Source organism: Notechis scutatus, chromosome 1 (genome assembly GCF_049901735.1).
Source record: "Notechis scutatus isolate UNSWTSFEM ecotype Mainland chromosome 1, rNotScu1.2, whole genome shotgun sequence".
Taxonomy (NCBI): Eukaryota; Metazoa; Chordata; class Lepidosauria; order Squamata; family Elapidae; genus Notechis; species Notechis scutatus.
The window spans coordinates 219,040,410-219,168,848 of NC_142009.1; the positions used below are offsets into that span (position 1 = coordinate 219,040,410).

General features: G+C 38.9%; 4 protein-coding genes across 11 annotated transcripts; 1 reads left to right on the forward strand and 3 right to left on the reverse strand.

The window, feature by feature from the left end:
- Positions 1-383: 383 nt before the first annotated feature.
- Positions 384-8,163, reverse strand: INHBB (inhibin subunit beta B). Its single transcript, XM_026665473.2, has 2 exons — positions 6,605-8,163; positions 384-2,748 (listed from the first exon to the last, which is right to left on the reverse strand). Exons 1-2 carry the CDS (start codon positions 7,014-7,016, stop codon positions 1,973-1,975), a joined length of 1,188 nt encoding a protein of 395 aa, XP_026521258.1. The 5' UTR covers positions 7,017-8,163; the 3' UTR covers positions 384-1,972.
- A 29,494-nt stretch (positions 8,164-37,657) lies between these two features.
- On the reverse strand, positions 37,658-58,093 carry RALB (RAS like proto-oncogene B). Of its 6 annotated transcripts, XM_087950283.1 has the most exons (7): positions 57,574-57,792; positions 57,319-57,449; positions 51,141-51,260; positions 48,541-48,696; positions 45,561-45,769; positions 44,040-44,217; positions 37,658-41,872 (listed from the first exon to the last, which is right to left on the reverse strand). In XM_087950283.1, exons 4-7 carry the CDS (start codon positions 48,652-48,654, stop codon positions 41,753-41,755), a joined length of 621 nt encoding a protein of 206 aa, XP_087806409.1. In that variant the 5' UTR covers positions 48,655-48,696; positions 51,141-51,260; positions 57,319-57,449; positions 57,574-57,792; the 3' UTR covers positions 37,658-41,752. The 6 variants fall into 6 exon arrangements, with proteins under 6 accessions (XP_087806409.1, XP_087806410.1, XP_087806411.1 ...); XM_087950284.1 differs by lacking the exon at positions 57,319-57,449; XM_087950285.1 differs by lacking the exon at positions 51,141-51,260 and having other exon boundaries at positions 57,323-57,449.
- Positions 58,094-58,141: 48 nt separating this feature from the next.
- LOC113410770 (leucine-zipper-like transcriptional regulator 1) lies at positions 58,142-109,642 on the forward strand. Of its 3 annotated transcripts, none has more exons than XM_087950277.1 (8): positions 58,142-58,301; positions 98,825-99,046; positions 100,517-100,596; positions 101,907-101,985; positions 102,734-102,780; positions 104,329-104,449; positions 104,573-104,759; positions 105,419-109,642. In XM_087950277.1, the coding sequence occupies exons 2-8, from the start codon at positions 98,887-98,889 to the stop codon at positions 106,101-106,103; spliced, it is 1,359 nt and encodes a 452-aa protein (XP_087806403.1). In that variant the 5' UTR covers positions 58,142-58,301; positions 98,825-98,886; the 3' UTR covers positions 106,104-109,642. The 3 variants fall into 3 exon arrangements, with proteins under 3 accessions (XP_087806403.1, XP_026521260.1, XP_087806402.1); XM_026665475.2 differs by lacking the exon at positions 58,142-58,301 and adding an exon at positions 92,977-93,319; XM_087950276.1 differs by lacking the exon at positions 58,142-58,301 and adding an exon at positions 93,316-93,728.
- On the reverse strand, positions 108,476-117,709 carry LOC148133190 (band 4.1-like protein 5). Its single transcript, XM_087950288.1, has 7 exons — positions 117,591-117,709; positions 116,377-116,490; positions 115,532-115,625; positions 114,448-114,525; positions 114,187-114,225; positions 113,125-113,255; positions 108,476-112,098 (listed from the first exon to the last, which is right to left on the reverse strand). The coding sequence occupies exons 1-7, from the start codon at positions 117,629-117,631 to the stop codon at positions 112,044-112,046; spliced, it is 552 nt and encodes a 183-aa protein (XP_087806414.1). The 5' UTR covers positions 117,632-117,709; the 3' UTR covers positions 108,476-112,043.
- Positions 117,710-128,439: the final 10,730 nt, after the last annotated feature.

The window sequence follows — 128,439 nt, forward strand, 5'->3', positions numbered from 1 at the left end:
ATAAACAATTCAGGGGGTTTCTTCTTCTTCTTCAAAGGATGCACATCTTGGAATGTCTCCAACATAATGAGGGCATAGAGAAGATATCTATCCAAAGACAATGGAATCTATTTGGTACCCTGAAAAGAAATTGGCAGGCCTTAGTGCCAAGTGTTCAGTATAGTTGTGTGACTGTAGATACTGTGGCCTTGCCATCTGATAAAAATTATAATTAAAATGTTGGCCTCTTTGGTTCCAAACTTTTCAGTATAATATATTTTCGTTGTATTCAGTATGTTTTGTTGGTATAAAAATAACCTTTCCCCCCACTCCCCAAAGGATAGTTTCTTCTGACTAAGTCATGCAACTACATCAGTGCAAACATGAAAACCAATCACTCGCTTTTAAAAAAAGAAGCAAAAGATTTAATTTCAAGTATAAAAAAAATATAAAAAGTACCGTCTCATTTCAGTCCAGTTTCATCCAGTTTGGGTTGACACTTTTAAATTGCATAGCTCATGCGGCACTTGTTTTTAAATCTAGAGAACAGTGAGCAAAAGGAAGTGCACCATCAAGTACCAACCAGTCAAGGCATTGAAATCTGCAAGTGCTATAGGAACGTGCATTCAAGCAGGTTGTGAGTGCTATAGTGTAGCATGGATTTCTGAGCTCTGCAGCCACCCTTGATATGGAAGTGTTTGGAAACCAAACTAAATGTAATACCCTCTACTTGTGCATTCTCTCTCTCTTTCCCCTCCTCAGGATGTAGTAAACATTCTCAGTTTCAAACACTGTGTGCTACTCCTTTCCCCAAATATATCCATTATGTCATTGAGATTTCATTTATGGCTCATACATTTACTTGTGCTAACACTGGCTTCTCTTTCCTTTTGTCCTCTCCAGCTGTTCCCATTGTCATCTTACTGTTACTCCGAGCATGGAGCTTCAACTCCAGGTTTTGATGTTGCAAATCTTTTTGTGAATGTAGTACGGACCATGAGCAAAACTAGAACAGGAAGGGCCAACTCCTTTTTTTTTTTTTTTTTTTACAACATAACAGGGATAATTGTTCACATGGATGGCATGAGAGAACCTAGCTGTCCAATAAAGCATAAACTCATGCCGATCTACCATTCAGAAGAATACAGCTACCATTTCTGATATTAATCACATGGTACTGTTTCTCTCTCTCTTGCACACACAAACATGCATACATACATACATATAGTAAGAGAGAGACTGGTTTCATCAGTGTGTTCTCTCCTGGAAGTGCTATATGCATATCTTACACTTCCCATCAGGAAGAAGGACTTATCTTGCACAGAGCAGATAATCTGCTGCTTTAATTTAGACCTTAGAAATGATGGTAGTTGGTTGCTTGTTTGGTTACTGAAATGCTTGTCTATGAGCATATAGGATTGTTTTCTTGTTTTGTTTTGTTTTTTTAAAAAAAACATTTCATTGTAAATATAGGGCTGGCTGAGAGAGAGAGAAAAAAATCTTACTGGTCTGTATGCATATATCACCAGCAGACCTTTAACTCCTTTACATAATGCCTTCTTCCAAACTGGATCACGCAGTGTGTGCGTTCATGTTGCTGTGTGTATGTGTATATATGAGTATGTGTATGTACATGTATGTACGTGTATACACACACACACACACACACCCATACACTTGTGTCTTTGGGTATATAGGTAGGATTAAGTAATTTGAAAGCATTAGTTTATATGTGGTAGCATACTTTTAGTGTCCAGGATGCATTGACTGCCACTGTCCTGACAACAGAGTGCAATTGATATATATTTATATGTATTTTCAGTGCTATTGCTGCCTTTGCCACTGTTGCCTCTGCAGTAAGGTTTAAACATCCATGCCCAGAAGGAAGAAAAAGAGCAGTAGCGTGTCCAGATCCATTCAGTAGGGGAATCTCCTCACTCCCCCCTCCCTCACCTTCCCTGCCCCCCACTCCTTTCTAGCATCCTCCTCCAGATCAGGCACAGCCACATTCTTCCACAATCATATTGGGAACGTCCCTCTTCACGATGTTGTATTCATCATCAAAGTACAGCATAGATATTGTGCTAAGTTTGGTTGGAATGCAGCAGGAGTTCACGGTGCCTGGGTTCAGCCCTCGCATGCGGTACTGATTCACGACTGCTGTGTGAAAAGAGGAAGCTGAGCCCGGGACTCCAGCCAAATAGGCTGGGCAGCTCCCTTCACAGTAATTCCCATAGTAACCCGCTGGTGCTATGATCCAGTCAGTCCATCCGATGATCTTAAAGTCAATGTAAAACTCTTGCCTGCAGCATAAATTGGTCCGGCCATCGCATTCCAGACCTCTTTTCCGAATCCTGTGCTTGTTGTCAGCCAATCGGGCTTGCACCACTAAAAAAGGCCGGTGGGATTCATCCCCAGAATCCACGTAAATTGGCAGCACTGAATACTCTTCGCAGCCTTCACACTGAATGTCCAAACTCAATCTTCTCTCTCCTTTCTCAAACAGAGCTTGGATTGCTTCTGTCATAGGAAATGTGTGCCAACCACTTCTTTTGAGATCAACTTTCTTTTCAACCACATTCCACTTGTTGCTGGTGTCCGAGTCTTGGAAATACACTTTGACTCTTACTCTTCGCCGGCTGCCTTTCTCCAAAACGTAGGGAAGCAGCTTCAAGTAAAGCCACAAACTGGCTTGAACCACAAACAGATTCTGATTCCCTTCATTAGAAATGAAGAAATAGAGGCGCATTCTAGAGGATGACAGGTCATCTGGAATATAACGGAGGGAGAGAGAGAGAGAGAAAAAAACCATTAAGTTGACACAAAGATGTTTGTGTTAGGTTTTTCTCAAGGGAAAAAGAAAGAAAACGAATCATGGATTGAAACAAATGCATAACATTATTAAGTGCCACAAATAATATATATAAATGGCTAAACTGAAAAGAGAGGGGTGGAATACACACCATCAGCTATAGATTGCACAGTTGTTCAGTGGCTGAATCAGTACTAGAAAGCCATTATAAAGTATGTTCCCAGAGAGAAACTAATAAGGGTATATAAGGAGAGGGGGAGCCAGATCCTTAGAAATCAGTGTATAAGCAATTAAGTTCAGATAGATGGAAAGTCATGAAAGGAACTCAGAGCACCTGGATAAGTGCTAATTAGTTTTTTTTTTAAGTGTTGGCCTAGCATAGGCACCCCTCCTGTATAATCTTCCCAGAAAGCACAAATTGTTAACAGTCAGGGAAGTTTTTTTTTTCCAGAGAAAGGATTTGGTTACAATATAGATCCACTGTAAACTCACCCAGTAGCTCTATAATTCTTGGGAAATGCAAGGACTTTCTTGATTTGTCCACTTGACCAAAGCAAATTCTTACTGGGATTGTAAAAGTGTCTGATTTTGATTGTTTCACATTGCAAATAGAAGCATGTTCCTCTGTATAACAGTATTCAGAATATAAAAGTGTCAGAGAAACCCTTCTAGCACAACTATCTCCCTGACATTTCAAAGGGCTGGGGTGAGGCAAGTTATTATTCAGTAATATGAGCCTTACCCACCAGTAGCTCAAAGGGGTACTATCCAGGCAAAGGTTTACTACCGGAGTAATAACTGAAATGACAGGACAGTTGCATTTGTCATAATTGTGCCCAAAGATATAGCTTGTCCTGCCATAAATTCTCTTTTGTGCCATTCTTAAAGGTACAGGATGCCTGTTTTATTTATTTACTTGGCATCTGGACACCTAAAAAGAACTAGTCATCTTCTACTCCTTACAGCTATTTTGTTTAACTAAAGGACAAACTTTAGACATTAACTACACACAATTTTTCTGGATATTAAGCAAGTTTTCATTGCAGCCAACGGATGACAGATCTACACTTAGTCATACTTAGAGTTGCTCTTGAAATCAACTTAGTCAAACTAAATCAAGTCCCACCGATGTCAGTGGAATTAACTGTGTATCCAACATAACGCCACTGCTGTTTTCTTTTCATTGAGATAAAAGCAAGGAAAGCAGATGCTATGAGAAACTGGTTGCTGCTTTCTGGTTCATATTTATAATATGAACTTTAAATGGAACAAGCTGGCACTGAATCCCTTACCCAAACACCTCTGACCTAGAAATTACTATCCTCGGCACATTTATGTGAAACTCAGCAGGTCTACCTTTGAGCAAATATGCACAGGATCACACAGCTCCAGAGTTTATTCAATATTCTTCATTCTGCTTCAATTCATTCCAATCCAATTCCACATTGTTCAGTATGTTGAAAAGAAAAACCCTAGTGCTGACATTGTCAAGCCAAATTGCAAATCTTTATACTTTAGACCTAGTTCTTGCAATGCCACAGGATAATGCTTCATTAGTATGGGATGGATATATTTTCTTAGTTTATACTCTCCAGAAACACGATGAATAAAATATCATACAGTATATTGAATGTATATTTATCATAAAGCTGTACTCCCAACACATCCAAACAGCATCAAACCCTTAAAGGTAACAATAACATGCCATGATAAACAGGTAACAAATTATAATTCCACTAGGGGAAGAAAACTAAATTTTAGTAGTTTTGTCCTTCTCTTATTTTACTCACCCTGGTAATGAATGCATTCACTTATCCCTCTATCTTTTCCTGCCCTGTATGTATTACAATGGTTTTCAAACTTTTTGCCATAAAACAATTCTTTTTAGTGGCTTCTAAGGAACCCCTGAACTTTTGTTATGAATACAACATTGCTGCAATTAATTTAGAAGCACATGTCATATTCACTCTCAGCTCATACATAGGACACTATTAGCCAGTGCTTATTGGGTGTGATCCAGCACACACTTAATATTCTTGTACATTTCTCTGGAAAGGAAATCTTGTTTGTCATCTTTTCATTGACAAGTACCTTAAGAACCTCTAGGGAATAGCATACTTGACAATGGTATTTACACTGGTGGTTTTGCTAGTTGGCAGCTGTAGGACACAGAAACGTTAATATAAAGTATCAGAGAAAGGTAGGATAGACGGACAGATATGGTTTATGAAGACGAGTAATAAAATCTCACTTGGATTTGCAAGAAAGTAACTTCAGCAAATTAGAGCAGCTAAACTGGAGACATGGGATAGACATGGTGCTATTAAAATAGAAGGAGCAACAGAATCATAGAGAAGCGTAGAAGTAGACAAAAAGGTGGTCATGACACCAGAGAAAGAAATACAAGATGATGAGCCAATATTGTTGTGATGTGGGAAATAAGAGGGGGAAATGGATTAAATGCTATCATATAAGCAATTCTTATGGGTGAGTTAATACAAATAGGTGAGATTACAGGGTAATAACTGATCATTTTTACTCATTCATAACTTCATACTGTGGTTTAACTAATACACAAGTGGATGCCTATGGGATAGGAAGTAGAAAGTCTTACAGAATAAAGCATGCATACAAAATGATATGGATGGGATTACCAAAGGAGTATGTATGTTAGGAAAAGAAGTTAGAAGCCACTGAGTGGATGGATATATCTATACCCAGAATACCCAGAAGACTCTGAGGCTGAAGAAGAGGGAGCAGAAGAAACTCAAGTGCTAGGCAGAATGGGGGGTTAGAAAGATAGAAAGATTACTGAGCAAAATAGGTCAATAAAATAGAGCAATAATTAATTTTACTGGTTGATAGCAGGCACAAAAGGAGAAGAATCTATGGCCAGGGAGATGGGTGGGGCAGGGGGACGGGGTTTGAAGGATGAGAATGGATTCCTGGATGAAGAGGTTAGGAGGAGATATATTCTTTATGACACAAGATTTTTAAAAAGCAGGATATGGAACATTCAGTGGTATACCAAATGGAACCAATGCACAGCAGGAGAAATTGTGATTGGGTTCTGCATGGTAAAGAACTGTGCCATTAGGGTGGCACAGGTTTCTGGCAGTAACACACATAAACCTATAGCCTGTGGGAGGAAAATATGACGAAGAGATCTGATCAGCAGAGCCTGGAGGATGGGTGGCAAATAGATGGGATTTTTGTAGCAGGCATGCTAACAGAACGTTAAGCTACACACCCATTAGGTTAAGCTACATGCCCCATACGTAGCCATTTAAATGGAGCAAGTACTGCAAATAAACAGAGGATCAAACCTGATCAATTTGACAGAAAGCAACGATGGAGAGGGCCGGGAATGGAGGGGCGTGGGACACATGGCTGCCAGAGGGTAAATCAGAGCAGAGCAGGAGTTACAAAGGTGTGACAGGAATTGAGCCCACCTGGAAAACGAATGAAGACGGGTGGGGCAGTAGCCGGAAACGGAGAGGTTAAGGGGGAGCGCAAAGCAGAAGGGTGGGGGTTGCATGGATGGGCCGAGCCAGGACGGCACCGGTTTGGGGAAAACGCCGAGGATGGGCAGTGGAAGGGAAGAAGGGAGTCCCCGCAAGGGAGAAGCAGCAGCAGAAAGCAGGCGGGGGAAAGACCGGCGGCCTCCAGAGGGAAGCGGTGGGATTGCAGGAGACCGGGAAGTGGCTCGCCGGGGGCAAGTCGTTCCGTGGCGGAAGCGACGGATGCTCGGGGCCAAGGTGGACGGGGTGCGGGTGGGTGGGTGGGTGCGGGGTGCACGGGCGGCCCACCCACCTGTCTCGGCGAAGCTGATGATCTCGGAGACCTGCTGGTGAGCCGCGGGCCCCCCATTCGCCTGCCCGTCCAGGTTGGGGATCTCGACGCGCCCGTCCTCGCGCAACTTGCCGGCGTGCAGCTTGCGCAGCGCCGTGACCATCGCCGCCTTGGGCACGGCGTGGGTGATGTTGGGCCGGTCGCGCATCTGGAGGCGGTTCAGAATGTGCCTCTTGATGGCCTCCAGGAAATCGCCGTCCACTTCGCCGGGCTCTTCGGGTGGTCGGCGGAAGCCGCACGAGGTGCAAGTGTCCAGGGGTGCTGCCCCGGGAGGCGTCGGCGAAGCTCCGGCGCTCAGCATCAGCCAGCAAGCCTCCACCAGCAGAAGCAGAAGCGAGGCGGTCAGGGGCCCCTTCCGATCCGCCCCGTCCATGCCGATCACCGGGCAGTTCCGCTCGGAGGTTGAGATGGGAGCTTGGGAGCCGGTCGGTTCGGACGCGCGGAGCTCAGGGCGATCGGTGGAGCGACGGACAAGCCCCACCAGAAGAGTGCCAAGCGGAGCGAAGAAGGTGAGAACGGCGTCCGAATCGGCGGGGGCACAAAAGGCCAGTCGGAGGAGCTCCGGCGGAGAGGTTGCGAGGCGGAGAAGAAGAAGAAGGGCCGATCGGGAAAGCCGCTTTCCCCAGGGCAGTCGGAGTCCCCCCGCGGCCTCACTCGGTCACTTGCCAGCGGGTAGCTCCAAAGCAGCCAACTCCTCTGTCATGATGTCAGTGGTTTGCCTTCAGGCAGGCAGCGTCCAGCCAAAAGCAGGCAGGAGGTGGAGAGAGAGCGCTCTTTTTTAGCCAAGAGTCGTCGGGGGGCCAAAGGGGAGGGGGAAGACGGGGTGGCGTGGAGGATCCACGAGGCAGATTTGAGAGTCAATCCAATTTATAGCGACAGGCTGGGGGACACTCCAATCAACGATGCCTTCCTATCTTTCGCCACACGAGGAGGCGGTCGGCTGTGGGGGAAGCTCGCCAAACCCAATCCACCCAAGCCGGTCCCTTGATACGCTCTGCAGCTGTCCTCTTCGGCGCGGTGGGCGCGCTCTCCGGTCTGCGCCTTGAGGTCGCTCCTCTCTGACAAAGCCGGTTAACCTGAAAGCAGAGAAGCGGAGGCAAATGGGGAGAGAGGATGGTGAAAAAAAATCCGGTCGGTTGCAAAAGAAAAAAAGAAAAAAACCCTTTAGCAGCTGCTCCTTTCTCCCTGACGGATTTCTCTTCTGGATCGAATTGGGGCTACAGTCCAGCCGATGGGTCCCTTTCCTGGGAGTCCCGCGAGTAATTCACCTTTCCAAGTTATAAAAAAAAACAACAGAAAAAAGAAAGGCGGTTGGAAACAAACGATATCAAAGAAAGCCGCGGGAAGAAGAAGGAAAAAGCTCCCGAAGTAACTTGAAGAAATCTAGCCAGTGAGTCCTGCTTGAAGCTGCTAGCTCACTCGAGGCTCTCCTTCGCCTCAAGCAATCCCGTCCCGGTTCGTATTTGGCACCAGGACTTCTTATGAGTAAGCACAGTCTGCGAGCGCTGCCTCCCTCTGCCAGTTGATCTTTGCTTGTGCCTCGTATTTTAATTTCTCTCTCTAGCTCGCTTCCGCTCCTGAACCTGACGGTTCCGCCCCCGCTCTCCAAGCAAAAGGTCTCGGTTGGAAAAACGCTTCCCTTCTTCTCCCCCCGCCCGCCTGTCCGCTTCTCCCTTCCCCCTCCCCTTCCTTCCTTCACCTGCCAAATCGCAACGTTGAGCCACTTTTCTTTCGAAAACGTTTGTACGGATTGCAGCAAGTTCCTGATGCGGAAATAATCTCTCTGCTCGTTTCTTCAACGAACCCCTATCCCTAATTTCCTCCCTGACACGCGCGCGCGCGGGCGGGCGGGCGCTCACTCACACACACACACACACACACAAGTGTAGCAAAAGTTAGCAGTTAAAGGTGCCCCTTGCCAGTCTACGAGTAATAACTGTTGGTTTGCAACTCAATAACGTGCCCAGTTGCCAGCCTGTTGGGAGGACAGTTGCAGATGAGAGTTTGTGCAAGGGACGGCCTTAAGACAAAGTGCCTATAGAGATTCTCGATCATCCAGGTCATGGTTGTCCCAAAGGTGCTTAACTGGACTTTTCTTGTCCCCCTTGAAAACGTTTCACTTCGAATCCAAGAAGCTTCTTCAGCAAAACCTTTTCGGGGGGGGGGGGGAAAGAAACCCCAAGAAAGTCCAGTCGCCTTTTGAAAAGCACCTTTGGGTTAGGCAAAGTGCACAGCTTCCAGGTCTTGCCTACCAAGTGGAGATAAACCAAGCAGTAGCAAATGCTGGGTTGTTGTGGGAATTAAATAAATAAACCAGACAAAGTGTGACTGTTGCATCAAAGGGACAAGATAGGAAATAACTGTATCTATCCCCAGTAGGGTCCCCAAGCACAACATACCTTACTTGAGAGAAACAGCATACTAAAAGAAATGTTAACATGAGACAGCAAATGGGCTTCCATTGAGTAAGACCAGGAGTTCAGCTGGGCTCCTGGAGACCCCATAGGAATGGATGTACACGTGGTATGGAAGAGGTTTCCCCTCGCCCTCTACAACATACAAATTGTTTTAAACTTTTCAACACGGGTTACAGTAGTTCATCATCTCCTATCTGAGAACAAACAAGGTCCAGCTTGTTTAATTTTTAAGATCGGCCAATGTTGGCTGGCACTATCCAGAAACGTACTTATCCCAGAGCTTTCTGGGGGGTTACCTGGGGCCTCCTAATTAGCCCGATTCATTTCTCCTTCAGTAAAAATTTCTGTTTCCCTTAGGTTGGAGTCAAGATTGGAGCCTAGGGCAGATTTAACCCAAAGTATGAATGGCAGGCAACAGTTTTGGAAAGCGCTCTACAAAGAAGTACAGAAAGCAGGACCAACTTGAGCAATCCAAAGATTTGTATGCGCTTTACCTGAAAGTGCAAAGATGTTAGCAGGCATCTCTATACAGGTGGTGTTTCTCATGATCAGCTTCTCTAAAGAAGGGCCAGAGCTACCGAGGCCTTGTACTTTTGAGCCTTAAGGGGTCAAAGGGCTTTGAAACAGAGGCGTTCACGTGTCACCCCTGTCACCCGTGCCCACAAACACTTAGGACAGGGTGCACGTAACGCGAGGCAAGGAGTATCAAAGACGGGCAGCTTGCCAGAGGACCATTGCTCCTCTGCGGCCACATCAAACACGGGGGTCGTACAGGGAGGAAAGGCTGACTGGGAAGTTACAGCTAAGAGATGGGCAGAGGAAGGGAGAGAAAGACAAAAGGCAAAAGGGGCTGGCTGGTGCCCTGCGCGCCTTCCCGCTTGTTGATATTCCGGGGACATGCTCGGCTTGGTCGCGGCCGCCTCTGGCGGGCTTCTCATCGGGGAAATCCCTGGCTTTCCTTAAGGCCTGGCTTCGAGCACCTCCCCGCCATCCAGCGCCCGTCCTTTTTCATCCGCTCTCGCCGAGGGGAGAAGGGGAAAGGAGGGGTTAGGCCGCTTGTCCCCCCCCCACCCCGACGTGGGGGTGCGTGGGGACTGGGGGTGGCCTTGATTCAGCCGCTCTGGCTCGCGGGCGCGGCTTTTTTAATAGGCAGCCGCAGGCTCCGAAGGCGGCGAAGAAGGGGAGAGGGGGGCGAGAGAGAATAGAGCTTGCACCTGGCACTGCCAGTGGGAATCTTGCCCTTATCCCGGGCAACAGAGAGCAAAGAAACCAAATAAAAGCCACCCAGCGCACGAAGACAGCACACAGAGAAAAACGCACACGCAACCACGCCGTTAAGAGCCAAACGCTCGCCGGAGGCGGAACAAACACACACCAAGCGAGCGCTTTGCAACAGTGGGAACAGAGCGCGAGGGAAGGTCGGGGCAACGTGGCATCCTTATACTCTGAAGCCCCCACACACACTCCGCCTCCCCCAGAACTCGCGGCCCTATAATGCTCTGAGAATCAGGGCTCCAAACCGTTCCCGCCCTCGCCCCCAGTTAGGCCTCGGCTCTGGGGCCCTTGAGAGCTGAGACCAGCGGCCTCCGGGGCGCCCAAGAGAGTGGGGGGGGAGGGGGCTGGCGGCAAATCTGTCAACGTCTTTCCAAACACGCGCACGGCTCTCAGTGTTTCATACATTCTAATCAAACACGCGTTTTCTCCAGGGAGAGCCGGGTGGATTGACTCTTCTCGGGTCTGAGCTTCTTGAGATTTCTGTCCGCCAGTAACTCTGGGGACAACCTGACTCGGAAGTCGGATCCTCAAGGGCTTTTTCCTTTAGGTCCCGGATCTCAGCCGGAACTTGGCAGTGCGAAGTGGCTCCCTGCCAAGAAGTTGAGCACCGAGTGCCAGATTTGCTAACGGATAGCTCCGTTTCACTCGATGGGTGATTGTCTCCTATGGGGCAACCGAAGTCTATGAGTCGAAGAGTTTGAGGGCTTTGGGCGTCCCGCGTGGGGATTCCGTTGATTCGGATTAACACAATCTGTGGGGCCCACGCGCGCCACTCCTGAGCCCTCGGCGCTGCTTTTCAATGGCTACCGCGGAACACAGCGGGATTCAAAGGGGGCGCGGGAAAAGCACCGCCGACAGAACAGAGGCTTTGCTTCGCCGCTGCCGAGGATGCCGGCGGCAGGTTCATTGAAGGCTTTTTTTTTTTTTTGCCTTGGCAGGAGAGCCACTTGGCCACCCGCTCCAGGCGGGGTAGAACCAGCCTCCCCCCCCCCACCCTTTGGGGACAAGGCCATGCGAAGGGGGCGAGTCTGTTACGAAGTAGGCGAAAGAAGAGCCGTCGCCGTCAGGCGCCTCCCTGGTCCTCTCTCCGGCAGGCCTGAGACGATCCGGGGAACTTTAGGCAAATGGCGCCGCCTGTCGCTTATTGCTGGAAAAGGGCCAGCTGCCCACTGGAAAGGTTCGCCCGCTTCTCTACTCGCGCGGTCTTCGGAGGAGGTGTTATGGCAGACAAAATGGATTGCTTCCGTTGTTTTTATACTTCCTTGGCCTTGGTAAGGCCTTGGGGCAGATTCTTGCCGAATTTTCTTGAGGTGCTAATAATTAATCCATTGATAATCAACGATTTGGAAGCGCTAGCTTAGCCTGCCTCTTTCACCTCCCCTGCCTTAATATCGGAATAACTTTGCAACTGTAGGGGGATCCTGCAGGTGTGTTGAAAGGTGAACGCTGGAATGTTTTCAAGATTAAAGACCCCAGTTTGAAGTTTAAACTGGGTGCTTCCCCACTTTTTTCTGCATCTTGAGCTGTTTTCTGCAGAATCACTGCCAGTTTCCAGTTGGCAGCACAGACGAATCGAATAGTTTGTCTTCCTCTCCGTTTGCTAAAGAGCTTTGTGGGCACTTTGTTAAGAAATGCTGTTGCATGAAGTAATTAGGTCAAGTGCAGAGACTACCAAGTGTAAATCGGAATGAATTGCCCATCTCATACCAAGATTTCTATTATGACAAGTATCACCTTAAGGTGATCTACTTTCTGCTGCTCTTAGGCAAGTGGCTGTCATATCACCCCACAAACTTGTTCACACATCATTAACCCAAAATTTGGTTTTATGTTATAAAATTGTTTACACATCATTAAACCACAGTTTAGCATTATTTTATAAAAGCAGAGGCCAACAATAAATAAAAGCAAGTGCAGAATATAATGATATTTCCTACCTATATTAAGATTGCAATCTATATACTTGTAGTAGAAAATAACCCCACCAAATACAACGGGAATTACTTTTGCATAAATAAGAATGGGAGAATGGATTTCATGTAGTCTGGCTTTATTTCAACTTTTCCTGAAATTCATTGCATTGTATGAGTGCCTCCTATATATATATACTAGGCCATCCATTTCCCTATAAGTCTTAGTTTCAGAGATATTTCCTTACCTAAATAGAGAAACAAAATTACCAAGGATGGATAAAAAAGAAGTGGAAGCAGAAGCTGGATTCCCCATTGAATTTCATTGTGGGAATCTGGCAAGGAACATTGGAAATCTTCCCTTCCCTTTCCTTCTGCTGCTGCTGCTGCTGCTGGGTGCTAGTAGGTGGGTGTCAGGCCCAAACCCAAACACAATACAGACAATTCAGTCGAGACCTTGCCTTTATTTTGCTGCACGTAATAGCCAGAGTCTTGCCAAACTAAATAGCAATAGTACTTAGACTTATATACAACTTCACAGAGCTTTACAGCCCTCTCTAAGTGGTTTACAGAGTCAGCATATTGCCCCCAACAATCTAGGTCCTCATTTTACTGACCTCAGAAGTATGGAAGGCTTGAGGTGGTGAGGGTCAAACTCCTGGCAGTCAGCAGAATTAGTCTGCAATTATGCATTGTAACCATTGCACTGCCACAGTTCCTGGTTATGAGGCTATAACCTAACCTGCTAAATATATCCTGAAAGTTTCTGTGATGTGGTTACCATAAATCTCTTCCCCCTTTCCCCCTCCAGCTGAAGACTGCACAGTCTCTTAATCCAGGCCTCTCTCTGACAAGATTTATTGTCTCCTCCCTCCCTTTTGGCTCTGTATTGCCAAAAGTCCTATCCACTAATTCCACAGGTGCATATTCCATCATGGGGGAGGGAGGGAGGGATTGCGAGACTGGCTGGGAAACTGTCAGGGAAAACAAGATCAGCACTGAAACAGCCACAACTTGCCCAAATTTCATTTATTCAGGGGTCATGAGTTTGATTTGACACACATTTAATAAGTTAGTTCATTTGGTAGACCTTGATTCAAAAATTGCTCCCTTATGATGCACCATTTCCCTCTGTTACAGATCATGACGTTGTGAGCTGCCTAGAGTCACTGAAAGTGAATGGGCGGCCATATAAATTCTCCAAATAAAATAAAAAATACAATACATGACATCTATATTTTAGTAGTGTGTGTGTGTGTGTGTGTGTGTGTGTGTGTGTGTGTGTTATATATATATATATATATATATATATATATATATATATATATATATATATATATATATATATATGTGTGTGTGTGTGTGTGTGTGTGTGTGTATAAATTAGAAGAGGCATATTTCAAATCCTGGGGCACTGTGATAGCAGAAAAGAAATTTCTGAGCATCATGAACATTTCCAGGTTGAAAATGATTAATGCTTTCTTTAAAATATCTTTACATAGGAATTAGAACTGGTACACTTTCAAGGCTGTGATTCCAAGTAACAAACTCCACCCAAATTCTGAATCTTTTACCTTTCTGAATATATTGTACCCTGCCCAGAGTTGGCTGGAACGGCCTACATTTGTTGCAGCTTAATTCTGACAAAATATTATTTGGCTTGTGTTGTTCATTACCTACATTTCAACATGCATTTAATAAATATATATATATATATGTTTAGTATCAGGTGTTAATTAATTCCTACTACATAAGAGCAATTGAGCTTATCACCGAAAACTCAAATGTGCTGATATCTCATGCATAAAATAAAATAAGATTTCTTTATTTAAATCTGACAACTTCTTTTCCTATAATTGCAACATCAGATGCACCTGATTTGTCAGGAACATACGGGGGAAGGTGAGTCTTTTGTAACTCTATTATATATTGGTATATCCAAAACTTTAACACTTACGCTGCAGGTTCTAATATCATTCAATATGATTTCATTTTCCAGTCTAGTTGAGGACTTGTGATCTTTTTCATATTTTTTCCTGACACCCCATTTACAAGTATTAACAGCCTCTGCAGCTCCACATTTATAATTTCATTTGCAGCTCATAGCAAGTACAAAAGTTGGCAGTTTATGCCAACATGAATATCCAAATAAATCAATGTCAGAAACTTTCTACACATTGATAAAAAAATGGACATGTGATCAAGTGAACTAATAAAGGTGTAGATACTGCTCTAATGTCAATAATTTAATTATTACTAGGAACTATTATTATTTTTTAACCTGGTGCAATATTTAAATCTAGAGTATTAAAAATATTGGAAGCATAGCTTTAAACCTTCAATTATATAAAACCTAAAATTATATAAAACAAAACAGCTTAAAATTTGAGTGTAATCTAGAGCTTTAAAACTGAATCAGATTGAAATAGTCACATAATTTGTATTAAAACACTTTATCTAAGCCATGCGTGTCAAACTTGGTGTCACATTGCCGTAACGTGATGTATTGTGAATTTTTTTTCTTTCATGGGGTGGGGCGTGGCCTGTGTGTGATGCATCTGGCCTGTGGGACACCAGTTTGACACCCCTAATCTAAGCCATCAAAAAGACATTGTAGGAGAAGGAGTGGCAGTTCTAACTGGTAGAGTTAGAGTCAAAAGAGGAGTCAGCCTAGAGTCTCTACATTGCCACAAGCAGACTAAATCCAATCCCTCTTGAATCCCTTAATCCTTATTTATTGCCAAAATAATGCCGGTAGTTGTCTAGATTCCTGTGCATAGGCATGAGCAATAAATCAATTTAATTGGAACTTAACATGTGGTCCTGCTTTCATGCCTGACTAATATGATGTTAGCCCACCCCAGAGTATTTCTAAGGTGGGATATCACCACAGAGAACAACATTCTTTTATAGATGAAATCTGTTTTTTCCTTGTGGAAGGAGTGTCTGCTGATAATCTTTAGTACACAAAGAGATGAATGCTTTGTAGAAGAAAGTATTCTTTCAGTTAATTGGATTCCAAACCAGTTAGAACTGAAGCACCTTTAATTATGCTCAATAGCAAATATATAAATCATCTTTCTAAGAAATAAGTAAAGAATTGCAGTCAGAACTTTCCCAACCCACAGTTTTAAAATACATCACTGAAAGGGGTTGGCCATTAGGAAATTTAAATGATTTCTCACTTCTGTAGGCAGTCCTGTATTTACTTTCATTTCTCTTTGTTTTCCTTTAAATACCTGGGGCTCATATACACCATCATATTTATTAATCTGTCTTTCAAAGAGAGTATGGGAGGGGATAAAATGGCAAATTTATTATTTATCAATGGTTTTTTTGGCATTTATTAGGGGCAAGTGCCTTTGATATGGTGAAGTAGGGTTTTCTGAAAAAACTTTATTACATAAGTCTCAAGGTTCCTGAGGTAAAGTTAAGGCAACAATTTTCAAACTTAGTTCATCAGAGTGAAACATGAATTCTTCCTGTTTCATGAAACTGTTCAGCTTTGCTCTGTTTCCTAGTTGTAACTTTACTCTGCTTTACCAATTGGGGAGAAAAAGCCTGAAAATTACTTATAACCATACTGTGAGAGAATTATATGTGGACTGCAAAAGACAGGATGACCTAAAAGTAAGATTTTCTTTATCTCTCTGCTGTCATCTCCTAGTTATCCGGATTTTTGTTGCCCTTATTTAGTAGCCTTCACCTCCAATATTACATATGATAATTAGTGAAGAAATGTACTTTATAGTAGTGTTATAGGAACGTCTACACTGAAGCGGCAATTATTTTGTTCCCGGCCTATGGGCTGAAGCAGTATTGCCAGGGACTTCAGTTGATTCTTAAATCTGTATTGCTAGAACACTTATGTTTTCTCCACAAGTCTTTTGTTCAATTAATTGGCCAGGGAAAAGTTGAGAAGAAATAAAAGATTTCTAGAGCATAAATAAATAAAGAATGGGGGGAAAGGCTAACTTACATATAGTAATTATATAAATTAGACAGTCTACAGTTGATATTATGCACATAATGAACTGATGAAATAAATAAATATGATTTACATATTGAAAAAATTTTATTGCCTAAGAGCATGCAGTTTATATCTTCCTTTATACAGAAGTAGAACATGAGATAATAGAGTTGGAAGAGGCCTTGGAGGTCTTCTAGTCTAATCTAGAGTGGCAAACCTTTTCAGCACCGAGTGCTGAATGGGAGCATATGCGCACACCCCGGAAACTGGAAGAGCAGCTCCCTGGCGCGCTGCACGGGAGCACCAGAAACCAGAAGCTCAGCTTCCTGGCGCGCACATGCGTGCTGGCTACCTAGTATTCCAGTTTCTAACGTGCATGCGTGAAGACCAGCTGGCTAGGGAGCTGCTCTTCCGGTTTCCGGCACTCCCAAGCATGCAAAGACCAGCTAGCCAGTGTGCGTGCGCGTGCTGGAACCCAGAAGCGCAACAGGTGATGGCTGGCATGTCTGGAGAGATGGCTCTGCGTGTCACTTCCAGCACGCGTGCCATAGGTTCGCCATCACGGCCCTATGCCATTGGTGGTCGAGTCAAGGCCATCATATATTTTTGTTTTTATATATTTTCTAGTTTAAGTGCACCAAATAAAATAAATGAATTGGAATAAAAATGGGTACAATTCTTGTCCCAAAGTTGCTAGAGTTTTTGAATAAAGTGTCTAACTGTACAGATGAGAACAGATATTGCCTTTTGTTTACTCTTAAGAACAACTTTAAAAAACGAATATGACTTTTCTATGCCTTTTGTAAAACATCACATTTGAGTATAACAGTTGATCAACAAGACAAAGTTATATAACATAATTAATATGTATTAATTGTATTTATAATTTATAATTGTTTTTATAATAAAGTTTTAATAGAATCTGTTTATTGTAGTTTTATGGATTTGATTAACAGAGTTTATTAATATAGTTCTATACATCTAGAATACACTTACAATAAAATGGTGATTAGAATTGCATATTAATTGAAACTTCAGAGATAAATATCTTACAAAGAAAAAGGTAATCAAAATAATAACGTTTAATGCATATCAGCGTGTGATGCAGTTATGATAGTCATGATTGGAAAATAGCATTTAAGGGATTAATTTATCTGCAGTTTAGCTTTACTAACTATAGATGTTTAATTATGTCCTTTATCAATATGGAAGTCTCTCACGCACGATTACAAACGATCAAACAATTTTAGGATTAAGAAGGTTAAAAAGATGCAAGCTTCTGAGTTAACCAGACCTCTTTTATCAGGCAAAATGGCAAACAAGGGAGAGAGAAATACTTTCTGATATGGAGCTTTCATTTAATTTTAAAATCCAATATGGAAACAAGTTAGAGAATTGCAAATTAGCCTTTCTCAAGAGTAAAAAATATTTCTAGCATGCAAAACAAAACAAATAAACAAACAAGATTCTAAATCCTAGATTTAAGGGCTCGATTACCAAGGAACTGCTTTTTAACATTGATATTTTTGAATTTTATAGCGTAGCAACCTGAGATATTTCCAGCCCAGATTGACCCACTTTGATATATTAAACTGTGAAAATGCCCTTTAAAAAGCTGCTTTCTGGCCTCTTTTCCCTTAGGGACGACTCTACCTCTTGCATATGCACAAAAACTGAACTATTAGCAGGACAAATGCTTCACACTCTTGGTGTTTCCTCTCTCCCCAACACCCTTTCACTTTCCTAGGTTGCTCATTGTGCTATACTAATCTGAGAAAGGATGGATGCGTTCTCTCTCTCTCTCTCTCTTTTCACACATACAGTCTCAAGCTGCTTAATGTTTAGTTTATTCAGGGTCATGCTTGCCTGATTCATTAAATGCATTCTAGGGAGACAAAAAAGATATTAAATGGAAATAGGGAAGGATCAGATTTGTGACAGATGGGTAGATGTATTTGTATTTAATTTGGGAAGCAGGCTAAAAAAGAAAGTACAAGTGTATTGCTGCAAAGAATGATAATCAGAATAATCTGACTGGGGGCAGTGAACAGTCAGTGACCGGAAAGGTTTTCTCTCCTTTAGCAAAGGTGATTAATATTTCAACAGGAAATGTTCTTTTATTCTTTCGCTGGAATACAACTGCTAGAAGACAACATCTTCCCTGAGCAAGAATGTTATTTTAGAAGATGAAATTTGCCACCTCTCCCTTTAAAATCTTTTTCATTTGATTCCCTTGGATTGTTGACAAATGAATCATATTTCCTTGTCACAATAAGCTGTCCTTGATTTAAACCATGGTCTGGAGGGTTCACATTTCATTGTGAAATATACACTGTAGTCTCCAACCACAATGGCTAGGTTCACAACATCCTAAACTAAAGTCAAATAATGTGTGGCTTAGCATAATGGGTGAAACCCATAAACAAGTAGATTAGAGATACATTATATATATTATCCATTCCCCAAAAGCAGGAGGATAATGATCATTCTGAGCTCAGGAAGCTAAACAAAATAAGGAGGAGGTCTTCTAGTCCAGGCCTCTGCTCAAGCAAGCTATACCATTTCAGACATGTAGCTGTCCAGTCTTCTTAAATACCTCCAGTGATGAAGCACCTACAACTTCTTATGGCAAGCTGTTCTACTAGTTAATTGTCCTCACTGTTAGGAAGTTTTTCCTTAATTCCAGGTTGCTTCACTTCTTCATTAGTTTCCATCCATGGTTTCTTGTCTTGCCCTCTGGTGCCTTGGAAAATAGGTTGACCCCCTCTTCTTTGTAGCAGCCCCTCAAATATTGGAATACTGCTATCATGTCCTCCCTAGTCCTTCTTTTCTCTAGACTAGCCATACCCAATTCCTGCAACCGTTCTTCATATGTTTTAATCTCCAGGCCTTTAATCATCTTAGTTGCTTTTCTCTGCACTTTTTCCAAAGTCTCAACAACTTTTTTTGTAAATGTGATGATCAAAGCTGGATGTAGTATTCCAGGTGTGGCCTTACTAAGGATTTATAAAGCAGTACTAATACTTCACGTGATTTTGATTCTATCCTTCTATTTATACAACCAGACTTATACATGTCTTTGTTTTTAAAATCCAGATATAAATATTTTACAGGTTAAAAACATAGCCTTAAAACAAGGGTAAAGACTGGTGTTATTATAGGCTACCAGGGGCAATTAAAGCAACTAATGTCAAAACTACAGATAGTCCTTGACTTAAACTACAATCAAGCCAGAGGTGGTATTCAGGAGGTTCTGACCAGTTCTGGAGAACCGGTAACAGAAATTTTAAGCAGTTTGGAGAACTGGCAAATACCACCTCTGACTGGCCCTGCCCCCATCTATTCTCTGCCTCCCGAGTCCCAGCTGATCGGCTGGATCTTCTTTTGTTGCCCTGCACAGGAGAACGGAGCTGGAAAGCAGGTTAGTGGGGTGGAGAGGAATGGGATTTTGCAGTATCCTTCCCCTGCCACGCCCATGAAGCCACACCCACCAAGCCACACCACGACCACCATACCACGCCCACAGAACCGGTAGTGAATCAAGCCTAACATTTCCGCTGCTAAATGAGATCATTGCTAAGACTTTTGCCCCATTTTATGACCCCTGCCACAGCTGTGAATCACAGCAGCTGTTAAGTTAGCAGGTTAATAGAGGTCTTGTTTTGGATTAGAAGCAGGTTACAGTGGTGGGGTTCAATTTTTTTTAACTACCAGTTCTGTGGGCATGGCTTGATGAGCGTGGCAGGGTAAGGATACTGTAAAATCTCCAGTCAGAGGTGGTATTTGCCGGTTCTCCCAAACTACTCAAAATTTCCGCTACCGGTTCTCCAGAACTGGCCAGAACCTGCTGAATACCACCTCTGCAGTGTTAGGTTCAATTGCAAATGGCATTCCATCTCCGAATCAGAAATCTGATTCAGCTAATCTCTCAGGGAAAAGGGAAAAGTGGTCAATCTAGATACTTCCTAAATTCAGAAAGGAACAGAATAACAGAGTGGGAAGGGACCTTGTAGCAGAGGTGGGCTACTGCCAGGTCATAATGGTTCTAACGAACCGGTAGTTAAGATTAGACGCAGTTTGGTGAACTGGCAAATCCCACCACTGGCTGGCCCCACCCCCGCCCATTTTTGGCCTGGTTTTGAGGCCATTTTCAGGCCATTCTCAGGCTGTTTTGGGAGCTGTTTTTCAGGCCAAAAACATCCGGAAAGCAACCTGAAAAACGGCTTGAAAAACAGCCCCAAAAGCAGCCTTTTGGGAGGCATTTTGGGGTCATTTTCAGGCTGTTTTGGGGGTGTTTTGGGGGCCATTTTCAGGACCTTTTGGGACATTTTCCAGGCAAAAACTGCCCGAAAAATGGCCCGAAAACAGGCTCAAAAACAGGCCGAAAAATGGGCAGGAGCAGGGCCAGACAGTGGTGGGATTTGCTCCAACTGGCTGAATCTTACTTCTTCCTTTGAGCCGAGTGGCTGGGAGGCAGGGCTGGATATGATGAGTGACATCACCCACCCAGTCACATGACCAACCGGCCAAACCTACCCAGCCAGAGAACCAGTTGTTAAAAAATTTGCAGCCCACCACTGTCTTGTAGGTCCAACCCCCTCCCTGCCAAATAGGAGACCTTACACCATTTCTTACAGGTGGCATTCCTCATACATGAAGACATGTAATCTAAAACCTAAAATGTGGCAAAATGGAGTTAGTCCACGTCTTGGAAGGCACAAATTTTGGAAAAAGACCCTCTAGAAAATTAAACTGATTAAAATCTGCTAACAGCTGAAATAAGTAAGAAAGGGTATAGGATTTGGCACCTATGGTACATCAAATGTTTCTGTAACAAAATATGCCAGGTTTCCTTCCAGATGCTTGCTAGGTGTGGTTGTGGTTGATGAATGTCAACGTGAGAGGAAAAGTAATTGGGGCATGAAAATTTAAATAACTATTCCACCCGTGGGATCTACAAGCAAAAAAGAGTTATTATAGGACTACCAGACACATCTAAACCAAGAGATGCTTTGTTTCTTCAACAAATTCTCAGTTGAAGCAAGAGAATTTTACAGCCCTTTATGTCCTAGAGCAGGGCTGTCAAACTCGCGGCCCACATCCCAGATGCATCACACACTGGCCACGCCCATGCCCAGTTTAGTGAAGGGGGGAAAGTCATGATACGTCACCTGATGACGCCATGACGATGTGAGTTTGACAACCCTGTCTTAGAGAGTCAGGAGAGGCCCAGGGAGATATTCTAAGGTGCACTCATAGTAGCCTGCTTCACAAACCAAATGGACCATTCTTGATCCTAGCCTTGGTAGCTACAACTACACCCAGCCTAAAAAAAAAACTACACAAAGCATCAAGAGAGCTCTACCTTCCTATTATAAATACAGCATCTAAATACAGCTTATTCCAAGCTTGCTAACTTTTGCAAGCTTGGAATAAAAATGTGGCTAATGAGGCAGACAGGCAGCTGTCTACTGTAGACAACCAGCTGTATTGTCACAACACACTGGATCATGAACTAGGCAACCATATTTTACCCTAATATGTTACGTGAACCTTGTGAGGTAAAATACTGGTATTCCTCGACTTACGAACACAATTCATCCCAATGTTTCTATTGCTAAGTGAGACATTTGTTACTTTTGCCCCATTTTATGATCTTTCTTGCCACAGTTGTTAAGTGAATCATTGCAGATGTTAAGCTAGTAACATGGTTGCTAAATGAATCTGAGTTCCCCATTGACTTTGCTTGTCAGAAGGTCACAAAAGGTGATCACATGTCCCAGGGACACTGCAACTGTCGTAAATATGAGTCAATTGCCAAGTGTGTGGATTTTGACCACATAACCATGGGGAGGCTGCAACAATCGTAAGTGTAAACGACGATCATAAGTCACTTTTTTCAGTGCTGTTGTAACTTTGAACAGTCACAAAATGAACTGTTGTAAGTTGAGGATTACCTGTATTATGCAGGCCTTAAGCCTGAGTGGTGTATGATCAGATTCACTCCACCATTTGTTAAGGATAGGAACAGATGTTGTTGTCCACCCACTCTCAACCCATTACAAACACACACAGTGTTTTCTATCTGAAGCCCTTCCAAGTGGCTAGAGTTTATCAGCTTTCATTCCAGTCTAATGATAGAATAGAATAACTGAGTTGGAAGGGAGGTTTTCTAGTCTAACCCCCAGCTTAGGCAGGAAACCCTATACCCATGATGGCAGACATATGGCACACGTGCCAGAGGTGACACACAGAGCCCTCTCTGTGGGCATGCGAGCCGTTGCCCCAGCTTAGCTCTGCTGCACATGCACATGCGCGGCTCCCACCAGCCAGCTGGTCTTCAGGCTGCTGCCACGTATGGGTGGGGGCATGCGGGGCTCATGCAGGGGTATGCACGCGCATGCACAGGGGGCATATGCATACATGCGTAGGGGTCAGGGCGCATGTACGGGGTCGGGGCACATGCATGGGGGACGAATGCACATTGCATTTTGGGGATGCGCAGGCTTTGGGCACTTAGTGGCAAAAAGGTTAGCCATCACTGCCCTATACCATTTCAGACAAATGGTTATCCAATCTCTTCTTAAAAACTTCCAGTGTTGGAGCATTCACAACCTCTGGAGGCAAATTGTACCACGGATTAATTGTCAGGAAGTTTTTCCTTAGATCTAAGTTGCTTCTCTCCTTGGTTAGTTTCTACCCATTGTTTCTTGTCCTGCCCTCAGGTCCTTTGGAGAATAGTTTGGCTCCCTCTTCTTTGTGGCAGCCCCTGAGATATCAGAACACTGCTATCATGTATGTAATGATATTATAGCTCCAATTGGTGTAGTGCAATACCCTTCCTCTCTCTTCCAGCCTGTTCAGCCATTTTAGTTTAGACTGTTGGGTTGATGTGTTCTCAGCTGGTCAGCAGCTTCTTTTCTCCCCCTCCCCTTTTTCCAGTTCAAGGGTAGGCAATTAATTTTCCCAAGGGGCCAGATGAAAACCTGGGACTGTTGTGGAAGGCCAAACTAATAGGATTGTGAAGATGTGTAGGAAAACACACCCATAAATTGGGGGGGGGGGGAATAGCAGTTGCCTTCAAAATAAAAGCAAAGCAGTTGTATTGTGTGCAGGGCATATGCTTGTTTATATCCGATCTCTAATTTTGGACCTCATTGCAGGCCAGACATGGACACCCATAGGACTAGATATGGCCTGGGACCGTAAAATGTTCAGTTCTGTTCTAGTTGATTCAACAATATCCCACAAGGATCATTACAATTTGAAAGAAAAATTCTATAAGATGATGTATCATTGATATTTAACACCAAACAAGTTAACCAGAATGTGTAAAGGTATTTCAAATGAATGTTGGAAATATAAATGTAAAGAAGGGACCTTTTACCATTTGTGGTGGACATGTGATAAAGCAAAGAAATATTGGAGTAGGATTTATACTCTTATAGAAAATTCTCAAAGTGAATATAAAGATAGAACCAGAAACTTTTCTTTGGGGTTTAATGGAAAAAGACTTCAGGAAAAAAATATCAGAACTTCGATGTTATATATGTTGATGACAGCAAGACTACTTTATGCACACAAAAAATGGAAGGATATTTTGATTCCCACAATGGATGAATGGCTGCAAAAGTTGATGGAGGTAGCAGAGATGGCTAATTTGCCTTCTTTGATCAAAGAAAAAACATAAGTACTTTTGTTACTACTTGGAAACCGCTTTTGGACTTTGTGCTTGTGGTAGAAAAAATGAAACTTTGATTTGGGTCTTACTGATTAGATAGATTTGTTGTTATAGAAATGACTAGTTTATACTATCATGGAAAAGTAAAAAGTTGAGGTGTGATATTATTGTCCTATTCTACTGCACCAGAGGAAGTTGAAAGTCAATGCCTTTTTTTTCCCCGTTTCCCTTCCTTTCTATACTGCTCCCTTCCCCTTTCCCTCCCTTATTTTTCCTTATTTTTCCTTCTATTTGCTTTTGTATTTTATATTACCAGCTAATAAAAAACTGTAAACTTGAAGCAAGGACCATAAAGTCTACTAAAATGTCCTGGCCACTATGTTTCTCTTTCTTCTTCCAGTACACCTCCATTCCACTCTTATATCTCCCAATGGTCAACCTTTGGCTTCCTGTCCAGGTTGAAGCTTTCCTTTCCTTTCCCTTTCCATTGTTGTTGTTGTTGCTGAAATCTTTTACATTGCAAGGTAGGCAGGTTGGAACAAAGTTACAAAGTTTCATACTGTTTGTTTGCTTTTATCAACCTGAACCACCAGTTCTTCCTTGCCAACTTTCCATGGACCAACAAAGGAGCAAGCTGGATTATTAGCACTGAAGCACTGATGATAAGGTGTGGTGAAGAGGCTTCTACATTATAGTCAAAGTAGACAACATGGTAAGTAAACACTGAACATGTTTTATTTAACTGTTGTTTAGCCAAAAAGTTACTATTAATACTTACTGGGTTCAGTACTACACTGAACCATAAACCTTAGTAGCTAGTACCATAACACATGGTTATAAACTGGTACCATATAAAATGCTAAGTTAGTGCAATGTGTATGCTTTCAGGGTCTGTTACTGTTCCATAATGAAATTGTTCTGTTAGAAGTATCAGATTTGTGTAAAAAACTCTTTAATTGGTTTCTGAGTATATTAACAAATATCTTGAAAATATTCTGGGCCATTCGCTTTTCTCATTTTAGCCTACATTCAATGTTGTAATAGCAAAAGGAAGCAGAAATCCTTCCTTGATGCCTAGATGAGATATAAATTAAAATATATTTCCTCTTATACATAAAATTTCATTATTTTTCATTTTCAAAGTGTCTTGAAAAGGCACTTGGTGAAAACCATCATAAAATATTTTGATTTTTCTTCCTGAAACTAAGTTGAATTACGTTGGAAAAGAAAGTAAACTCTCAGGTCACAGTGCTTGTTCATCTAATTAAAGATAACATCTGAACCATGTCATAGTTAACCTGTTTTATTGTGAAGTAGCAAAAAGTTTGTTTTGCCAGAAGATATAGCTGTTGTATTACTCTCCTCAAAATTAAGGCAACTACAGTCACTGGTTTGATTTTGGTACATGGCTTTCATCTATCATTCTTAGTTTGAAGCTCATAATCTTAACTCAATTCCCTTTTTGCATTTCCTATATCCAGATTAGCTTGGAGCAATTTTCTCAAACACCACCCATTACTGACATTCCACCCTTACTAAGTCATGGAAGAATGTTTATTAATGAAATATCTTGAAACATCTTTTCCTCAGTGTTTCAAACATGATTTATTCATCCAATATTCCACTGATGAGAGATTAATTGGTGTGCAGAATAAATTCAAACTTTAATTGCAGATGGCGTATTATTCCGCTTGTCATGTATTCCTCAGCACCTAAGGTACCATATGGGCCACACCCTTTTAGCTGCCCTTTTTGGTTCAAAGAGGAGTTTTAAAATAGAAGCCGGTAGATCTTCTGCTTCTCCCATTTATCATACACCTTTTCTGATCAATACTGGATGTGCTAATTAAATATTATGTGCATGAGCAAACATTGGCTGAGGAAATCAGATAAATTTAAAGTGGTTATCCCATTTTTTTCAAGTTCTGATTCTAGGATTCTTTGTTAGTAATATTTTAATTGCTCCTGCTTCAGGAGATGCAACCATCAGTGGCAATTTTGAGAAAATCTTGATGACACAATCACAATCACACAATCATGCAAATTCCACTATTATGTACTTGTATCCTTATGGTATTGTATAATAATGACACTAATTTCCTTCCACTCACTTGGCAGCTGCCAATACCCACCATCTTGACTATGGCATTCATCTTCAAAAGAGGAGAACCTACAATTCCCCAAGAGATGCAAACTGTAGTTTCTAAAGTATCCTATACTAGTTTAGAGGAACTTCCCCAATCATCACATCCAGAGATGAAGGGTGTTGGGAATTGTAGTTCTAGTGTAGAGACCTCGGGTTCTCCAATTCTGGTGTAGATATTTGATTTGCTAACAGTTCCACCAAGATTATGATTTCTGGTTTTAACACACACAAAAAGAGGTAGAATAGTTCTTTACTACTGTAAAGATTTTACAAGTACAATTCTTTTAAAAAGTTATTTCACATCATCTTTCTCTTATGTACAGTAATTCATTATTTCTGCTACTTTTTTGCTGTCCCATTATTAATTATAGTTTGCACCTTATATTTACAACTGGGCACATCTCAAAACCATAGATATGTATGATATTGTTATGATCAACTAGTTATTTGGATTGTTTCCACAACCAATTATTGCCTATAATCTTCTAGGACTTTATTCAATAATTATTAGTTAAAACCTACAGAGGTTAGTCCAGTGCTTACATTATGATATTTTCAACAAGAAGCAAAGAACGTCTTTTCATAGGCATTTTATGGACAGCTGAATTTAATGAGCTCTTAACATTATCATGTCTTTCATTACTGTAACATAGTTCTTTTATTGCTTTATATAAATATATTGCAGTTAATTTACATTGCTTTATCTTATTAGCTTGACACATTTTGATCCTATGTTATATTTATATTAATTTTATTATATCTATAATATGTATGAATGTCATTTGGAGGGTTGTAAAATATTCCTTATTTTATACAGTGGCTTAAAATAAATAAACAAGCAAGTAACTGAGCAGATTAATTATCTAGTCTATCTCCATTATCTTGTATGATTTAAAACTCAATTCCATTTTCTCCCAAAAATCTCAGAGAATTTAGAGGCATAAGATCGTCCTTATTTGTCTTGACAAAGTATCCTTGTCAGTATTGTTTGCGTTGGTGCTAGTAATTCTTCTGAGCTAACACAGTGTATATAGCTTCTGTCTACCTGTCCATCCATCCATCCATCCATCCATCCAAATATAAAATCCTATTACAACTTGATATAGACATATATAGACATAGTCCCTTCTTCTGCCTTGCAAAAGTTGATTTTTATTTTCCCTTATGGTGAAAATCATGGGACCGACTTTTGGAAGGCAGCTGCTCAAAGCAAGATCAGATATGCTTTGCTAAAATAAACTTGCTAAAATACTTAGAGTAAAACTAAATAAATGTACCGTAGCTCTTTACTTAGCAATGCTTTTCCAGCCTGCAGAGATTGCGGCAAAATATCAACAATTAATTAAGCCGAAATACTAGGAAACTCTTGTTTATCTTGGCTAAATGACAACCAAAAGAAACCCAATTTAAATGTTCTACAAACAGATTTACCAGCACATAAGATATCATTTATAGCATGTATAACAAACTGTTGCATTCTCAGTTCTGTCTCATATTGATAGGAAAATTCAGCCATGTAAATAAGGAGAACATAATGTAATTGATCACTACTGGTCTGCAGTTATCCAATTCAGAGTCATCTCTGTCATGTGGTTAAAGCATCTGATAAATAGCATATCATTGTTATAATTAATTTATCTCGTGGCACATATTCAGAGCCTTAATAATTAATTTGGACTGCCTTAAATTAGGTACAGAATAATGTTTCCCAATAGATACTGCTTGGATCATCCATGTAGCTTGTGGCAGTCACCTCCTCAAATATTGCTAATCAGATTGATCATTTTGGAATTTCCTCAGACATGGGCAAAAACACATCTTTTGTATCCTATAATGCAACAATTTTGAGCAACTTCTTAATATCTGTGTTTGATTAGAATAGGATGTAAGCCTAGGGTAGAATAAGATGTAAGTCTAGTGGCAGTGCTTTGTTGCTTATGTTTTATGACTTAACGATGTATGAGCTCAACAATTTCGTATTGAACAAGTCATGATTAACACTGTGTCGAAGCAAAATATTAGAAAGAATTAAAAGAAAAGCACACTGACCAGGCACCCTCAACCTGATCCCTTCCAGGTGTATTGAGACTAAAAATCTGAATTCCTGCCAAAAAGGAAGCAGATTTTTCTTTTGAGATGCATTCATTGCTTGCTTATAGAAGATTTTTGAAATTAGGCCAGCATCAGAACTCTCAATCCACAGATTGCCAACCCTTGGGATAAATAATGGAATATATACTTATGTGTATCCAGTCATACTTGGCCAATAAAGAATTCTATTCTGTTCTGTTCTGTTCTGATCTACTCCTACTCCTACCCCTACCCCATTCTACTCTACTCTACTCTACTCTACTCTATGTACTTACTTAGCTGGTAATTTCTTGTAGGATATATACTACTACTGCTCTCTTTCCCTTTGCTCTTATAATTGCACTTGTTCTAAGCAATGAACTGATTCCAGCCAGTTTTACCAATGGTGAGATAGACTGGAAGTTATAATTCAGCAACATCTGGAGGACTGCAAGTTGTCCACTCTTGGGCTAAAGAATTCAAGAACACGGTAAGGAGAGTTTTGAACCAAAGAAATACAAGAAAATTGCTAAAGGAGCCAATCTTGGACTGGACTCATTACAGACTCGGCAAATGACATCTACATTTTAATTGTCACATTTCAAAAAGAATCCATTTTTAAATCAAATGTTACTTTTTTAAAATTATTTTCCCGGTGACCCGCTATTTCGGATGTACCAGCCCCTAAGATTTATTATGCAAGTCCCCTAAAGCAAAGGCACCTAACTTCCATAGTCTTGGAAGTATGTCCAGATTTTTCATGGCATCATCAAGGCTCCCTTCTAGAATATATTTTGGGAAAAGCTTTCAAGAGTTTTAGAGATGAAGTGTGTGTCTTATGTATTTGCAAACATTAAAACATCAGTTTTACTCTTAAAACCCTCTTGAACCCGACCCCCACTGAAAAAATGACTAAAATCAGGATGTCACTGAATGGCTGACGGGGCTACATTTGGATTTCATTTTGCTTTCGCCCCTGCCTTCACATATGGATATATAGAAAGCAGTTTGGATTTACTGTCAGATCTCTGGAGTATAGGTTAAGGTTAAGCACAGATCACCATGGATTTATACTTATACTTCTTCACTTTGTTCACAAGAGAAGCAAAAACTTATTCCCTTCATGAGAAAATATATATTTATTTATCAAATGTCTATTCCATTGCAATTCAAAGAGTCACAGCAGTACAATAAAATCGGCACCCATTCTGAAAAACTGGAGCAACATACAATAACAATACATTCACACGGCAGCAGCATCCCTTTTAAACAGTTAAAAACAACTCCAGAAGTGCCGATGACAATGTTACTGACTTGGAGATCTGCCTTTTCAAACCCTTTTAAGAACTCTTCCCTGGATATGGTCCAGTTGTGTGATTCATATTTTTTTTTACTACCGGTTCTGTGGGCATGGTTTGGTGGGCGTGGCTTAATGGGCGTGACAGAGGAAGGATACTGTAAAAAACCCGTTCCCTCCCCACCCCACTAACCTGCTTTCCAGCTCTGTTCTCCTGTGCAGGGCAACAAAAGAAGACCCAGCCGATCAGCTGGGATTAGGGAGGCAGAGAATAGATGAGGCAGGGACAGTCAGAGGTGATATTTGCTGGCTCTCTGAACTACTCAAAATTTCCACTACTGATTCTCCAGAACTGGTCAGAACCTGCTGAAAACCACCTCTGATATAGTCATACTTAAAAACTATCTTCCAGTCCTTAAATCTTCCTTTTCTGGGAACATTGTAAAACACACACACACACACACCAGATGCATTTGCTCATCTAAGCATATGCTATCTTCTCTAGACTCCTGTTCATAATCTTAGAATTCTGGTTAAAAACAAAAAACAAAATTTCACAAATACAAAATTAGAGGTCTATTTCAATTTTCCACAGGGGGGCACTGGTGGAAATAAAATCTCTGCTCCTGGTTGCTAATCCTAAACTACTGACTTTTCACGTGCATTCTGTACCTTACCTTTTACACTTTGCCTCTGCATTGGCAGAAAGGTGAGGAGAGACATGACATCCTGAAGAAGTTTCAGCCCAGCTCTACATGGCCAAAGGCAGGAGATCACAAGTATTTTAACCCAAAGCTTCTGGAGGATGCCAGGCTGTCTACTTATACATAGAAGTTCATTCATCATTATGGCTGAATTTATATCTATTTAAGAGTCATTCCAGTATATCATATGAAAGAATGAACATTAATAATTTATTTTCCCTTTTGCACTGGCTTTCAAAACCAGGGTGGTGGTTGTCTGTTGTGAATAGGGTAGTAGAGTATTGCATCAGTATTAATTCTATGGCTACATGCAGGCTTTGTTATGTTTAGAGAAGACCTACTGTTTAATTTTAATGGGCCTCTTCTAAGTATAATTAAATACAGATTATACTGACAGTATTTGCCAAGTATTTTTCAGAAAACATAAGAAAAAAGGACATGGAAGGATTAAAAATATCTTTAAAATGAAATCAATACAGTAAATAAACAATACATGACTTGAATTGCACATGATGCCAAATGATTTAACACTAACCATGCACACATTGGCATATATGTAGTATGTACTGATATTGCATAAATGTAATACACATACAAATTCTTTATATAACTAGCAAACATTAACACACTCCTAGTCAGCCACTACTGTAACCAAACTTTCATCTAAACTAAGGTATAATCAGCATAATATTGAGAGTGTTTTGCATGATTGTTTTGTTCCTTTTTTTAGATGTTTCTTGATGCAATAGGCATTTTCCTTCTTTCCTATTTCAATCCCAGTTTGGAATTCAAAATCAAATATTTAATCTTGTTCCTTTGGGAGGTATTTATCCATAGAAAAGCAAGGGGGTGGAAAGTTAATACTATAGATGCAGATTTAGAAATAATATTAACTTTAAGAAGAAACATTTTTAAAAAGGAGGCTTATTTTGCCCCTCGAAAAGAAACTGTAAGATCACATGGGAATTATGTGAACTGCAAAGAAAAAAAAATTCAGTGACATCACAATACACAGTATTGAGTGAAAAAAGGATTGTTCCATAAACAATATACATTAGTTCCAGATAAATAGCTAATGCATCCCATAAATTTCAGTATGTTCATTGGACTACAACTCTAAATGTGATTGATCATGGCAATTCTAGCTAGAGGTGATGGAAATTTGAATCAACATGATCCAAAGGGTTGATGGCTTCTTATTCTTATCTAGGATAGTTACTGTTATTTGCTTATCTGTTGGGGATTTAGGACACATTTTTAGTAGCTCTCAAGTAATCGTGCATATGGGTTTCAGGCACAGAGTTGCTTACAAAGAGTCGCTTGTCTTATAAACCTTTATGATACAGATTAATCATGGATACAGGCAAACATTCCTATTTCAAAGTGCCTCAAAATTAACTAAACACACAAAATGTACACTATCAGTTCATTCTTAGGAACCATTAGGAAATCTCTTTAGTCCCATATTACTAATCAGTTACTTATTTATTGCAGCAGCTTGTTTATTGCAGTCAACATATAACTATTTAATTACCAAAACACTGTAAGAGTTTTTCCAAGATTCTTAAAACTTTATCTATGTGACCATTCTGCCCTCTAGCTTCCAACATCATGAACAAAAAGTACAAAAGTGTTTTGTAAAAATGTTCATAAATTTATTTGAAAGGCTTATTAGGTCAGTGTATTTAGAATATTGACTGTTATGTATGCAGATGTTGCTTTTTAGAAGAAAGCCTATTTGACTATGTAATGATTTTACTCAAATTTTGCATTAATTGAAAAATTAAATACACCAATGTATTTTATGAGCTAGAAAACCAGTGAAAAGTAGTGGTGGGAAACAAAATATACTTTCTATAATTTAATGCATTCTGATTTTTGTTTCCATTTCATCCAAGGTTGGAATTGCATGTGAACATATGCAATCAGAGATGTTTGGTCTTGGGACATAACCCGTTTTTGATTAATTTATATGGTAGTTTGATGTTGCCCCCCCCCCACTTGTTTTTTAAAGAATCCCCAAATCAAGAAAGCCAGATTGCACACAGCAGACAGCTCTTTATTGTTGCTTACCTTACTTGCCCTGCCTCTCAATGCATCTAAATTTAAAGGCAAAATCTGTCTGCAATCTTGTGTGTGCCTACGCTTTGTAGAACTTGAATCCTGTGGAACTTTCCTCCCAAGTGGAGAACTTTTTATTTGTCCCTCTGAGATTATATACTCATTTACACACCACACTGCAAATGAATAGGTGACACAACCTGTAATTTTAGGGAGGGCAGGTGGTGTGATCCTGACCCTCTGCCATCTTTGTCTTTTGAAGCAGCACAGGCAAGTCATTAATTTTTTTTCAGAAGGCATACTTTCAGTGTCAGTTTCTTCACCAACTGCAAATATAGTGGTCCCTAACAAAAGCTAAAACTGATTTCTTTTGAATTTAATGTTCTAGTTCATGTAGCAATCTTTGGAAATGTGCAGAGCAGTATCTGTGAGACAGCCTGTTTGTCCTGTGATTCAGCAGGTGGCAGTATTTACTAAGTGAATGGCCTTAGAAGTTAACAGTTGAGACTAGTGTTTGGATGGCAGACCAAAGAGAAGTGGAAACTTGCCATGCATTTGTGGTCTTGCTCCTGGTATAAAGGATGGGGGGGAGAAGTGCTGCATTTCCCCACTTCTGAAGTTAAAAGCTACCAACGTAGGTTTTTTGTGTAGGCATACTGTAGTGTTTTTATACTTGATTTTGCAATAGAAATATGGTTATAAGCCATTGTCAAAATCCTGCTTTTCTTTGGACCAAGCTATTCACTAGTGCCTAACTGAAAGCATGTTAGGCAATATAATGAGATGTCATGAGAAAGTAAAACAAATTCCTCATATTTAATATATTAGATGTTTTGTTATAGTATTAATTCACTATGTCAACTATTTCAACATGAAGAGTGGCCAGTTAAATAGGACTCAGAAAAGTATCTTGAAGTAGGGCAATTTCTATGGGTAAGATGAGAATTCAAATGCACATAGAAAATCCTGGACACCCAACTTAATTATAATGCAAATAAAGGGATAACCACTTGACTTTAGTCCTGATAAAAACAATGCTCTGATCAATGAAATTGAGAGGACAAAGAGATAGATTTGACTACTTCAGAGCTGATAGGTCAAATGTCCATTGTCCATTATACATTCTTGGCATTTACTGATTATCTCATTCAAGTTGTGGTAAAACACGGCTGCACATCTAAGATTTTGGAGAATACTGTAGACTTTGACTTGAGCAAGCCATTCCCTGCCCTCTCCTGTCCTGACATTCTATTTTGTAAGTAAATTGCATATCTCTATTTCTTCCACACAGGTGGAAGAACACGTGAATTGCATCGGCAATTTACAATATCAAACACTGTGTTCAGATTCTCAGTTATATTGCAGTGCTTCTATTTACTTTTCAGTGGTGGCTTCTGGTGATATAAAGACAGAACCTCGAGCTAGAAACTCAATCTTGAAGTAACTGTACATGTTCTGATGACATTCATTTCCTGTGTTCCAAGAACATTTTCACTTGAAATGGTTGAAAAACAACAATTGCTGGCTACTAAATCCTAGCTCAGATGGATTTTAAGGAAACTCCAAGCAGTTAAGTGAAACTCCCTTATGACTATCAAGTTCTACTACCTCCTTAATAGACAAGCTGTATATTTCAGCAGGTGGCAGCACCTGGCTATCTTGGCAGAGGTTTGAAAATAAGCAGGAAATGTCCTCATTAACACTTAGATCTTCCAGGAATCCCAGGGTTATAAGGAAATTGAAATAAGGCAGTGGCAAACCACTTTTGAACTCTTGGCAAGAGAACTACATATATTAAATTTTAGTTACAATGTTTAAGAAACTTAAAACTTTTCCATTTGTTTTTAAGTGTTACATAATGGTATACAGCAGATTCATAGATCACAACAAAGGAAAGTTTTTATTCACAATTCTTTGCCTAAAACTGGCAAAGTAAAATTCAGGATAAGACCGAGTAATGCATTATATAGGCTATTCAGTAAATCAGTCTTCTACCATTAGTGACTACTATTCATGTGAGATTACTTTTAATATGTTACATATGTTTTTGGTTGTCTCAGTATGGTTTGTTCTTATTTTAACCACCATTCATTCAGCTACCATCCAAATGGCCCTGAATGTACTTAAAATTGGTCCTGAGTTCTTGCCACCACAGTATCCCACAATCACAAGGTGCTAGTTTCTGACAAGTCAATGGAGAAGCCAGCAGAGATCCCAAACGATGGGCATGTGACATCCTCACTTAACCTGGAGTGATTTGCTTGATGGCAACCTGGAATGCCTGAATGTTAAATTACTAAGTGGTGCAGTCACGTGATACCACACTTTATGACCTAGGTTGCTTACTGACAGCAATTCAGGTCCCATTAACAGAGGACTACTGTGTCTTAAAAAGGTGGACAAACTCTCAAGGCTAAGACTCAGCTGAATTTTGGATCCATGGAGAAAAAGGTGTTTGAGGGCACATCACAGTCCCCAAATCCAACCACAATGTGGTTTTCCCAGTTTTCCCAAGAGTGTGCAATTGTCCTCTGAAGCTGCACCACTTTTCTAAAGCAAATGTGTTGAATTTAAAGAACTGCAGACAGAAGCCACGTACACACTTCTGCATCTTTCTGCCTTTGAATCTGAAGCCCAGCACAATTCTCCATGTTTGCTCCTGACCTCCACTACCCTACCACCAATTGCCTGATTTACCAATGGTGCAATCACTAGCAAGTTCTTGAAAAACCTTTGCTGCGAGGGCCAATGATTACCCTATTTTCTTAGCATAGAAGCTGCAGTACCAAATACCCTGGTTTCTGTATGACAAGGGATTATGGTAATTGGGCCTTTCAAGAAACTATCCCTTCTTTGATATCTCACAACGCCTTCTCAGAAGAGAAATTAGAATTTTATTATGCTGTTGTCACTTTTCATTTCAATTCCATTTTCATATGAAACCATACATGTAAAATTTCCAGCTGTGCTTTAGGGATTTGTTTTTTAAATGCTGTTTGATTTAAAAGTTGAAAAAAGATAATTCAAACACTTAAAACATATTTCATAAATAATACTGGAGTAACCTTCATATCATAGGGGTTTTTTTAACCATCATTTGTAGACAAACCAGAGTAACTTCTTTTATACATCATGCAATTATCATTGGTAGAGCTATATCATATAACATTAAAAATAATATACAGGTGAAACTCAAAAAATTAGAATATCGTGCAAAAGTTCATTGATTTCAATAATGCAACTTAAAAGGTGAAACTAATATATGAGATAGACTCATTACATGCAAAGCCAGATAGTTCAAGCCGTGATTTGTCATAATTGTGATGATTATGGCTTACAGCTCATGAAAACTCCAAATTCACAATCTCAGAAAATTAGAATATTATATGCAATCAATAAAACAAGGATTGTACATAGAACAATATCAGACCTCTGAAAAGTATAAGCATGCATATGTACTCAGTACTTGGTTTGGGCCCCTTTTACAGCAATTACTGCCTCAGTGCAGCGTGGCATGGAAGCTATCAGCCTGTGGCACTGCTGAGATGTTATGGACGACCAGGATGCTTCAATAGCAGCCTTCAGGTCTTCTACATTGTTCGGTCTCATGTCTCTCGTCTTTCTCTTGGCAATGCCCCATAGATTCTCTATGGGGTTCAGGTCAGGTGAGTTTGCTGGCCAATCAAGCACAGTAATCCCATGGTCATTGAACCAGGTTTTGGTGCTTTTGGCAGTGGGGCAGGTGCCAAGTCCTGCTGGAAAATGAAGTCAGCATCCCCATAAAGCTTGTCTGCAGAAGGAAGCATGAAGTGCTCCAAAATCTCCTGGTAGACAGCTGCGTTGACCCTGGACTTAATGAAGCATAGTGGACCAACACCAGCAGATGACATGGCTCCCCAAATCAACACAGGCTGTGGAAACTTCACACTGGACTTCAAGCACCTTGCAGTGTGTGCCTCTCCATTCTTCCTCCAGACTCTGGGTCCTTGGTTTCCAAATGAGATGCAAAAGTTGCTCTCATCGGAAAAGGGGACTTTGGACCACTGAGCAAGAGACCAGTTCTGTTTTTCTTTAGCTCAGGTAAGACACTTCTGACGTTGTTTGTTGTTCAGGAGCGGCCTGACAAGATGAATACGACATTTGAAGCCCATGTCCAGGATCCGTCTGTGTGTGGTGGCCTTGATGCACTGACTCCAGCCTCAGTCCACTCCTTGTGAAAGTCCCCAACACTTTTGAATGGCCTTTTCCTGACAATTCTCCCAGACTGCGTCATCCCTGCTGCTTGTGCACCTTTTTCTTCCACACTTTTCCCTTCCACATAACTATTAATGTGCTTTGATACAGCACTTTGGGAACAGCCAACTTCTTTTGCAATTACCTTTTGAGGCTTTCCCTCCTTATGGAGGGTGTCAATGGTTTTCTGCACAACTGTCAGGTCAGCAGTCTTTCCCATGATTGTGATTCCTACTGAACCAGACTGAGAGACCATTTAAAGGCTCAGGAACCCTTTGCAGGTGTTATGGCTTAATTAGCTGATTAGAGTGGGACACTTTGAGCCTAGAATATTGAACCTTTTCACAATATTCTAATTTTCTGAGATTGTGGGTTTGGTGTTTTCATGAGCTGTAAGCCATAATCATCTCAATTATGACAAATCACGGCTTGAACTATCTTGCTTTGCATGATATTCTAATTTTTCGAGTTTCACCTGTAATCTGTAAACCAGGGAGAGACTTGAAAGTATTTTGGAGGAGCAAGATTGTAATAAAAGCAACTTATATTATATATAGTTAGGTTAATAAGTGTCAGTATAAAGTATATATAGAAATTAAGAATCTGAATGTTCCAATATTCTAATAGAATGTTTTATATTATTTCTGTGAGCTTTAATAGAAATTACTTTTTGTTCACAATAGCTGTTTTCCTTTTTAATGATAGGAATCAGCATGAGAATGAAAACAATTTTAATTTGGATTTTTGAAAATATATAAACTATAGAGGATTACATTTCAAAAGGTTTGGTTTAATATTTTACATCTTTTGTTCAAATTTCATCTCTGTTCAGTTCCTATTTTGTACAATCAGCTATAGATACATATCGTCTCCAAAACTATTTTATAGCGATAAAATGAAGCAGAAAGTTTGCTAGAAATTACTGTAATTAATATTAGTTTGTAAGCTATCCATTAGTTTTTTTCTCCCTCTAATATGCCTCAGAGTTTGTTTTATTACAAGAAAATATACTTGTTAGTTCTCTCTCCGACAAAAATTCTGAACAAATAATTTGGGGTCTTTAAAATTATTTCCCAATTATAACTAAATTTTAATATTCTAAATGTTTTGATCAACTACTTTGTGGAATGAGTGTCATGCTCACAACCTGTTTTTTGTTATTTTGCCTGACTAGTTTTAGTTCATAAGGTATTTATAAAATAAGCACAGAAATCAACTCAAACTACATAACAGTTAGATGCAAAAATGAATGTGTGGGACCATATATGGTTTATTAATTGTCACATATGTAGAATCCAATTTCTACAGATGCTTTTACACGTACAGCTCAAACATGTATGACTGTGATTTTCCAAGTATGAGTAGACTTCATCTCCTATAATTCCTAGAACGGATAAAGTTTTGAAATAGGTCCTATACTTCTCAAGATCCAGATTCCCAACAGCTGGTTTATAGGCAGGAGAAAAATGCATTCATTTGTATACTTAATAAAAACCAAATTACATATACCAAATCTCATCACTTGACTTATTTCAAATGAGCTTGAAAAAGTCAAATTAGGAATTTTGGGCAACTGTTACTGATCAGAGGGACTAATACTGAGTTAGATCCAATGGTGTGAGTTCACTATGAGACAGCTTACTATATGTTTACTGTCCCCAGTTGTTGTGAATACGCAGTCACTGATGCTATCACATTTCAAATCCTCTGAAGAATGTGCACCATTTGCTATTAGAAGTTCATTTAAACACTTCAGTATATAAGCAGCCAAGCAATTATGCCAGGAGATGCAGACTCTGAATTTGCAACAAACCAAAGCAGCATAGGCAAGGATGAGGGATGCTGGGAACTGTAATTCAGCAACTGAGAAACCCAAGTGAAATCATGGTTTAATTCTTAAACAATGTTAAATAATACTGATTTCATAGATTTTTTTTAAAGTAAACAACTTCTAAATCAATTGCTCCATTTTTAAGACATTATAGGGGAATACATTTAATGAATTTAGGCAGCAAGCAGTTCCGACACTGGAATGAAATTTCCACTGAATAAAGGATCAGAGTATCAATTAAGGCTGCAGAAAGCATAAAAAAGAAGCAGTTTTAAGGTATATTAAGAAGGATCTCTCTCAAAGAGTTACAACATTTCTGTAATTGCAAGGCTCATGTGGATCTTTCAAAAACTAAAGCCTTCCTCAGATTCCATTCTGAACCTTGAATCTGTGTATGCCTAAATTTATATGGCCATGCATCTCACACAAATGATTTTGAGCTGCTTGCAAAGATTAAAAACAAAATGCTAAATTAATGCCTAAACTATGCAAGTTATTTTCTCCAGTAAATTTCTGTAGCTCCTTCACTCCTTCACGCTAAAGGTCATGCGATATTAAATTAGGTTCTACATATAGAAACCAGAGAGACATGAATTACATCTTTTTTGCTTGCTTTCTTACTGCATAAATCCCCTAGCTTCTTTAAAAAAATTACCAAGGTTCTTTTTGTTCAAGTTTCTCATTGTAGTTATGTTTACCTATTTCAGAGATGGCTATGAAGCTCTACCTTCCTTCATGATTGCTGAAAGCTTCTATGTATTGTCAACATAAAACATCTACTTTGGGCTTGAGCAAATTTTGGTCCTCCAATGAGGATTCTGAAACACCTGTTAGCTAGCATATGCCTATGATCACTGGGGCTGACATTCAGCAGCATCTGGAAGGTTACATACTGCCCATTCCTGTTCAAAATGAAATCTACAGGTTCCAAATTGTTGTATGCATAAAAATAGGTATCTGTCAAATCTACATCCCCAAAGAATGCTTTGTTACTGAAAGCTCTGTTTCTGAAAATTATGACATCTCCATTTGCATTTAGGATAGATGACACTGAACCTCGTCCATTCTTTGGTTGTTGGAAGAGCAATCTGTGGTGTTTTAATTTGTCTTGCCAGATCCCATAAACATAGTCACATCCTGCCTTCTCTAACCCACAATAACAATATGTGAACTAGATATCTGCTTCAGCTTATACATTCATGTATCATTTATCACTGTGTTATTATGCCAATATAAAGTCAATATGCCAATATGCTAATATACAGTAAATAAAACTTCTTTATAGTTTTCCTATTTTAGCATTATCTGGTATTTTTTTCACATAACCTTAATTGATAAATCTAATCTTTATATTCAGACATAACCTTCAATTTTTTAAATATCCAGACATGGTGGTATTTTTCTTCTTCATACTGCTACTTGTTTATTTCCCTATTTTCTAATATTGCTTATGTCTGAAACAGTTGATTTATCACTTTTTCAAGTCATGGGTATGGGACCATATGAAATGCTGCACAGCCCTCTTTTCTCAAGCCTTCCGAAGCCTTCACTGAAAATGATCAAAGCAGTTTCATGCCACATACTAAATGAAAACAGTGTATATACTCCAATATAGACATAACAATTCCAAAAAGTTGTGAAAAAGAAAAAAAATGAAGGTAAAGGGATAGAATCCTGGCACATTGATTTATGTGACTTAGTTTTATGTGGTATCATAACCCCTATTCTTAAAACTCCTTCTCTTAAAGCATGCCCAGATCTAAGCTAGGTACTCTAAATCTTCCAAAGCATCATGATACATGCTTATTCTTGGAATTTTTAAAGTACTCTACAATCTGAAAAAGTATTTTTTTACGACTGACCAGAGAAGAGCATTTATATAAAGTATATCTGCTCAATGGAACTTTTTCCAGCTTGGTGCTTTTTGGGGGTTCCTCTCACATCCTGTTTGGAAATGAAGAAAATTTCGGTTTAAAAGAGCACCAAATTGAGAAAGAATGGTTTAATAAATCAGCCAGAGCTATTTTTAAAAGTGTAATGATATACTTCTACATGCCATTTTTATTGACCCCATTAATGATCAGTGACAAAAGAAGAAAAAAAATGATAACTGAATAAATTTAGCCATCTGTATAAACTTCATCCCATTATCCAGTGAATAACTATAAAAAGTTCTTGTACAAGGAAAGTGAAGGGTCAGACTTTTTGGCAATACCTCAATATTAACCTTGGATATAGATATATGAAAAGACTGTCCATCTCCATCTTTTTAATTTAGCCACCACTGCTCCACAATGTGGAAAACAGTAAGGAGTGAGTGCTCACTCAGGAGTGGAACTCTGTGTCTTGGTATCACCTAGGCAGATACCAACAACTCTCATGGGAGAAAGAAAGTAAAGCCAACTATAATGCATCATTAAGTTTCTCTGGTTCAAACAAACCGCTGGAAACATTTTCTGTATAAGTTTCTTAATTTTTTTTTTATAGTTCAAATGGAGGAAGTGCATGATAAGGACTGGTGGATTTTTTTTAACCACCCACTTTTAAAACAAAGACTGTATCCAATTCATGAAACTACAGAATGTGAACTTTCACATTAAAAAAAAAACCCTTCTGTTAAACATTGAGAGCAAATGTAGCAAACACTATGGTTTCAATACATGACCACGAACCATCACAACACCATGAGTAAAAATGTCCACATTTTGGGAGGAAACCAAGCCTTTGGGAGGAAGGGTATAATTACTCAATGGAATAAAAAATTTCTAGCTTGATGTCATTCATACGTCTTGGATTTCAAGTACCACAATTCTCAACAAATGTATTGAAAAATTGGATTAAGCTTAGAACTCTCCTCTGCCTCAAAGATGCCTAGTTTATTTACTCCCAATTTAAGGCGGTATAATTTGCCAGAAAATAACTACTAATGTTCTGAAATTTACTATGGTCATTATGGAAATGCTAACTCACTGCTCAGGGTTGTTGTTTTTAAGATAAAGCCTTATGCTGTCCATCTAATGTGTTGGCAAAGCAGCAAAACTGATACCACCATAACTTATTTTAAGCAGCACTATACAATTTTGTCAACTTGTGGTTTAAAAAAAAATCACCAAAGACTTAAGCCTTTAAGAGCACACAAAATGAAACCACAAAGAAAAGACAGGTAACTTTGGTGGAATATCAATGAAAACTTGCCATTTAAACAAAAAAGGATAGTGAAGAGTTGTTGAGGAGTGCCCTTGGAGCAGCATCCGGAGGTAAATTCAGAGTGCACCATACGACTAACAGGTAAATTGCTTATGATACAAGGAAAAAATGCTTGCATTACTGTTTACCAGTGACAGCTGCTTTCAAGAATCATCCTTCTTGGTATACATGAATCTGTTGAACTTCTTATATCAATGTGAGTTGAAAAATGTATTGAATTCAGATTTCTTCTTATTAATTCAGTCCTCTATTGTTAGTAGTAAAATGTCTTGTTAGTACTGTCATCTACAAGTGTAGCTCTTAAAGATCACAATAAGCAACATCGTTCTTTAAAACTCTTCTTATTCTTGCTGCTTTTTTTGCCATTCTTGTCTTTATTGTCTGACATTTTCTTGGATCTAATTTCTCTCATCAAATCAAAAAATACCTAAAAAAGAGAGAAAAATAGACAGTATTATCAGCATTTGGAACTGGCTGGTATAAAGGAGTAGTGCATGTTTTGAATTAATGCAACATACTATGAAAAAAGATAATAAATCCCTAAACATATTGTTTATTCACAATAGTGATTTTAAATGGCTAATTTTTAACCATGAAAAATTTATTACACAGGTAGTTAGTCCTCAACTGATAACAATTGATCCCAAAGTTTATGTTGCTAAGTTTTAGGTGAGTTTTGCTCCATTTTACCACCTTTCGTTACCACAGTTGTTAAGGGAATTACTGCAGTTGTTAGTAACACGGTTGTTAAATAAATCTGGCTTCCCCATTGACTATTGTCAGACCTTTGTCAGAAAGTTGCAAACGGTGATCACATGACCTCAAAACAGTACCCATCATAAACATGAATCAGTCTCCAAGTGTCCAAATTTTGATCATGGGACCATGGGGATGCTGTAACAGTCGTAAGGGTGAAAAACGAAAAGTTGCTTTTTTCAGCGCATTATAACTTCAAACTGTCACAAAACAAATGGTTATAAGGGCTACCTACCAACTATTTGGGTTTAGTGCAGAAATCACAGGAACTCTCAAGGAATGGCATACTTCAGTCACACTTAATTTTTCAGAGCTGGTAAGCAAGCTTACAAGATTCCAAAATTAAATGGGCAAGAGACAACCCAAGAGAAAAGGAGCCATTGTTGGCTGCAGGACACAATCCCAAAAGCGGACATCTTTTTCTGAGTTAAAAAATAATGCTGATGAAGCTCTCAAGTTTTTGTTTCCTCGCTATAGCTAAACTTAGCTCCACAAGCATTAGACTGGTGAAGCTAGATTTAAGCGAATGAAAGAAACTTATGAGGATTTGTTTTCCTCACTATTGAAAGCCATAGTTCTACTAACACTGGCAGAGCTAAAGCAAGTGAGGAAAAGAAAATGGACAGCTTTGCCAGTTTTATTTTTCGCTTGGAATTTGGGGACTATCTTTATGTAAACACATTTTATCTATTCTTACAAAACTGCAAGGAACCAATTGTGCTTCTGTTAAGATTTATGGCAATTATCACATTAATACACTGCTCAAAAAAATAAAGGGAACACAAAAATAAGGCATCCTAGATCTGAATGAATGAAATATTCTTATTAAATACTTTGTTCATTACATAGTTGAATGTGCTGACAACAAAATCACACAAAAATTATCAATGGAAATCAAATTTAGCAACCCATGGAGGTCTGGATTTGGAGTTACACTCAAAATTAAAGTGGAAAAAAACACTACAGGCTGATCCAACTTTGATTTCACAGAAGTGTGATTGACTTGGAGTTACATTGTGTTGTTTAAGTGTTCCCTTTATTTTTTTGAGCAGTATATATTGTAAGAGTATTTCACCAAATCTACAATAATTTCTACTATACAGGTAGTCCTCGACTTATGACCTGTTGCTTAAGGACTGTTTGAAGTTGTGACATACTTTCTCAAAGCTACTTACAACCCATTTTCAGAGTTATGATGCTGCACCCATATCCCATGGTCACATAATCCTATTTTTGGAGCTTGTCAACCAATTCTCTTTTATGGCCACTTGCAGCAACCCACAGTTAGGTGACCATGATTTGTTATATTTTGTGTGTGATTCCTAGCATTTACTTCCACTTTCCAGCAAAAAAAAAAGGGGGGGGGCATCAGGGAAAAATGGAATTGGTTAATGGCTGCCATGTTGACTTAACAATTGTCCTAAAGTGGTCGTAACTTTGAATCTAGTCACATGATGTCTTGACTTAAATACTGCAATGATTTACTACCATAATCCTGAGCTCAAGTCAAGGTTTGCCTGTATTGTGATAATATATATAATTTGAAGTTTGGGGAATAATTGAAGAAAAAAGTTGGCAACTGAGATATCCTTCTATTTACAAAAGGTAGCTATAGTTTATTATGTCACCATTTGCTCAAGTTCTTTCATTAAATCGAAGTGGTTAATAACTCTTACAGTGATTACTTTAAGATCTTCTATAAGATGTGGAGATCTCACAAAGTGCCAAATTCTTTTGCCTTACATTTATATACAAGTATAATTTAAGGGGGGGAAAAACCTGTCAACTGTGATCAGTCTCATTTATGAAACATTGCTGAATAGAAACTCTTACTTTACCTTATCTACATTTGCTCTTGTTTTTGCTGATGTCTCTACATACTGCACCCCCCACTCTTCTGCTTTACTTCGAGCAGCTTCTACAGGCACTTGTCGACGGTCCTCCAAGTCTGATTTGTTTCCCACTACTAGTAATGGTATTTTATCCTCTTCAGCTTTTACACGGAGAATCTGTTCTCTAGTACAAGCATATTAAAAGCAAAACAATAGATAAGGCCTTAATCAATATTTCCTGCTAGGGTGCAAAATGCATATATGTCAGAAGCAATAAGTGTGGTATGCCAAGGAATTGCAAAGCTATTGTGTACTACACTTACTGTCAAGCAGAAGAGTAGAGTTGCAGGTCCCAAGTACCAGAGTTCAATCTGGCAGGACCCAGATGGTATGCCTTTTTCCCGGTTTCCGGTCAAAATATAATATTTTACCGCAACTAACTGATGCAATCAATTGTACCAGAGGTGGTATTCAGCAGGTTCTGACCAGTTCTGGAGAACTGGTAGTAGAAATTTTGAGTAGTTCGGAGAACCAGCAAATACCACCTCTAACTGGACCTGCCCCCATCTATTCTTTGCCTCCCGAGTCCCAGCTGATCCACTGGGTCTTCTTTTGTTGCCCTGCACAGGAGAACCGAGCTGGAAAGCAGGTTAGTGGGATGGGGAGGGAATAGGATTTTGCAGTATCCTTCCCCTGGAGTGGGGGAGGGAATGGTGATTTTATAGTATCCTTCCCCTGGAGTGGGGTGAGAATTGAGATTTTACAGCATCCTTCCCCTGTCACACCCACCAATCCATACCACAGCCACCAAGCCATGCTCACAGAATTGGTAGTAAAAAAAATTTAATCCCACCTTTGTATTGTACCTATTATTTTATCTACACACACACACAAAATAGTTAAATATACTTTAAATGAAATTAAGTGGGAAGTATACACATTATACAGTCAGCACCACACTTCCCATCAACGAAACATAACACTATTAGCATAATCAGCTCAAAAAATTATTAGCTATTATTATTACTGTTATGCCAAAGCAATAAACAGCAAGATGAAGGCCAAATTACAGACCTTAAATTTATCATGTGAGCCTGCTGTAGAGGCTTTTAACTCTTAGTGTAGGGCTGAGAGACAAAGTGGCCCATCCACAAGGAAGGTCAAAACTCGGATCTCCCAGTCCAGCAATTTAACCATTATTCCACACTGGCTCCATAAAATAATATACTGATATAAAATGCAGTTGTGTTTCGCACAGTTACAGCTATTGCGAACATTTATATCAACAGAGGGAGAATTAAATAGTAAAAACTATTAGCTGCTCTACAAAATGCACCCCCACAGCCATATTTAATCAGTAGCCTTTGCCTCTTCAAATGTGTTAAGTATCTTCCTGTTCAGTTTAGCAGATGTTCAAAGCTTAATGCGTTCTGGAAATGAAAGGAAAGATGACATCTTTCTTTTGGACACATTATAGATTCAATCAAAAATCAAACTCCAATTAAAACATCTAGAGATCATATTTACCTAAATTCTGCTGTGGCTGTAAAGGATTCATGCTCAGTTATGGAGAAAACTAAGAGAAAACCTTCCCCACTCCGGAAATAGTTGTCTCGAATAGCTGCATAATCTTCCTGCCCAGCTGTATCCAGAATATCTATTTGGACTTCTTCACCATCTAGAACAACTTTTTTTCTGTAACTATCAGCCTTGGTTGGTTCATAGTCTTCAACAAACTAGAAAGCATAAAACAATAGTTAGAAATAAGTTTCTAGCACTTCTTTGGATGGCAAATTAAGTTATAGAGGATTATCCAATTAACATTAATAACTATTTGCAGCTCCAATGCGTATAGCACTGAAATCAAAATATTTCCTTCATTTATGTGTTAAAGATCTGCTTCAACTAATAATCTGGGGATAAAAACAATGTACTCTATTTTTTTAAAAAAAATCATCTTGTAGATTTCATAGGTAAAAATTCTGCTTTGGTTTATCGTAAGTAAAGGCAAATATTTATTCTGGAATGAAGATTCATGAAAGCCCTTCACGATAAAATCTATTGCCATTAGAATTTGTTCAAGCAATTCTAAGTCTACCTCTGAAGTCTTAAGCATTATCTATTTTTTTCTTGAGATTGCAGCCCAGTCAGATGTTATGCTTCTGTCACATTAGCATGATCCATAAAATGGGGTAAAATTTAGTATTAATAAGCATTTGTACATTGTATACTTCATTCTTGGTGGGAGACTGCAAATAGTATACTGACTTGCAAGGTAGCTTTTATATTAGAAATCCTACCTTACACAGAATTAAAATGCTTGGGAAAAACTGGGTTTGATTGTGCTCATGGCATACTAGTAAAAATGTCCAAACTGACCCAGGTGTCTTTACTATTAGCAGGAAATGCTTCATGTGGCATGGACAGCTAGTAACCTAATCTACTCCTTTCCTGTCTTACTGAAAAGTATTATGTGGGTATCAAAAGCCACATTGGATGGCTGATTTATGTGCCCCATCTACTGATAACCATGGCATGTAGAAAGTTACAACTTGAGTGTAAGAGAAGTAAATGACATTTAAGGGCATGAATTAAGGAAATGAAAATTAAAGAAAAACAATTATGTTCTATGCTGTGGAACTAAGATAAAAGAAGAAAGGAGTAATAAATTTGAATGAAGGCATAGTTGAACTAATGGAATGGAGATGATGAAAACATATAAATCAAAGTGTAGATGTAATTATGAAGTATCTAAAATGTATGATTTTGATATTCATAACAAACACATAAATGGATAGCATCTAGATTGTTGTGGATGACTATAATTGTAGGCTGGTGATAACTGTGAGTTACAATCTGGTGAATAATAAGCACTCTAGTAAATGTTGATAATGAAATGGTAAGGAAAAACTGTAGCAAAAATTATACAATATTTTAAATGAATTTTCTAAAATCCATGATCAATTATAAAGATGACCATTAGGAAAATATATGCTTAGAAAAAGGCATGTTTTAAATACAGGTAGTCTTCTAGTTATGAATGTAATGGAGCCTGCCCATTACATTTGTAACCCAAGGATTCATGGGAGTGAATATCAGCGAGGCCTGCGCAGGCCTAAACGGAGGTACAGAGGGATGGGCCCGCCCCTCCAAATCTCCATTTTGGCCTGGAATGTGCTGGGCAAGGCCTGCGCAGGCCTAAATGGAACGTTGGAGGGGCAGGTCCACCCCTCTGAACCTCCATTTTGGCTGGCAAAGTGCAGGACAAATGTTGCAGAGCCTCTGCGGTTATTCATAAGGGTGAACAACTGCTGGGATGCTGCAAGATTCGTAGTTTCGGGACTTGTTCCTAAACACTAGGGGATGCTTATCATGTAACTTTGAATGTTCGCTAAAGAAATGCTCATAACCTGGGGAATTACCTGTATATAGTTTAAGTCAATACATATGTATACATAGAAGAATGAATGATTAAGTATGACTACTTTGATAATTTGATAGTAGATTAAAGATTACTGGCATCAGGAAAGAGTATAATGGGGATGAGAAGTTCTCAGTTTAAGTCAGGCCATTGTTTCTGGCAGTGTCAACAATAGATCTTCAGAAAATGGGCATAAAACCTCCAGAAAAGTAAAAATAATTAGACAGAAAGTAAAAGGGGAGAAATAAGAGCTTTATGTGGAAAAATGTAGAAGATAAATTAATTTCCTAATAGAATGAATAAATGTAAGGAAAGAGAATGAAAAAACTCCTTGGAGAGAATACATAGAATTACTCTAGGAGGACGCAAATATGAAATAGTAGTGAGAACTTGAAGTATGAAAAACAATTCCCAGCAGAATCATTAAATGAAAGAAGACATGGATGAGAAACACGCCCAGCAAAGAATGACTGCTGTAAAAGAGAAAAAGAATGTATGTGTGCAAGAACAAAAGTTTGAAAGGATGTAATCAAAGAGAGCAAGGAATACTTAAGAAAAAAATGACAAAGGCCAGAACAATTTTGTATATAAATAATTACAACATGACTAAGGCCAGAACTGACATGAATGCTGTCTATGTTGGTGAAAACAGGCTGTTAAAATGTTGAAAATAGTAATGCTGCAGGAATAACTGGTGTACATGGAAAAATGTAGCAGTATGGCTCTTTTAAAAATTTATGCCACTTTCTTATATATGATTACATTCTTAAGAGAACTAAGAAGTTTAAAAGCAAAAAATAAATGTATGAAGTGGTATACTGGTTTTGGAAAAAATATAGTTTCAGGGATAAAAAGTTATAAAGAGATGTTATTTTACTGATTATTCTAGAATGCTTCTTATATTTAAAACCCTGAGATCTAATAAACAGATCTAATAAACAGAATAAAATTATATCTCTTTCTGAAAAATGCTCTACAAATTTATGGTCTTGTATTGATATCCCACAATGCACAGTAAAAGCAGTTTAGTGCAGATTTAGTACATCATTTTAATACCTATAAATAGAAAAATGACAAATATCTTACCTCATCATACATAAACTGAAGTGTAAGTGCTGATTTGCCCACGCCTCCACTACCAACCATGATTACTTTGTGAAGGGCAAGAGAGCTTTGACTTTTTGCCTTACTAGCAGCCATTTTTAATATAGTTGTCAGGTATCAGCTGAGTAGACTGATGAGCTAGAAGCCAAAAAATAGATGTTTTGTTATTCAGATCAAGAATTTAATCACCAGAATGACAGAATTATCTGATGCAATCAGACAAAATTTCAACTATGTCACAACCTTTGAGAAGGACTAAATAAATATTGATGCTTTAATTGCAATTTCATCTGGATAAACATTGAAACAATTTAGAATACAATATGATGAATAATTATTAGGCTTTCCTTATAATTCTAGTACGATTTTGAATAAGTATTTGCAAAATCCTATTTCCCTTTTCAAATGGCAAACTTATAATTTCATTTGAAAAGACATTGAGTTTGGCTTCAACTATAGTGTGTAAAGAAGTTAATTAAGATACATGCAATTTTAATTTCTGTTAAAATGTCAACTTTGTAATTTAGTTGACATTAGAAACAAATATGATGAAATAGAAAAGAAAAAAATATAACCTTTAAACTTGCTCATAGTGCACTAAATATTTGATACCTATTTTAAAGTTTGGAGAACTCTCCTAAAATAGATTTTGAAGGCATAGAGGGAATTGCTGGGAAGATGTGAAAATATTTTCTGGCAATGCATGGGAAGAAATAACTGCATTATCTATCATGGAAATTTATCACTGAATTGTGCCCCAAAAGCTGGAAAGTTCCCGTCAACCAAATCTTTAACATAATGTATATTATAAGAGGAACAGAAGAGGGGTTATACTGGAAGTTTGATGCTTTTGTCTGTGTAAAGGTCAAATTATGACTAGTCATTAAGCTAAAGTTATGACAGATTCCGCAGGGCTACATATGACCCAGATTTGAAGTTCCAATGACTGGACACCCCCTGTGGCCATATTTTGGATTCTTGGCAACCAGCTCGTATTTACAACTCTTGGACATGTGACTGCAATTTATGATGCATTTTACCAGAAACTGGCCTTTATTTCCAGTTTCTGGCAAAAAAAAAAAAAGCCCACTGAAAACAGTGGATTTGCTTAAGACCGCCAGGTTCACTTAACAATAGCTACAACAAAAATTGTAAACTCAGGTACCCACTTAATGACTGGCATAACTTAAGTGCATAATTCTAGACTCAACTACTTGTGCAATGTATTTATTTATTTTCTGTGAGGCTCATAAATTGAAAGAAATGTTAACATCAAAATTGGCCATACAGTACTATATAACACAGACTGCAAGACTATTGAGTCTTCTTACGCTTACTTGATACTCAAAAATAGCAAAATACTTTGAAATTCTTATAGTTTTCTCCACATTCATTCAGATTTGAATATTTTCCTCAATTAATAGAAATCTCCCTGAGATAATTTAGATTTTTAGGAATTGCCCTGTAGAGATTAGAGTTGGATAATCAATAGTTTCTGCTAAACAGCATGGTTGGGCATCATAACAGAGAAAGTTGCGATGCCTGTCCACTACAAGAGCATTCCCCTAGAGATCCATCAATATTCTAAAACCCCAATTGCTTTCCCAGACCTTGTACTAAGATGGGTGCGTTGTGGATGGGTTTTCCCAAACATAATCCCCCCCTTTTAAAATTCTTTTATTTTTTATAGTATAAGTTGAATGCACTTGTCTGGAATAGTGTGGCTTTCTATGTTTAATTAAATACCTTTCATATTAATGAAATAACCACAACATAGTTTTCAATCCATATCATATAAGATTTATGTAAGGATATAAAATATTTAATGGCTTTCAAATTTGATTTCCTCCTCAGATTTGCTCAGAAATTCTACTTTTATTATCATTGACTCTAATCAAGCAAGCAGCTACAATCTTCCTTCTTTCACTTGCCATGCAGCTGGCATTGCACGATTTCTCAAGCCAGACTGCAACTGAAAGCGGTCATTCTTTAAGAACAGAGTTTGGGCCACTGATCTATATTGATACACAACACTTTTGTAAAAGCCTTCTAGTACTCCATTTCTAAGACAATTTAACTGTTAACATGAAATCAGAAACTGCAAAACTAAACATGTGAATTCTATTTTCTCTTATTGTATATCTGATAAAAAGATGAAGCCAAATGGATTATAGTATTTTAGGTGGCTCAATTATGTACAACATAATGATTCAGAGTTTATATTCACAAATTCTACTGAAACATTAAATTTTAAGACATGACTTTAGAAATCAAAACCTTTCCTATTAGCACAAGAATAATAAATCTCTCCTTGCTCCTTCCCTCTCAATTTTCATTGCAGTCAGAAAAGAGCAAAGATGTTTCAGTTCATATTCAATGTTCCTCACTAAGAGGAGTTGTTCTGGAGTTGGCCCAAATTCATGTTCACTGCGTTGATGACGCTATCTAACCACCTCATCACTCTGCCATCCCCTTCTCCTTTTGCTTTCAATCTTTCCCAGCATCAGGGTCTTTTCCAAGAAGTCCTCTCTTCTCATTTGGTGGCCAAAGTATTTGTTCTTCCAAAGTTAGGGAAGACTTACTTTAGGATTGACTGATTTGATCTTCTTGCAGTCCAAGGGACTCTCAAGAGTCTTCTCCAGCACCACAATTCAAAAATGTCAATTCTTTGGTGCTCAGTCTTCCTTATGGTCCAATTCCCACTGCCATAGAAGATCATAGCTCTGACTCTACGGTCCTTTGTCAGCAAGATGATGTCACTGCTTTTGAATATATTATCTAGGTTTGTCAAATTTTTCCTCCCAAGCAGCAACCAACTTTTACAGGTAGTGCTTTACAATCACAGTCAAGCCCAAAAATTATGTTGCCAAGCAAGAGAGTTGTTAAGTGAATGTTGCCCCATTCTGAGACTTTGCTTGCCACAGTTGTTAAGTGAATCACAGTTATTAAGTTAATATCCTGGTTGTTAAATGAATCCAGCTTTTCCATTGACTTCCATTGTCATAAGGCCGCAAAAGGTGATCACATGACCCCAGAATACTCAACATCATAAATATTAGTTAGTTACCAAGCATCTGAATTTTGATCATGTAACCAATGGGGATGCTGCAACAGCCATAACTGTGAAAAACAGTCATAAGACTTACATCATAAGTCATCATACATAAGTGTTACATCAAGTGACTGCAACTTGTGACTTGATGCTAGCTTCCATAGATTGTGTTTGTTGGAAGCAGATTGCTAAGGTTGCAAATGGTGATAATGTAACTGTGGGACATTGTAATTGTTGTAAATGTGTGTCAGTTACCAAGTGCTCAAATTGCAACTACATGATTGCAGGGAAGCTACCACAGCTGTAACGTTGAGGACCACCCATAAGTCTCCTTTTTTAACACCTCTGTAACTCTGAGTGGTCATCGAACAAGTGGTTGATAAGTGAGGATTACATGCATAAGCATGAATTAACAATTTTCCTACCTGTAGGTCACTAACTCTTTCACTTTCTTTATTAGAGAATACATATTAATTTATGCCAAGGGTCCTCAAACTTGGCAAGTTTAAGCCTTGTGGAGTTCAACTCCCAGAATTCCTGAGCTAACATGACTGGAGGAGGAATTCTGGGAGTTGAAGTTCACAAGTCTTAAAGCTGTCAAGTTTGAAGACCCCTGATTATGCAGTTCATTGTGACCATTATCTCCAAAGCAATATAATTCGCATTAGCAAGAGTTCACAGTCAAACATATATATAGCTGCATTTATTAAAGTCATACATTTGAAGAAAAGTATAAAATTTGGGTCATGCTGCTGGTCCCAAACCATTAAATTTAAGTCATGTGATTGCTATTTATATGATTAGTTACTTAATTTTGTGGAAGAGGTACTTCAATTTTTCAATTTTTATTTGGCGCTTTTCAATATATCTAAATAAGATACGCAGAGCTATTTTTGCTTCTCTCCTGTATCACTTAATCTTGAATAGCTCAGAACATTAACAACATAACAGTATATTTTATGTACCAGAAATGCATTCATGAAATAAATTAAATACATCAAGGTAACTCTATTCTTGTATCTCATGCTATAGAAATATCTCCCTTTAATACTTTGTTCAATATAAAGAAATCCTTTTTTATACAATCCAAATCCTAATTCTGCCTGACTTTGCTGCATCTTTTAAACAAGAACATACTTCATTCTTGCTCAAAAGTTTATGTTGCTTTAAATGCAAATTTCTTCAAGAGATAAAAATGATGAGCAATAACCAACAGTACCTGCATTCTTCCACATTTAAAAACCCACACACAAATGTTGCCATGGCTACATGCTATCATTTTGCCCTGTGTTTACAACCATAATGCTATTCAGCAAAACTGAAGACACATACTGCCTTTTTGTGTATGGGATGAACAGCCAAGCCTGTTCAGTGACCAAACCTAAAAGTTTAAAGAGATACATGCTCACAACTCATTAATGATGTAATCAGAATTGGCACACTGAAGAGGAAAAACAAGCTTATATGCTAAGCTCCATCAACATCATAAGAACTTTAAAAATGACAAAACCAGGCTCAAATAGTGATGCAACGTTTTGGGTAAATGTAATCTTCAGGTTTCTTGATTCTATTATCTCCTTGAAATAGACACCTAACATTAGAATCATCATTACAAAGGCAGAACAAAGAATGTTCTGCCTGCATCAATTCAGAAAGCTCAGATTGCCCAAGGACCTGTGGATACAAAGTTATGATAGAAGCTGTCATTTGTTCCTCAATAACTGTCTGGTTTGGCATAGCAACCAAACAGGACAGGTACAGACTTCAACGGATAGTTAGGACTGCAGAAAAAACAATTGCAACCAGCCTTCCTTCCATTGAGGATCAATATACTGCACGAACCAGAAAGAGGGCTGAGAAAATATCTACAGACCCCTCACATCCTGGACATAAACGGTTTCAATTTCTTCCCTCAGGACACCACTATAGAGAACTGCATGCCAAAACAACTAGACATAAAAGTAGGGGTTTTGCCCATGCCATCACTCTGCTGAATACTTCATTCTCACAGAACTGCCTCATTTCTCATCTCTCCTACTATCTTCTATTGGTTTCTTATGATTTATCAATTGCTGTTTGGAACTTATGATGAATGATTGTAACCATGATTATGGACCTATTCACTTGCTGTTTATATGTACACCATGAGCTTATGCACAGGAGACAAATTTGTTGTGTGTCTAACCACACTTGGCCAATAAAGAATTCTATTTCTATTTTTTTATCAGGTTTCCATCCAGCAATCAACAATCTTGACATTTTTGTGATTGGGATTCAAACAATCTAGAAATGGCATAATACAAATCTAGAGACTTCTTCAGAATTTTAGATCATAGATTGCTAGCGAATGGCAATCTTGGATAACTAAATGCTCTTGTCCCTCCATCCCTATATAACATTTAAAATTACTAAAACGTCAGTCTAATCCTAAAATTGGAACCACTTGGTCCAATCACAATGAAAGTAGTTTTGATCTTAGAAACTTGGATTGGGATTTTTTTTTTCACCTTGAAGATTTTGTCTATTTCTACATGGTGTTAATAGTGAAGTAAAAATAAAACTGAGGTCACCAACCAACAAACACTGTAAGCTAAGGTACACCAACTTAGCTTCTTTAAGATGTCCCTTGAAAGGAAGGGTCTGCCTTCCTCAATTGGGTATTCTCAAGATACATTGGGAAAATAACTCCCCAAATTCCCAAACTGAATTGAATCATAGTTACCACAAAGTTACCATGCTGGGAGACGCTGCCTTGGCACTTTGTACATAATGAACCTAAATGTTGAATAAAGTATCTCATCATCCTGGATTCACAGGTAACAGCAATGAGATTTGCTGTTTCATGACTTTAAGCAAAACAAAAACCTCAAAACACTTAAGGAAAGTCGCAAGAAAAGCCTGAAATATATTCCAGCTGCGGGTGTTAGAGCATGAAAATAATTGCAACTAAAAGTTCTAATTTAAAGTGTTGGCTATGTATGGACTCTCTTTTATAACAAGCCAGTGTTATAATGATAAATTTTTCTAACAGCTAATATGCATGATTCTTTAGGAAATATGAATTTCTAATAGGATATTACATTTAAACTAATCTATCCTATAAGTGCAATAATTTTGAAGTACAATATGTGTTATTGTTACATCTTATAAACTGAACTATAGCTAAACCCAAAAAGATTGTAAGTAAAAATATAGTTTTCAGTGATCTGAAAAAATAATTTCTTTCTACAGATGGATTTATGTATTATCCCATTCTACAGCCATCCACACTTTGGTTTAGCATTATCACTGAACCAGATCAATATTAATGGGTTATAAACCTACTTGGAATGAACAACTAGAATAAGATAGTGGTGATAGGGATGGTATTTTCTTTCAAAATAAATGAAAGAAAATGTTACCTCCAGACAGGTAGTCTTTAACTTCCAACAGTTCATTTAGTGACCAAAGTTTACAAGGGTACTGAAAAAAGTGACTTATGACTGTTTTTCACACTTGTGATTGATGCAGCACCCCCATGGTTACATGATCAAAATTTGGATATTTGGCAACTGACTCTTATTTATGATGGTTGCAGTGTCCATCATTCACTGGCTGACCTAAACAACAGTCACTCAACTACAAATTTCTAGTACATGAAAAGTATATTTATAAATTCTGTCATTTTCTGAAGTTCCAAACAGTAATTTCTGAAGGAAAAATCACATTATTATATATTCTATGGTTATATACAACTGTAAAAATGTATGTATACCAAGATATCAATTAGTCCCATTTGTCTCCTATATGCTCAATCAAATCTGTTATATCCCGGCTTTCCCAAACAGACAAAATTTGACAAAACAAGATTGAAATCAATATACCAACCTCAGATTTACTGGCTATTTCCATTTTTTTTTTCAGTGAAATATTAGAACCTCATCTAGTAGATCTCTTCTTTCTTTCTGAATGGCAAAAGAGTCCCTAGTCTAGCCCTTCCTTACCTTTCGTTTATCTAGCAGTTTTGTGTTCTCAACTTACTGAAGCATTAAGCATCTGTGTAACACTAGCTAACATGCCTCAGCACATACAAAAAACAAGCAGTAATCACACAAGTCTGTATTTTGCAGTGTCTATAATGAGGAGGGGCCAGCCAGAAGTTGTACAAAATAAAAGAAAATATTACCTCATGGCACAAAAGAATGTCAGGGAAAAAAAGAGCTAAAAATATTGAGGCCTATATTAATAGCCTTAAAACCAGCAAAAGCAATTTTTTTAAACATGTCAGAATTAAGACATTGGCCAAAAAGACAGCTGAACCTATGGAAAACCAAGGAGTTCAAATACTACTAAAGAAGGATAAGGAGACTGCAGAAAAAATGCAAGAATGATTAGTATCTGTCTTCACTGCTGAGGATAAATGGCAGATATCCATGCTTGAAATGTATAGGTATAATCTGATACAATGTTATATTTGACTTCCAAAAAAAGTCCAGCATCCCTTGACAACATTCTTTAGTGTATAATTTAGTAATCATAAAACACAGCATTATAAAGTTATCTATTAGACTAGAGAACAAAAAAGGAAACAATGCAAACAGTGGAGTTTCCCTAGGAATCTGTACTGAGATTGAGAGAGATCTACTTTTGTTTAAATAAGAGTAACACAACCAAAGATTTCCAATTCAAGCGCTGTATTTATCCAAATCTGACCTCCATGAATGAGACACTACCAAATTGGAAATATTTTCTAGCAGATTAGAGGTTTTCGAACCTAGGCAGCTATAACATATAAATAATAATAATTTGAACAATTCCAACCATAAATAACCATGCTTTTTATTCTAACAAGCCAGCTTAATGCGGAAAATACACCAAGACAGTTCAGAAAGGCAAGCCCTTTTCAATGAAATCCAGAAAGGAATAGGGAGAGCAACAAATATATGATCTGTTGACACTTCATAATGACTTTACCCATCACCTCAGGTTCTTGCATGGGTCCCTATTATCTCCCCTGTTCATGGCAGAAAATAGTAACATGGTATCATTGTCCATAGTTAAGTAAAAAGAAAAAAGAAATCTTGAGGCCAATTTGCTACCACATCCTAATGCACTAAAAGTGGAAGCGAGATTTGACTGGGGAGGTCTGCTAAAAATCCAACCCCCACTTTTATGCTGGACTAGTTCTCTATAATCAACCTTTTTACAGATCGTTTGCCCCCACCCACCCCCCAAAAAACCCCAGGTACTTTAAAGGGGCATTTCTCCTCGCACGGAAACTCTTAATATGGGTAAATACACTTACTCCCATTATTTCCATTTACCCTCAGCTCAATGCAACACCCGGGTCTCGCAGCCTTTACAAAAAGGGATGGTCAGTGGCGTAGCCCTACGGACACATTTGGAGCCCCCACCCCGGACTGAGCGGCTTGCCAAAGACACCCCCTCACAAAAGGCTACCCCACCACCTTCTCTTTCCGCCCAAAAGGACCCAAGGCAAAAGCCCTCAGTATCCATAAAAAAAAAAGGCATCCGAACCACCTAAAGTTCCGCCGCCATTACGGGGTAAGAATGGAGAGGAAGGGAAAGGGAAACGATACAACCCCCCACTCCCCCTTTAAGGGATTAGTTACACCGATAAAGTACTTTCGTTGCCTGAGGGCTTTTCTATCAGGTCTACCGCAGGAGGAGGGGGAAGGGGGGGGCAATTTTTTTCCCCACACACACACCAACCCCGGGTTCGTTCCCAACTGCAATGCCACAAAATGGAAAACAAATGCCCAACCCCCGAAGCACTCTCTTCCCCTTTCCTCTCCTCGGCGGCACAAACAGCGCTGACGGCCGCGGCAACCTCGCTCGCCTTTAAAAAAGAGAGAGAGAGAGAGAGAGAGACAGAGAGAGGCTTGAAACTAGGCTGGCTCTTCTTTCTTGCCCGTCTCCTTCGCTCTCGGCTTCTCCGAAAGAAAGAGAAGCGCGGCATTTACCTTCCCGTGGCGGGGCGGCGGTCTGGGTATTGGTTGACTTTAAAAGCTGCCGAGCAAAAAACAAAACAAAACCCCAAGGTTCTCCCCCTACCCGAGGCCGGTCGGCTTCAGCGCCGCTACCCTCGCTTTTAGGGAGGCTGATATTAGCAGCAGCAGCAGCAGCATCAAGCGCTACCGCCTCGCGCACCCTCTCGTGCACGCGCTCGTTACCGCCCCGATGGAGGAAAGCCGTGCGCCCGCGCGAGCCTATAATTCCCCCGGATTCTCGACTTGCGCGCGCAGCTGCTTCCTTTTTTTTTTTTTTATTACCAACGTGGCGCGCTCATTGATGTCGCGGGTCAAAGCAAAAGCGCAGCGTCTTTGTTTGCATTCGCTCCACCCCTTTCTCTGGACTTCGCGCCCACTCCCGCCCGGCTCTCGAGCGCTTTTTTTTTTTTTTTTTTACAAGCCGCTTCCAGGAGCCATCCGCGTCCGACGATAAGGGGAGAAAAGAAGCGTGCGTCTCAAGCACGTGACCCTCTCTTGTCCAATTGGAGGTAGAAGAGGATTGGTTGAACTACCAGTACTAGAGAATGGATTACTATAGAGCGGATGAGCTTCTAGCAAGAAGATAAGGGTGTCATGTACTGTAATCATTCAGTGTTGGGAAGGTCTGGCTAGTGGCTACCCTTAAGGATACGCGTAACGACATTGTTTGTGCTCCCTTCATGTTTCGACAAAGAGACAAGGTGCTCTTTTTTCATCCTGGCCTTTTGAATTGGGTTTAGGCTAATGTTAGTATGGATTTTTGCTTGTGTCTCAGTTGTGCATGTTTTCCTTCTGCTGCTTTAGCTGTGCTTTTATCTCGTTTTATATTGTTGTTCCACTGGATTGGACTGCCGAAACGGAATGTTGCTGCAGCTGATAGGTTTACATGGGTTTTCCTTATTTATTCAATTTTCATAGCCAGGCTGTTCTTTAATATTGAGAAAGAGTGAGTTGGTGTTTCATATTCACACCTATTAACACATCAGCTCTTCTGTCTTAATCCATTACAGCTGGTAGAAATTTGTCAGTGCTTTTGAAATTATCGCTTCATGAGAAGCTGAAGTGCTAAGCAGTTAATTATGTCAATAGTAAAGCACTAGCACATATTGCATAGTAAAGCACTAGCACATTCTGTGTGTAAAGTCTTATTCGTGCTTTCAATTAACATGAATTCTTAATGGGCCATTTCTTAGAGGCTCTAGAGCTACAATGCTTCTCTTATGGATGTTTCTACTATATAGGGACAGTTTCAAATCTGTGATGTTGCTGAATGTCATTTACTGGATTTTGGTTTGAAATTGATAAAAATAGGCCTTGAAAGCTATGATTCCAGGCCCAAGATTGACTCAGCCTTCCATCCCTCTGAGGTGAGTAAAATGAGGACCCAGATTGTTGGCGGCAATATATTGGCTCTGTAAACCACTTTAGAGAAGCTGTAAAGCACTGTGAAGTGGTATAAAAGTCTATAAGTGCTATTGCTATTCTGTCTGGACCTGAGATGCAACTTTGTTGTGTTGCTGAATGCTTTCAAACATTGCATTAAACAATGATATGGTTTATCTAGGTTTGGCATAGCTTGGTCTGTGAAACCAGCCATTATGGCTTGTAATCAGTGGCTTGTGATTTATGTGTGAAACCAAACGTGGCTTAACTTAGCAAAACCTGATTAAGCTAACCACAGTTTATTAGAATGCAATGCTGTAATTAAACAATCAGATTAAAAGTTCCATTGAAACTTTCAGATTTTTGCATAAATTGAAGCATTTGATGATATTCCAAATACAAAATAACCAACCACATTTTAATCTAGCATGTTTATACAGTTGGTGTGTACTTCATTGTGTTTGTCATGCATCTGTCAGAGTCTGAATCCGAGGAGGAAGATGAACAGCTGACAGGGAGTGGGAGTGTGGCTCCGTTGGCTGTGAAGAAAACTGGGGAAGGACAAAGTCCGCTGGGCAGAGCAGGAGAAGGTAGAACAAGGGAGAGGGAGTTTAGAAGAACTCCCAGGCTCACCCCCTCTTCATCCTAGGGCACTCAGGGAGGAATGGAGAAGAGAGCAATGTGGGTTGCATGGCTTACAGGGAGGAAAGGGCCCTGATTCCCTTCATTAGCCATACCTGGGAATGAGAATTTAAAAGAGATGCAAGCTGCTGGGAACAAATGTGAGTTTATCTTGTGTTGACTTTGATTATCTGCGTTCCTGGCATCTTCCCAACTAGGTTGAATTACTGCTATTCCTTCACATCTGGAATTCCTTCTCTTGCTCTGCTGGACTAATTACCTCATCTTGCTTTGATTATAGTTACAATTTTTTGTTAACCATGTTTTGAACTTGATAGTCTACAGCCAAAGGGTGTTCCTGGGAGAGTTTTTCTCCAGCCAGAAGGTAATCAGGACATTAGGGGCAAAGCTGGAGCTAATAAAAGGACTCCTACTGATTATCTGACTATGGTGCCTTTGTGCCATGCCCTGGGTCATCACAGTGTCATTATGAATCAAAATAACAATGAATTATTATTACATTGCCAGTATGAGTTGCTGAAATGTCAGCAATAATAAAAAAAAACCTCCATAGTAGAAAAGATTCCTTTTTTATGTGTTATTGTTACACCTGAAGTCTGTATTGTAACATTCTTGAGCATCAGTATGTCCAATAACTCTTATCTTGGCATCAGGCAATCTCCATTTATTTTCATTATTATTGTGCTTTCAAGTCAATGGGGACTCCGGGCAACTGCCTGGATTAGTCCTTGAAGTTTTCTTGGAAGTGGTTTGCTCTTGCTTATTTCCAGGGGTGGGATTATCCCGGTTTAATAACCGGTTTGGTGATCACACACTTTGCGTGCACAGCTTTCAAAATTACTTATCTTCTATGTTACTTCTGGGGAGTAACACAGCTGAGATGCGGCAATCTGCTCTGCCGCACGTATCAGCTGAAAGGATATAGGTAAGTACAGCGCAGGGGCAGGTGGGCGGGCCAACCTGATCGTTGGAGATAACTGGTTCGCTGACCATTGGAGCTAGAGGTTCGCCTGAACCAGGAAAATCCCACCCCTGCCTATTTTCTTGGGCTGAACAGGAGTGGCTCCTGGTCACCCAGATGGCTTTCTGCCTAAGGCGGGACGAGAACTCACAATGTCCCAGTTTCTAGCCTGGTGCCTTAACCACTACACCAGATTAGCTCTCTCCATACCGACTTGATTTTCATTTCTTCTTATAAAGCCCTTTGATTAAAACGAATAAAGAAGTAGCATGTTGCAAAACAGAACTGCTTCTGGTTTGGTGAGAAGATTCCTGATAAATGAGTGATTGGGTGTGCTCCCTGGGACAGCTATTCTATAAGAATGCCCCTGACATGTCAAAATTCCCAGCCCACAAAAGGTTGAGAGCATATTTTATCTTTAAAATATCTTTAAAACTGTACCTTGTTACTAAAATTGCACTGAAATAGATTTTCTTTCCTCCAAAACCAGTTCAGTTCTATGCCCTTGCTTACCAGGTGGTCTCTATGAATTTGGGCAGGGGATTCTGAAGTGCTAGCAATCCTTGAAGATTATTCACTATTGAGAAGTGGTTAATATTTTTCTTATGGCTGTTTTTGCATGAAGACTATGTTAGCCTAACATGTTGTGCAAACATAGAAAATGATTCATTAATGATTCAATGTATGATGTCTGCTCAAAAATTGGAATACCTGAGCAAATACACTTCATTTGGGGGGAGAAAGATTTTTCATTTGGGTTTTTTCTCATCCCTTTTACTTATGCTCCATTCTAATGTGCTAATGCCTTTTGACAAGCACATCAGCATTCATTTTCTGACCGAAAAAGAAAAAAGGTCACTTGTGTCCAAAAATGAAATGAATAACTGAAAATGGATGGGTTAGAGATTTAGACTGACAATTTTGACTTTAACTGAAATTTAAAGTGTGAGAGCTTGCAGGCTTGGCAGTATTCATTTGTCCAAAAGATCATTGCACATTATAATTAATGCAGAAGAATGGGGATCAGGATAGTACCCATCCTTTTTAAAAGTTCCATTTTTATTATGTCTAGTTGTCAGCAATTAGATATAATAAAACTTGGGAGAATGGAGAAAAATGTGAGAGAAATTATATTAGATTTCTAATGAAGAGAAAGAAAAAAAAATCCCTTTTTGGATATTTGAGTGATTGAAATTATGTATGGGCTAAAATATATATTCCTTAATCATTGTTTTCTGTATAAATCACAATTGACTATTCAGCCACAATTTAGAAACTGGAATGAATGGGTTCCCACATTGTTTATTTTTATTTTTATTTATTTTATTTGTTTGTCAAACATGTACAAAATAACAAGTATAGGTATGAACATAAACATGAACAAAGGAAGTAAATATAGATAAATGGGGATAGTAAGACAGGGACGGTAGGCATGCTTGTGAGCTTATGCATGCCCCCTTTCCGGACCTCTTAGCAATGGGGTGAGGTCCATGGTATACAGTTTGAGATTGAAGCTGCGGTTGGGTAGAGCATTCCAGGCGTTGACCATTCTGTTGCTGAAGTCATATTTTCTGCAATCGAGTTTGAAGTGATTATTGTGTTGATACATCATGTTTCTGGCTTTGATTTGGCATGTAAACTAAGTTAATAAAAGTACTCTATGGAAACATCTCAAAATCATTTAGAATGCTGTCCATCTTTTGAAATGCTGTTGGACATATTTCCTTTACAATCAGTCAGATTTCGGAAATAACAGCTTCAATGCAAATGACCAGCTGTCTGCAAGGAGTATAAATCCTTCCATTCCCCCACCATCCAGTCACAGCTGAAGAAGCTTTTTGGATGAGAAGCGAAACGTCTTCAAATAAAAACCAGAAAGTCCAGTTACATCTTGCAGAAAGCACCTTTTCTCAACAGCTCCAATGCTTTCATAAACAACCTGAACAGCCCAGGCTCGGCTATTCTTAATACATACTTCAAAAGGGGAAAGAATCTTAACTATTTGATTTTATGTTAGCCATAGCACTACGTGAATTCTAAGGTATTGCAACTCCAACCATGGCATCTTTAATTATAAATAGCAAGAACTAGCCAAGATCAAATCCTGGCTTCAGACCTGGCATCTTAAACTGTAGCTATTAAAAGCAAAACTTTTGAGGCTATCCTGCTGTCTCTTAAAAAAAGAAAGAAAGGAGTGGACATTAAACAAGTTTAAACAAGAAAGAAACAGGATTTTTCTGAACTGGATTGAATTAAAAATGTATTCATCTTCTGTAAGCATCCTCGCATCCCTTTGTCCATACATTATAAATGATTTCTTACATTTAAAAAGTCTACAACTGGATTATTAGAGTAGAGATACCTTTCCCCTATCTCCTTTGCTAGGATCTTCACCTGCCTTTCAGGCAGATGCTGATTGCTATCATCATGTCTTGTTTGTGTTGGATTTCAGTAACTACCCAGCTCCTTTCCAAAACTCTGAATCAGCAGCTGTATCTTTGTCCTCCTTGCCCTTTTTTGCATTCTTCAGAGATCTCCCATGCAACCCAGAGAGAGCTTTCAGGTCAGATGAGTGAAGTGAACCTTGAACAAAAGCCAAACTCTGTTCTCCACTCCCTCGTTATTACTGAGGCTTTGACACATCCATCATCACTGACCTTGAAACACTGAAAACCCTTCAGAAGCCAAGCAGAAGTTGACCAACTGAGGAGCGGAAACACTGTGTCTGCTTTTTGGGTCATTTGTAAATACAGAATGGTTACTAGGTGGAGGGGGAAATAATTATCAATAAAATAATTGTGACAAATGAAAAGGAAATCACTGTGCTGCCACCAATGAAACAAAGGAGATGAGAGACTTTTCAGTCTTAAAGAACCACCTCTTCTAGGATAACTGGTTCTCTTGCCACATGGATATTTTTATTAGACAGGACTGGCAGAGGGAAACTTATATAATACTTCCTTTTTCAATCTGTGGTGCAATGATCAGGTTTTGTGATGTGCTAAGAAAAAAATCTAGTATTACACTGAAGCATCCCCCCCTCCAAAAAATATGCAAACGTGCCTTGAGTTTTGGAGATGATTCAGTAAATATAAATACAGCTGTTTGACTCATTGAGCCTTTCTTGGAATTAAAGTGTTCTCCACCCAGATTTAAATTGCGAGAAACTATACCAGCATGAAACAAAAATCCCTAACCTGCTTTTACTTGCCTCTTTTCCCAGGCACCACTTTCCCTATAAGGTAATGAGTGATAAAACCAAATAGATTTTGCATGTATTGAAGCTATCCTTGTTGTTAGAATGAGGGAAGCACTACTTGAACACCAAGGTCAGTTGAAGCCTCTCTTATTCATGGACTGGGGATGAGATGAAGGCTAGTTCAGGGCAACATGGCAGACCAAAAGGTGTTCCCAGGCATATTTGTACCATTGCTAGCTGGAACTACGATTGTCAGGAGACAGATAACAGCAGGGGTGGGATTCAAATTTTTAACAGCAGGTTCTGTGGACGTGGCTTAGGCAGTGGGCGTGGCTTGGTGGTCATGTGACTGGGTGGACATGGCTTGGTGGTCATGTTATTGGCTGTGTGTGGCCAACTCAATATCACTCACATCGAGGCACTTCGCCTGGCCTCTCATGACTGTGGGGATGCTGCCACAGTCGTAAGTGTGAAAAATGGTCATAAGTCACTTTTTTCAGTGCCATTATAACTTTGAATGGTCACTCCACACAAGCAAAGTACCAGCAAAGGAGGGGGAAAAAACTCCAGAGACATTCCTGAGACAGGAAGTCTAGTCCTGCCAAGAATGTAATAAGGGTTAACGGAGAGGCAGTTTCTGTAAGCAACACCAGGATGTTTCCTTCCTGTCTTCTTTACAGGATTAGGCCAGTAATTTCTTCTAACAACCGATTCTCCGAACTGCTTAGAATGCTAACAACCGGTTCTAGCAAATAGGTGTGAACTGGTAGAATCCCACCCCTGGATAACAGATAATCGGAGTTAGGAGGGACCTTGTAGGTCATCTAGTCCCCCAAGCGGGAGACCCTACACCATTTCTGACAAATGGCACTCCAATCTTTTCTTGAAAGTCTCAAGTGATGACTCAAGTGAGACTGTAGCATTGGTCAGTTTTATGTGGTGATATCACTACGTGCACTTCTCCAGCCAATAATGTGGAATTAAGGGGAAAAATATAATGTTCATACAAGATGGGAATGAATTTATACTGGCAAATCCTGTGTTTGTTTTATAAGATATAATTTTGTTATAGCGCTCTGTATGAGAAATCTGACTCAGGAAAGAGATACAGTGGAACATTGTGGAATTTCCTGTTTATTGGTTAAGAAAAACAAAATACTGGGATGTGCTGACTTAATGCCAGGTTGTTTTATTTTGGGTAACCATTTTAGAATTTTTTTTTAGAGGCCAAAAATTTTGGCCAGGCTTTGGGGATAATTCTGTTGGAATCTGCTGGAATCTGCCAATCTTAAAGGAAATTGCAACCATTTCCCTTCTGTTTGTTGTTAAAGTCTGTTGGTTGATTGATTAAGCAAGCTTCCTCTGATAGTGCTTTTGAGCAATAGGAAGTTTTCCCTTTTTATAGTACTGTAGATTAACCATCCACTGCTTTTTCCCCTCAGCTGCTTTAGAGTGTCTGAAAGAATTATTACGTTGTGGAAAGAACCTATGACCCCTATTTGTATTAATTAAAAAAAAACATTTGATGGGAAAATTGGGATTTTGCTGTATTAGCATTGGTATTTTTGTGGAAACTGAAGAGAAAAAAAGGGAAAAACTAAACACCCTAAATCCATAGAGGCTCTAGCTTTGTCCTAAAAAATGAAGGTTAAAGATCTTTTGCCATTACTAAGTAAATGTTATCTACCCCTTCCTTGTATCAGCAGAAAATTTGATTATACTGGAGTTCTCAAACTGTGGCTTGCAATTTCCTGGGCTTCACAATTACACTTAAAGTGATTCACATATTTCTGGGTGAGTAGAAGAATTGAAACACGAGGGAGAAGTATACTCAGCATCTGCAGAGCTTTAACTCCTGGGAAGGCAAGATAGAAAGACGCAGCCAGCAGAAAGAAGTGATGCAGCCTGGCCACTATTCACCATTGAGGTTTTATTCAGGATGGAGATGGAGATGAACATGAAGGTTGGAATCACTTGACCCACTGAGACAAAAGCAAACCAATTATAGGAGAGCATTGTTTCTAGTGAATGCAGCTGGGGTATAAACTGGTACTTCTAATGCGTCGAAAGATAGGTGGGAAGCAAAGTTATGACTTCCAGAAAGGGAACATGTACCATTTATATCAGAAAGCCCAATCATAGGGCTTGAAGGGATCAGGCATCCTTCAGGGCACAAGGAAAGATTCCCATCCTTGAACAAGTCACCCCAATTTTATTATTTCTACTCTGATGCTCAGCTGGGGCAAATAATCCACATGGAAGATCCACCCTGTTGACTGAATGCCCTGCCCTGCCGGAGAACACAAGGTCCTTTATGCATTGTGGTAAATGCCTCTTTGGAGAAGGTGATACCCTTTTGCCTGAAGAGTACAAAAAGGGATTAAAGTATTCATTCCTTGACCCAGCTGTTTTGGGTAACTCTTAACCTGTCTCCAGCTTTGCTTCTGTAAGGAAAGTTGTTGAGAAGATGATGGGCCAGAGCTACGGAGAGTGTTAATTATATGGATTATTTTTAGTAAAGATTTAGCTTTGAGCATGGGGGAACATTGATCACATTTGAGGATGATTTGTGATAGGACTTGGTTTGGGAATATGAGCTGCTTAAACTTGCTGGACATCTAAGCTGCCTTCAGTCCCATTAATAATATTGGTCTCCTTCTGATCAATAAGTTTGATGCTTGAGAGCATTTTTTTCTCAGGGATTCTCTTCCTTTATGAGTGGGCAGTTCTTATTGGTAAGCATGGGGCCAGGTAAGGCCTAAACGGTTGGGAATCCCATTGCCGGGTTATTCTTATCATTTACACAATGAGATGAGGAATTGAGTGTATGTTGAAGATACCGAGTTACTTATCTTCAATCTAAGTTAAATAGGGTATCTCATCAAAGTTATGACCCAGTGCTAGATGCTGTTAGAATCTGAATGGGGAGAAATAGACTGTTGGTTTATTTCATTTCATTTCATTTCCTATCTTTAATATTAATCGTAGCAGAATGGAGTGTCTTTGATTAAGAAGCCTCCAGATTCCAGAGTAAGCTTATCTATGACATAAGATAGGTTTGCACTCCCCTGCAGAAAGCAGAGCATCTGAGAGTTTTTCTGGATTTATGGGCTCTGTTGGAAAACCAGACAGAAGTCATACCTAGATGGGCCTTTCTCCTTTGTACAGCTCCAGTTTGTGCATCAGTTTGCCCTGCTGATTTTTTTTTTATTTTTTATTTTGAGCAAAAGCTGAAATGACTGCTGGTAAACTTTTGGGTGCAGTTCAAGCCATCTGTATGGCTTGGGACCTGATGTTTCTGAGATCACTTGTTCCATGTGGAATCTGCCCATTCATTAAGAACTGAGAGCATAATTTGAAGATGAGCCTTTTCAGTTATCCCCACCTCCTCACCCAGCTTAACTCTACAGACAAAGATGGCTTATTGTGCCAATAAAAAAGAGGGGGGGGAAGCAGCTCAGGCTAGGCAAAGAAAGCCTGGAAGACCACTTTAACTAATTTGAATGAATTAATATCTCCAAGGCCAGATCAAATACATCCTGGAGTTCTGAAGGGACTAAAGAGATAGCTAAGTGCGGTTTCTGAGAATAAGAGGACCCAGAAGACTCAGGGAGAACTAATGTTTGTATCTGCAAAAAAAAAAGAAGGAAGGAGGGTTACATGGAAAATGACAGATCTTTCAGCTTACTATCTACATGGACAAGGTTCTCAAGATTATTCGTGGAATTTGGAATTCGTGGAAGAATGCATCAATTAACAAGAGTTTGAGTTTGTCATAAACAAGTCGTGACAGAGTATCCCTTTCCGATAAAACTTACTAGCTTAACACTAGACAAACAAAACACAAGATGGTAGCTTAATCAAGGAACTAGGAAGAAGAAAACCACCAATTCTGGCAGGGAAAGCTAATGTATACAAAAAAGGAGCAAACCCCACATTCACCAGCACTTATGATGTTACCCAGTCAGGTAATGAAACATCTGCAAGCAAACAACTACATTCAGAAAACATCACAAATCAACCCTGAGGTACATATATTCTCTTCTGTTGTTACTAGCTCAGTAGATCAAGGGAATGTACCTTGGCCTCAGCAAATATTTGGTGAAGTTTCTCAGGATATCATTAATAAAATGTGAAATATGAGCTACATGTATTCATATTGTAGTGAATGATGACACCTAGAGAAAATTCATAACAACCTACCGGTATATTGGTTAAGAAAGCATTATTAAATAGAATAAGTACAGGGTTCTATTCCGGTCCCCTTACTGTTCAACAATTTTATCAGTGACTTAGATGAGGAATTTGAGAGAAAGTCTATGAGATTTATAAATTAAATAAAACTGGAAGGAACAGTTAATACTTTAGTCTCTATTTAAGTCTTACTAATTTTAACTATTTTTATCTCTCTCCTTTTGTCATTTTATAAGCCATACAATGTCATTTCAACATTGAGATTGGCAGCATATAAACTTAATAAATACTTCAGAGACGATTATAAGCCTGCTGGACTAAAGTAGAATGAAATTTAACTGGGAGAAATTGAAAGTTATGTATGTTAATAAGAAAAAAAAATATGTATACGATAGGGAAAACAGGGTGGATAAAAATATTTTTTTTTAAAGTTGAAAAAAATGGATTTTTAAAATTTAAATCAGATTTTTTGATTTTTATCAAATTCATGTTAATAAAATGCTTTTGGAGTAGATATTTAAAGATAATTTTCTACTTAAGATACATTGATTAGTTTATTCAGCATGAAATGGAGCTTAGTTATGTAGCATGAGGCTGTATATTCTGCAATATTTTAACTGTCGGTGAGTCAACTGGTCAGAGGAGGAGCTGCTGCAGGACAGACATGACAGTTGCTCTTTAAAAATTATGATTTAAAACAAGTTGATTTAAATCAAGCCTTTTTACTAGTGATTTAAATCATGATTTAAATAGTGATTTAAATCATGATTTAAATTGTGATTTAAATCAATTTCATTTAAATCAAATCCACCCTGAGGGAAAACCTGGCTTAGTTGTAGTACATATGAAATATGTGGGTGTCCTTGTCAATCAAGTTAAACATGAGCAAGCAGTGTGATGCAAATGCTAAAAACCCAAATGTTATTTTGGGATGTATTAATAGGAGCATACAAGCCAAATCACAGGAAATAATTGACTTGTGGAGAGACACCATTTAGAATGCATGTCTATAGAAGACATCAAAAACTGGATCAAGTTTAAAGGAGAACTAACAAGATGGCGAGGAACTGGAAGCTTAAGTCTACATGAGGAACAAGTAAAAGTTTTAAGATATAACTTCCATAATCTCATACACATATCTATTTTTTCTTAACTTTGGAAATGATGAGTTATCCTATATACATGCTTAATTATGAGCTATCCTGTACACGTTTTGGTATATTGAACGTAATATGTCCTCATTTAAGTGTGCACAGATTGCAGCCATGGGACAGCAGCCATTACATGAAATTGTATATAGTCCAGCAGTGCAATCCAAAACGTAACTACTGAGAAATCGGTCACATTGAACTACGGACTAGTTTAGTGCCTTGTTTTCCACATAGCCATTGAAATCAGATAGACTTTAACATGGTAAAGTTTCAGGTCAATCTTTATAGTACTGAGGAGTAATTACTGATTTAGAGTGAATCCAGCCTGTATTATTTTGCTGCAAAATTTGAACAAGCCTGGTATACAAATAGTGATGCTATTTGTTTGTTTTTTTGTATCATTAAGTGTATCATAGATCCCACAAAATGGGAATCATGCCACATAAATTGGGACCAGTTGAATTTTAAAACACCAGAATTGGAGCGTCAGAATACAATTCATGTTTAAATTGAGTTGTCCTGTGCATGTCTGTGCATGTTTTCTTACATATAACTACTTTATATTACATACCTGCTTAAGTACAAGTATATGTACACTAAGGTGTGTAAGTACTTATCAAAGGTATGCTGCATAATTTCAAAACTTAACTTATCATATTTTGTTTTTATTGTTTGACAATCAAAGTTTTAATCCACTATTTAGGTGACAGCTATTCATTTTGTTGGGTTTTTTGCTCCACACACTATTTTTTTTTAAAAAAAAAACCTGTCCACGTGGTTATTTTATTGACTGTCCCCCAGAATTGAATGTCAATTGAGTGGCCATATACATTTTATTTGATAAATAAATAGATCAACTTTGTAATTCTAAAAATATGTATGGGTTTCATTGTGTGTTTTCTGTGTTTGTGGAGAAAGAGACAAGATTTAGCGTAACAATTTGCTTGAGTTCATTTTAGGGACTTTTATGTTTGTTTGGTTCTGTAAATTTCCTCCTTATGCTTCAAGCAGTGTTGCTGTGTCTGTATTCACTATTTTATTTTGAACTGACTTTTTTTTTAACAAGTTCAGATTCTTTGAACTGAATGAAGCAAGCAGATGCAACCCATGAATTGACCAGTGTTCAGGCTTGGCAGCTCACTTGTTTACTGCAGCCAGACCTTTTCATAAGAGTTTTAAGAACAGAATGGAAGAAGGAAAACCTCATGAAATGACATCATATATTTACTGTATGTACTTGTCTCTGAATGGCTCTATTTTATTGTATTCTAAGGAAACAGAGACAGAGATAACTAAATGTTCAGTTTTTAAAATCTGGATAATTATTGCTATATATTGCTATGTATTTTCTGTACCTCAATTTTCCTGCAGTACAGGATAAGAAGAAATGGAAAGTAATGATTTAGTTTGATTAATGTGGAAATAATTTTAAGAGGGACTGTGTTGTCAGTGACATGTGATTGCTCAGATGTCTATAGTGCTGGAATCTTTTGGTTTTCACTCGATTTTTCCTTTTTCGTGAATGTAGAAGAAAATATAAAGCTTCACAAAGCATATGAAGCAGAGAAACTGTGATAAGTGAACAAAAGGTAAGACCTCACCTTGCTTTGATACACCTTCTCAGCTATACAGAAATTTAGTTGTCTGGGCTGCAATATTGGGGAACACTTTATCCAAAGCTTTTTGTTCTGTTTTTCAGGCATTAATTTTTTTTTTGAAAACAATTTTATTGATTTTCTACAAACAAACAAGACAAACAAAACATTAAAACATCAACTCTCTTATGTACGTACAGTGTGTCAGTTGGTTCATCAGTTTTGTGCATTCATTTCATAGTCTCAATTACAGTTATGTTATATAACAACTCATATTGTCAATCCAAACTTATATATCCTAATATCGCTATTAATAAATCATTTGACTATACTTTTAATCATTCATGCTTTATGAGAGAACAATACTTTAAACAGTTTATTCTATAACAAATCATATAATCATACCAAATCTCTCCTAAAAACACTTTATAGATATAATGCCAAATAACATAGGCAAAAGAAAAAATAAAGGTATTCCTTGCTATCTAACTTTCTAAATATTCTATTATCGTATTTTGTCATCTAGCCACTGATAAAAAAGATCCCAAATTTCATAAAATTGTTTATCCTCTTGCTCTCTAATTTCAAATGTCAATCTACTCAGCACATTCCAATATTTTCTTAATAATTTCTTCCTGTGATGGTATTTTCTCATTCTTCCAGTTTTTAGCAAATACAATCCTAGCCGCTGTTAACACATTTACAATCAGATATTTCAAATCTTTACTATATGTATCTGGTAAGATTCCCAATAAAAAGAACTCCGGTTTCAAATCTATATGTTTCTTTGTCATTTTTTCCAACCACATGCGAATTTTAGTCCAATATTTTTTAGCATCCTCACAAGTCCACCACATATGGTAATATGAGCCAGGTATCTGATGACATTTCCAGCATTTTTCAGATTTGTTCTTGAACATTCTTGCTATTCTTGTCGGGGGAAAGTTAATTAATTTTTAATACTTCAGTAAAAATGCCTTTTGCTTCAACTCTTCATGTAGATAAGCCTAAATTTGGAATAGGACAACTTGCTGTGGCCAACTTGCCATAGCCAACTTGCCGCATGGCAATTTAACAATTCAATTTAATGATGTAAAATAAAAAAAATATTTTAATTTTTGTCATTTACATTTCATTCTGTCCCTCCTTTTGCATTATTTCTTTAATATTCTTGACAATTTCTTTGATGTTAGTGTAATTCTTGTCCCAAAGTGATTTGTTCCACATTGAGTTGGCTGTAGTGAGTTGGCCATGGTAAGTTGGCTGCAGCAAATTATCATAGACCCACCTAAATTGCATGCAGACCTTACTTAACCCGAATGAACATGGGGTCCTCCTTTGTAAAAATGCTCCTTCTATTCTTATTGATCAAGTTCTTTTCTGCCTGTCATTGCCTTGAAGGAAGGTCTAGTTTGTCCCCTCCTAGAAAACCTTCACTAGATCCCTCTCTCTTTAACAACTATAGGCCAGAGTCTAATCCATTGTTTATTTTGTCAACTTTAAAAAAAAATTAAGTTGAATGCCTTCTCAGAGACACAAGGCAACGTAGAAATATTTCCATAAATTGAATGCTATATAAAATGTTTTCTCTTTTTTGGAGTTATGCCAGAGTTATGAGATAGCATTTTGAAGGGAATACAATGATGACTACCTCCCTCTCATTAGATATGTCCATTTATAGCACTGAAGATAAAAATTCAGACAAATGGCATAAAAACTACCCTTCCCAGTTTGGAGTTTTCCAACATTTGTCTATAATTCCATCGTTCTCAGCCAGCATATCCAATGGCCTGCAACCTCTTAAAAGTCACTTCTAGCATCATGTAAATATCTATTACATTCTACAACACATGATCATCATTCTCCAGTTCATTGTGAATGAGACAACAACAAGGATAGAAGATTACACATAGTTGGGAGGACAAAATGCATAGGAGACCATGTTTACATTTGGTTATGGTTTGATATCACTTCCAATGGATACATACTTTTAGCATACTTCTATTTTTTTTTTAAATGATTTTTCTTGCTTAAACAAGCCAAAGCACACAATTGCACCATCTACAGCTGAATATGTTGTTCATTTCCAAGGGATCAGCATGAGTCATTTAAGCAGACATGTAGGGCCTGCTGAATCAGATATTTATTATGCTTCAACTTGCACTGGAATGCAACCAAGGAAAATGACACTTCCTATAGAAGACATAGCTCATTTAATAAATGAGGGATGAAACAAGTCTAGGTTATCATGTTGTGTACGAGCAACTCAAATTGCTCTGTCCAATTTTTATTCAATTTATTACTGCAATTTATATGGCCTCCCATCTGAAATCAATGAATGGTTATCTCAAATATACAGTACAAGCAAAATACCATGAAATAACAATGAACATAAAACAGCAACAGGGTTATAAGCACAGCCTTCCGTAACAATTATTACAGCCAATGCATGGGCACAATCCAACTTCTTGACACTCAGGCCTGGAAACACTGTTCCACCTATTTATTACCTAAGTTAAAGTTACTTCCTCCTGGAAGGGGAATCTCTAGGCCCAGTTTGCATACTGAGGTGTTTTTTTAATCGAGATTAAGGCTTTTTTAGCCTTGTCTAAAATCATATTATGTGGAAATTCCCAGCCCTGGCAATTCAAATTAAGGGTGTGGGGTAGAAATCCTTAGCTTGACTTGCTATTCTCCGACAACACATGATCAAAGAATAAAACAATGCATTATAATGACCTTAGAAGGATTAATTTGTTTGGTATTGCCCAGCCATAATCAGAATTTTCTAGCATGATAAGAATTCCAATTGGAAAGAGCACATTTATCGTAAAGGCTAACATCAGCAGGGGCAACAAAAGAGCCGTGGTGGCGCAGTGGTTAGAATGCTGTATTGCAGGCTAATTCTGCCCACTGCCAGAAGTTCAGTCTTCACCAGCTCAAGCCATCCATCCTTCCAAGGTCAGTAAAATGTGGACCCAGATTGTTTGGGGCAATATTTTGACTGTGCAATGGTATTTAAGTCTAAGTGCTATTGCTATTCTTTTGGCACAGCTACTTGTATTAAAGAAAAGATCCCAGCAAGTAACTTTTAGCTAATTCTGATGAACACTAATGGGATAGGAAATTCCAAAATACTGGTTACATTGGGAAGTGGAAAAGAAACAAAACACAAGGAATCAATGACTTTCATATAGCTTCTTAGAAAATGATATCCATTCACTTCACTCAAGCTTAACTTGTGGGAATCTTCACCTTTTTACATAAATACAAGTATCAACAGAAGAGAATATATGTAGCTCATATACTATATGCCACATATACTATTGTGGCAATAGTACTGATGGTGTTACCCAGATTGATAATGAAACAGCTGCAAAAAAACAATCAAGCTCAAAGACCACTCCATAAATCAAAGTCTCTTCAAACACCTTTAATTTTTTTTAAATGGAAGAAGGGTTGGATGTGTCATTGACATGGTCAGGCTGGACTCTTAAAAAATATCTCCCTGCTCATCTAAACAGATGATGTACGGAGAGTCAGAACTTCCAACTGCCAACAACATAGTGGTACAGTGATGATTAGGTGTAATTAGGTTGCTAAAGATACATATTAATAGCATTAAAATAACAGGTCTACTGCGGCCATTTGACTTCCTGATAAACACGGCGGCCTGGGTTCTTCCAGATATTTGGATTCCAACCTTCATAATTTCTGATCCAATATGTCCATGATTTTACTGGTGTGCAATGAAGAAAATGAAGTCCGAGATATTGAAGGATAAATAGGAGCAGCACGGTGTATAGATTTCTTCCTCCACACCTTTTTATCATCAGGAATAGCTGCTTAGATACGAGATGAATTTGTTGTCTTCCTGCTTAACTCATTAAGCCCTCCCTTTTTTTAAATCAATGCTTCTGCCTGATTCCTTTTACTTTAGCAACTGAGCAGAGCTAAGCAAAGATTTTAGGTATGCAGTCAAAACCAAAGTAAACACTTGGCTAACACTGAGCATCTGTGAGTCTCTGTTATTAGTTTGTTCAGGTCTGTTAGTCAGAGCCATGCTGGAATGTAGAGGTGGGACAAGCCCGCCCTTGTGAGAGCTCTGGTGATTCCTCTGGGTTGAGACAACAGGGTTATCATCATCACACAGCCTGCTCTGTGTCCTTTAAGCTTGTCATCTGTCCTCGGGCACAGTGAAGGATGCTGTCCAGTCACGTGGCTTGAAGAGTCCCAAGTCCAATGGGTTCCCTGGTATGTTGATGTAGCTGAGTTTTGGAAAAGCTCAGAGTTCAGATGTGGAATAAAAATTCTTTTCTAAAAAAAAAAAAATGGATCAGGAAGCTGGGAGAATTCAGTCAGCTTCGCTTCTCCTTTCTACCTATCTGCCTGCAGCAAACTTCCGCTCTTGGCCTAGCACTGACCACTTTAGGATATTTACAAGCTATATTTTATACAACTCAGCAGAACAAAACGCTGCATCTGTGCTTCCTTTTCAAAAGGATTTCCCAGGATGGAGTTCTTTTCCCTTATGACACATTGACATACAAGTGTTTGAGGAAGGAAGGAAAGTGGTAAAAAGTTGCTTCGTTATTACACATTGCTAGCTGAACAGAGCCTGCCTAGCTATGTGCTGGGCATATCTTCCTTGGATTGTATAATGGATTATATAATGTATGTGGGGATCAGGATAATTCTGGAAGATTAATGGATTCAGATTCTCAAACTGGAATAGGATTGTTACCAGAGTCATAGCAATGGCATTTAGGCTTATATATTGCTCCATAGCACTTTACTGCACTGTCCTGGAAGTTTACAATGTAAGCATTATTTGCATATTGCCTCTAACAATCTGGGTCCTCATTTTACCAACCTTGGAAGGATGGAAGGCTAAGTCAACCTTGAGCCCTGCTAGGATTGAACTCCAACCTGTGGGCAGAGTTTGCCTGCAACACTGCAGTATAACCACCAGGGCTCAATATTGAATAATATAATGCTAACATAATGTAGTGGACACATCTAGGTCTGATTTGAAGTCCAAGCCCATACTTTAAAAGACTGACTGTTGTGGGACCAAGAATTATTTCCTGCTATATAAATCTACTCTGGCACGGAGAACTTTTTTTTTGGAGGCGTCTGTGGTTATAGCTGCCAAATTGCCAGAAAGTAAGTCTTATTGTTCATTGATTATAGACACCATTCTCAGAAAAACTTATTTGGTTTCCATGTAATGGTCTTTGGATATCTTGCCATCTCATCTAGGATTCCTTTTGGCTTGGCACCTAAATACCTACTAGATTGCTTTGTCATATATGAATCACCCTATTCAATATGTTCTTGATGTAAAATGAAAGGAGACCAAGAGCCACTGTTTCTTAGTTGTTGCTGTGACCCTCCCTAAGAATGAAAAAGAATTAGTCCATTTCTTCTGATGTTCTGGAAGCTACTGAAAATAAAACTTTGTAAAGAGTGTTTGATTGAATCAATTATTATGTTTAATTTCTTTTACTTTGAATTGCTTCTTTAATATTTATAATAATTTATAGTTATTGTATTTTGCTTTGAGCTCAACTTTTATTTCTTCATTGTCACTAATATAATTTATTCTTATGATATGATTTTAATTAGTTTTATGTATATATTTGTATATATTATGTATATATTTGTATTATGTATATATTATGTACATATTTACTATTATGGATGCTTTCATTTCAACTGTTGGGAGTCTGCTCTGAATTGACCATATACTGTGCACGTAGAATAAACAAATTAATACATATAAACAAATTAATGATAAACATCCTTTTTCAGAGTAGGCCTTTCAGTCTATTAAAATGTTATTGAAAATGTCTTACTGTTTGCTAGCTTTATTTCACACTCCAAAAGCCAAGACAGACATGTTGTAAATCTTCCAAGCAGATTTCTTTGTTATTCCACACCTAAAGGCAAAATCTTGCCAAACTAAAGCATGCTACCACCCCATAAAGAATAAACTCAGGGAACTAATAGGGAGGAGCCAACTTCCCCCATGTCCTCTCACTCTCACCCATACTAGCTGAACTGAGGTGTCTCTTCCTTCTCTGGAATGCACTTCGTCCCTCCTGGGAATCTGTAATGCATTCCAGCACATCTTATCATGTTCTGCATGCAACTGTATAAGAATTTGGTAAAGATGAAATTATAATAAAATTAAAGTAATAAAACAACGAGTAAATAAAGGTTCTGTAATTGTACTGCACTGTGGTTACAAATCTTCACATGATCCCAAAGAGTATGGCTTCCAGAAGTTAGCAGGTTATAATTTTTAATGTAACAGAAATAAACCATTATTCAATGCATTCCTAGAGAGCAATTTATGAAGCATTTTTAATTTTAATGATGGTAGATGAATACATAGAAGATAGATGATTGATTGATTGATTGATTTAGTGCATGCACTGGCACTATTTGCTAATTCTTGAAGTGTGCTATTTCTGACTCAGAAAGTTCCATATTCTATAACATTTTTGATACAAAACATATCTGTGATCATTTTTATGTCAAGATAGGCAGTTGTTTTCACCTCAGTTTCCACCATATGTTGCCATAAATGCTAAATGTGGGAGTTTTAATCCAAACATCTGGAGATTCAATATGAATGTTGAAATAGTCAACATTTCAAAAACCAGAATGGAAAATTTTCTTCTTTTTATACCCTTTTCTGGAAATGAGTTGTTCATTTACAGCACACTTTGGCTGTAAATGCCAAATGCCATCAAGCCTTCCAGTTTAGTATCATAAAGATATTTTCCCTCTAAGGAGTATGATTACATATATACTATTATATAATGTGGTCTGGTTTTACTGGCCCTTGACTCTAAATAAAAAAATGGAGCTTTTGGAATAAGCAAAGGTACAGCAGAAACATTTAATGTTGCCCTTGATAACATCAGGTGACCTATTGCAAACAAGATTTTATGGTTTTTAGGCACTGGCATTATATCAAATAATTAAATAACCCTGTCATTCTTTATAGCATAGGACATTTCAATGAACAGCATATTTTGATTAACTTTTTTCTGAAATCTGTTGGTGGAATAGAACAGAAAGATTCAAACCTATGTTCTACCTACTAATCCTCAGACCTTCTGCCTTACACATTATACTCCCAAGAAAAGACCTATTTACATAATTGGTAAATGATGATGCTACTGTAAAAACATTCTGACTATGAGGAAGTTACTCATCTATATTTATCTCATATGACTAGGAGCTATGCCAGGAATCGTTATTAAGAGCAAAGTCCAAAATGGGGAAGAACAAACCTTGGTCAGCAATTAAAATAGCTAGGTGCATACTTAAAGTTGTAGAATATACTGAACTTTGATAGAACATAATAGAAGCAATGATCAATAAGCTGATATCTGTGAGACACATTTGTACAGTTCTAAAATGTATTTTTACAAATTAAAATGTCTGCAGTTTTTCCAGCATTACATCAATATCCTTCGTTAGTGTTCCTGTTTTTGGATGACAGTAATCTGTTTTAATTCCTTAACACCTGATTTCTTTGATGCTTCTCTTTGTGGTTTATTGCATTTCTAGTTGCATGTCAGCACCAGGATGATTCGCACCAATTGGCTTGGCTCAATTTCGTGCGGCATCCTTATTTTTTTACCTTCCACTTCCATTTTGGTTCACAGCCAAAATTCTATTACTCATAGTTGTAAGGCTGGCATTCCAGGACGAACTGGAACTGAAAGGTCAAAAATATGCCTCTCAGAGGATTCCAGCAGCACCAACAACACCTGCAACAACATTATCACTTCCTTAGGAAAAGAGTGCAATTGAAACAAGTCCAAACCATTCTGAGAGAGAATTCAGTCAACCTATTCCATCTTGCTTATTTTTTGAAGAGAACCAGACTGAAAAAAGGACATTTGTTTTCATTAAAAATTAAACCATTAAAAGCCATATATTGGTGACTTAGCAATTTCCCTTGATATTGTCCTGAGTTCATTTTCAAATTATTATTTAATATTTGGCAATCTATATAAAATGAAGAATTCTCCCTTTCTGTACACACTCAGAAAAGCCTGAGCTTTTTATCTTGGTTCAGCCATAAGCTCATATTATCTTTGTTCTGTTGCTTGACATTTCGGTCGCAAAGATTCAGAAACGCCGTTTCCAGTAGTACTGTACTGCTGTGTAATCTGGACACTGAAAGAGTGAGATAAAGAGGAGCTGAAATCAGCAGAGAGCAGGCACAGAGCTAAAATCTGTTGGCACAGAGTTTCCTGCTGAAGGGATTTCAACTTCATACAAGCAGGCACAAAGGATTTCAGCTCCATGTGAGTAGGCACAAAGCTGAGACCCTTTAGCAGGGAGCAGGGGTGGGTTTCTACTGGTTCTGTCCACCGCTGTAGAACCGGTAGCTCTGAAGAGCAGCAGACATAGAACCGGTTCTGTGCTGATGTTTTTGCCCACCCACCCACCTGGGCTCTTACTTGATCTTTATTTCCTGATTTTTCAACTTCATCTGCCAAATGAGGCACAGCTGCAGTTAAAAAAGCAGGAAAAGAGGGCTGTTTCAAAGGCTGCATCTCTGCACATAGCATGCTGATGACGATTTACAGGCACGCGGCTCACAGTGTGCAGGGAAGCTCGTAAATCCCGAACTGGTAGTAAATCCTGTCGTATCCCACCCCTGGCAGGGAGGTCTTTCAGCCAGCTCCAAGAGACAAGAGAGTGCTGAAATCCAAGCAGAGAGGCAGCATGGTAGGGTTGCTTCAAGAAGGTGGGGAGACTGGGATGTCTGACACAGGTCTACACAACAGGTTGTATGTTGAGGACCACCTATATACATGCAAAGGCTTGGATCTCACAAATGTCTCCTTTACTATCTGCATGACTGCACATTGTATTCAAAAAGCAAGGAGGTGACTGTGTTATACCCCATGCCAAATAACGCTATACAGAAATATATCAAGAACAACTTTAATACTAGGTGGAAATACAGTACTGAAAAGTCAGTTTAGGCCTGAGTCCAACCTTTACTCAGAGCAGGACTTCAAGTTAAAGCATCCCAAAGACATGGTTGTCTGACAAACTGAATACATCAAGTCAAAGGAGCACATGCCAACTTTTGGTATAATGGTTCAACTGTTAGGCTGCTCTCACTATTAAGAAATGTTTTTTCTAACATTCAATTAGAATCTGCCATAAGTTAAACCCAAGTTCTGTGACTTGTACCTTGGAATGAGAAAGGTAAGCCTTTTTTTTTTCTATGTGCCTTTCTTTGGTGGAATTTGAAAAGCCATTCAGTCTTCTCAAGAGTAAAATTCCCTACTGTGCAAAGGATTTTGTTTCTAGTCCTCCAGTCCTCCTTGTTGCTGTTTTTCTGAACTTTCCAATTCTTTTGAATTATTCTTAAAAAGCATGGTGCTCAGAACTGGACATAGTACTCAAAGTGGGCTCTGAACAAAACAGAACAAAAATAAAAGAATTATTTCCAGAAATTGGAAAGTATACTATATTAACACTATCTAAAATTGCTTTTATCTTTTTTTTAAAGACCACATCACAGTGCTGATTTACTTTCCATTTGGAATGAACTACTATTCCAAAGCAGCCTCACCAAGTCCCCATCCTATCTATTTGCTTTTGATTTCTGTTCCCTAAGAGAAAACTTCTGCATTTTCCTCTGTAAAATTTCAGAGGCTGGCCTCAGGTCAAAAAAGCTTCTTGCAACTTTATGATTCTAGGGAATGGACTCCCATCTAGTTCTATTAAGTTTCATTCCATTATTTGCAGCCCTTTTTTTTTACTTTCTAAGATCACTTTGAATTTTATATTTTGTCTTCAAGGATATTAAGTATCTTATCCAATTTTGTGTCATTTGCAAATTGGATAAACGTTCCTTGCACCTTTTCATCCAAAAAAATATAAGGAATGACCCTTATACCACTGTGCCCCCTTAAGTCTATTGAGAACTATTGATGAAACTATTGAATATGATTTTCAAGCCAACTATACATTTATTTGTCATGTAGCCCAGCCCATATTTAAATTGCTCACTAATCAAAATGTCAGGGACTACATTATCAATTGTTTTGCTGAAATCAAGATATATTATGCCTACAGCATTCCCACAGTCTATGTTTTCCAATAAATAAGTGACAAATGTTAGCCAGGCAAATCTTGTTCTTCACAAAGTTAGCTGACTTCTTTATAATCAGTGCATTATTGTCAATGTTCATACATACTGATCTGTTGACTATCTTCTACCCTAAACCTTCTTTCTTGTAGTTTAATCCATTGCTTTTGGTCCTGTTGTCTAGGATAATAAAGAATTGTCTGCTGTGTGACAACCCTTCAAATATTTGAAGACTCTTATGATATCTGAAAGAAAAGAGAGAATGAGAGGGAAGATGACTAAGATATACAAAAGTATTCATAATGTGGATAAAATGGGCAAGAAGAAGCTGTTTTCTCCTTCCCAAAATACTAAAACCAGCTATCACCCAGTGAAATTGGACATCATGGGGATTAATGACTACTAGTCTTGATAGCAGTGAGATTGCTCTGAATGCTACCTGCTGGGAACCTAATGGGTTTCCTTGTACAGTTTGTTGGCCATTGTAAAAACAGATTGCTGAACTAGATGGACCAGAGATCTGATCTAGGAAGGCACAGCTTTTATTCTTACGTTCTCAGTCATCTTTTCTGCAGGCTAAACATTCTACTTCCTGCTTATTGAAGGGGAGGGGGGGAAACAAATCTAAAGCTTTGGCATGCAACAGTAGAAGAATGCAAGAAAGCAAACTGCAACCGTGGAACAATTCAAGAAGGCAAAAAGTCAGTCCCTACTCCTCCTTGTTCAGAAAAGCACTGAATTCATAGATCAGTTAGATCAGGGGTCCCCAACCGCCGGTCCGCGGACCGGTACCGTCCGCGGAACAAGTCTTACCGGGCCGCTGGTTGCTGGCACCGCCATCTTTGATAAAAAGTGCTTCCGGTGAGCTTTTCCAGGTAGAAAGCTCACCGGAAGCACTTTTTTGTCAAAAAAAGATGGCGGCGCCCAGTTGATGCTGGTACCGGGCCGCGGCGCCCAGCTGATGCCGGTACCGGGCCGCGGCGCCCAGCTGATGCCGGTACCGGGCCGCGGCATAAAAAAGGTTGGGGATCACTGAGTTAGATACAGTTCTTGAAAAGAGTGGATGTCACTGAATTACAATCACAAAAGAAGTGAGCAATGGTTACATTTTCTGAAGCAAATTAAAGCAGTTTGACAGGATTAGGATATCTTCTCCCTTCAGCAATAGAAATGCTAATTGGTTAGAAATGTTTTCCTAGTCTTTGAATTTCTGTGAAGGGAAGAGAACCCAGAAAGCAGTGTGCTTCTGTCATGGCTCTGTTTTTAGTTGCCCCTTAGACGTCAGGTAATTACCACTGCAGGAGCCTTTTGGAAAGTGGCAACAAGTTGCTATCCTTTGAGATGGACTAGACCAGGGGTCCCCAACCACCGGGCCCTGGACCGGTACCGGTCCATGGATCATTTTGTACCGGGTTGCAAAGAATGAATAATCGTGATTAAAATATATATAAAAATATGTTTTTGTTTCCGGGTGTCTTATTTTGAAAGACAATCACTTCCGCCCTCGCCTAACTTCCGCGCTTGACTCTTTGGCACGTATTTATCCTGCATCAGCAATGCAAACTAGTCCTCGCAAAATGAGCCAGAAACAGTGTTCACTGGAGAGTTTTTTTGGAAAGGATAAGTTGCGGGTTCATCGCTTATTTATTTACTGTTATTGGAACCTTCACACCCCTACCCAGTCCTTGAAAAAGTGTTTCTGCGTGAAACTGGTCCCTGGTACAAAAAAGGTTGGGGACCACTGGACTAGACTACAAAGTCAAAGGCACACATTCTGTTACAGTAGCAGAATTTTGTTCGGTCTCCAACCTTCTCTTCTCAAAAAAGATAGTTCAGCTTGAGTTGGACCAGGGAGGATACATATTATCTAGTTCATTTCTTGTCAGTGTTGGTGGGGGTCAAAAGATTCATCCTGAAGTTCCTTAACATCTACATGAAACTTTTGGGAGAGGTCACCTGTCAGCATTGAGTTATATATCATCAGTAAGATACATCTTTGTCCTCTGCCCACCAATTAATGCCGTTCTGGGCCTGGAGGCCATGAGAGAATAGGGAAAAATAGGCACCAACTCATCCATGAGAAGACCAAGTCTGAGTTTTGGGACCTCTGAAAACCAATCCTTGAGATTTTTTTACCTATATGTGAGTTTGCACCTCCCTACTCAGAACTGGTAGCCAATTTGGAGATTTTCCTAGACTCATGGCTGCAGCTTGAAAAGGAGGGTCTTTGCATAACTTTGTCTTTGGGACCAATCACACCTCTGGCCATCATCCTGTAAAGCTGCATCCTGCAGCATCCTGAGATTATCTGACCACAATTTGCAACCTTTCCAGGAAAAAAAAAATGCCCATTAGGGAAGCTGGATTTGCTTTACGTCTGCCTGATTCTCTTATTGACTGCTGTAACAGTTATCAAAAAATCAGATCTGACTCAACTTCCAACTGCAATGACTTATGATGGAAATTCTATGCCAATTGTACATAAATTGAGGATTAAATATGGAAGGAAATAAATATAATGTAAGTTCTAAAAGGAAGGAAAAAAACGAAGGAAAAAAAAGGAGGAAAAGATGTTATCAACTTCTTGTAAGAAGTAATTTGGGTACAGACTCCGTGCAAGTTTATACTTATAATCCACCCTGAGAAAAAGCATTCCCTTTTTTTTGGCAGAGAACAAAATAATAAACAAAATATATCAAATGCATGCATCATTACAGTGGAAATGAATGCAAGTTGCCCTTGCTTGACTGGCTCTCATACTTAATAATTGTTGCAGCATCGCCAAGGTTGTGTAAATAGGATTCAGAAATTTCACAATAGGTGGGCATTCATAATGATTATCAGATACAAAACTGATTTGTACCAAAGCTTATCTAGTTTTTAACTATACCTGTCTACTTATACTGCATGTATGTATGTGAATGTGTTTATGTGTATATGTGTTCTGACCCAAGCCTCGTTCAAATCAAATAAACACAAAGTATATATAAAAGCAAACCTTTTTAATGTGTCTCTCTGAATTCTGTTGATTCACAGCAAAGAGTCATTAAAACTGATTGTCCCAGATAAGAGCATGCCCTTGGTTGTTGTGAAAGGTTGTGCAAGGCTGCCAAGAACACAAGATTAATTGCAGGGAAAATTCAAAACCAAAAGTCTCAGAAACAAACCAGAATAGACTGGACTTCCACAAGAACTTGGAGTTGAAAGAACTTCTTTGCTTCCTGCAAAGAACCCAACCCCCCCCCGAGGGCTGGCTTTTATCCCTTATGGGAGGGGCCATCACCTTGCAGCCTTACTCCTGAGTCGCCTGTGCTGCTGCAGCTGCTCTTTCCTTTGAGCAGCCCTGCGTGCACGTGCACTGGGCACAGGCTCCTCAGGGGTCCTCTGCATCACTGCTGCCAGGCTCCGAAGGCAGCACCCCACTCTCCGATAGTCCTGGCCTCATCACATGCAGGCCCCTCATCCAAGTCCTCTCTCTCAGAGACCTCAAGGTCCGCACCTGCTGCCGGCGAACCACAACGATATGTGTGTATAATATGTATATGTATATATACATTATGTGTGTGTGTGTGTGTGTGTGTGTAATGAACACATAGACTTACATTCCCCACCATTTCTTTTTGGAAAACTAAGAATTCCTAGTGAAAATAATGTAACATTTTTCAGGAAGCATTTTTGCTGAAGATGATAAAGGAAATCAGCGCAGCAAAAACCAAGTCTGAAAGAATCATGAGGGGCAAAATCGTCCTTTACTTTTAAAGAGGACTTCTATTCCCTATAACAAGGAAGCCTATTTGTAACCATTAAGGGTTAAAACTTTGTCTCTAATATCTAGTTGGAGCATGATAAGGAATCTGATACAGCGGGGGGGTGGATCTATGTTCTACTCACATGATTTCACAAGACCTCATGAGTCACAAAAAAAGACAGAGACTTTTTCAAAGACTGGAACTTTTTGCTAAAAGAAGAAAAGGCTGAACTGGATTTGGGGGTCAACAAGGATTAAAGCAGGAGGCAATTGATAGAAGTACAGAAGTCAAAATCCTGTTTTCTTTCACTTTTTTCTTATTTGTCTCTTGTTTTCTTGCCACTTTTTATACTTTTATTGTACAATACTATTCTAATAGAAATATATTTTAAAAGAAAAAGGGGAGTTTTTGTATCCTAAAAGGCTCCTTTCCTTTTTTCATTTCCTTTTTCTCTTCTTGGATAAATATTATAAGGTAGAATACGGAAGTGTCATGAAACAAGCAGGGCTCACGGGAAACATTGCAGTATTGGTGCTGCTGCTCAAAGCTGCAGCTGAGATATTCTCCTTGTTTTTAAATTAGCACTCCATAACTACTAATATCATCTCAATCTTTACCGCCTCCTGAATTAAACTTTTTTCTTAAATAATTTTCTATGCTTCTCTCTCCCTCTCTCCTTTCCTCCCTCCCTCCCTCCCTCCCTCCATCTCTCTCTCTCTCTCTCTCTGGTGAATTGTGCCATTCTGGATACACATGAATCCAGCCTGAATATTATTAATTTTCATACAAGGAATAACAGTGTGAATATCAGAGGGGCGGGGGGTGGAGGAAAGGACAAGATAATGCTGCTCTGGGAAATACTCTAGCATAAAATTCAGATGCTCCATTCCACTCTTTCTCCCCTGCCTTTTTTTTGGGGGGGGAGGGGAATGGAGGTTGAGGGCAAGATGGCTGCCGTGTGACAGCCCTTTTAGTGAGCTCCTTATCTTCCTATTATAGCTACTTTTTATGTAAAATAGTTCATTTTTATCTAATATTATCTGTAAACTAAAAGTTAGTTTTCTTTTACTATGAGTAGTAGTTTCAGGTTTTTTAAAATTTAGGATTGGATAAGATTAGGGTTTAGACTCCGAATTCTGGAATTTATCAACTTCAAGCATTCGCAGATGAAGTGAGAGTATGTTCTAAAATCTTTTAAACCACCCAAGGATGCAGAAACAAAAGGTAACAGTAAAAGCAAAAAGTGTCTTGAAAAGAAAATTTAAAAGAAGGCATAAATTGGAAATATAATTGGGAGGAAACACAACATGGCAGCAACAACATCCAGACAACCAAAGATAAAGAACTTATTTCAGATAATGGGCACTCTCAGTAAATCTTTTTTTGCTCTTCCCCTCCTCATAACCTCAGTAAGTAAGCCCTGCTCCTTACTGGAGTGGGAGGAGGATGACTGCCTTTCTCTGGAAAATGAAGCTCCGTTAGGAGACAGAGGAGAGAACAAGGATAACACCAAGAGCAATTTTAAGGAAACTTGGATTTGGTTGTGCCAAGAATTGCCTCCTGACAGCACAAACAGTTATTGTGATATTTAACCTGCTCTTGAAAGCAAACAAAAAGATTGAATAATTAAAGTCTCTAATGGGAAACTACATCTCTAAATTAGTTAAGGAAGTAAATACCAAAGCCCGTGCTCCAAGACGTACTCTTTTCACGAATAGCTCACGTGGATTGGGGGCTTCAAGATGGAGAAGACACGGAGATATAGGAATCCATCCTCTGCCAAAGTCTGGGCAGAGAGCCAAGACGGTGAGGGAGGCTGACTTCAACCCTGAAAATTCTAAAATATTAACGGCTAAGCAAAGAAACCCTCTATTAACAAGGATAGAACAAGATAAGGATAAGAAAAGAAAAGAAAACTCATATCTACTTAATGGACAGTTACAGTTTATGGATGCTGAGGAAAAATTAATGCAGTTTGCTCAGGAGACCAACAGCTGATTCTAAAGAAAATTGGAATGATTAGTTCACTATTGAAATCGGTAACTAATGCAACAGAAAATTTGAACATTCTGCTTCCCTCTCGCTGCTCCTCTGGGGAATTGTTACCAAGCTCAGTTTCTGGAAGCACCAAATCTCCAACAAATAAAAAGAGAAGGTGTGTCAGCCCAAAGCAAAAACTACTGGCACAAAATCAACAAAATGGAGACTGATAGACTCCCCAAGTCATATTTATTAGAGCAGATAAAATCACAACTACAAACCTCTTGGTGTCAGGAAACTGACAAATTTCATAAGATATTGTGGCCTTCCTGTTTCTTGTGTAACAGGAGAAGAAATTAAAAAAAGAGCTGCTCAAAGAATCAAGGATGTAGAAGCACAAAATGATATAGCTATCCTTAGTAAGGCTGGTAACTTGAAATAGCTGAGCAAATATAAATGTTCTTTTCAAATAGACAGCTATTTAAAGTTACAATTGTCAAAACATCTTATGGAGATATTTATGTGAGCGAGATTCAAACAGCTTGACACAATGGTCAGATATGGGAGATTCCATTCTATACACTATAATGGATGTCTCTGCATTTGTGGAGTGGCAGATAGAAGACTTGGCTCATATCTTATTTGACTGACCTGCGTAAGAGGGTGAGAGACAGGTACCTTGGCTCATATACTAAACAAATGACCCATTGGGAACCCCATATTAAAACAACTTACTATTGTGGCCCATCGAGTGCCAGTGGAGCTGGCGGCAGATTTGGATGATCAGGAAGTTGGGGAGGAACTTGGGACAGTTCTGGAGTCTGGGGAAGGCTTTGATGGAAATTCTGCAAGAATTTCCCAACCACCGGAGAGGCAGCTGCTTTTGCAGGCTGAGATAAGTGGGGAGGAAGAACAGCTGGTGCCTATTCCAGATGCGCGTATATGCAGAGCTGTTAGGAGGGGAGAACAACTGCGGACAACTGCGGACAAAGAGTAGACTCAGGAAGCAAGGCACACGTGGACACTGAATGGCCCCTCCCTGGCTGGGGAATAAATAGAAGGAAAGGGGAGCTCCACTGGCACTCGATGGGCCACAATAGTAAGTTGTTTTAATATGGGGTTCCCAATGGGTCATTTGTTTAGTATATGAGCCAAGGTACCTGTCTCTCACCCTCTTACGCAGGTCAGTCAAATAAGATATGAGCCAAGTCTTCTATCTCTGCCACTCCACAAATGCAGAGACATCCATTATAGTGTATAGAATGCAGTGGTGCATTAACTATTAAGCAGACTAAGCACATGCTTAGGGCACCAGGCCCGAAAGGGGCACCACAAAGATGAGGATATGGCTTCATTTGTAAGTATGTACAAAGGAGGGAGGCACCAAGATTTATCAGTGCTTAGGGCACCAGTGAGCCTTTATCCTTCACTGAAGGGGAGTGGTGGTTGTAGAAGACAACAGTTCAGATTTCTAAAGATTTGGCTTATTGTGTTTCCTGTCTCCGAGACTGCTTGCCAGAACTTAATCTGCAGCTTCACAGCCTGGCAATTATCTCAAGGAACTGGGAAGGTTTGTTACTGCATTTAACTCTTTGAAGGACTATTGCCTGGACTTTTTGGTGTGTGAATGCCATTAATTCACAGGAGATAAATAGTTTTTTTTTGGGGGGGGGGGACAAGGAGTCTGTTTCTTGTTTCTGCTAAGGCTGGGTCAGAACGCTTACCTTACGTGCTGCCAGAATTTGAAAACAATACGGCACAGTACTTGAGCAAAATAATTCGGTTGAGATCAGCATATGTGGGACTGATTGGGGTAGATTGTAGGGGTGATGCTGAAATATTTTGTTTTATTTATCTCTATATTAAATTATTGTATTTTATTTCAATTTCATTTTAAATTGTATTTTATTCCAATTCCATTTTAAATTGTTTTTATTATAATTTAGTAATTTGTGTTTGGAACCCTGCACTTTGATATGGCCTCTGGGCTGATCAATAAAATAAACTCAAACCCTTTTCCCCCCCAATCCTTTTCCCCCAACAGTCCTTGGCTCTGTTTGCACAACCTGATTGACTCTGTCAATCACCCTCTTGAATAACAACTTAACTCTGTGCATCAAAGCACACAACTGTGGATGATCTGGCCAGACAGATTGTGATTGGAGTCGGTGCCATACTCAGTCTTTTTCTGCCCATTTCACTCAGCTGTGCCATTGAGAAGATGAATAAAAGGTCAAATGAGAGGCAGACTTTCTAGGACCGGCTTGCTGTTTAGAAGGGTTAGCTAACCCCAGTGCAGACTGGTTTGTGATCTTCATAGGACATTATCAACTGCCTCTTGCAGCTCAAGGCAAACATGTTGCACAAATAGAATTAGTTAGATAAATGCTTGGTAATTGGTAATAATTGCACTACCTAAATAAAATGCTAGGTTTTCTTCTGCTTTGAATGAGTTTGATCTCCCCATGTCTCCTACTTACAATGGGGTAATGTCACTTTGGGCCCCGCAGGACTGGTGTCCAGATGAGATCCCTGCCAGCGTATCAAGGGAGCAAACATTTTTGCCCAGCTGAGAATTCTCACCAGGCCTGCAACATTGGCTGATTACTGGAAAAAGTAATGGAAGCCTTACAAGGGGAAAGTTCCCTTTAAAGCTATTCAGCCATCAGTGTTGTCATCGCATGCTTTCAGTTGTTCTTTCCTTTTTTATTTTTTTTTTGTCCCAGCGCTTCAGGTTTTCATTCAGTCTCTCATTTTTTTAAAGAGATTGTGCGCTTTTATTTTTGATGCATCTTGCAGGAAGAAGAAAATAATTGCTCAACAGCAACTGAAGGAAGTTTCTAAAGAGATTACTGAATAATTGCTGATTATGCCCCACCTGATTCTTGCCTATAGGAAACAGATTTTGTTGAGAGGTGCAGGGCTCACCAGACAGCAATTTTTGCTCTTTTAAACAAATCTGTTGTAAACAAGTTAAAAAGATAAACAGGTTAGAATATTATTGCTGGTTAGTATAAGAATCAGTTAAAATTAAACCAGTTTACCTATCATAGCAAATCCTGATTTACCCAACCAGTATTATTTAATATATTATCATTGGCTGGGTTTGCCAAACTATTATTCATGGCTTACAAACCACAAAATCTGATTTGCACAATGCTATCCCTCTGAAGTAAACTAGACTAGAAAATCCCCCCCCCCAACCTTAGTATGACTTAAGACTAGATATAAAAGTTATTCATAATCAATTATTAACGGGAAAATCATCAGTGGTAGAATTCATCTTGCATCAACTCAACACAGCTATCAGAGTTGGGCAGCTAATAACTTTAACTAAAACAATATCAATCACAATGATAATAGTAATTCTAAGAGCTTTCTAATATTGCAGGACTGTGGTGGTAGAATCATGTCTTTAATGTGTTCCTAAAGGCTGGGAATATCAAGGCCAATCTAAGATCTGGGGTGATGAGCCCAGGCAGGTGTATGGTGGAAAAATCTCTGTTCTTGGTACAGCCAGATGACACTGTTCTTTAGAAAATATCTACATCTTGCCTCTCCTGCTGGTTGTGATGGGATGGGTAGATGTAACCAGAAAAAAGTGGTTCATCAACTAATCCATCTCATGCCATATGAGTCTTCATAGGTCGTAACCAGCCCCTTGAATTGAACCCACAAGCATATGGGCAACTAATGCAGCTTATGGAAACAGAGGTTTAATGTGCGCTGATCAGGAAGCACACATAACCATCTGCATGGTTATATTTTGTACCAGTTGCAGTATCTGGACGCTCCTCAAGGGCAACTCATATAGCATTACAGTAATTTGTTTGAGAGATGACCAGGGCATGAGTGACTGTGGGCAGAGCCTCCTGGGTCAAGTACAGGTACAACCTGTGCACAACATGGATTTGCACAAATGACCTCCTGGCCATGAATCCAGAAGAAGCCTCAGGTTGCACACTTGGTCTGTCTGGGGCAGTGCCACCATATCCAGAACCAAATATGGTAAATCCCCAGGACCAACAGCTCCCAAACCCAAACCCACTTAGTCTTGCTAGGGTTGAGATGAAACTTGTTGTTCTCTATACAGACCCTCATATCCTCCAGCCCCAGGACAGGACTCCAATACGTAGCACTGCTTAATTTGCCAAAGGTGGACATACAAAGCCAGATATCATCAGCATGATACCAAACCATGGTTTGTTGAATAAGCCACGGTGCTTTCAGTAATACCATAAATTAGAGTTTACAAACCATGACACATTAAGCTGAAACCAAACAAGCCTTTTCATAGCTTAATACTATATTGTAACAACTTAATACTATATAAGTTAAAACCCACCCCTCCCCTAGGAAAATGAAATATTTTAGGATGTATGAGTAATGTATATTTATAATTTATAATTATATGAGCCTTGGTGGCGCAGTAGTTAGAGTGCAGTACTGCAAGCTATTCCTACTGCAATTTGGCAGATCGAATCCCACCAGGCTCAAGGTTGACTCAGCCTTCCATCCTTCCAAGGTGGGTAAAATGAGGAACCAAAATGTTGGAGGCAATATGCTGACTCTGTAAACTGCTTTGAGAGGGCTGTAAAGCACTATAAAGCAGTATATAAGTCTAAGTGCTATTGCTATATACTAAAAAGGCAGAATATTTCCCCTAAAAAGAGAAGTAGAAACTCAGAAGCAGAAGAAGCTCACCCCCACCTTTGTTAATGGGCGGGCTTTGTTATTCTACATAACAAAGCCCTCTACCCATCTCACCACCTGGCCTGGGAAGATTACATCAGCCAACACTCAGGGGAAGCCATGTGGTCCAGACAAAGCCTACAAAGTTAGCTAAGAGCCCTGCCCCTGGGAGTCTGACAGTCAATGGGATATATTTCTTACACAGGAACAGGAAAAGCTAAGGTAGGGCCCAACAGAGGGTATAAAACTAAGGGTCTCTCAGGGTCTTGGTCCTTCTTTTCCTTCACCCAGCATCTTGAAGCACGTGGTCATTCTTTTCACTTTGGAGCTCCAAGCCATGTGGTCCTGTCCAGTGGTGGGATTCAATTTTTTTTACTACCAGTTCTGTGGCCATGGCTTGGTGGACGTTGCAGGGGAAGGATACTGTAAAATCTCCAGTCAGAGGTGGTATTTGCTGGTTCTCCGGACTACTCAAAATTTCCGCTACCGGTTCTCTAGAACTGGTCAGAACCTGCTGAATACCACTTCTGGTCCTGTCCACCATTAAACCATCTTTCCAAACAGCTTCCATGTTTCCAGTGTCTTTTTCCCCACTCGGAACTGAACCCAGAAGGATATTTCTTCCAACAGTGGATTGAGCAAATAAGCAGACTTCCAAAATCAATTGGGATTAATCACAGCTTCAGAGAAGCTATTTTGTAGTTGCACTTTCGGTAGTTTTTTAAAATAAAATGTGGGCTGCAAAAGACTGCTTTAAACAAAAAAAGACCAAACCTATTCATATACAAGGCGTATATCATGAGAAGTGCAAGAGTTCTCAATTGTTTTTCTTGGCAGTTCTCCTAGGGGTGAGGTTTTGTCACTGCTCCTATTTGGCTTCATCTTTTAAAGGATAACTTAACTGTAAAATGCACTGCTACGTATCGATGGAAGCGGGTGTCCGTGCCCCCCCCCCCAAAAAAAAGCAAGTTTAATCAGAGAAACACCCATCACAACCTCCCAGTTCTTTGGGTTTTATGCCAGCTGGAGGCTGTGAGCGAGGAGCATTTCAGCTAAGGCAACTGGGAATGGCTCCGCTATTGGCCCCGAGCTCCGTGGAGGCTTTCTTCCAAGTTATGCCTGTCAGGAATGCGCGAGTGTTTTCACTTGGAAAAGGAAGACTTCCTCGAATCCCGAGGGCGCCTTAACTCCTCAGATTATTTTAAGAGGCAAAGATCAACAATGACTAAGGATCGGAGTGGCTGAAAGCTTTCCTCGAATGAAATCCCCAATGACAAGCAAAAAGATGGTTGCTTAACGATGAGTGATTGAAGGCAGAAACCACAACAGCTACGTTCCCACAAAGAGGCGCCGCCAAAACCAAAGCACGTTGGGAGTTCTCAGTGACGCGTGAACTCCGGCTAGGGAACGTATTTTGTAGGGTGTGCTTGCCCACGGTCGGGCAAAGGAATCCCTTATTTCTTGGACCCGCGTTTCTAAGGTTCTTGCGACCTACAGAATCCAAATCACAGAAGATGCGTTCCCCAGACGCAATAGAACAAAAAAACAAAAAAACGCGGGTTGGCCCGCTTGGGGAGCATCCTGACGTGCCAACGCCCTTAACCGTGCGATACACCCCCCTCTTTTCAAACGCGCCACATCCTTTCCCTTTGGGGGCGTGCGTGGAACGGCGCCCTCCACCCGAAGCGTGTAAAAGAAAGAAAAAATAAAAAATAAAAGGCGAACTCGCACCTTCCACGCGCCCTCAGCCAGTCGCTGCCTACGTGGGCGGCGTGTCTGGCCCGCGCGGGGCCTTGGAGTCGGGGGCGAGCGATGCGATCCGAGCGCCGCCTCAGCGGCGGAGGCTGAAGGAGGCGGCGATATAGCGGGGGAGGAAAAAGCGGAGCAGCCCGGCTGTCTTTCGCGAGAAGAAGGCGGGGGTGGAGGGGAAGGTGGGACAGAAACCCGCAAGGAAACGGCAAAGGAGGGGGGGAAGGGTTGGCCTGAGAGGCGAGCGGGTTGCCGAGGGCATGCGGGGCGGCCACCGATTGCAACGGTATGTGTTGTGGCGGGGAGTGGTGGCGGTTGGGGTTGTGTAATGGCGAAATATCAGGGTTCCCCTCCTCTGATTTTAAAACTGGATTCTTTCTGTGCGTCGATGACTAAATTGTTCGCCTCGGGTTTCTTCCCTCTCTATTTCATTTTATTTTTTTTAACGTGGTTGATGGGGGAGCTTATTCACACGTTCTCTTTCCCGGAGCGCTTGTGCCTCTCGGCTTTACTGCCTTTCTTGACTTGCTTCCCCTCTCTGAATTTTCAAGGAGAAGTAAAGAAACCTCTGCGAAGCCGTCAGATCTTCTTGGCGGGGTGGGTTGGCGGTGTGGGATGGAGCGTACTCCATCCCATCGACCTGGTAGCTTCTTCTCCAACCTACAGCGAATCTCCCATCATTCTCAACCAGGAAGGTGATGGGACGTTGTGATGTTGCATAATTATTTGTTGGGGTGGGGGTTCGGGGTAGAGAGAAAGTTTGGTTTTAGTCCAGCGGCTGTCAAAACGTTTCGATCCAAAGATCCCTTTACTTTCTCGAAAGAGATTGAGGACTCTGGTACATTTAGTGATGTTGGTGCATTAGAAATTAAAAATGGAAACGTTTTAAAATAGTTATTTGACTTTGCAGATCCCCTGAAAAGATCCCTGAGACCTCCAAGGGTCTCCAGAGCACCCGTTGAAAGCTACTGCATTTATGTTTAAGGCTTCATTTTCTTCAACTTCAGAGGAATTTTCAAAAAGGAAATATCATTTTTTTTCTTTCATAACTGACTGTTCCACCCCTTCCACTATGTTGGTTGAGTGTGAAAGATCACCTCCATTTCCTGCTTGCTCTCATCTTGCTGAGTTTAAAGGATGATGGGGGAGAAAACCGCTGATTACTTCCAATATCTGTCCTTTTACTTGCACTCTGCAGCATGCCTTTGTAGTTTTCTAGCACTGCAAAGTATTCAAGCAGTGCTCTGTTAAATAAATACCAAATTGCACTGGGGCGTCTCTTAAGTTTCAACTTCCTATTGGAAATTTCTACCCCTCTACCCAAGATCTAGATGTGTGTGGCAGCTGCTTACAGACATTTATTAGTGAATAGATGACCTTTCCTTCCCCTGTTGCTTCTCATGTTCAACAGCTGAGCTCTGGTGTGAAAAACAAGCTCCAGAGCTGAAATCCTCAGAGGCCTTTGAAGCCACCACATTTTTTTTTATTGGGTTCAAAGTATAAGGTATAGTATTTTGGAATATTCTGAGGGAGCCCAGAAGCATCTTCTGAGAATGTCTTGCTGTTCAGGAAAGGTCAAAGGACAAAATGCTGTTTTGAATTTACTCTCTGTTGGGAAATATGTATTGTTATCTTACTGAAGAAGAAATCTGAGACCATGTCAGTCAGAAGTACAGACGAAAGTGAAGTAATAAGAGACTTGCAAACTGGTTTCAATTCATGCTGGACCACCGCCTCAGTCTTTTGGGTTTGAGGATTATTAACATTATGTAGAACTTTTCTTTAGGTAGAACTTTCCTATCATATAATTTACTTCTGAGTTATCTAATTTGTGTGTGTGTGTGGGGGGGGGACTTAGCTTGAAAAATAATGTTTGCCCATGATACCATGGAGTTAACCTTTGGTAAGATGGGGTGACCAATACATTTCATAAATAAATCCATTCATCAGTGTGGCTAAACATGTATTACGTTCTTTAGAGTTGTACTTGATTCCTGGTGACTGGATAAAAGCTCTCCAAGTTGTCCTACCTCTTACAGCATTATAGAGCTCTTAAAGGTGCATTCATATAGCTTCCTATGCTCTGCCTAGCCCCCTCATGTGTTGTTGGCTTCTCCTTTGATCCATTCTTGTCCATCATTATCTTTTCTATCAGTCCTCATGCTGTGTCTAACATGACTTTTGTACTGAGATCCTTCTAATGAATATCTGAGCTCGATTTCCTCTAATACTCAATGGTTGATCCTTTGGGTTGTCCAATAAGTGTGAAGCAGTTTCTTCCAGCACTCTAGGAGTAAATCTTTTTCCTAAATCTGTTCCTCCGTTAATATAAGCCCCAGTATATGTTGACCATTCTAAATTTTGTCTGAAATGTCACAGTTGTTGATGAGTTTATATGCATTCCTTTTTGCTCGCCATTCTTTCTCTTTTGTACAATTGTCTTTACCAATACTGCAGCCTAGAAAATCAAACTTACCAACTATCCCATTGTCTTACATTCCTCTAGTTTTCCAGTAGACGTGACCTTTGTTTCCTTGATGTTCAAAGAAAGCCCAACCTTTTCACTCTATTTTAGAATTGTTCGTGTTAGATATTTTCCTTTTTTTTTTTTTTTTTGCAACCAAGACAGTGTCATCTGTATTTTGGGTTCAAACGCCTCCTATCTTTTGAATGAATTTATTGTTATCCCCTTGTGTATTGCGGATACAAAATAAGAAGAGCTAATTTGCAAACGTTTTGGTGGTTCCAGTTAACTTTATATTAAGCATGTAGAGTAATTGATAATATTTTTTTAAACTTAAAAAGAAAAAAACCTGGAGAGAAAGAGGAACAGAAAGGAATGAATCATGCTTAGTGGTTTTTTACACCATTGCATCTTTTTGCCTTAGAAGCAACAAATAATAGAGTTCCTGAAAAATAGTTTTGAAGCTTGTCTGGGGAATAGCACTGTCTTTTTTTTCTGGTCAGTTTTACTTGTCATTGGATCCCTTACCATATCACATATTGCAGCTCTAAAAGTGGTTGACGGATTAAATGGCTTGCATGAGCTATCATAATCTTTACTGCCTGGAGCTTGTCTATAAAGCTTTTATCGTTAATGACCTCAATACATTAAAAATGATGGTCAGTTTAACCATATGCTAAAACACACAACCATCAGCAGTGCCCAAAAGAGAGTGGAGGATCATGTGTAATTATAATAGCAAAAAACCTCCACTAACGTTTGTGTGTTTAGAGCATTTTTGTCCATTGTTGCTTTGCCAATGTATTTATAGAGGCCAAGAACTGGTTTTACGGAGTGACAGTACATTGTGTTATTGTTGGCACCAATAGAATGCGATTTTTTTCTTTCATGAGAAAAATTATACTACAGTTTAACAGCTGGGAGTATTTCTTGTGTGACTTTATGTCCTCCTGTATGCTGAATAAATTTGTTTTATTTTTTTCATCCCTGCTCTCATACTTCATGCTTTCTTTTAGCTTTAGAAGACTTAGAATATTTTTTTTAGTAAAAGTTTTATTGGGTTTTCACAAAACACAATAGAAATAAAACATCTTTTTTTGAGAGCAGCATGATTCCAGGTTATCACATCTCAATACAGACATAATCTCAGTTGCATATTCATGTTTGTATTCAAACATGAGAGATGAGATGTGGCTCCCTTCGACTCAGCTGGTGGTCTCGCCCCTCTTCGCCACCTCTATGGGGTGGCTTCAGCCCCGAATCCAAAGGATTGGGGCGCTCCAGTGGTGAGCACGGATCGAAATCGCGCACGATCACAGATTTCGGTCCATTGCTGAAGATGCCCAAACTGGAAGACCTAAGACTTAGAATAACTTTATTGCCACTTTGAATGTACACTAATCGGCATACATTAAAATGAAATTTCATTGCATACAGCTCTCAAAGGGCCACCACCTCTAATATACATTACATAAACATGACAAAATAAATACAAAATTAGCATATACCCACATATATGACACAGATATAATTTCATTCTGCTCATTATTGCCACTTTGTATATTGATTGATCATCATAGGAGTAGAATTAAAAATTGTTACTTCCTCTTTTGATTTTTCCAGTGAATCTTTAACCTCCACACAACCTTGTTTTACTTACCTTTCTCCATTTTATCCTACTTTTGGCATCCAGGATTCGCTCAAGGTCTTTTGCTACCCGAAACTAAGCAGAAAATGATGTCAGGCAAGTTGAAGGGCAGAGACATGACATCAGGCAGGCAGTGGAGGTGGGGGAGGGGCAAGCGTCATCCATTAGATTATAAATCCCATAAATGGGTCTCCTACCCTTGAAAATTACGTTTGGAGACAACAAATTATTGCTCATTGCTTTTTGGCAGGGATGGGCAGCCTATAGGCCATGGGTTGCCCCAAAGTCCAGCACCCTATCCGAATATGCTGCTGCTGAAATTTGGTGACAATATGGCTGCTTTGCGGCAGTGCGAATTTTGGGTTGCTTTCAAAAACAATTGTAGAATTGAGAGCCCTTGGCTTCTAAGAAGTACAGGTAGTCCTCAACTTACAACCAATTAGAGACTGTTTGAAGTTACAATGGCACTTATAAAAAGTGACATGACCGTTTTTCACACTTACAACCGTTGCAGTATTCCCATGGTCATGTGATCAAAAATTCAGACACTTGGCAACTAGCATGGTATTTATGTCTTTATGGCAGTTGCAGTGTCCTGGAGTCACATGATCACCTTTTGCGACCTGACAAACCAAATCAATGTGGAAGTCAGATCACAGCTGGAGTGATTTATTTAACAATGGTGGCAAGAAAGGCCGTAAAATGGGGCAAAATTCACTTAACAAATGTCTTACTCAGCAACAGAAATTTTGGGCTTAATTGGGGTCATAAGTCAAGGACTACTTGTAGTGGGATATTCTTTTGCCCTTTCATTCTTTGCATATGGCCAAAATTGTGTTTTGTTGAACTTGGCTCATCTTGCACCAACCAATTGTGTTAACAGGAGACAACACCTTTTCAGTGAATTTTCAGGTTGGGATTTTGCATACAAAGTAACGTCGCTGTAAAAATTAATTTGTTCTTCTGTTGATAGGAAGAATACTGGTTACGTGTGTGTGCGTGTAAGCAGATGCAGATTCCTTCACCATGTCAAAAAAACCAGGCTATTTTTCTTTTGCACTGAAATAAGTTTATTTCCTTAATTTGATTACATATATAAATACCCTCATTTGAAAGCAGGGTATTTCCTGAGGCTATTAATCAGAGTTGTTAATTTCCTGTACCTGGGATTAACTGTTTCCAGTCCATGCGGCAACATTAGATAAAATAAAGCATGGTGTACTTGTATGAATAGGGCCAATTTCTCTCCGCTCGTATGATATAACATCACAGACAACACATTTACTCTTGAGCAATGTTTTCATCATGTAAAGGAAACCGGAGATGTGTCCAGATTGTTCCATTGTGGTGCCCATTTTTATTCTCTACAGTAGGGGGGTCAAACCGGCAGCCTGCAGGCCGGATGTGTCACGTGCAGCTCCGCGAAGGGGAAAATTGTCATGAAACCTCTCATGATGGCAACATGACGTGGCGAGTTTGACACCCATGCTCTACAATATATTTGGTTTTTTTTATACTATTTAATTCTTAATACGGATGTCTACATTTTTCATATATGTCATTTTTATCCATCCAGAGTCACTTTTGGTGAGCCTATGCCAATTCAGTTAATAAGCCAATTAAATAAATGGTTACGGTAGCCTCTTTGTCTCCATTCTTAGCTCTCGTTTCCTTTTTAGCTTGGAGCTACTGTTTGGAAGACGTCATCTCCACATGGGTGTGTTTTCCAGCTAACACAGGGATGAAAAGGAAAACAACGTTTTCATGGAACCCAGTGAAACAGAGCAAAATTTCTCCCTGCGATCGATACAAACATGCCTGCTGCATCTGTAGGGGGTTCCTTTATGTTTACGGTGGACGGAGAAATACTAGCTTGAGTGATTTCTGGAGATTCAAAATAGGTAAGGTGCGCTTTATTTGGTTTTGTTATGGCATGAAAAGAAATGCCTCAAGCTACAATCATACAATCCTGTTAGAATGTATTGCTGTTTTTGAAATGGCCACAAGGCAGAGGCCTTTTCTATAAAGTTTTTTTCATTTCAAGCAAGATAATCTGGATTATTTTAATAATCTCATTAGATATTTAATGAGGTGTTATATGGCCGCTATGGATCGGTTTTCAAATCTGTTTTATTTACTGTTTTTGTTGCCTTCACAACCTTATATGAAATGGCGACCAGCTAATTCCTATTGCAAAAAGGTGGCTGGCCTCAGCGATACAATCCACCAAAACTGCACTTACTACACGAGTAGCTGAAACAATCATGTATCTAAAATGGTAGACTGTACAGGTAGTCCTTGACTTACATCAATTTATTTGGTGACTGTTTGAAGTTACAACAGCACCAAAAAAGTGATTTACCAGTGGTGGGATTCAAATCTTTTTTACTACCAGTTCTGTGGGCGTGGCTTGGTGGGCATGGCAGCGGAAGGATACAATAAAATCTCCAGTCAGAGGTGGTATTTGCCGGTTCTCTGAACTACTCAAAATTTCCGCTACCGTTCTCCAGAACTGGTCAGAACCTGCTGAATACCACCTCTGCTTATGATCTCTTTTCACACTTACAACCAATGCAGCAACCTTATGGTTACATGATCAAAATTTGGGCGCTTGGCGACTGGCATGAATTTATGACGGTTGCACTGTTCTGGGGGTCATGTGATCCCCTTTTGTGACCTTCTGACAAGTAAAGCCAATGGGAAGCCAGATCCACTTAACAACCATGTTACTAACTTAAAATTTGCAGGGATTCACTTAACAGCTGTGGCAGGAAAGGTGGTAAAGTGGAGCAAAGCTCACTTTTAACAACTGTCTTGCTTCGCAGTGCAAATTCTGGGCTCGATTGTAGTCACCAGTTGAGGACTACCTGTAACAGAATAATAGCTTTGTATCTGGAATAGAAGAATGCTGGTTTCATAATGGGAGTGGAAATGATCCAAATTGGATTTTAAAAATACTTGATTACAACATGAAAACCCTGGGACTTCACAGGATACTTGACTGTGCCAAGAACCTAGGGGTGAAGTGATGTTTTCAAAATGCACAGGTCTGCAGCCAAAACTCTGAGCCAATTCTTCTCTTCCCTCTCTAATGTCAAACACTTCCTGTGTTCTCATGTTATCCTCTTCATTTTTCTGCAGATTGCTAGTGGTGGGACGAAAAAAAATATATCTGGAGGTATTTGAACTGCATGTTTAGCTAAGTGTTCAGGAAGGGTAAAAGAAATGGGTCTGTTTTTCAGGATGGCCCCCTTCATCCAGGATGTGATTTGATTTGCAGATTCTGCTGGTAAAGTTGTAATTCCCAAAGAGGGCAACTGCAAATACTAATAAAAAAGCTGCATTGACTTTATGCTTTGTTTCTACTACAGCGAGTAATGAATGGGAGGAACTGGACAATTCAAACGATGGCCCAGAAGAACTGGAAGAGCACACAATGGTGGATTATCAGGCAAGCTATAATAGCTAATTAGCTATAAATCACTTTATAGGTAATCCCAGATTTAGGATCACAATTGGGACTGGAGTTTTGGTTGTAGATGATTGCAGTTGTAAGTCGAGGTACCCATGTGACTGGAGCTGATTTTGGTGGCATTTTTACCATGGTCATTAAGCAAATCATGTGGCTATAAGCCTGAATCATGTGGTCAATAGATGAATCGTGTTGCTCTTAAGCAAATCCATTCTACCAAATGGGCGGGGTCCCCCCCCCCCGAAACTAGCAAATAATGCTGGAAACTGGCTAAAAACATTGCAAATCATGGATCATGTGACCATGGGATATTGTAACTGGTCATGAATTTATTTGTTAATTTAAAACTTTATATAAAGATTTTACATTAATAAATTTACCAGCAGTTACAGTATTCTATGGTCACATGACCATGTCATGTCACCCATCTTGGTGGCACAGTCTGAGTTAACGAATGCAGTACTGCAGGCTACTTCTGCTGACTGCCAGCTGCCAGGTTCTCACCGGCTCAAGGTTGACTCAGGCTTCCATCCCTCCAAGGTGGGTAAAATGAGGACCCAGATTGTTGGGGGCAATAGGCTGTCTCTATAAACTACTTAGAGAGGACTGTAAAGCACTGTAAGGTGGTATATAAGTCTAGGTGCTATTGCTATTGCTATTTTATGATCAACTTGGATGGCTTCCAATCAAACTAAATTTGTGCCGAAATGCAGTCATATGACAGGGATGACACAATGTTTTATGATAGGGGAAGCTGGAAGTGCTTTATGGGTTATAAAACACCCCTTCAGAGGTGTTTAATGAGGTAAGCACTTATATCAACTTAATGAGTAGCATTTTACATAACTCTATTACCATAATACCACCACTACCTGGCTTTTGAAATAAAAATATTTTGAGAAAGAGTTTAGGTTTTAATCCATGCCGAAAAATGAACTGTCACTGGATATTGTGATGGATGGATTGGAAACTGGATTAAAATAACTTTTAAGGACTTGCATCCGTTCTTTGCCTTTCTTGTTGATGGGTTCTAAGGTCAAACTGAAGCATGGTTGAATATTTTTGATGGAATGGCTTTGAGAAGAACATGGAACTATGTGAAACTGGCATAGAAAGTGGTAATTTGTAATTCTTCCTGATTATTGTAGCCATAGGAGCTTGAAGATGTTTGTACTAAGCTCAACCCAAAAATGAAGTTTTCAGACTTTGGTTTGAAAGTTGCACTAAATGGCAATAATCTATAGAAAATGCAAATGTGATTCATTGGAAAATGATTATTGTATTTGCAGGATATCCTGTATATCTTTGGTGGAATGGTGGATTCAGCTTTCACACAGAAGAGAAATCCTCTATGGATGTATGACATAGGTGCGGAATGAGATAAGTTTTATCCTTCCAGTATATTTATGCATTTCATAAATATGTACTAGTTTGTATCAAGAGTATTTTTATTCATGTACAATCTATTCTGGTAAGGGTTGTAGATGAAGAACAGATTAACATATCAAACCAATAATTGTCTCCACCTCTTCTTGCATGGTTGGACGGAGAGCTAAGGAAGTACTGTAACCAGGCATGATATTCCCCTCTGAAAAATAAATTGGGGCCGGCCAAATGAGATCCCCCACCGCGCGCCAAGAAATCGCCTGTTTAAATATTGGCCTTACTTGAGCTCTCTAGACCAGGGGTGTCAAATTTGCAGACCCTGGGCTGGATGCATCATATGCTGGCCAGGCCCGGTTTAGCAAAGGGGGGAAAGTCACAATATGTCACGTGATGACGCGAGTTTGACATCCTGTTCTAGTCTGATACCCTTCAGTGGCTCAGAACCTGGGAACCATGGGAATTGTCATCTGACACACATGAAGAGCTCTAGATTGTGAAGATATTTGCCTTGCTGTATAGAAATAGTTCCTAAAATGAAGAGCACATTGACATTCACTGCCTTGGGAATTGTATCTGGAGCTGATATTTATATTGTGTGTTGTTGGTAAAGGAAATACAGCCTGAAAATTTTCCTGCCAATCTCTCCTTTTAGTGCTCGCATAGCACTGCAAGCAGTACAGTAGCACCTTCTTGTGGTTAATGCTATGATTGACATTTTATACACCTGCAGATGCAACCAAGTGGATAGCCTGCCAGCTCCCAGCAGTAGCGGGTGAGGTAAGGAATAACACAACTAAATATAATGAATCATCCATGAAACCTGTTGCTTTGTTGATCAAATAGCTTGCTTAGTTACATACTTTGAAAACTGCTCCAGACTAGATGACCAGACCGCCATAAGGTAGCATGGTAAGTTTAAGGTACTGCTGCTTCTGGTTTTCTGGGACATTCACATTATTCATACTTCACGTTTGGAAATCAATCTCTTCAATTCTGAATGTTGAAATAAGAATGGTTCTTTGGCTGCAATTAATTTTATGTATGCAATTATTTCACAGATTGAATTCCTTGTTAGAATTACTGGAGTTTCCCCATAACCAACCTGTCTCTCCAGGGGTGGGATTCAATCTGTGTAATAACCGATTCGGTGAGCGCACGCTTCACATCCCACCTCTCTGTCTCTCCCTCCTTTACCACCCCCTTCCTCCCTCTAATTTAAATCCTGCCTCAGACGAGCAACTCTCCGTAAATGTCAAAGTTAGCTGAAGTTCACAAAAGCTTATGCCTTTTAATACATTTTGTTAGCTGGAAAGACTTCCTGTATTAAATGTGGAGAAACTCAGGAAGCAGAAGGCAACTGCACTAGTACAATCTAACTCAGACCAACCAAGAGAGCCCCATTCAAATCCTAGCCTCTAAAGGGGCATGGTCTTGTATGCGGGGTCTGGGCAAAACAAATGTGGAACATCCATGCATACATCCCTCTACTTTCCTTACAATCATGATTCCACGGGCTTAGCCAGAAGTTATATTTTCAGAGTTTTGACTTCCTGTTTTCCTTCCTGTCTAGCAGTAGGAGAACATCATCTGTAGGCTGTAGGAAATTTTGAAGTCATTTCTTCTCCCTCCTCCCAAAATATAGTTTAATTCATAATATATCTATAGAACGTGTACATTTTCCATCCATGTCTTTATATCTACATACATATGCACATCCATTCTCTTAATTTATGGAGATTTTCAATCATTTTAGTGGGAGTAGTGAGATTCCATCTATAGGGATAAATGTCAGCAAACTGGAAAGGAACATTATTTTTGAAGGACGTTGCTAAAATATGAACTGCTGGGACTTCCATTGAAGTAGTGCAGTATGAATGCCTTAGGACAGGAGTGTCAAACTCGATTTCATTGAGGGCCGCATCAGGGTTGTGTTTGATCCCCCAGGGGCTGGGAAGGGCATGGCCGGGGTGGGCGTGGCCAGTTCGACATCACTCGTCAAGGCTTGGCTTTCGGCCGCAACAGCCTCCCTGAGCTCCGTTTTTGCTGACAGGGCTGCAGGAGGCTGTTGCAGCTGAAAACGGAACCTGAGAAGGCCACGCACTGCTCTCCCCAGCTGTTTTGATGGCAGAGGCATCGCAGGCTGGTCCTTTGCTGTTTCCAGGGTGGCCCCGCGGGCCAGATCTAAGGACCCTGAGGTCTGGATGCAGCCTGTGAGCCTTGAGTTTGACACTCCTGCCTTAGGATATTGCCTGCTTTCTATTGGTGTGATGGCAACGATAATTAAGGATGGTTGTTTCATTTTGTCTTCTCTCTCTCCATTTCTAGGTTCAAGTTCCTGTTAATCGGAAGGGCCACAGTGCTGTGGTCTACAGGGGTAATATGTATATATACGGGGGATACATTGATATTAAAGGTGCTTCCCAAGAATTCTGGACCTTTTATTTTGGTAAGTTAAACTTTCTCAGCAGTTACCTAATGTGTAAATAAGGCTAGATGCGAGGAAAAACCCTTTGAAACATCCAAAATGTATCTGTTTAAAAGGTAATGAACTCTAATTATCTTCCTTCAGATACAAAACAATGGGCCCCTCTATTGGCTGCATCGAATGGGAACAGCCCAGGTCCCCGACATGGTCATTCTGCTGTGGTTTATGGCAATGGCATGTACTTGTTTGGAGGGTTAATGGGACTGAGCGAACAGAAGGATTTCTGGATGTGGGATTTTATAGCCACCAACTGGTCCAGTATCAGGAGAAGGTAACTGTTTGAATGTACCTCACTAGCAGTTGCAAAAGTTTAAGAGGGCGAAGATAAAACTGTTTTTCCCCTGCCGATTGTTCCTAGAGTTACACAGAAGAGCAAGTTTATCTTTTTTACATATTAGCCATGAAGCCTAGCATCATAATGTTCCAGTTATGTTAGCTGGGATTTAAAGATGTTTGCACATCAATTGAAAACAGGGAGAAGGGGGACTTGAGTGCTATGGGAAGGCACAGGCAAGAAAAACCCTGATATAGAGTTGTAGTTTCTAATAAGGGTACCTTTGGAAGGGTCTTATTTTTCTAGAAGCAAATGTTTTTGATTACGTGGGTCGTCCCTTTTATTTGGCCCATTGCCCAGTTATGAATGGATAGTGTTTGCATCTTTGAAAAAGAAATCCTGAAATGACAGAAGAATCGTAATAGCCAATACTGTACAGAGGAGACAACTTAAGGAGCATGGACAATATTCCCATGCATTTGAACAATACCTGAATACATAATTTATGAGAACTGTTTGGGGTGGACTATAGAAAGTGGTTCATGACTTTTCCATGAATTACCCTGACTGGAGAGAAGCATTGAGAAGTTGAGCCCATTTTGATGAGCATAAGCGTCTTCCTTCTGCTGATTTATCTCTGCTGTGTTTGCCTCCAGCCAGGGACCTCCAAGAGTGGTGGGACATTCAGCTTTAATCTTGGAAGATTCCATGTTAATCCTTGGCGGAGGCCTTTCTAGCACTAAGCCAAATAATACTTTGTGGCAATATCATTTTCCATCTCAAACATGGATAAAATTGCCTAGCCCAGTGGTGCTGTCTTCCAAAGCATATCATCAGATGCTGCCAACTGGATTTGGTTTCCAAGGAGCTGCTGATTGCCCACTGAGATCGCTTGGTTGCTTGAAGTCTAAAGAAAAGGGTTGTTCAAAGCTACTGACGTTTTCTAAACAGCACACCTGTTTCTTTGAGCATCTTCACGAGGAGCCTACATATCAGATACTCAACAATGAGACTGGCTCTGACATAGAAATGAAAACGTTTTGCCAGTCTTCAAAGGATTCTCTAGGATTCACTTCCTATCAAACCACATCCAGTGCAGAATTGAATTCAGATTCAGCAGCAGAGTTGCTGTGTAAAGAAAGAACCTCGTATCTCAACATTGCCAAGGAACAGGAATTTGCCACCATAACTGTAACAGATGAAGGGTCAAGCTTGGACACTCTGAAAAATGAATGTGGAGACATTTGTGAATCTTCTGTTGTGATGCTACTTGTTGGCGGTAAACCTCTGTCCAGTTCGCCTGCAATCTCATTTTGGCAAATTGAATTAAACGGAACTTAAATATCAGGCAACTCTCAAGAGGCAGAAGACATGCCTAAGCTCAGTGAAGTCAGCATCTGGGAAAAATCACTTGGCAGTTCTTGCTTACAATTGTATCGTGAAACCTAAATTCACACTTTGCATGACTCCAAAATACACGGGAATCCATAAAACATTATGAGATTTTTTTCAGCTCTTTGCTCTGTAGACAACTTGGGTCTGCAAATGTAGATGAGGCAGTTATGGTTAGGAAGCAGCCAACAGCAGCCATTGTTTGCATTTATTTCTTCGTGTATGTGTGCCATTTCAAAGCCCTTTGCAAATTGCCTATATAAAGGATGCAGTATAATCATTCCCATGACTAAGCTAGGTAATTGTAATTCAGTTCAGTGGCTGCTTTGGTATGACAGGCTTACATGCTTATGCAAAGAAAACTTCTTAACCATCATTTATTCAGCAAACCCAATATTCTGCATTTGCACTGTAAGATAATCTGATATGTTAGATTAACAGTTTGGCTATCTAACAGTTTAACACAGATGTTTGGTCTATATGCTTGAGTTTGCTGTTAAAATGATATTTGAGTGGGGGAGGGGGTGTTTCTTAGCATATGCTTAGTTGTTATATTGCACTGTTTAAAGCTGCATTTTCCCTCAATATGAAATACACTGGGCTTCTATATTATCTCCTCTGATACAAGTTAAAGAGCCAGTGCTATATAATTTTACAGATCTTTAAAGAGTAATTGTGTTTGTTCCAGCACAGTTCAGACAAACTTAATTCACATCGAAATAAGGTTCTCCAATTGCTGTGGCTTTTTTTTTGACCCTATAACCCAGAATGTAGCAGCATGCAGGCAAATACTTCTACATTACAGCACTCTCCCTTCATAACCTGAAAGTGGCCTAGAAATAGATCTCTGAATATGATCAAAATACATTCATCCACTCTAGCCGTACCAATTTGCAGTATTCCAGGCATTCCATGCATACTGTACATGATGGATGACATCAGATTAAGGTCTCTCTTCCTATACTATCCTCTTATCATGTCCCCTACTAGGCATGCAATCGCTGTTCTGGAAAACACAAGCACAGCTGGGCCTTATGCATGTCACATGGAAATAATTTGATGTCCTGCAGTGATGCTTCTTGGTGGTTTTGGTTTTTTTTGCTTGTGAAGTTCACATTGCCAAGAACGTATGTTTTATTGTTTCCAAAATCACAGAAGAATTTGGGCAAACAGCCAACTGTATAGAGAAGTTTGGCACTGAGAGTGGAACACGGTGCTCAGCTTTTCATTCCAGGGAGAGGCAGTTTGTGCAGAATAGAAAAAGGAAAGTGGTTTTCAGCCGGCCTAGTATTATTTTACTGATTTAATTTTATTAGTTTAACATAAAAAAATCCACACTGGGTTGATCCTCTCTCTGTATCATTTCATAGACATGGCTATGTATTTCCTGTGAGAAGAGTATGAGAGAGGTTTGTCATTATTTTTCTTCTTTTTGAACTAGCTCTAGGGATTTTCTGGTAGTCCTTTACCCAGATTGACTGATTTAACATTTTGGAAATCAGCAAAATCATTTAAGTATTTGCTCTTTTCATTTTGCGCCATCACAATAATGTAAAAAATTATTTTGCTAATACTTATTCAACTTCCATCTATATGAAATATGTTACACAGTGAGAAAATGGTCCTTTGAAGTTACCCCTTCTTAATTTTTGAGAGGGAAAAAACCATGAAGTATATATAGCATCAGGAAAAGCCTGCATGGTGCCTTTTTGATTTTTGTTTTCTTTTCAGAAAACATCTGTTTTACATGCTATAAAAGTAGTTATATTTATTAATTATATTTTTTTACTGCATGAAGCTTTATACCCAAGCTAAACTATATTAATTTAATTTTGTGAAAATGTTATTCACTGTGTTTTTAATTACTTTGTTAATAATATGCATCTCTGATTTTTGTAATGGTGGCATATTGAGAGGAAAAAAGGCAAAAATATAAGCTCACTGAATGATTTGCAGCTTGGCTGCAGATGACTGAACACTTGATATGTTGTAAGACACATTTCCTGGGGCATTACAGCTGGGAAACAAGATGAGTTGTTGATGCTTCATTTGTATGCTGATTGTTCTCATTGAGGATGAAAAGTCAAATATACTTCCTTCCTTTCCCCTACTTATTGCAACTATTTTGGTTAACATTCACTTACATTACTGCCACGAAGTAGAAATGTAGGGTCACTTCTGCTACGAAAAGCAAGATATTACTCCAAGCCAGGATATCCTTAAGGAAGCAGATGATTTTGTCAGCATTCTGAACTGTGTGCATCAGTAGTCCCTAATGCTAGAGCATTGTTCTGCTAGAAGAAAAAACACTTAAGCAGACATTTTGTACAGTTGTGTTGTATTTAGAAATAAGCTACAACTTTTATGATTGATCCCAAGTGGTCTACAAATCACAGTTGTTGTTCCCTTATACAGTGTTTAGCACAATCATTCTAGCATAGTTTTTACATCTGGCATTACATACACGCATACACACAATACTTAAAAAAATAAGTTACACTTTCAGTAACTACATTGTTTAAAAAGATACAAATACAGTAGTTAGTCTGAGTTTTTTCTTTGAAAAAAAAAACACAATCAAAATGGAAGTTCTTACATACTTCATAGAAAGTTTGTCCAATTAGGGAAAACATGTGAGAACAAAGGAATCTGTAATCAAAACATTAATCACATTAGGAATGCTATATCAGAATGCTCTGTAGTCACTCCACATGCATTCTGTTTCAGAGAGAATAGGTGAACATTTTGCTCCAAGAGGAATGTTAATGCTTAGCGTTAATAACAGAGGTCCAAATTGTTCTGCCTCAATAATCACAGACACTTTAGTTATGGAGCAATAAGGTATGTTCCACTTGGGGCATCTTTCCTAGAGACACAAGTACTGTAACGTGTGATAAATGAAGAAATAAAAGACAAATCTGAATGACTTTTGGCTTTATGCATGCAGGCAAATTGCATTTGTAGGCAAAACTTCATAATTATCTTACCAGAGGAAAAGCTTCAGCAGACAAACAGGATTGTTATTAAAAATGCAAGCTAATTTAAGCATCTGTGGACACCTTGCTTGACGGTGAACAATGGCTGCTAATAAACACAAATTGCAATTTTGCATTCATTAGTCAAAGCAAAAGAATCTGCTGTTTTGGTCCATTTTAATCAATCAAAAGAGACACTAAGTTAGTTTCCAGATGCCCCATTAGAGACCTGCAGTGGAGGCTGTTCTATTGACAAAAGGCTTTCAATTCTTTATGTGATAGCTGTAATTTTGTCTTTGTACATATCTGCCAAGTAGACTTTACCCACTGATAAATGTGGAGCCAATAATAACAGTATTCCATTTTCTATACCACATTAGTTTCCTTTTTTTAAAAATGAAAATAGGATTATGTGTTTTGGAAAATTCTGTCAGTTAAATGAGGAAGGATCAAAACAGTCAATATATTGCCCAATGAGCAGTGATACTATAAGAACAATTCCTAATATTTCTTTTTTAAAAAAAGCAAAACTGAAAACTAGCTCTCTTAATTTCTTTTGTTTTTGTCACAGCAGTACATCAGGTTAGTAAAATACAATGACAACAGCTGTTGGATAAAAAAAAAAAAAAGGTCAGCGCACAAAATTCTAGTGGTTAGGATTATCCAGACAATTCAAGGTAGCAAAGCTATCTTTCTGGATAATAGGCAAACACTACCATGTTCTCCAACCTCTCCTCATTCTTACATCGAGAATTAAGATAGTGTCACCCTAAATATTTTCATCCTTTGTAAAAATGCAGGTAAGGTTCATAAAAACATTGGCTCAGGGAAATGTCTGCAAAATCAATAACCAATTAAATGTTACCTAAGCTATTTCAAAGTCATGCCTCCTGAGGTCTGGTAATCAGGGTAGTCCCATGGTTATTGATGCTATTTGCCTCAGTACCCCTCCCTCTCCCCCCCCACTCCCCCCCTTCCCATTATACTATTTTATGAAGCAATTGCTTAAAACAAGTATCGCAGATCAAAGGAAAGTAGCTTGTGTTATTTCACAAGCAGCAACAATAGGAGGGACATTTGCATTTTTAACATCACTTCCACTATGAAAGAAGCTTTTGACTGGGCCGTTTTGCTTTTCCCTTCAGAGTTCATCCAGAAATTCATGGCACTCAGGTTTACTTGCTTTCTTGCCTAAATGCTTATAGGTCTTCCATCAGAAACAGATGGAGAAGTAATAAATCGTGTTTTTAAATGACTTTAAGACTTTAGATTAGTATTTCAATCATGCACAGCAAACAGAGCCGTTTTGGAAGAATCAGAATCAAGGCGTTGTACAATTTCCTTGCTTGTTTTAAAAGGGACAGAAGATGCAGGATGAGTTGGATACCTGACCCACAGGAATAAATCTTAACTGCACAAGCCCAAGGGTATTTTTTGTTTTCAAAAATTCTAAGCATAAATTAAACTTGGGGTTTGCTTAGTCCCCTCCCCCCTCCCCCGAGTTTGTAACAGAATATAAGTTTAGTTCAAACTAGTTCAATCAGCAGTTTAATGCACAAAGGAAGGAATCCAATATATAAATAGCTACTCATCTAATATAGGAAAGTTGGCATAACCTTGGTATATTTTTAATTTTCCAGTCATGAACGAAATACATATTCCAACTACAAGGTTACTAAGTAGACTTGAAGAAAGGTACAGAATGGAGCACACAAAAAGGACAGCAAATTCTCACTGTATGCATTTGAATTGATTTTAAAAGTCTCAGATTATTTCTGCACAAACCTTAGAACTTTCTAAAAAATAGCTAGTGGAAAGCCCAAAGCAGACTAGCACTTCAACCTAATCTAGCAGAAACTAGGTTCACTGATACAGGAGAATATCTATAGCTCATGGCTGAACTTGGTTGTTTTCTTGCAGACATTTTTTTTTACCAAACTAGGTAGCATCATCAGTGCTAAAGAGAGTGGACTTTGGTTTTTTTTTTATACATATTAGTGTCTTATCCTGTCTAAAGACAATCAAACAACCAAAAAAGAAACAAAAAGACCAAAACAGTTCATCACCAGCAATCAATACAAAGATGAGCAGAGATTAACACTAGACCAACAATCAAGAAGTAAAGAAAACCCCAATCAAGGAACTACCAACTCAGACAAATAAGCTAATAGCAAACAACCGAATCAAGAAACCACAAAGACCTTTCCAACTAATACTGACAGGCCAAGAGAACAAGTATGTTTTCTGCAAGAAAACAACTAAGCTCAGAAAGCACCAAGGACCCCATACCAGATGCACTGTCTACCTAGCAATATTTTAGTGACTTAATGGAACAAATCGTGAAAGTCATCCATGCACACATGTAGTAGCTTTGACATGTTTATGAGAGTATCTGCCAGCAGAATAAATTGCAATCAAGGTGCTGCATTTTCACTTCCACAGATGATTAGCGAAAGTGTGGAGTCTAGAAACAAGATTAAAATCAAGAACATTTGCTAGGTAACAATACAAAAGGAGATAAAAAGAGATGGCCACAAAAAAAGGACTGTAAAAATGTCACTGCTATTTTCTTTTACAGTCGCCACCAGCCTTCCCATAACTGTGTTTAAGCCAGGGGGGAAAAAAAGCTTATCCCTGTGAGCATTTTCATTTGCACCTATAAACCAGGAAGGAATTCTCTAGCAAAAGCATTTTAATGGATGAAAACCCTGAGGCTTTCATGTCATCTCAGAATTTGTTCCCATCTATTTTGCAAGAGATACTCAGGTTTCCCAGCAGCTCTGTGTCCTAAAATCATACTCTTAGTTCCAGTTGAAGGATTTACCGTAAAGCAACCATTCTTTGTTAACCATGGCATAAGCATGGCTTAATTTCAGGTAAGTCTTTTACACTAGGAAATTAGATTTGTTGAAGCTCAGAGTTCAGTGGTGAGTAAACATTTCTGTCGAGTAGTATCTTCAGTAACAGGACTGTGAAGAAAAAGAAATATGCATAAACTTGGGTGGATGATAAACAGAAAGCCTATCCTGGAATCGTACCTGACTGATGTTCACTTAAAGGTCAAGTGAAAAGCAAACAATTCCAAGCATGTTGGGATGTCACGTAGCATTCCCAAAGTAGAGATATATTCCCTGTCTGGAAAAGTTTTAAGCAGGATCTCCCTGAGGGGTGCTAATCTCAGCCTACAACCAAAGGAAATATCCACAACCCCCTCCTTCTCCAGGTGTTTTTTTTTTGGAAAATGCAATTAGTTTTGTGGCAGGAGGGGAAACAATCAAGAAAGCTACATTCCAGCATAGATGGGTTGGAAAAGAGAGCAACAGTTCTCCTCCAACCTCTTGATCAGAAGGCAACCAAGGCAGGAGGCAAGGGTTGGGGGTGTGGTCTTGGAGTAAGGATTGGGTATCTCCAACCTTTTATCCTTCAGGCCCTGCAGCTACACAAGGTCATCGAATATCCACATTATCTTTCAGAAACACTGTAATTTAAAGTATCTGATGCACAGAGCAAATATAGTTTAAAAAGTATTTATGAACAGAGAAATGTTTGTATCATATACCCAATGACAGCCCACCTCTAAAAGCATCTTAATGAACTTACTCACTATAAATGGAACGTCAGATACAATGTTCTTACTTTCTTACATTGCTAAAGTTGAGTCACAAAGAGGACCAGAAAATTACTAGTGAAACTTGGCAGACTTAACAGACTGCTTGGGAATTGCAACATATTACAGTGTTCACAACACCTAACAGAAGAATTGGATTAATAAGAATCCAGCAAGTATTGTTTTGTAGAGGTTATGTAAGACATGCACTATACATTATATACAATAATCTGAAACTTGTACAATTCCTTCAGCATACCATTGTTCCTCAAATGTTCTTAATGTTGTAGACTTAACTTCCCATGATGACTAGCTGGCTAGAACATGTGGAAGATAACAGACTGGGAAAGGGAGGACTGCTTTACTTTCATGAAAAGCAAATCCTTACCTGGGTGTGATTTCAGAGGGGTACAATGGAGGTGATAAGTCAGTAGCCAATAGGGCTTCAGTGTTTATTTTAGTTGTCTTAAGAGATAAAGTAACATCATTTCCCAGAGGCCCATTAGAAGTCAGCCCACCCTATAAAGAAAACCAAAGGAAAGTCAGAAAAGTGATTGAGGTACGGTTGTTTTGATACATGTCAGCAAATGTGCATGTCTATCAAATGCAAATGCCATATCAGATAAGGATTAATATGTGGAATAAATGCTCAATTAATCCCTTGTCCTTCAATGTTTTCTTTCAGGCTATCTTTTCTCCTTCATAGCTTTTCCTTCCAATTTGTGAGATACAATGGTTGGGATAATGACCAATTTGGATTGGGATAATGGTCAAGATAAAATTTATAAAAACCATTAACTAGCAGGACTTATCAGAAGGAGGTTTTCTGGGGGTGAAATATGCACCCCAGCATCAAATGTTTTAGCATCATCGTCAGTTTTGAGCGATGGTTAGGGAAGAAGCAAAATGAGTTCTTGAACCTCCAAAAAAAAAAAAAAACTTACCACACCCATTAACAACCTCCCAAATTTCCCTCCTCCCAAATTGGGGTGACACCTGGTTATGTTTTTGGGATGCAGCCTTGGAAGTGCAGTGCAAAGCCTGATAAAGCCCTTGAATTGGTCACCTTCAATCACTCTTCAAGGGAGAAGGTAGCCTGGAGACAGATCAGAATATACAGATCCTCCAAATACAGTAGTTCCAAATTAGTAAGGGGAATAATTTTCAATCATAACCACAAGGAAGGAACCTGACTGAAGAATGGAGTGGGAAGTCCTGCCTTTTTTCAGAAGAATTAAGGGCCACTTCCAGGTGGCCAATGGTTTCTTTTGATAAAGCTGAAAATGTTTATTATCCATCATGCAATAGAAATGGCAGACTTTTAGACACTATCTTAATCAATACTGATTTGTACCACTTCTTAACAGTTGAACGACTTACTAATAATAAGACACGGACGTACAAAAGAATACAAAAATTAATTGTTTATAAGGATTATTCAATAACTTACTGGCACTAACCACCTGGGCATAATTATTGGTGAAGGCACCTAAAAGTAAAAGAAACATAAAAAAACCTCATAATATTGTAATATTGTAAACCTCATAATATTGTAGCCAAGTGTCATATCAACTAAACTAATCATGAAACACCAGCTCAAAGAAGCTTTACTGAAAATAAAAAAGAGTTAGAGGTAGAGACAATGGAAGTACTAATTATATTTTCAAATTACACAATGAAACAACATCTACGTTTTAATTTTTACTCTTACCTGAGGCGTGGCTTCTGTGAAGTCAATTAAATTCTTTGTCTGTGATGTCAACAAAATCTCCATGCTCTCGGGGGAACTCTGCAAAATGGAATAGTTAAGTTATGCTTAATTAGAGAAAAGTTCCAGACTGTTTTGTAAAGATTCATTCACTTTTGAAAAAGCTACAAGGTTATGACTGATGTTATGAGTGCTGCCCAACATCACCGTTTCCCTTTGTCAAACACATTTTAGGCTCTGACATACATGGATTTAAATTTCAGCGACAATGTCAATTGAAGCAATGCACTCAGTAACTTATTAGATTTATAACCCACTTTTAATCTGTACTGTTTAAGGCAATAAATGAGTGGCTTCCTCTTTCTATTGGCCCTATGACAACCACCCTGTGAGGTGGGTTGGGCTGAGAAAAGAGTGACTTGACTCTGGGCTTAAGGGAGGGTTAGAACTCATGGTGCCCCACTCTCCACTCCTTTATTGCTACACCAAACTGGCTCTTGAGTCTTGTAAAATAGCATGCACAAACCAGTGGACTTAAATTAGATGTAAAAAAATTTCTACATCCCCCCGCCCCCCAATTTTATAAAATATCTGGCACTTCAATCTTTGAAAAATGCCTTTAAAAACAGGATTTGCTTGCAATATAAATTCATATGAATGGCTTCCTCCTTTTGTGCTTCCCACGATTCAAAGCTGATGTATATTTCCACAATTTTAATTAATATTTTAATATATCATCAGATTTTTATATTTCCAGTTCCAACCATTCTTCCCCCCCAATTGAAAGGTTCTATACATAACACCAAATTATGGTTTAATGAATAGCGTTTCTATTTGGGGATAATCTATATATTGGAAAGAGCAGACTGGTGACATGGAGGACTTTTCTTCCCTTCCTTGCCCTTTTTCCTTCTCTTGATAGTGAAAATCCTTGCATGAAAAAGATCTCATTTGCCAAGATCTCATTTTCCATTTTCATGCAAAATTACAGAAATTGCACAACTCATTTAACACAAGCAATTTGCCTGGGACTTCTCATCTTGCGCTTCTAAAGACCCACGCTGCTCGCCACAAAGAAGCAACATACCTTTACAAGAACATCCTCTTCTCTAGGAACCAGATCGGTAGGATTTGCACAATCTTTGGACTCAGGGGCACTAGTATTCTCACTGAATTCATTCCTGGAAGGTGTAAAGATGTCATGATACAGAGCATGTGTGAGGGAACTGCTGTCACTTGCAATTCCTGCAAATCAGTGCCATATGAACTGTTGACCACAGGAGCTGCTGCCCAAATAATTTGCCTTCCTGCTAAGTCCTGAGGCACAGTATGATAGTGGGGGAACTTGCTTAGTTTAGGGTTCAACTGGCGCACTCTTGCCAGAATCTGTGGTTCTGCTGTTCTCCATGCTTTCAGTGATGAAGTAGAAGGAATAAAAAAATATCCAACTCTCTATCACAGAGTGACAGAAAAGTGCTTCTGCCACAAGGAAGTCTAACAGTTTAACTACCAGTCTACAACTTCAAAAATAAAGAGCAGATTCATATAAATTGATTAACCAATAAATGTTTTTTAAATTATTCTGGAATTACATCATTTCATTCCTATATTAGAGCATATCTTGATGCTTCTCCTGCCAACTATGAAAATTCACTTAATCGTTTCAGTAATTGGAAAACTAAGGTTCAGGAAGGTTTTCTTTTGCCAATTCAACAAGAAGCAATATTCAGTAGAGGGGCACATACATTGATGGCTGTTTGGTTTCCCACAGAAAAGCAGAACCCTAACATGACTGAAAATTACCAGAATTAACTGAGTGAGCCCGTCAAGTGGTCCATAAAATGATCTTTGATTATTTTGTCCCAGATTTTCATGCATTCCCATTTTCCAGTGGGAATAACCCCCGCCCCACACACCCACAAGAGGACTTACAGAATGAAGGCATTGGTGACTGGGATCACTTTTAGTCCCTCCAGTGGATCCTGGCAGACAGGGCTGAGGGTTCTCAGGGGGCTGTTTTTCTCATTTCCTGATGGAAAAACGCTTCTAAACAATGCAGAGCCAAAAATGAAACAATTGAGTTCTTTTCCATTGTTGCCAAGAACATTCTTTCAGCATTAAAAAAAAAAAAAAAGCAGCTTGGATCTCTCTTAATGCAAACCATTTCCTGGAAATATTTTGTCATTGTGGATATTGGTATTGAGGCAAGAAAAAGGGACATGAATAACCTAGGAAAACTGCAACTGGATAAGCATATTTACCTCACGTTTTGTGTTTCTGCCAGACTATCAATACAAGGAGGTGGTGTGTGATGCGATACATCTCTATAAGCAGTGCTTAGGAGTGCAGAATTATGACTGGAGAGATTTAGATTTACATTGTTTAGTGCTCTCGCTCTCTCATAAACACACATCAACTTTAACCACACCTTTATTAAAATGAAAAAGGATGTAGGGATTTATTTGGGTAGTTCTTGGCTTACAAGGGCAATTGGGACTAGAATTTGTAATGCTTGGCAAAGTAATCCTGGCTGTTGCAGTTGTAACAACAGGACAACATAGCTTGTTAAGCAAGAAGTAGCGGAAGCCCCAAGCAGGTTTCTGGGTGACAGCTAGGGTGGGTACTATGGACAGATACTAGGGAACGTAGGCCAGAGGGATGAGTGCCCAAGCAGGTGCTAGAAGCATAGGTAAATGCAGTGGTGGAGGCAGCAGATTGCTGATTATAAATGTGGAGTGGCCTGAACTTCAAGGACTAGTCATAGGTCCATTGTTTCAGCACCACTGTAACTTTGAACAGTCACTGAATGAATGGATGTAACCCAAGGACTACCAGTATGTCACATCTCTACATTCTGACACTCCCTCCCCCACACAATTTTTGACAGAAAGATACCCAAGACAGGGGTGCAAGGCACAGGAGTTTATCATCAATGCCACCTTCTTAAGCAACAGAATAATCTGTCCCAATGAATTTGTTCTCTGGGCTAGATAAGGATATTCAATTTTCTAGAATTTCAGTCGAATAAGACACAGGGCCCCCTTTTTAAGGACTAAGCAGAAACAAGACTAAACCACAGTAATGCAAGTTGGGTTAATAATATTCCCGCCAAAATGTTATTCTGTAGGCATTTAAAAACCACTAACATCAGTTTTACAATAACTTTGTTACAAGTGGCTTCTTCCATTATTAAGTGGGTACAGGAACCTGCTCACACCACAGAGCAGAAATCTTCAGCACATTTCAAGCTCCATATTGATACCTTCCAGCTGTATCTTGAATATTGGTGTTCTTGTTGCCAGATATGCTTCCCTCCCTCACCACCTAAAAGAAACACAATTACAACTCAGAAAAATTAATTTTATTGCTGATATAATCTAAAACCTTTTTTCCCCTGAAAGGTCAAAGGCAATGCAGCCTAACATTACACAAGTGCTTTTCTCTGCCATTTCTTATGTGTTCCTAAAAATGCATTATACCACTGCAGGATATGACATGCATCCAAGTTTTCTGCTCCCATTGTGCCTGGTTGGAGAATGTTCTGGATGATAGAAGATTGATTATGATGCCTCCACTTAACAAAGTTAGGTGGTAGATGTTGGGATAAGAAACAGCAACCCTCTTCCTTTACAGATATTCTCAACATAGCACTAAGTTAATCCAGAGAAATTGGCTGAGCCCAGCCATTTCTTGCTTTTTTCACTATGGAATGGGACAACTCACTGGGACTGGCTTGCCTCAGCCAACTCGCTGCAGGACAACTCGCAATGGGATAACTCAAGGTGAGATATTATTCAAGAAATGTTGAAAAAAATGGTGGAATAGAATCATTAAAGAAATGATTTTGTCAAGAAGGGACAAAATGAAATGTGAATGACAAAAATTGAGATAATGTCAAAGAAATAGTGGCAGATAACAGTAGAGTTATCCCTCTTTGATGTCGAATCATCCTGCATCAAATTGGCTGCATCGAGTTATTCTGGGCAAGTTGTCTGGCACTGAGTTTCCCAGGGTGAGTTAGCTGGCTGTGGCAAGTTATCTTAAGACACTTTTCAGTAAGCTTTGGAATGTTTCAAAGACCAGGCTGAATATACTAGTGGCAATTTCTCTCTAGCACAGGCCTCCTTCCTTAGAGTTGGATGATAAGAAGCCTTTTTCTATTTTCTGTTTCTGAGGATTCAGCATAAAAATGGCTATGACTTCACCCAAGCGTTCTCTTCAGCAGTATTCTCAGATTTGCCTAAGCCTCCAGCAGTGTAACACATCCCACTCCCATCTACTGAGAAAACACTTATTCATGTAGAACAGATGGAGGGAGTGGGTTTCTATCAACACATCTGTAGGTGACAGAAGATTATGAACAGGTTCTGCACAGATGCTTACATTATCTTAAGTAAATTAGAGACTAAGGATAAACAAAGTATCAATATTGATTCAAAGTATTACAGAAAATTAAAGTTAGTTTTTTATATTAAAAAAGATAACTACAGAAGCAAAATTCTTACTTTGTGCCCCGCCTCCACCTGGGCCTTCAAAATATTACTTTTAATGTCCGGAGGCAACCGCACAGAAGTGTTCACAGGGCTCTCAATTACATTGTTCAGGCATTTATCTGTCAATTTCACAACTTCCTCCTAGAAATAAACAAAACTACACTTATAAACAGCATTCCTCATTAGGCGAACAGTCAGCAAGAACACCACATACAAGGAATTAATACAGCTTCCACAGCCAGCACATAATATATATGCTTTGGACCAGGACTCTGCCGTATTATGTGTTTCCATTTGAAATATAGGATTAATCAGCACTAAAACTATTCCAGAACAGAAACTATACTAAGGAGATAAGACCAAGCCATTGTGTGCATTAGTAGACTAAGTTATCTATATATGGCTCTTTTCCTCAGTAACTAAATAATTTTGGTATCTAATCTTATAGGTAATATTCCAGTTTTAATGAAGATAAAAGCTTCCTATAAAATAAGGAACATTTTTCTTTCTATTCTTATCTAGCACAAAAATGCTGAAAACCTGGAAAGCAAATAATATTTCTTCACTGTTGAATTGTACAGTACATATATAAACCGTGGACAATTGCTATGGCTCAGAAACTTACACACAGGTGGAACATCCTCAAAAGGCTTACAAAACAGGGCTAATTTATAAGTGCACTTACCTGCTATGCAGTTCTACAAAGAAAATACTTGGGTTTTCTGAATTTTTGCATATATTTCAAAGCCTATGTTATCAGAACTTCATTTTACTTATTTACTCAATTTGTGTAGCCTTTCACTAAGGCCTTAGTGAAAAAGACAGCCTGAGTGAATAAACATCTGAATTGAGTGTTTATTTATGTTTATAAAGTCATTCAACCTGTGATGTGCCATTGTGAACAACCCTTAATATTTAGTAATTGGTTGAACTGCCTTAGCTGCAATTAACTTCAACTAAATCTGTTCTGTAAATTACTAATCACTGCCTTACCTCGGGAATGATGGTCAATTATTGCATGGCCGTAATACGGCCATGAGGATTCATGGCCTCACCTCAGGAATTATGGCCCATTATTGCATGGTCAACAACTTCTACTTAGTAACATTTGAGGATTTTATAGCATTAATCATTCATTAGGAACATTTTACAGTATTTCTATGGGGTTTAGTCTGGACTTTGAGTTGGCTAATCCACACCATTAAATGTATTCGGCATCCATTCTCTTACAGATTTTTGGTATGCTTGGGAGCACATTCTTGGTGTATGGGCCAGTTTTAAGTTTCAGTTTCAACACAAAATAGCTTGATATTTTCCTGTAAAATTCCAATTCAAAGCATAATTTGTTTCCTTTCTAACGTAGTAAAACATTTCCCAAATATGACATTGCCATCTCCACGTCCAAGCACTGGTATAACATTCTTTATTGTAAAATGTGTGTTTGGGTTCTACCAGGCACAGTAACATCTAAATCAGATCAGAAGTTCCACTGTCCATAGAATGTTCCCCCTGGAATGCAGAAGGTCATCCAGGTGTGTTTTTGACAAACTTAGGAGGAGCATCAGTTTTCTTCTTCTTAATGAGTAATGGCTTCCATCTTGCTACTTTCTCAGGGACAGATTTTTATCTAGTACCTTAGTTACATTGAGAGAGATTTGCAGATTGTTCTGATTTTTTTTTGTGATTTCCTGAATTATTTTTACATCATTTTGATGGATGAAGTACTCCTTGGATGTTTCACTATTATAAACCTTATCATTGCAAGATTAGCATTTTGCTTGTGGACTATTAGAGTTCCTTAGCTTTAGAAATTGTTTTTTGTAACTTTTTCTAATCGATATTAATGATTTTTAATGGAGGTCTCCATAATTTTATTTGGAAAGGGGGATGACATGCCATAAAACTGTGTGGTAAGAATATCACTGTGATGATGAGAGCCAGCATTTGTGAAATTTATGTTGAACAGGGTTGGTCTACATCAGCTCTAATTATTTAATGAAATGCTTATACAACTGGCCCTAGTTATCACTTTGATTGAACAGACTGAACTAGGGAGAGGCAACTAATTTTTTTTTCATATTGGCAGCCTGCTAATAGATAACTCAAATGAAGCACTAAATACAAAGAACCCACATGAACGTCTGATAATACCCAGTCAAAACAACATGCAAAATTTTTGAAAATTCAAAAGAGGCAAATACTGTTTTATAGAACTTTGCGTCAGGCGGGATCGATTAAATCAACTTTCAACATATTGATGTATACCACAGAAAGATATTTCCCAAGCTTTCCATTCAGTATTCACATGTAAAATATATTTTTTTCTATATTATATGGCTAAAATTAATTTCTATATAAATTTCCTTTGCCCCCCCAAAATAACAGAATTAAGATTTTCCATTGTTCTCTATCTGTACCCTCCTCAACATCACTGATTTAAGGTTTTCACTCCAAATCAGGTTTCATCACTACTTAAGCAAAATTGGGTAGAAAGGAGAAAAGTAAAAGTTACTTATTTTTTCTGTTTAGTTTTCAAAATTTATCCTCCTGTTTTTTAACCAAACAAATGAATATATGGATTCCTGATTCAGTGCTTGGAACACATATTTAATGTCTTATGAGACCTTTTCCTTTAGAGATTGCCATAATTTAATAGAGCTAACTCAGCAAGGTAAACTATCTCATCTCACAATAAATATTTACTTGTCTCAAATGACAGGAAGCAGTATTTTTCTTAGGGTAATTATTTTTTCTAAGGAGAAAAGCACCTGTCAGGTCAGATCACCCTCCTGAAAACTGCCTAGTGTTTATTTTAGCTAAGGGCATTAATCCTACTTTAGCTGACTGTGTCACAGTGCTTAAGCACAGGTCCAAGGATGACTTGAAATGCATCCAGAGAAAGTGTATCATGCAGTTGCCTGGCCTCACCCTCAGAGTTTTCATTATTATACTTAAAAACAGGATGATTGAGGAGATAAGCTCAGATTCTTTAACTTAATTATTGTATATAGAACATTATGTTTTAGGAATACATTGATAAGTAGAATTTTAATCTTTTTTGTTGAAAGCTTTTAGAAATGAACTAAGCCTCTGACATGAAAGAAAAATTGTTGTGGGGGTCCCAAAATACTTTTTTGATTGTGCTTCTCCAACATTCTGCCATGTCAATATAGCTTAAGCTTGTTCTTTCAAACACATTTTTCCACCTACTGCTCATTACAGAATGTCCTTTAGAAGAGATGCAGATGTAGATACAGAGTATTACTCTTCCTAAACACATAGAAAATATAGTGAAGTTAAGCTTTTATCGTTCCCTGCATTCCAGAAGCAAAAGAGATTGGAATGCCTGCCTAATTAAAAACTAATTGCTCCCTTCTGTGCCAGCATGCCCTTCATGAGCTTGGCACTGCCAATTTGGCAGACTTTCAAATTACCACACATGGTCGCTAAGATGCAAAACATAGCAGTTTTTATCTTTTGCATGAACAAAAACATTATGGGAAACAGCAGATATAGCAAAAACCCTGACCCCATGTTTCTGGGAAGAGAAAGTATGCAATACCTGCTTGCTGACATTTATGTTTATATTGGACTGGGAAACCAATACGGGAGTGAACTCAGTTTCCAGGTGCTTCAGTTTCAGGGATGGTTCATCAACTAGAAGAGAGGAAGAAAGAAACTGAATATACAGAACCCAAGATTGATATAAAGCTCTACAAATTTTTGGCATTTCATCCCTTGACATTGCTTTCACAGTAAAAATAGATTTATCTTATCTGTAACTGTTATTTGCTCTTAGACTCTCTATACAATCACAGTTAAGAGGTACTTTGTAGCTACATCATCCGAAAATCTTTGGAAAATTTAATAATTTTACATATCTAGTAGGTTGGAAGAGATAATTCCAAGGAAAGCTTGAGGGTTTGGGAAATTTTCAGTCATTACAGGGACAACATATTGCTACTTACAAGAAGAAGAATAACTCACGACAAAATAGGTTTTAGGCAAATAAGTTGCTTGGCTAATGCCTGCACTTCCCTGAACATAGGACTGTGCAAGTTGGTAACTGCAGAGCACTTATCCCAAAGGTGCTTTTTTCAAAAGGCAACTGGACTTTCTCGTTTTTCTTTTTTTTCCTTTGAAGACATTTCACTTCTCATCCAAGAAGCTTTTTCAGCTCTGACTGGATGGTGAGGAATGGAATCTTTATACTCCTTTCAGACAGCTGGACATTTGCATTCTTTTAGCAGGTTGTTAAGGTCACCTGGAGGTTTATCTGTGTTATCAGAGTCATCTGAATGGTGCACACTGGTGTGAAGCCTTCTTGGAACTCTTGAAAGGACTGTGTTGTAGATTGAAGATAGATGATGTTGTATCTTTCCCCCTCTGTTGAGAGAGGGCTGTTCAGTTTTGACATAGATGGCCTCTTAACCCCTCTTTCAAACCAGATGGTCCTCTGTCCAAAACGTGGACTTTGTTGTCTTCAAAGGAGCGGCCTTGGTCTTTTAAATGCAGATGGACTGCTGAATCTAGTCCTGATGTGTTTGTTCTCCTATGTTGTGCCGTGCATTGTTATGAAGTGGTTGTTTCATTTCCCCAATGTACAGATCTGCAGATGGTTCACTTCATTGTACTGCATATACCAGTGCTCTGTTTTTGTCTGGGTGTTTTATCCTTGGGATGGACAAGCTTCTGCCTTAGTGTATTTCAGATAAATCTCCAGGTGACCTTAATGACCTGCTAAAAGAATGCAAATGACCAGCTATCTGCAAGGAGTATAAATCCTTCCATTCCCCATCATCCAGTCAGAGCTGAAGAAGCTTCTTGAATGAGAAGCGAAACGCCTTCAAAAAAACCTAGAAAGTCGAATTGCTTCTTGAAAAAAGCACCTCTGGGACAACCATGACCTGGATGACTGAGAATCTCCATAGACATGCAAAGCACTTATGGAATTTACTACTAAATGCTGCTAAAACAAAATAATCCCATGCATTGGGAAGGGGGTGGGGGGAGAATAAGAAATCGCAGCAATTGCTATTTGAACTAAGAAATTATTAGGGAAAGGAGAGAGATTGCTTGCCACTGCATTTTTTTGAGTATATGGAATCAATAATGGCCAATAGAAACCATTAGTTATGTTAAAAATGCTTATTTCATAGTATAAGAACGCATCAGAGACATAGTTGTAAGCCACTCAGCCTACCAATAAAGTGATCTAAGTGTCTCCCTACTGACGGTGCCTTACCAACAAGATTTATATTCTCAGAGGGGGGTTCTTTTGCACCATCTCCCCCTTCCAACGTTTCACCTAATCCCTCGGCAGGAGGAAAACCAGCAGCACTGTCACTACAAGTGTCCAACATGTCTTTGCTATCAAGCAAATCAGCAGTCAGGGGCATGCTGCATAGGCTAGGAAAAGGAAATAAGACTTGTAGAAATTCAAATAGGTCTGTATATTATACACCTTTAAATTGATGTTACTTATACAAATATTTTTTAAATGATGACTTTATATAAATATTAGCATTTAAACAATGTTTCCTCCCCCCCCCCTCAATTAAGTAACCGTACAGCTGAAGGCGTTCATATTTTTAACTATTTCTAATTGTATTTAATTTGCTTATAACCAATACATGTAAGTAACATATAAAAAAAAATTCAAATTTGAGATGGCTCAAGTTTGAACAGTTGTTCCAAAGCTACTCTACCTAATCCTTCCAGGAGGGTCCCAGTGTTGTTCATTTGGAAATGTTCTGAGCAAAAATAGTCCATTTTTTAGCTGAAGGCAACATTTTGAGCTCAAACATTTACAGGATGTTCAGAATTATCCACTAAAGGCAAGCTTGAAACATTCTGGATTCAAAACATACTGCATACCTCTATTATAGATAAATGTGGGGATTTAAATGAATATGAAGACAAAACAAAATCAGAAGTATTTTCACGAATCCATTGCTACCTTGTACAACAGCAAGGACATTTTTGTGTACAACTGCTCACACAACACTGAGTGCCCCAACACATAGTTGCTTCTGCAATAAAACGTGAACGACAGACACACATTTTTGTGTATTGGATATATTTGTAGCCCAAGCACAAGCAATGGGAATTTAATTGTTTTTCATACTTTGTATATGTAATCAGAACAGAAAGCAAAATAAGATAAATCATGTCACCACCAGAGGTTAAAATCTCATTAGACCAGTGTTTTTCAACCCTGATAACTCTAAGATGTTTGGACTTCAACTCCCAGAATTCCCCAGCCAGCATATTCCAAAGGTTGAAAATCACTGAACTATACTATCATTTTTGTTGTTGTAAAATTTGCTTGATCTAGTTCTAACACATGCAGCAGTCATTATCTTGTGTTGCTAAGCAATCCAAATAGGGCAAGAAACCTGTAAGGTGCTTCCATCTTATATGTGGCTGCCTCTCTTTTTATAATAGAATAAAGTTATGTTTTTATGGAGCATATATAGTTTGTAGGTGAAGGGCTATAGAAATCCTTCTAAAATCAGAATGGCTTCATTGCTCCAGTGTTTTCAAACACAATAAAGGATTACTACAGATTGGGATCACATCCCGGTTAAACAAAAAGTACCCAGGATTAGTGTCAGGGTCAATTAATTTCACCCAGTATTGCCATACAATTTTAGGAGATAGGATTAATATAAATTTAACTTTCTCTTTTGCCTGCTTGCATACAAGAACTCCCACAGAACTGGATGGCTGTTGCTGCTTCATCTCTTTGGATTTTTTTGTCCAGTCAGCACATATGTAGACAGAGGGGCTGAAATGGGTAGAAAGACAGTGAGGAAAATGAAGCCATCTAGCTGGTCCTTGATGGTACCAGCCCTGATAAGGTCACTATGATTTTTAAATTATTTTTTTCAACCTTTATCAATCCCCTCTATCCAGATGATTTGCAACCAGTTGATAAGGAGTCCACTGGAGAGCTACAAAAATATATGGCACTTTTGATCTCTTCTAAAGCCTCAAATAGAAATATGATGTTTGTGGAGGATTAAAAAGATCTTCTCTTATCAATCTTCAGGATTTTGAACAGGTGCCAATAATTCTAAAATCAGAGAAATAGTATTGCATTTATCCAAATCTCTTTGTAGTGTAGAAGCAGAACACAAGGCCACTAATTACTAACAAAAAATAACTTGAGCTGGCCTGATAGAAAAAAATCCGATAGCTGTGGTTTGTATAAGATGTTTAATTCCTTTGGGTGATTAATACAAATGATACCATTTCACTCCTTTTACCACTCAAGAATTTTAACCATGGTCTAAGGTGAGACCATGAACTGGAAAAACAATGTTTCAGATTCTGATGAGTGTTAATTGTAATGGTAGCTACTCTGTACTCAATTGCAATATTCAGCTTAGACAATAATTAAGATTCATGTTATTTGTGTAAAATGCCTTGTGCCTAGTTGAATTAGCACCTTGTATGGTTCAGCATGCTTATATTAGACAGTAACATCATTAGAGCCAAAATGAGCAAACTTTTTGTGCTGCCCAGATTAATGAAGCTGGAAATTAAGCAAAGAAAGTGGAAGAAAGAAGCTGCAAGAATTACATACATACATACATACATACATACATACATATTTTCTTAAGTTTTCGTGGGTACTTACATGTATGGTATTCAGAGCTTTGTACGGGTATTTTCCCACATCATTATAGTTGTGCGAATACAATACAGAAACCTGATGATGGAAGATGAGATTCTGCCAAAACATTGCTACAACTTTAAAAGCACAACTATAATGACGTGGGAAAATACCCGAACAAAGCTGAATACCGTATATATATAGCAGTAATCTGGTCTGATTTTGGCTTTTAGCAGCAAAGTAGCTAGGTTCATACTAAGCCATAACAGAGTTTGGTTAAAATATGGCATAGCTTACATATTTAGTTTTTCCACCACCACCATCCACACATACCTTTACTGCTTTCTTGCCATCTCATCTGGATACTTGAAAAGATCTGTGTGAGAAAAAAAGTGGCTCCCACAACCTTGAAACATTTTGTTTGCCGACTAACAATGATTAGAAAATGTTTTTTAGCATTTTCTTCAAGGGTCTCAATTGGGAAAAATGAAAAATGATGCTCATGTCTATGTGAATTTTTTAAAGGATATTTACAGCACATAGCCATATATGCCAAATTACTGAATGTCACATATAGTTCAGCAGTTTTTAAAACTATGCTTTGTTTAAGCACCTCTCTCACCCACAGAAGCTATTGTTATATATCAGTCGATCAGGATTTTGATATTAGCCTGGACTGGAAGCCATTTGTCCCAAGAAACGCCTTCCTCAGAACTGCAGTGAGGAAGATTTGTTAAGATTATTCAAGCAACAAATACAAGAATTCCAGCAAATTCTTTCAAATGAGAAGTTATATAGCAGAAAATTAGGGAAGGAAGGTTCTAGGGTTGTTGTTTTTGCTCCTTTGATATAAAGAGGAGGAAGCTTTTTTTTTTAAAATGAAGGAAGGGTAGGACTGTAGCTATTGATTATTTTGGAAATGGTTATTTATGTAAGAACCAGCTCTCACCTGATCAGTTCTTGCAACTTATCAGGCACAGCAACCCTATTACAGTAAATGGAGTATGATCTGATTTGGCAAAGCCTTGCTAAGTTAGTGTAAAGAGGAGTGTCAAAACTCAGTGTCATCACAGTGTCATGTCACATATCGTGACATTTTCCCCCTTCGCTAAACCAGGCATGGCCAGCATGCGATGCATCCGGCCCACGGACCGCAATTTTGACAACCCTTGTTGTAAAGGAATGTAGATTTGGTTTTAGGAAATGTAGGAGAGCTATTAAGGGTTAGGGTTAGGGGGAAAGCAAAAAGCTAGAGCTGCTAAAGGGGACTTGCAGAAAAGATCACAGAGTTTTGAGTTAGAGAGGAAGGGGAAAGAAACTCAAAATAATTCCACTTTGATTTCGTTTAAGATGGGCAGAGGGGAATGTGAACAGGCTGTCAAAAAAAAAAAAACACACCTTGTTAATTTTAGTACATAATATCATATGTATTCCTGGAATCCTGACCATCCTTGCTTCTTAAAGGGGGTCTTCTTTGAGGAGCTGTCATCAATCTAGAAAGCTTATCCAAGTTTCTCTGTTTTACCCTGGATAAGCTTTCTAGACTGATGTCAGCTCCTCAAAGAAAACCCTTTTAAAAATCAAGGATGGTAGGGATTCTTTTCTCTGTTTTACCTTAACAAAATAAAGTTGGGGTTATTTTGAAATTCTTCTCACATTTCCTTCCATCTCCCTCTGCGTAATTTCTCCCCCCTCCCCCAAGCCCTCCATCTCCTTTAATAGATCTATTATAACTTTTTTCAAGGCTACTTCATTTACAATTACCTCCAGCAAAGCAAGAGACATGTCACTCTGCTTCCTCCACCCCCATGCAAAGTGTAGTCTGTCATTGTGGTTTCCATCCTATTGTCAGTGCTCTTTCATTCAAAGGTGTGACTAGAG

Bases quoted from the DNA above. Each gene is read 5' to 3' on its own strand.
- INHBB (XM_026665473.2), bottom strand. From the start codon at position 7,016: ATGGACGGGGCGGATCGGAAGGGGCCCCTGACCGCCTCGCTTCTGCTT. The intron at 2,749-6,604 runs GTGGGTGGGCCG...GTTATATTCCAG, and splicing joins CATCAGCTTCGCCGAGACAG to ATGACCTGTCATCCTCTAGA.
- RALB (XM_087950286.1), bottom strand. From the start codon at position 48,654: ATGGCTGCTAGTAAGGCAAAAAGTCAAAGCTCTCTTGCCCTTCACAAA. The intron at 44,218-45,560 runs GTAAATATGATC...TGCTTGTACTAG, and splicing joins ACAGCCACAGCAGAATTTAG to AGAACAGATTCTCCGTGTAA. The intron at 41,873-44,039 runs GTAAAGTAAGAG...TCTCTTTTTTAG, and splicing joins CAAGAGCAAATGTAGATAAG to GTATTTTTTGATTTGATGAG.
- LOC148133190 (XM_087950288.1), bottom strand. From the start codon at position 117,631: ATGGAAGAAGCCACTTGTAACAAAGTTATTGTAAAACTGAT. The intron at 116,491-117,590 runs GTTAGTGGTTTT...TGCATTGTTTAG, and splicing joins AAAGTTATTGTAAAACTGAT to AAGCGTTTTTCCATCAGGAA. The intron at 113,256-114,186 runs GTAAGTTATTGA...TTTTCTTTATAG, and splicing joins TGCCCAGGTGGTTAGTGCCA to GGTGGGCTGACTTCTAATGG.
- LOC113410770 (XM_087950276.1), top strand. From the start codon at position 93,362: ATGGCGAAATATCAGGGTTCCCCTCCTCTGATTTTAAAACTGGATTCT. The intron at 104,450-104,572 runs GTAAGTTAAACT...ATCTTCCTTCAG, and splicing joins ATTCTGGACCTTTTATTTTG to ATACAAAACAATGGGCCCCT. The intron at 104,760-105,418 runs GTAACTGTTTGA...GTTTGCCTCCAG, and splicing joins TGGTCCAGTATCAGGAGAAG to CCAGGGACCTCCAAGAGTGG.